The 144,179-nt window shown below is 42.8% G+C and overlaps 2 long non-coding RNA genes across 2 annotated transcripts; one reads left to right on the forward strand and one right to left on the reverse strand.

Moving 5' to 3' along the window:
* Positions 1 to 9,286: 9,286 nt before the first annotated feature.
* LOC129646526 (uncharacterized) lies at positions 9,287 to 100,648 on the forward strand. Its single transcript, XR_008712002.1, has 7 exons — positions 9,287 to 9,417; positions 11,787 to 11,862; positions 15,136 to 15,261; positions 90,889 to 90,997; positions 91,202 to 91,284; positions 97,914 to 97,974; positions 100,025 to 100,648. It is a non-coding gene; the product is annotated as an uncharacterized LOC129646526 (long non-coding RNA).
* Positions 61,744 to 74,302, reverse strand: LOC129646527 (uncharacterized). Its single transcript, XR_008712003.1, has 3 exons — positions 74,202 to 74,302; positions 61,966 to 62,021; positions 61,744 to 61,863 (listed from the first exon to the last, which is right to left on the reverse strand). It is a non-coding gene; the product is annotated as an uncharacterized LOC129646527 (long non-coding RNA).
* Positions 100,649 to 144,179: the final 43,531 nt, after the last annotated feature.

The raw sequence follows: 144,179 nt of genomic DNA on the forward strand, positions 1-144,179 counted from the left end.
GTGTTTGACTTAGTGAGAGCAAGTGGAAGAGTGTGTCTCCCTGAGACAAATCAGGCGTGTGCACATCTCAGATTGCTGGATACACAGTCAACAATGTCTGTTCCCTAGGAGCAGAGCAGGGGCCAATCCAAAGCCTGTGCTTGCCTCATGTATTCCTGAAACTCACATGTGCATAAATGCTTCCTGTGTATGGCTCTTAGGAAAAATGTGACTGGAGCAGATCCCAGTGTTTAAGAGATTTACACTTGTAATTACATTTGGGTTAGATAAGTATTAACATTTGTTCACTTTCTCTGAACATTGGCCAAATGGTGTGTGGAGCAACTGTGGTATTGAAGAGTGTGACTTCCTGGAAACAAGACAACGTAACTCTGACTGGTTTTAACAGCCTCTTCTTACAGAACGTCCCTCTCACTGTCTCCTTAGTGAGGAGTAGCTGTGGGCTCACGAGTTTGAGAAGGCAGACAGATTGAGGAGGTCCTTGAATTTCATTCAGGCCAAGGGATGCTTTTCTGTAAGGAACCTGGAGTCACTGAAGACTAACCAGAAAAAGACATGCATATGTGCTAAGTCGCTTCAGTCGTGTCCAACTCTGTGTGACCCTATGGACTATAGACTGCCGGGCTCCTCTGTCCATGGGATTCTCTGTGTAAGAATACTGAAATGGTTTGCCATTTCCTCCTCCAGGGGTTCTTCTCAACCCAGGAATCAAACCTGTGTCTCCTGCATTGGCAGGCAGATTTTTTACCATTGACCCACCTGGGAAGCCCATACTTGTTCTAGAATTTCATATAAATAGAATCCTTCAGCTTTCACTCAGCACTCTATATGTGAGACCACTCCACAGTGTTGTGTGTATCAGCATTCACTTTTGGTGCTTAGTGTTACTTTTGTGTTGTTGAACAGCATTCCACCTCTTTATTTTGTAAGTTGTTCCCTGCCTCTCCTCCTCTTTCCTTGGAAGCAGCTCCTTCCTGAAGCCCTTGTTCCCTTAAAAAGCATTAAATGTGCTTTCTCCAATAAAAGCCAGAAAGATTTTTATTCGAGGCAAGGATGTACAAAGTGTTTGTCTTCATGGAATAGAAGAGGGAAATGGCAACATAAAAACATACAAGTTAATCTTAATAAATTAGGCTACCACTTAATTCTCCAGTAAAGAGCCGGTTCAGCCTTAAGTTAGAGTGGAGACTGGGAACAAGCTCAAGGGAGTGGTTATGAAAGCTGGTGCAGAGCGGGTGTCAGTGGAGCTCAGTGCATCATTAGATCAGGCAGAGGTGGAGGAAGGACCATGCTGAGTAGTGTAGCCTGGGTGGTGGTGGAGATGACTGGGTTGGGGGTGAGGAGGCAGGGTGAGAGGGTGGATTTGGACTCAGATTCCTAGGAGAGGACTTTCCTTGTACAGTGGTACAATGGGTAAGAGTTCACCTGCTAATGCAGGGGACATGAATTTGATCCCTAGTCCAGGAAGATCCCACATGCCATGGAGCAGCTGAGCCTGTGCGCCACAACTACTGAACCTGAGTTATAGAGCCAGTGGGCTGCAACTATGGAAGCCCATGTGCCATGGGCCTAGAGCCCATGCTCCGCAGCAAGAGAAGTGACCACAATGAGAAGCCTGCATGCCGCAACTAGAGAAAGCCTATGTGCAGCAATGAAGACCCAGCACAGCCAAAATTAAATAAAAGGAATTAAAAAAAAAAAAATTTCCCAGAAGAGGTAAAAGCTAGTAGGATGGAAAGAAAGAGGGGGCAGTTTAAGCCTGGAGAAGAATGATGGCTGGGTCCTCTTCTTGGAAAGCAACAAAGCAGGAGAGGATGAGTGACATATTCCCCAGTACGGATGGTGCAGCCCCCAGCTCCAATGCCTGTCCTCAGCATGACATGGCTCCTTAAGAGATTTTTTTGTTCTATTTACTCTGAACAGGTGAAGTTGATAAAAGGTCCCGCCTCAGGTTCAAGGAGGTTGGATTTCAGTGCAGCACGTGTACAGGAGGCCTCTCCCAACTGCCCAGGGCTAGATAGTAGAGCTCACTCTCCCCAGAGTCAGTCTGTAGCCTATCATGTGGTGGTAGATGGCAGCAAGCCCTAAGTTAGGAACCACACTGTGATGTGTTATCAAGAGACACTAGGCACACATTCTTTGATCAGATCAACCAGGGATGGAATTACCTGGCTCTACCAATTGCGATTAACATTGGCTGCAAAGATTGGCAAGATAAACCTGGGACATGCCAGACTTTGAATTCAGGAGCCCTTCTGGTTTGTAATCATCAGAATTGTATCTGCAGCACAAAAGGGGCTCCTAGCAGACCGAATGGGCTTCACAATGAACGTGATGCTGCAAGTGTACAGTTTGCTCCAGCCAGAGTGCTTCTGTACTTCTTGAATGCATGCCAGTTGGTGATACAGGGAGGCAGTGATGCTGTGATGTTTTTACTTGACCCCAGGATCCTGGTTGTATTCTGGAGGGTTGAAGTTGCCAGAAATCTGGCTACATCTGAAAAGGGATGTATATTTTTAAAAACCCTAGCAAGTATCCTCAGTATGGGCAGTTGACAGGCCCAAATATACACAGATTAAATTTTTCATAAGTATATTTTTCACTTCCTAGGCAGAGGATACTGGTCTAAGACTGCTCTGCTCATTCACATTGTAGAGACTTCCTTATCTGATATTATGGATTTTATCATTGATACTTCTAGGAAAAACTGTCATTTCCCACCTCCCTTACCCATAACCCATGAATCTTAGGACTTTTTGTCATTTCCTTCTGAAAGGAATGGCCCTACTCTAGTATTCTTGCCTGGAGAATCCATGGACAGAGGAGCCTGGTGGGCTACATACAGTCCATGGGGTCACAAAGAATCATACATGACTGAGTGACTAACACTTTCACTGTCTGTTACCGGTGTCTCTACTTCTGTGGGTGCTGTAGCCATTAACCTACAAAAGAATAAAAGATAAGTCTAGGAGGTTATCTTTCTGGAAGATGTCTGTACTCAACGACACTGCTGCTGCTGCTGCTGCTGCTAAGTCGCTTCAGTGGTGTCCGACTCTGTGCGACTCCAGAGACGGCAGCCCACCAGGCTCCCCCGTCCCTGGGATTCTCCAGGCAAGAACACTGGAGTGGGTTGCCATTGCCTTCTCCAATGTATGAAAGTGAAAAGTGAAAGTGAAGTCGCTCAGTCGTGTCCAACTCCTAGCGACCCCATGGACTGAAGCCCACCAGGCTCCTCCGTCCATGGGATTTGCCAGGCAAGAGTATTGGAGTGGGTTGCCATTCGACGACACTAGTTTCTCTAAATGTTTAGGAATCAACTCCTAAAATTCTATCAGTGCCCAGAGAGTGGGGAGAACTAAAAACTGGAGGCTGTAAGAGTGTCTACAGCAGTGTCTGCCTCCCTCCTCTCTCCTACTGCCGGTCTGTTTTTTTTTTTTTTTTCCGATATGTAAACTCCCTCTGCCTGGAGGCGGATGCTCCCCCTGCTGAACGCCTGGAAATGTGCTCCAGGCCTCTGAGAACTTGTCCTCTGACAGATGGTGGCAAATTAAACTGGCAATTGAAAAAAGAGCGTTTCCAGGCCCTCTGCTGGGGAAGTGATTCCAGAGGGGGAGAGGCAGGGAGGACAAATAGCTGAAAGGGGCCAAAAAACATTTGGTTCTCGGCGGCATCTATTTGGCCAATAAGCACTTCCTGAATGCCTATGTAGGAGGAGCTGCTCCAGGCACTAGAGGAAAACAAAGAAATCACACAGACCAGATTCTGTCCTTTATCTAGTAAGACTGACAGCACCTGGAGGGGTGCAGGGACAACTCTAGGAACGAAGGGTTCTCTCAGGGTGAACGGAAAACTGTAGCCACCCTACAATAACGTGGTAATGTGTATTGATGGGTAGGTCTTGAATACACAAAGAGGAAGAGAGAAACAAAATTCCAGGGTTGGAGATGACACTTGGCAATCTTCTCAATTTAAAGGTTGGGAGGGACTTCCCTGGTGGTCCAATGGCTAAGACACTGTCCTCCCAATGCAGTGGCCTCTGGGTTCTATCCCTGGTCAAGGAACTAGATCCTGCACGCTGCAACTAAGACCCAGCACAACCAAATAAATAAATAAATAAAGTGGGGAAACCAAAGCCTCTTTTCAGCAACATGGTGTGATTTGTTCAAGGTCAAAGTCACTCAGTTATCTGGTACTCAGTGATTATTACTACTACTACTGGTAGTACTCATACCATAAATAATAGTACTAATGATGCTATGAATGGGAGTGGTAATAATAGTACTAACAGTGCTACTAATAGCTAAGATTATAGAGCACTTACTGTGTACCAGCCACTGTCCTAGGGGCTTTGGGTGTATTATCTTATTGAATACTCACAGCTGGTTATGTTGTTTTTCACCTCCATTTCACAGATGGAAAAACTGAGGCAGAAGAGTACAAGCAGCTTGCCCAAAGTCATAGAACCAGAAAGTGGTGGAAATGAGATCTGCCCCAGGCAGCTGGGCTGCACAACGTGCACTCTTCATTTCTGAGCCACAGGGCCCCTCAGTCTGTTAGGGGAAGCACACTGATTGAAACCGCCCACCCTGGCCAGGCATGATAGTACCCATTTGCATGAGTTGTTATATGACAAGAGGTCCTGATAAGGAATACAGAACTAATAAGCCACCCCCAACAAGAAGAGTTCGGGAAAGGTCGAAAGGAGACATTGCATGTCCGTCCACTTCCCAGAATCCCTCTCGCTAGCATCCACCTTGGCTGAGCAATGCGTGTGCCACGAAAGACTCTGAATCAGAGTGATTGGCCAAAGACCACCGGAAACTAATCCCATCACCATAAAACCCAAGACTGCAAGCCACACGGCAGAGCAGTTCGCCTGGGTTCCCTTACCCTACTGCTCTCCACCTGGGTGCCCTTTCCCAATAAAATCTCTTGCTTTGTCAGCACATGTGTCTCCTCAGACAATTCATTTCCGAGCGTTAGACGAGAGCCCAGTTTCGGGCCCTGGAAGGGGTCCCCCTTCCTGCAACAAGTCCAGTGCTTCTCGTCCAGGGCTTCTCATCTAGTGCTCCTAGGCCTTGAACTGGGCATGTAAGGCACTGAGAAGTCATTGAGCCAGGGAGTGACTTGACAAAAGAGATACTGAGAGTTGGTTTGTGTGGATTCAGTGGTCTGGGTGGAGTAGGGAAGAAATGGAGAAGGGAGACCGAGTAAAAGACTGTCTAGATATAGTTGAACATCTGGGCCACAGCAGGAATAGAGGATTACACTGGACAAGAATGATGTTAGCCGTCACTCAATTCACAGTAAGAATTAGCCAGTCCAGTGGCTTATCCTCTTCGAAAACAAAACTCTGACCTGTAGAAGGAGGGAATGGAGAGAAGGTGAAGGACCAAAAAGGGGAGAAGTAGTACAGTAAAGAGAAGGGGCAGAGAGCAAAAGTAGAAATGGAGTGGATATTGATGGCATTCCCGCATATTTCTTACTTATAGATCCTGCTTTTGAGGGGATGGTTTAATTTACTTTACATAATGCCTGTGGCCATTTCTCATTGCATGAGGGTAAGAAAGAACAGAATGAGAAGGATGTGATCTCCTAGCACAGGTGTCCCCTACCTCCGGGGTCTAATGCCTGATGATCTGAGGAGGAGCTGATGTAATAATAATAGAAATAAAGTGCACAATAAATGTAATGCCCTTGAATCATCCTGAAAGCAAACCACCCCCGACCCCGAGTCCATAGAAAAACTGTCTTCCATGAAACCAGTCACTGGTACCCAAAAGATTGGGGCCCACTGCCCTAGTGGGCATAGACCTTAACAACGGAATAAACATCATGTTAGGAAATGAAGAGCACACACTCTGCACCCCAGCTGCCTGGGGCTACCTCAGTTCCAGACAACCACCAGCTGGTTTTCAGTGATTGGTGACGCCCCCGGGGAAGGACTTGTTATCCCTCCCCCAGCCCCTTGTTGGGAGGTCTGCAGGGCTTCCGCCTCCCAGGCATTGCCTTTGCCTGGAGACCCTCACCCAGTGACTGACAGATACAAGGGTATAAAGACTGGGACATCTTGGCCCAAAGTGGGCAACCCTGACAGGCAGTCTACACTCCAAACTTTTGGGCACCAGGGACTGGTTTCGTGGAAGATAGTTTTTCTATGGACTCAGGTTGGGGGGTGGTTTGCTTTCAGGATGATTCAAGGGCATTACATTTATTGTGCACTTTATTTCTATTATTATTACATCAGCTCCTCCTCAGAGCATCAGGCATTAGACTCTGGAGGTAGGGGACACCTGCGCTAGGAGATCACATCTTTCTCATTCTGTTCTTTCTTGGAGAAGGCAATGGCACCCCACTCCAGTACTCTTGCCTGGCAAATCCCAGGGACAGAGGAGCCTGGTAGGCTGCTGTCCATGGGGTCCTGAAGAGTCGGACATGACTGAGTGACTTCCCTTTCACTTTTCTCTTTCATGCATTGGAGAAGGAAATGGCAACCCACTCCAGTGTTCTTGCCTGGAGAATCCCAGGGATGGGGGAGCCTGGTGGGCTGCCGTCTATGACAGGTATTATGTAAAGCAAATTAAACCATCCCCTCAAAAGCAGTATCTATAAGTAAGAAATAGGGGGGATGCCATCAATATCCACTCCATTTCTACTTTTGCTCTCTGCCCCTTCTCTTTACTGTACTACTTCTCCCCTTTTTGGTCCTTCACCTTCTCTCCATTCCCTCCATCTACAGGTCAGAGTTTTGTTTTCTAAGAAGATAAGCCACTGGATTGGCAGCTGAGACTGATTTGGGCAGTATAGAAATTCAGCTCTCCATCTACCCAGTCCTGCCTCTGCCCCCTCCCAGAGCTTGCCCAGTAAACTTCAGAGGCACTTCCCGGGGAACACAGGGACCCTCAGAGAAGCCTCTGACTGCCTTGTCTGCCACCCACTGTGGCCTGACTGCTGTGATGGGGGTAGGTGTCTCCTTCCTGCATCACCATGCACTTTCTACCCCATACCGTTTACATCATGAAAGATAATTGGATAAAACCTGCTTTTCGGGTGGGCAGAGGTATAACACCTCTCTTGCTAGAATCTTCAGACAGGCCTGGGCAGTATGGCTTAACTCATTGTTGATCACGGATATTATATATTATATAGAGTATAGAATTGCTCAGAATTTTTCGATTAGAAGTAATTTTTTATCTGTGTGCAGTCCTCAGACTCCCCAGGTGAACTCAGAGGTCTGGCAGCTCAGAATCTACTGATAGATCATCAGACTGTGTGTGTGTGTGTGAGTGTGTGTGTGTGTGAGTGTGTGTATATGTGTGTGTGTGTGTGTGTATGTGTGTGTGTGTATGTGTGTGTGTGTGTGTGTGTGTTAACCAGAAATAACTCCAGAGCACAGGCGTCTCTCTGCAGCAGACTCTGCTCTGGGCTGGCGTCTGCTTGCAGCTGGCCAGTCTTGGTCGTCTTCCTGTGCACGACGTGGCAGCAGTTGCCCCTCAGCACCTGAGCCCACCTCACCGCAGGTTTAGTTGCACCAGTTCATGATTTCTGAATACCGATTCCCAATCCCAAATGCCAGGAGGGAGAGAATCTGGCTGCCTTCCTTGAGTGACATGGCCATCCCGGTTCAACATGTGTGGCTGGGGTCTGGGGGGCGCAGAGTCTCAGAGGAAGGGGCTGAGGTGAGCTGGGGAGAGGACACCTCCCACCCCCCGCAGAATGATTAACTACATATAATGTGTGAATCTGTCCTTGGAGGGTTGAACGAAGGATGACTAGATTTCTCAAGATATTTACAACTCTCAGAGATGAATGCCCATGATAAAGAGAAGCAGAATTATATGTCAGGAGGAACAGAAAAGACAATGAACAGCTCTTTGATTTATAGCTTTCCCCACTTACCCATGAGGGGAAACCTTCCAAGACCCTCATTGGATGCCCAAAACCATAGATAGTAAGTTCTGAAATCTAATATGATGTTTTTCCTGTACATGCATGAAAGTTAAAGTGTTAGTCGCTCAGTCGTGTCCGACTCTTTGGGACCCCATGGAATGTAGCCCCGGGCTCCTCTGTCCATAGAATTCTCCAAGCAAGAACACAGAAGTGGGTAGCCATTCCCTTCTCCAGGGCATTTTCCCAACCCAGGGATGGAATTCAGGTCTCTTGTATTGCAGGCAGATTCTTTACCTTCTGAGTCACCACAAAAGCCCCATACCTGTAATAAAGTTTAATTTATAAATTAGACACAATAAGAGATTAACAACAATAACCACTAATAAAATACAATTACATAAAAATACACAGCAATAGATAGCATATTAAAAAGCAGAGATGTTACTTTGCCAACAAAGGTCCGTCTAGTCAAGGCTATGGTTTTTCCAGTGGTCATGTATGGATGTGAGAGCTGGACTGTGAAGAAATCTGAGCACCGAAGAATTGATGCTTTTGAACTGTGGTGTTGGAGAAGACTCTTGAGAGTCCCTTGGACTGCAAGGAGATCCAACCAGTCCATCCTAAAGGAGATGAGTCCTGGGTGTTCATTGGAAGGACTGATGCTGAAGCTGAAACTCCAATACTTTGGCCACCTCATGCGAAGAGTTGACTCATTGGAAAAGACCCTCATGCTGGGAGGGATTGGGGGCAGGAGGAGAAGGGGACGACAGAGGATGAGATGGCTGGATGGCATCACCGGGTCGATGGACATAAGTTTGGGTAAACTGCAGGAGTTGGTGATGGACAGGGAGGCCTGGCGAGCTGCGATTCACGGGGTCGCAGAGTCGGACACGACTGAGCAATTGAACTGAACTGAACTGATACTGCAATAAAAGTTATGTGAATGTAATCTCTCTCAAAATATCTTACTGTACAAATTGAATGTCTCTTCCATCTTCACTCGGCACTTACTACGTGTGGTGGCTCTAACTTCTGCAGTTTGAGGTGTGACAGCAAAACGAGCACGGATTCCTTTTTCCCTTCTCACAATTTCACGGATAGATTTGTTCTTTCTGTAGCTCCTAACAACCTCCGCATATGATTTTTCCCACTTTCCTCATTAAGTAGAAACCTTTCCCCTTTTCACTCAGAGCACTTCCGTCTTTGGTATATCCACCCGAATCGCCAGCATCACCACTCTTGCATTTTGGGGACATTACTAAATAAAAGTGACTTGAACTCAAGCCCCAGATTATCACAGCTGTTGATTTGATACCCAGCCTGCTACAAAGTAACCAATGGGCGGATGTGCTGGACCTAGAGCTGATCCGCTTCTGGGCGGGATTTAAAACTTCGCGAGATTTCATCACGCTGCTCAGTGGTGCGGGATTTAAAACGTAAGGATTGTTTATTTCTGGATTTGCTATTTAATATTTCCTGTTCGTAGTTGACCGTGGGTAATGGAAACCTCCGAGAGCCAAGCTTCAGGTAAGGGGAAAACGGCTGTCATTGTAAACTGGACAAAGGAGGCCGGGAGACAGACTCTGGTGCTTCTGATTGGCTCTGAGAATAGTTGTATGTGGCGTTAGATATTTAAAGGAATGGATCTGTATTTGGGTGATAAGCTGTCGTTAAGTTTCCGAGTGATATTTCCATTGGCATTCTGTCAGGCGAGCTGCACTCAGATGCTCCTTTTCAAGCCCTGGACGTGAGCAGTTTCCCCAATATCCACCAGATGGTACCTTCCTACCAGAAATTAGGTTTCAGGCTGAGGAACTCCACGTGGTTTTTCTGCCTTTTGCAGACACGCTATAGATTTCAGACGCCTGTCAACTACAGTGGAAACACGAAAAGTCAGAAAGACTGAATCCCGGGGCAAAAGGGGGGTAGGGGAGCCTATAATAGTTTTATTTTCAAGAATATGAAAAAGAAGTCTAGTGTTCTTTTTGTGGTGGGGCAGCTGCTTGTGGAGAGTGGACCAGAGTCCTAGCAAAAGTCACATGTGAGGTGAGCCCCCCTAGAGGATTCCATGATGCCTCTGTGTCATCCCATGAGTTGCCAAGTGCCTTTTGCTGGTGTTTCTCTGAAATTATAACCGGTCACCGTGTTAAAAAGAGCCTTTGTTGGAGAGACTTCTCAGTTCCTTCAGCACTTTTCATCCCCACCCCTGGGTTGTTTAGCATCCCTGGACTGGGGAAGGTCATGGTGTTTACTGCAGGATGATTATTCTGTCCTGGTGCCTAGTACTTTCCTGTTTTTAGCACTGAGAGCAAAGCAAAATCATATGGTCAGTGATCCTGGTTGACTGAAATGTTCACCGCAGAGAAAACAGACCTTTACACATGTTCAGTGAGCCCGGCAGTTGAATAGGGCAGTGGGATACCATTTCTTTTTAATATTTATTTTTTATTTACTTATTTGTTTGGATGCACCTGGCCTTAGTTGCAGCATACATGATCTTTGATCTTCCTTGTGGCCTGGGGGGTCTTCTAGTGAGGGAATACGGAATCTGTAGCTGCCGCATTTGAACTCTCAATTGTGGCATGTGGCACCTAGTTCCCTGACCAGGGATGGAACCTGGGCCCCATACACTGCGAGTGCAGAGTCTTAGCCACTGGACCACCAGGGAAGTCCCGGTATTTTCAAATTATGAGTCACTTAATTGCTGGTATTTTCTTAGCAGACCCCTTTGCTCCATGTAAGCAGAGGAAGGTATGTCAGGAAAGGCAGAGTGCTGGAGAAAAGGGCTCTTTTCTTGGCCTTTGAGTTTCAGAAGTTTAGGTCTTCTCTGATAGACTTGGGAGCACAAGTGGTAAATAGACACAGTGGTCCCAGGTTGGTAAGAGATAAGGGAGGGGTGTGGGGTGACGAGAGGGGGCACTGGGGTGCCTGAAACCAGGGAGGCCATGCTGCTCTCATCTACCCTCAGCCAAGTTCCCCGGGGAGGTCTGGGCTTGTGGGACCTCAGGGACCCTAGGGAGGAAACAGGAAGGGTGTGAGGGTTTCAGAGCAGAGAGGGCTGTCCCCTCGTCCCAGAGCAGAGGGCCACAGAGATTCAGGTGACTTTGAGAGGCACAGAAGCAGCAGGGACAACCGAGGCTGCAGAGAGGTCCATTGTGGCCAGGGCATTCACGCCCACCTCTGCCTGCCTGGCAAAGCCTCTTGCCTTTCCTTATCATTTCTCTGTTTCCTGCTACTTGCCTGATATTTTGGCCAAACTGAACTGGGCCTTGTGCCCCGTACTTTCTGTTCGAGCCCTTGAGTCAGGCTGTATCTTGACTGAAACAGGTCTTTCCTTTCATGTTTCCTGTCAAAACCTTACCCTTTATTCCAGGCCCAGCTCATGAAGCCTTTCCAAGTCTTTCCAAAACCAGCTGTCAACTCTTTTTCAACTCTGGCAATGGTCTTGGAGTATTTTTACAGGCATCCTTTTGGCGTTTGGTATTCCTTTGTGTCCCCATGGCATCCATGGTAGGTCTCAGCCAAGGTCTGTCGATTTGTTGGGTGCATTCAGTGCTGAAAGGAGTGCTGTATTCCACGTGCACTGTGGATAGTACCTCTTGAGGTGTGACGGAAGCAGACCTTTATGATTTGGGGAGGCTCTTCGTGCCCTGGCTGCTCTGGTCCTCTGGAGGGAAAGCTCTGTTATCAGGGCCAGAATATCATAGTACTTATGGGTTCAACCTGTGACTTTCCAGAGAGCTGAGGGGAGAATAATCACTGGGGCCTTCTGTCTGAAAACCTGGTCCTCTTGCTGCGGGGGTGGCTCTTCTGTCTCCCTAGTAAAGCACACGGGCATCATGGAGCCCCTTGGATGGCCTGATTTCAGCGTCTTGCTGACTGCCTTTCATTCCCAGATCTTCTGCTGATGCCTGAAACGCTTAAACTGGCCACACACATCTGTGTTCTAAGATCCGAGATTGAACATGGAAGGTAGGTTTTTCTGGGTGAGGAAAAGAGTGATTTAAATTTTCACTGAGGTCTAAGCTGTTGATAGCCGAGTTTTTCCTGAGAATGGCTTTCCACTAGGAGGAGGAGGGTGGGCTGGGAGAGAGCCCTAAGCTGGCCTGTTGACCAGGAATGGGGTTGGCAGGAAGAAAAGAGCAGTGAGTGGTGGGAAAGAAGGCTGGGGATGAAGATGAAGTTTATCTCCCTACCCTCTTTTATGTCCTGGGCCCTGTCTCATTCTGATGTTCTACAGAAATGGATCTCTGCCTTTTGATTTCATAAACCTAAAAAGTATTTTTCTAAAATCATTTTTGAATACCAGAAGGTTACCATTATTTATTTGATTACATAAGAATGTTAACAATAAAAAAACCTCTACCACATATTGTTGCCATCATTTCATAAAAGAAAGGAGGTTTTAATGATAAAATATGTATTGGGAAAGACAATCTCAGATCAAAGTGTGTTCCTTCAAATTGAATGAATACCTTTACAGAAAAAAAAAAAAATGACCACTTTGCCTCTATCTGTCTCCCTTTGCTGTGGGCCCAGGAAAATGTTGGCAGGGTCTGGCATCCAGGTCCAACTGTTGTTTGTTTTTTTTTTTTTTAAACTTATTTTATTTAATTATATTTGGTTTACAATGTGGTGTTTTTTTAAATTTTTTTTAATTTTTATTTTATTTTTAAATTTTACATAATTGTATTAGCTTTTTTGAGAATCACATCCATCCTGGTTCTGAAACCCAGCCATGGTTTATCGTTTAAGACGCCATGCTGCCCCCTGGTGGTCCAAGGGAGTAACTGTAGCAGCTAAAAGGGTCTCAATATATTAGTATTTAGGGACTCCTCCTGTTGATTTGGAGAAGGCAATGGCACCCCACTCCAGTACTTTTGCCTAGAAAATCCCATGGATGGAGGAACCTGGTAGGCTGCAGTCCATGGGGTCGCTGAGGGTCGGACACGACTGAATGACTTCATTTTCACTTTTCACTTTCATGCATTGGAGAAGGAAATGGCAACCCATTCCAGTGCTCTTGCCTGGAGAATCCCAGGGACGGGAAGCCTGGTGGGCTGCTGTCTATGGGGTCACACAGAGTTGGACACGACTAAAGTGACGCAGCAGCAGCAGCCTAATGATTACCGTATGTTTATTTCACCAACCAGCCACTAAGGGTGGGGCTGCGTAGGACAGGGTCACATGAAGATGAAGAGAGCCAGGCCCTTAATACCAAGGAGCTTTCCTATGACACTGATGTTTCAGACAAAAGTTAGCAAAAATGTTTGGATTTGTGTGTTGAAACATCCACTCCCTGCCTATGTGGTTTTACTTCAACTCTGAGTCCAGAGGCCCAGGGTAGTCACCGACCCCTGCGTGGTGGCATGCAGTCGATCCGTCAGCATCCGAGCAATTTGTGAACTAGGGTCCAGTGGCCACCTGGAGCTTGATCTCCATCTCCACCTGGAAACCTAAGCCCACAGGGGCTGAAGAAGCTGGAAAGAGACAGCACTGACTAATGTAGCCATGGTGATTCTCGCACAACGTTCCTGTTTCCAGCTCCTCAGCGTCTGTTTTTTCTTTTTTTGGTCACACTCTATGGCAGATGGGGTCTTCGAACCCAGACCAGGGATTGAACTCATGCCCTCTGCATTGGAAGTGCAGATTCTTAACCACTGGGCCACCAGGGAAGTCCTGTTCCTCAGGGTCTAAATCCTACTTATTAGGCCATCCCCAGGTCAGACAAGCCCACCTTTCTCTTGAAATCGTTTGTGCCTCCTCCAAACCCACAATGACCTCTCTGCCCTCAGGACTAGTCAGGACTACTCTCTACCATCATTTTTTTTTCTCTTGTTTTCTTTTCCAAGTAGACAAGTGATTCCTGGATGGCTGAGGCAGTATTTTATCAGTTTTCTCTCTATCTCTGCTTCTGAAATAACATCTCAGAGCTTTTAATTTTCTCTTTTATTATGTAGAGGAGCTGCCTACTTCCTTTCAAATATTAGGGCTTCACTTAAGACTAATCAAAATATTTTTCATCAAAGATGAGAAATTAAGTCATCTTAGGCAGTTGGGCTGTAACAATCCCCAAGTCTCTATGGCTTAAATTAATGGAAGTTTTTTCTTCCTAATGCTACATGGCCCGTGCAGGTCATTTGGGAGTAGAGTTGCTCAAATTAACAAAGAAAATACAGGACAACCAGCTAAATTTGAATTTCAAATGATCAATCTTTTTTTTTTTTCTTTTAGTGTAAGTATGTCTCCAGAAATACATACTAAAAATTATTACTATAATTACTTGAAGTTCAAATTTAACTGAATACCCCGTATCTTATCTGGCAACCCTACTTGGAGTTACCTGTTGAGGTGTTCTGTTGTCCTGGTAATATCTCAGTCTTGGCGAGGAAGAGATTGAGAGTGACATTGGGAAGGATGAGAGGATGAAAAAGGTGGTACCCACCCACAGCCCATTCTACAAAACAGGACTGAGGCTCAGGTATTGAGTAAATTAAAGAGAGCTGTAAATTCTTTGCTACTCATCCCCTTGAATCTGAGCCAGCCTTAGTGGTCCAACAGAATGTGGCTGAAGCAACACTGCATAACTTCTGAGACTTGGTCAGAAGAAGCCTTGAAGTTCATGCCTCAGTCTCTTGGGACACAATCTCAAAACCCCAGTTGACTGTGTTAGAAGTGTGACCACCCTGAGGCCCCCTTGAGCTGCTCCGGTTGACAGTCCAGCTGAGCTCAGCTTTTCAGCCATTCACACCGAGGCCCCCCAGGTATGGGTGAAGCTGTCTTGAACCCTACAGTTCATCCTGCATGTGTGTGTGTATGCTAAGTCACCTCACTTGTATCAGACTCTTTGTGTTCCTATGGACCATAGCTTGCCAGGCTTCTCTGTCCGTGGGATTTTCCAGGCAAGAATACTGGAGTGGGTTGCCATGACCTCCTTCAGGGTATCTTCCCAATCCAGGAATTGAACCCATGTCTCTTAGGTCTCCTGCATTGGCAGGAGGGTTCTTTACCACTAGAGCCACTAGGACGACCTCAGTTCATCCTACTCACCATCTGAACACCACAGACTGGTCTCAGTTGATGCCACGAGGACCTGAAACATCCCTTAGCTAAACCGTGGCCTGAATTCTCAACCCACAAAGTCACAAGATATAATAATATGACTATTGTCTTAAAGGCACTGAGGTAATGAAGCAGATAATACACACTTAACACTCACGCTGATTTTCTTTTCCCTTTTCCCAGATCCTTCATATTGTGTGCCTGGACGCTTTCACCCGTGAGGAGGCATGGTGAGCCTGGGATCTCCATCTTCAATAGAGATACTCCAGATAAACTCTTCTTTTAAGTAGAATTTGGTCTATACTGCAGGTACAATTTTGTTGTTAGCTTAAATCCAATAAGTAATCAATCCAGTGTTGAGTAAGCATCTCCATGGGGAGGAAAGTGTGCTGGATGGTGATGGAAGAAGACTCTGTACATATCATGTAAAACATCTCACTGCAGTTTAACAAGTACACAGGCACGCACGCTAAGTCGCTTCAGTTGTGTTTGACTCTTTGTGACTCTATGGACTGTACTCACATGCTTAATTAATTTGCTTTTTACCATTACCTTGTGAAGCAAATATCCTTTTATTACACTGAGACATCAACTGAAACCAGGTCGCATAAGCAGTAAGTGCCAGAGATGGGATTTGAACCAAGACTTACCCACCAATTCAGATCTCCTGTTTACTTGCTGATAAACAGGATACCCTAGGTTCATTTCCAGCGGTGCCTTGACTGAGCATCCAGCTCTCTTTTGGGCTTCCCTGGTGGCTCAGATGGTAAAGACTCTGCCTGCAATGCAGGAGACCTGAGTCAGGAAGATACCTTGGAGAAGGAAACTGCTGCCCAGTATTGGAAAATGCTTCAGTATTCTTGCCTGGAGAACTCCATGGACAGAGGAGCTTGATGGGCTACAGTCCATGGGGTCACAAAGAGTCAGACATGACTGAGCGACTAACACTTTCACTTTACCCACCAATTATTTTCCATTATGTGAAAGCCTTAAAAGACAGATGCAAACCTTCATTCTACAAATAAGAAGATTGAGAACCAGGAAGAAATAGTATCACTGCTGTGCTTTATCACTAACCACAAATCTCTGGCTAGGAACTCTCCAGCCTGGCCTCAAAAGCTCCCTCAAGTGTAGACCAAAGATGTGTTGAACGAATGTCTTCAAAACCGTTGCCTTATGAGGGGTGACAGAGAAGATGAAATCTCCACTGCCATTTCTCGTATATTCCTGAGGAACATGAGCCCTCAGTCATTCTGTTTAGCTCCTGGCTGGGGGAATTAGGCTGATGAACAGTTTTTGGGCAAAGGGCTGGATTGGTAACAAGAGCTTTTTGGAGAGAGCATCCTCCCATAAAATCATCCACCCCTGTGATCTGGGATGAGTCACAGTTTCATCTTTGTTCCAGAGCATGGAAAAGCAGAAAAACAGTAAGTTGGTGGTGCTGTTTCTGAATCATAAGTTACTCAAAACACCATTCCTGGCTTGTTCAGGATGTGTCAGTCTGCCAGGGTGTCCAGATCCATGTCAGCATTGGTCATCAGCCTGGGGAACAGTGAAGAGGCCAGTGTGGAACATGAAATAGGTACAGACAGAGAGGGACCCTGTGTGACATGGATGAGAATTCTGAATGGAGTCAGACACTCTTAAGTTGAAGGCTCTCTTGAGATTAAGTGTTTATGAAACACTTTGTATCCACAAAGTGAATTTCAATCATTTCTCATCTAAAAACACAGTATCACTGATGACACATGTATTTGTGTTATGGTTGATGCCCCAAACTTGAACTGCTGCCTGTACAAAGGGGGACATCTTCATGCACCTGAGATCTATTTTTAATGCTATTGTGAAGGAAGAACAGGAATTTTGGACACATATACGTGAGTCTTGATCCAGACCCATCATGAAGTGGGTTGCCATTTCCTTCTCCAGGGGATCTTCCCAACCCAGGGATTGAACCTGGGTGTCTTGCATTGCCAGCAGATTCTTTACCATCTGAGCCACCAGGGAGGCTTCAGTCATTACCACGCAAACCTGTAATTCTCTCATATGGCACTTGTGGAAGTTCCGGCTCTCCTGTTGACAGGCAGCTGTGCAAGGTGGATTCTTGGACGAACCTCTGTTAACTCTTCCCTCTTTGTTCCACAGCTGGGTGGTTGGCGTTTGTGTAGTGCTTTGTGTTTGAGATGACCAGATGACTGGGCTGAGGGTGATTGTGAATATATATGGCTGAGAAGACCACACCAACTAATTTTCATCTAGAATTTAAGGTGAACACTGCTTTGCATTGTGGAAGTTGAAGCTGTTTGCAAAACCAAGGCTGATTGTGGCTGTTTCTAAAATTACCAAGAAGACTGCAAGAAGTGTGCCTACATTTTAGTTTTTCCTCTAGCTGTTCAAATGACCCCATTTATATATAGACTTCTCTCCTTAATCTAGCTTCTCTCTGCAATTGTCTAAAATACTGCTTTGCTTTTTAGTTAGATTTGTTGAACATAGGCTTCCCTGGTGACTCAGTGGTAAAGAATCTGCCTGCTAATGTAGGAGACATGAGTTTGATCCCTGGGCCAGGAAAATCCCCTGGAGAAGTAAATGGCAACCCACTCCAGTATTCTTGCCCAGGAAATCCCATGGACAGAGGAGCCTGGTGGGCTGTAGTCCATGGGGTTGCAAAAGAGCTGGACATGACTGAGCGACTGCACAACAGCAACAACCACAATAGTTGACCATAGTAGCTAAAAAGAATTTTATAGACCATCTGGTACAAACCTCTTATTTTTCTGGTGAAGGAACTGAGATTCTGAAAGGTTACAAGGAACTGGAATCCATGTTTTCCAAAACTTCCTTCCGCTGTGTATTTCAGAACCTCGTGCTGTGGGATGTTGTTAAATGTGTTCCCCCAGCTCCACTGAATGCTTTTATGTTGGACTTTTCTACATCCCACAGCATGCCTTGTACAGGGTTCATCCACAGAACAGTCAATTGGCAGTTGACTGGTAATGGCTGCCAAGAGAGCCCTGTTGAGGAGGAGTCAGTAAGAACCACTCAGGCTGGAGAAACTGGTCAAGTTTCTCCTGAGATGTGACCTCTAAGAGGGCTTGAACACTCCAGCTCAAGCGCCTTCCCTCCTCTATCTTCTCCCACATCCATCTCCTTTCCTTGCTTGTCTTCCTTTCGCCTTGCATTATCTGAAATACTCTTTCTTGTATATTGCCTTCTTCTCCCATTAGAATATAAGCTCCAGGGGACTTCCAGTGGTTAGGACTCTGCGCTTCCACTGCAGGAGACACAGGTTCAATCCCTGGTTGGGGAACTAAGATCCCACAAGCCATGCAGTGCAGCCCAAAAAGAAAAAAGCTCCAGTAGGCCAGGGATCATGTTAACCTTGTCCACTGCATATCTGCTGTGCCAGTTAGAGTGCTGACATGTAGGAAATGCTTAGTAAATACTTGTGGAAGGGATACCAAATGCCATAGTTGATTAGAGAGGTCTGTTACAGGTAGTGGAGGGACCAGTCATGATGTTAGTACCAAGCTTTTGTTATCACAGGATTGGTTAATAATGGCCAAACAATTCTGGATGTGGAACTGGTTTCCTTCTGACATCCAGCTTGATTCTAGTCCATCTTATGATGACCAGTTATTAGGTACTCTGGAAATAGGAATTTATTTTCATCACTAATAAGAATTTAAAAGGAGAAGGCACATTTTCTGCTGTTATCTCCTTTTCTCAAGAGTATAATAGTGTCATATTCATCATAGAACGTCTCTGACAAAGCACAGTTCTTTGCACAATAAATATTTATTCACTGACCATTTGTGTTTTTCCAGTGTCATTTTTAGAGGGATTATCAACTGTCTTGTGAATCTAGAATAGCGTCACCAGGGACACCCTACATAGTACACAGTACATATGGCCCATTGATGTGACTGATTGAGACTCAGGTGTGTAAAGCCATGAGCAGAGTTCAGGTAAATATCCAAATTAAACTGTCCTAAAGCAGAGTGAGCAGTGTCTATTACTTTCACACTGAATATTGGCTATTCTCATCCATCCCCTCCTGCAAGTCAATATCTGAAATTGGCTAGTGTGAGAAAGGAGAGGTTTGAGAAAAATAAAGACCAAAGAGAGATTTAGGGCTTAAATATATTTGCAATTCATCTCTCTTTCTTTTCATCTCCTTTTAAAAAACTGTGGTACATATGAAAGCATTTGTAGCAGGTAGAGGTTTTCAGAAATTGGCTCTTTTTTAACCCAGTCAATACTGTTGTTTCATGTCAAAACCAAAACATGATTCAGTGCCCTGGTAAATCTGATTTAATATTCCCTAGGACTCTGGGGTTGTATGCCATCTATACTCCTAAATTTGATGGTGTCAATATGACCTGACATTTAATTATTTGCATAGCCTATTTAAAATTAAAATAGCAACAGGCTTGGAGTTCTTTTCAAGCTCTAATACACTTTCCTTTTAAAAATATATTTTTCATAAATTACTGTGCTGTCTGGCAGGCCATCACATTCTTTAGTTCCTGTAATAAAAGGGGAATGGTGCTATGTGGGTGTGAAATGTGAAACGTGGAGGAGAACGCAGTAGTTAAACAAGAGTGGACACTGATCAAGTCCATTAATCAAAGCGCCTTTTAAACCTCTGCACATTGAAAACAGTAGCATCCAGGGATTGATTAAAGAGGAAATATAAAATGGCAGAAGAGGCCCAATAGCTGCCCAGGCAGGTCACATCTGAGAGCCTCTGATTAACAGAATGCTGCTTTCAGTGCGATTTGTTTTCCCTGGGTTATCTTTTGAAGCATATTTGCTAAGAAACAGTGGGTCTGAGCTACAGTGTCTCCTTCTCATGACTATGGCAAAATCACCAAATCAACATTACAGAGGCTTGCAAAACTCTTCAGACCAGCATCTTACATTTTTCCATCATCAGATTACTCTCATGACATCCATGTCACATGAATAACTTATCTAGTCTTTTAATTACCCCATCCCAGTGTCCCATATCCAAGGCCACAAGGATTCCTTAGCATTTTTGAAGGATACTTTAATTTTTTAAATTGAAAAAAATGTTTTTTGACGAGGACAATTTTTAGTCTTTATCGAATTTGTTACGATATTGCTTCTGTTTTCTGTTTTCTGTTTTTTTTTTTTTTTTTTTTTTTTTTTTTTGGCCTTGAAGCATGTGGGATCTTAACTTTCTGACCAGGGATTGAACCCAAACCCCCTGCATTGGAAGGCAAAGTTTTAACCACTGGATTACTAGGGAAGTCCTGAAGGGATATTTTAATCTTAGAGGTCATTGTCATTGGTGCCATTTGGTCATTCTTTGTTGTTGTTGTTCAGTCACTCAGTTGTGTCCAGTTCTTTGCCACCACATGGACTCCCTGTCCTTTACTGTCTGCTGGAGTTTGCTCAGACTCATGTCCAATGAGTTGGAGTTTGCTTAGACTCATGTCCAATGAGTTGGTGATGCTATCCAACCATTTCATCCTCTGTTATCCGCCTTTTCCTTCTGCCCACAGTCATTCTTTGGTTTGTTCATTATTTTATTCACCAACTCATTCAAGTATATTTATTGAACATTATGTCTAAACACAGAATCACATGTGACAAGAAAGGCAAAAAGATTTCATGACTATTCTCTGGGTGCTTACTGTATGGTGGAGAGAGAGGTCAACATTTACCATATGAGTGAGTGAGAATGAAGCATTTGGGTGTGGGCAGGCAGGTAGGAGCCAGGTTGTAGAAGATCCCTATGCGAGGGGATAAAGGAAAGTCATCCCAGGATTTCCAGTGGGTGAGATGCACTAGATTTCCATGTTGGAAAGACCATTCTGCTGCTGGATGGACGATGGGTGGATGTCAGGAGAGATTTGAGCAACAGAGAAAACTAGAAGCTGAGCCCTAATCTGTGAGAGAAATGGCTAGAACATGAGCTACTAAGAGGAGTGGCAAAGGGAATTTGAGATATGTTCTAGAAATCTCCAGGGCTAATACAAATTAGGCCAGATATAGTGAGAAGGAGAATTACAACTTGTTCCAAGGTTGCTTTTACTCTAATCTGCTCACAAAACCTCAGGGAGGCAGATGATAATGCTGTTTGTGATTTTAGGATGAAGGAAAGTCTCCCATGGCCTCCCTTGTTTCTAGATGTATTTTAGATGTTTTGGCAGCCAATGTGGTGAGATGTCTGCCAAGTCAGAGAGGCCAAAGTCTGTGGGTTTCATGACCCAGGACACATTGGCACCTAGCATCACTGCTAGCTTCATGCAAGGCCAGTCACACTAGGGTCTAAATTCTGGGTCCTGAGATTCTTAATGGAGTAGTTTCCCCCTTTTCATATGTGTTTTGTTTTTCTTTACCCTAAAGTGAGTCTGGAGATGGGTAGCAATTTTAGGATGTTTGAGTTTGAGCTGTGTGTGGGACTCATGGAAGATTTGGGTCTGGAGTTGGAGCCTGAGTCATCATTGAGACTTTAGAAAAAGATGGGGTGGAAAGCATTGCTATATGTGAATGATGGAGAATGTGCAAAGCATCAGGACAGAGCCCCGGAAAACATTTGTATTTAATCAGAAGAAGAGGAATGTTATGGACTGAGTGTTTGTACTCCCTACCCTCACCCCCAAATTCATATGTTGAAAGTCTAACTCCCACTGTGCTGGTATTTAAAGATGGGGCCCTTGAGGGTGGGGTTGTCATGATGGCGTTAAGTGGCCTTGTAAGAAGAAAAAGGGAGAGAGCTCTCTCTCCCCTCCAAGTATATGCTCCAAGAAAAGACTGAAGGCACACAGAGAAGATGCCGTCTCAAGCCAGGAAGAACACTCTCACCAGGAATTGAGTCAGCCTGCATCTTGCTTGGACATGCAGCCTCTCAAACCATGAGAAATAAACTTCTGCTGGTTAAGTCCCTCAGTCTGGGGTATTCCGGTATGACGTGCTAATGTGTGCTTAGTCCTTCAGTCATGTTTGACTTTTTGCGACCCTATGAGCTGTAGCCCACTAGTCTCTTCTGTCCATGGGATTCTCCAGGCAAAACTACTGGGGTGGATTGCTGTGTCCACCTCCAGGGGGTCTTCCCGGCCCAGGGATTGAACCCACATCTCTTATGTTTCCTGCATTGGCAGGTGGGTTCTTTATCACTAGCCCCACCCGGGAAGCCCCCTTTGTTATGATGGGTCAAGCTAAAACAAGGAGGCTAAGAAAAAGAATAAAAGCATGATGAAAAGGCTAAAGGGAGAAGCCTTCTGAAGGTAACTTCATAGAGGTCAAGGATTGGACAGATTTAGGAAGAAATGGTTCTCCAACTGTGTCAGAGAGATCCACATCACAGGTGTCTACTGGGCTCTGTCTGTTTTAGGCTTAAAGCCTTGTGCTGTCCACGTGTGCATGACATGTGTCTCTTTCAAGTAGGATAAACTGATTAAGAAAAGTGTAAAGTGTATTTCCTACTTGATTGTACCTATTATGATCACCAACAAAGTTTTGATTAAAATTTTATGGCTTTTTTTTCCATATTGCAATTGTAGCAACTGTTCATTATAGGAAAAACAGAAAATTTGGATTAGGGTAAAGAAAAACAAAACACATTTAAAAAATCTTCCATATTATTATCATCTAGAGAAACGGCTTATAAAATTTCAGTTTTTTTTTTTAATATTATTTTATTTTTTAAACTTTACATAATTGTATTAGTTTGGCATACATATTCACATATAGATGGATATGTATGTATATATTTATATATAAAAATGTATGTATTGTATAAATACAATGGGATTATATTATTTTGTAACCTGCTTTTTTCAACATAATGAACTCATTTGATACCAACAAATATTTCTCCACAGAATAATTTTTTAGATGGTTGTAACCAATCTCATGCAGTAGAACATTTAGATTGCTACTATAAGTGATATTGTAATAACTATCCTTAGAGCCCCAAATTAATTCACATTCTTAATTAGTTCCTGTAGTTAACTTCCTTAAAGTAGAATTGTAGGGGCATAAGTGGTCATGCTTTAAAGAGAGCACAGGAGTGTTCCACGTTGGTGTGCTCTATGTGTGAAATATGAAGAAATGTTCTTTTAAGTCAGAATTGGTAGAGTGCGACTAATTTGTCACCATTTTTGGGGGGAGACTTATATGTAGTTTGCCATGCACATTTGTATAAATATAAACTCAGCTCTGTAGCAAATTATGATGGCAACTTTTAGTTGTTTTATAGTGAGAAAGTGGCTCAGTTCAGTTCAGTTGCTTAGTCGTGTCTGACTCTTTGCGACCCCATAGAATGCAGCACTCCAGGCCTCCCTGTCCATCACCAACTCCTGGAGTTTACTCAAACTCATGTCCGTTGAGTTGGTGATTCCATCCAACCATCTCATCCTCTGTCGTCCCCTTCTCCTCCCACCTTCAATCTTTCCCAGCATCAGGGTCTTTTCTAGTGAGTCAGTTCTTCACATCAGAAAAGTATTGGTGTTTCAGCTTCAGCATCAGTCCTTCCAATGAATATTCAGGACTGATTTCCTTTAGAATAGACTGGCTGGACCTCCTTGCAGTCCAAGGGACTCTCAAGAGTCTTCTCCAACACCACAGTTCAAAAGGATCAATTCTTTGGTGCTCATCTTTCTTTATAGTCCAACTCTCACATCCATACATGACCACTGGAAAAACCATAGCTTTGACTAGATGGACCTTTGTTGGCAAAGTAATCTCTCTGTTTTTTAATATGCTGTCTAGGTTGGTTATAACTTTTATTCCAAGGAGCAAGTTTTTGTTAATTTCATGGCTGCAGTCACCATTGGCAGTAATTTTGGAGCCCAAGAAAATAAAGTCGCTCCCTGTTTCCATTGTTTCCCCATCTATTTGCATGAAGTGATGGGACCAGATGCCATGATCTTTGTTTTCTGAATGTTGAGTTTTAAGCCAACTTTTTCACTGTCTTTCACTTTCATCAAGAACCTCTTGAGTGCTTCTTCACTTTCTGCCGTAAGGGTGGTGTCATCTGCATATCTGAGGTTACTGATATTTCTTCGGGCAATCTTGATTCCAGTTTGTGCCTCATCCAGCCCAGCGTTTCTCATGATGTACTCTGCATATAAGTTAAATAAGCAGGGTGACAATATACAGCCTTGATGATATACAGGCTTTGGAACCAGTCTGTTGTTCCATGTCCAGTTCTCACTGTTGTTTCCTGACCTGCATACAGATTTCTCAGGAATCAGGTCAGCTGGTCTGGTATTCCCATCTCTTGAAGAATTTTCCACAGGTTGTTGTGATCCACATAGTAAGAGGCTTTGGCATATTCAATAAAGCTGAAGTAGATGTTTTTCTGGAACTCTCTTGCTTTTTCGATGATCCAACAAATGTTGGCAATTTGATCTCTGGTTCTTCTACTTTTTCTAAAACCAGCTTGAACATCTGGATGTTCATGGTTCATGTACTGTTGAAGCCTGGCTTGGACAATAAATTGAGCATTACTTTACTACCGTGTGAGATGCGTGCAATTGTGCGATAGTTTGAGCGTTCTTTGGCATTGCCTTACTTCAGGATTGGGATGAAAACCGACCTTTTCTAGTTCTGTGGACACTGCTGAATTTTCCAGATTTGCTGGCATGTTGAGTGCAGCACTTTCACAACATCATCATTTAGCATTTGAAATAGCTCAGCTGGAATTCTGTCACCTCCACTAGCTTTGTTCGTAGTGATGCTTCCTAAGGCCTACTTGACTTCACATTCCAGGATGTCTGGCTCTAGGTGAGTGATCACACCATCGTGATTATCTGGGTCAGGAAGATCTTTTTTGTATAGTTCCTCTGTGTATTCTTGCCACCTCTTCTTAATATCTTCTGCTTCTGCTAGGTCCATAGCATTTCTGTCCTTTATTGAGCCCATATTTGCATGAAATGTTCCCTTGGTATCTCTAATTTACTTGACGAGATCTCTAGTCTTCCCCATTCTATTGTTTTCCTCTATTTCTTTGCATTGATCACTGAGGAAGGCTTTCTTATCTCTCCTTGCTATTCTTTGGAACTCTGCATTCAAATGGGTATATCTTCCCTTTTCTCCTTTGCCTTTCATTTCTCTTCTTTTCACAGCTATTTATAAGGTCTCCTCAGAGAACCATTTCGCCTTTTTGCATTTCTTTTTCTTGGGGATGGTCCTGATTGCTGCATCTTGTGCAATGTCATGAACCTCCATCCATAGTTCATCAGGCACTCTATCAGATCTAATCCCTTTAATCTATTCTCACTTCTACTGTATAATCATCAGGGATTTGATTTAGGTCATACCTGAATGGTCTAGTGGTTTTCCCTACTTTCTTCAATTTAAGTCTGCATTTGGTAATAAGGAGTTTGTGATCTGAGCTACAGTCAGCTCCCAGTCTTGTTTTTGCTGACTGTATAGAGCTTCTCTATAAAGAAAGTGGCGGCTGCTGCTGCTGCTGCTAAGTCGCTTCAGTCGTGTCTGACTCTGTGCGACCCCATAGACGGCAGCCCACCAGGCTCCCCCGTCCCTGGGATTCTCCAGGCAAGAACACTGGAGTGGGTTGCCATTTCCTTCTCCAATGCATGAAAGTGAAAAGTGAAAGTGAAGTCTCCCAGTCGTGTCCAACTCCTAGCGACCCCATGGACTGCAGCCTACCAGGCTCCCCTGTCCATGGGATTCTCCAGGCAAGAGCACTGGAGTGGGGTGCCATAAAGAAAGTGGCTAGAACCCCACAATCAGTGGGAATGAGAAAGCAGCCTTTCAGGCTATTTTGTATAGTTTTTTTTGCTTATCCACATACTGCAGTGATTTGTGCTAAATTCTTAGTATTTACTTGTGTTCTTGTCCAAAGTTTTGTCTAAAGACAGTGAGTTTTTCTTAACTAATTTCAATGGAAGATTTTTACTGCTTGCTAGGTGCCTGCTTTTAACTACTGATGAGCAATGATTCTGTGAGGTGTGTCCTCTGTCTTTCTGGGGAGAAGTGCTGTGCTCTGTGATGTGATGAGTGGTTTTGGGGACCCTGGTGGTCAAGGAACATTTTATTTGTTTTCATCAGTTTTATTGGAGTAGAGTTGCTTTACCATGTTGTGTTAGTTTCTGCTGTACAACAAAGTGAATCAGCTAGATGTACACACATATACTGTCTTTTTTGGATTTCCTTCCCTGTTAGGTCATCACAGAGCCATTGCATAGAGTTCCCCAGGGTATACAGTAGGTTCTCATTAGATTATCTATTTTATGCATAGTATCATTATATATATCTCAATCTCAATCTCTCAAGGAGCATTTTAAATCTGTTCTACTGGAAAGAGTTCCATATAGGTGGCAGTGTGAACTGAAAATGGATCCTTCTTGTGCTGTATTGCAATGACTTCCCATGGAGAGCTTAGAACATGACTCTGTATCCACTTCATGTGTTCCTGAAGTGGACACTTAGCAGGAACCCACCATGTACCAGGCACCAGTTGATGGCACTTGCAGGCCAAACAAATAACACTTCTGTCCACATGAAGCTTCCATTCTTGTAGGGGATTCTGACAGAAAGGGTATAAACAGTAATCAAGGTAATATTTCATAATTTTATTTTATTGAAGTAGTGTTGGTTTAAAATATTGTGTTTGTTTCAGGTGTATAGCATAAGGATTCACCTTTTTTGAAGACTGTATTCCATTAAAAGTTATTATAAGATATTACATGTGTGCATGCTCAGGTGTGTCTGATTCTTTGTGACCCCATGCACTGTAGCTCACCAGGCTCCTCTGTCCATGGGACTTTCCAGGCAAGAGTGGGTTGCCATTTCCTCCTCTAGGGGATCTTCCTGACCCAAGGATCTAACCCAAGTCTCCTGTGTCTCTGGCATTGGCAGGCAGATTCTTTATCACTGCACCACCTGGGAAGCCCATTATAAGATACTGAGTATAGTTAATTCCTCATGCTATACAGTAAATCCTTGTTGCTTACCTATTCATGTACAGTAGTTTGTATCTGTTAATCCCATACTCCTAATTTGTCCTGCTCACCCTCCCTGTCCTCGTTGAATATCACACAGGTTTAAATATCATGGTGACAATAGAACTCACTCATGCAGTTAGTGTAGCAGAGGTAATGGTGGTAGCGACACACCATTGGGTTGGCTGAGGAGGTGATGTTTGAGTTGAAAACTGGGTAAGGAGAAGAAGCCAACTTTGGAAAGATTTTTAACTTTGGAGTGTTTAATGGAGGAGAGTGTTTAACGGAGAAGAACAGAAGTGCAAGGCTCCCCGGGAGTTGGGGGGGAGGTGTCCTAAGATGGTGGAGGAATAAGACGGGGAGACCACTTTCTCCCCCACAAATTCATCAAAACATCATTTGAACACGAGAAAATTCCACAAAACAACTTCTGAATGCTGGTGGAGGACACCAGGTACCCAGAAAGGCAGCCCATTGTCTTCAAAAGGAGATAGGACAAAATATAAAAGATAAAGAGAGACAAAAGAGTTAAGGACATAGACTCATCCCAGGGAGGGAGTCGTAAAGGAGGAGAAGTTTCCAAACACCAGGAAACTCTCACTGGCAGGTCTGTGGTGAGTTTTGGAATCTCAGAGGGCAACATAACCAGGAGGAAAAAATAAATAAATAAAACCCACAGATTATGAGTCTAATCACAACTCACAGTGGAGAAGTAGCTCAGACTCTCGCGTCCACCACCAGCAAGCAGGGGTTGAACAGGGAGGTGTGGTCTGCATTGCTTAGGGTAAGGACCGGGCCTGAATGCCCTGAGGACAATCTGAGGGAGCTAGGGTGAGATAGGAACCCACACTGTGGGACAGCCAGAGAGGAAAAAAAAAAGAGAGAGAGAGAACTTTCCTGTGAAAAGCTCTAACCTAAGGCACTGCCTGGCCTGCTCACAGAACAAAGGACTGAGTGAATGCCAGAGGAGAGCTAGCCAGCTGTGAACCGGCTCATTCCCCACCAGAAGCAGAGAGGCAGGTGGGTGACAGCCAGAGCCAATGAGGGCCAAACTCGGCCCCAGAGATGGCATACTCTACCAAACTGCGAGCAGTCTCCCAATTGCTAATCAAGTCTTCCTGGGATCCTGGAAGGTTGACGTCTGCCAGGAGGGTCACAGCCAGAGATCAGCTCTCCAGAGGAGATACACGGCACACCTGAGATGGCGCTCCTGCTGCGCACCCAGGAAACCAAGCAGCTGGCCCCAGGGAGGTGATAAAATGCACCACCCCACGTGGGGAGAGTACGCTTGCCAAGCACCTGGTGGCCTGAGCTGCTCGGACCTGGGAAGGGCACAAAATGTAGGCCCAACCGAGTCTGTGCCTTTGTGGAATACCTGAGAACCTGAACCTGAGTGGCTTAGACTTGGGAAGTTCATGCAACCCAGGGCTTGCTTTAGACATTTCCCCTGCAGAGCAACCTGGAGCTTGAACAGTGTAGACTGGGAAAACACACACACCACTAGCGGGGGCAAACCCAGTGTGGCCCAGACAGTGTGAGCACTCCCCACACACGCCAGTGATATTTGTTGGCAGTGTTCCTCCCTCCCCACAGCACAACTGAAAAAGTGAGCCTAAATAAGTGACCACCTCCGCCCCCTTGTGTCAGGGTGGAAATTAGACACTGAAGAGACTTGCAAACAGAAGAAGCCAAAATAAACAGGGGACCACTTGGGAAGTGACAGGTGCAACAGATTAAAATCCTGGAGTTAGCACCGACTACATTGGAAGGGGCCTATAGACCTCGAGAAGAAGTATAAGCTGCAACATGGAACTGTCTGAAACTGAACTGACCACACACTGCCCACAAGAGCTCCAGAGAAATTCCTAGATATATTTTACTATTATAATTTTTTTAATTAAAAAAATTTTAAGCCCTTTATTATTCCTTTAATTTTCATTTTTATAATCTATTACCTTGCAAAAAAGATGCTACTTTAAAGCAAATTTCATATATATTTTTTATAATTTTTGTGATTTTTTTTAGTACTGTATTTTTGAGAGTCTAACCTCTACTCTAGATTTTTAATCTTTGCTTTTTGGTATTTGTTATCAATTTTGCACCTTTAAGAATCCAATCTTCAGTACCCATTTTTACTAAGGATTGTGATTACTAGTTTGATTGCCCTCTCCCCCTTTTGACTCTACTTTTTCTCCCCCAGGTCACCTCTATCTCCTCCCTCCCCCTTCTCTTCTCTACCCAATGCTGTGAATCTCTTTGGGTATTCTGGGCTGTGGAGAACACTTAGGGAACTGATTACTGGCTAGATCTGTCTATCTCCTTTTGACTCGCCCTCTTCTTCTGGTCACCTCTATCTCCTTCCTCCCTGTTCTCTTCTCTGTGTAAATCTGTGAACCTCTCTGGGTATTTCAGGCTGTGGAGAGCACATAGGGAATTGATTACTGGCTAGATAGTGCTCGGCTTTTTTGATTCCCTCTCTTCTCCTTCTGGCCACCTCTATCTCCCTCCTCCCTCTTCTCTTCTTCATGTAACTCTGCAAACCTCTCTGAGTGTCCCTCACTGTGGAGAATCTTTTCTCCATTAATCTAGATGTTTTATCATCAGTGCAGTATGGATGGAGAAGTCTTGAGGCTATTGTAAGAATAAGACTGAAAATCAGAGGCAGGAGGCTTAATCCAAAACTTGAGAACACCAGAAAACTCCTGACTCCAGGGAACATTAATTGACAAGAGCTCATCCAAAAGCCTGCATACCTACACTGAAACCAAGCCCCACCCAAAACCAACAAGTTCCAGAGCAAGACATATCACACTAATTCTCTAGCAACACAGGAACATAGCCCTGAGCATTAATATACAGGCTGCCCAAAGTCACACCAAACCCATAGGCACCTCAAAACTCACTACTGGACACTTCATTGCACTCCAGAGAGAAGAAATCCAGCTTCACCCACCAGAATACCAATGCAAGCTTCCCTAACTGGGGACAAGCCACTTGTCCAACCCCACCCACAAGGAGGAACCTCCACAATAAAGAGGAACCACAAACTTCCAGCATACAGAAAGGCCACCCCAAGCAGAGCAATCTAAACAAGATGAAAAGGCAGAGAAATATTCAGCAGGTAAGGAACATGATAAGTGCCCATCAAACCAAACCAAAGAGGAGGAGATAGGGAGTCTACCTGAGAAAGAATTCAGAATAATGATAGTAAAAATGATCCAAAATTTTGGAAACAAAATGGAGTTACAGATAGTCTGGAGACAAGGATTGAGAAGATGCAAGAAAAGTTTAACAGGGACCTAGAAGAAATAAAAAAGGGTCAATCAATAATGAATAATACAATAAATGACATCAAAAACACTCTGAAGGGACCAACAGTAGAATAACTGAGGCAGAAGATAGGATAAATGAGGTAGAAAATAGAATGGTGGAAATAAATGAAGCAGAGAGGAAAAAAGAAAAAATAATTCAAAGAAATGAGGACCACTTCAGAGACCTCTGGGACAATGTCACATACCCCAAGATTCGAATCATAGGAGTCCCAGAAGAAGAAGACAAAAAGAAAGGCCATGAGAAAATACTTGAGGAGATCATAGTTGAAAACTTCCCTAAAATGGGGAAGGAAATAGTCACCCAATTCCAAGAAACCCAGAGAGTCCCAAACAGGATAAACCCAAGGTGAGACACCCCAAGACACATTTTAATCAAATTAATGAAGATCAAACACAAAGAACAAATATTAAAAGCAGCAAGGGAAAAACAATAAATAACACACAAAGGGATTCCTATAAGGATAACAGCAAATCTTTCAATAGAAACTCTTCAGGCAAGAAAGGAATGGCAGGACATACTTAAAGTGATGGAAGAGAAAAACCTACAACCCAGATTACTGTACCCAGCAAGGATCTCGTTCAAATATGAAAGAGAAATCAAAAGCTTTACAGACAAGCAAAAGCTGAAGGATTCAGCACCAACAAACCAGCTCTTCAACACATGCTAAAGGATCTTTTATATACAGGAAACGGAGAAAAGGTTTATAAACTCGAACCCAAAAGAACAAAGTAAATGCAACAGGATCATACTTATCAATAATTACCTTAAATGTAAATGAGTTGAGTGCCCCAACCAAAAGACAAAGACTGGCTGGATGGATAAAAAAACAAGACCTCTATATATGCTGTCTACAAGAAACCCACCTTGGACACATACAGACTGAAAGTGAAGGGCTGGCAAAGGATATTTCACACAAATGGAGACCAAAAGAAAGCAGGAGTAGCAATACTTGTATCAGATAAAATAGACTTTGAAATAAAGGCCATGAAAAGAGACAAAGAAGGACACTACATAATGATCAAAGGGTCAATCCAAGAACAAGATATAACAATTATAAAAATATATACACCCAACATAGGAACACTGCAATATATAAGGCAAATGCTAACAAATATGAAAGGGGAAATTAATAGTGACACAATAATAGTAGGAGACTTTAATACCCCACTCACACCTATGGATATTTCAACTAAACAGAAAATTAGCAAGGAAACACAAACTTTAAATGATAAAATGGACCAGTTAGACCTAATTGATACCTATAGGACATTTCACCCTAAAACAATGAATTTAACTTTTTTCTCAAGTGCACATGGACCCTTCACCAGGATAGATCACATCCTGGGCCATAAATCTAGCCTTGATAAATTCAAAAAAATTGAAAATATTCCCAGCATCTCTTCTGATCACAATGCAGTAAGATTAGATTTCAACTACAGGAAAAAAACTATTAATAATACAAACATGGAGGCTAAACAACACGCTTCTGAATAACCAACAAATCACAGAAGAAATAAAAAAATGCATAGACACGAATGAAAATGAAAACACAACAACCCAAAACCTACGGGATTCAGTAAAAGCAGTGCTAAGGGGAAGGTTCATAGCAATACAAGCTTACCTCAATAAACAAGAGAAAAATCAAATAAATAACCTAACTCTACACTTAAAGGCCTTGGCATGGTCAATAAAGCAGAAATAGACGTTTTTATGGAACTCTCTTGCTTTTTCCATGATCCAGGCGGATGTTGGCAACTTGATCTCTGGTTCCTCTGCCTTTTCTAAAACCACCTTGAACATCTGGAAGTTCATGGTTCACGTATTGCTGAAGCATAGCTTGTAGAATTTTAACCATTACTTTACTGGCGTGTGAGATGAGTGCAATTGTGAGGTAGTTTGAGCATTCTTTGGCATTGCCTTTCTTTGGGATTGGAGTGAAAACTGACATTTTCCAGTCCTATGGCCACTACTGAGTTTTCCAAATTTGCTGGCATGTTGAGTGCAGCACTTTCACAGCATCATCTTTCAGGATTTGAAATAGCTCAACTGGAATTCCATCACATCCACTAAATTTGTTTGTAGTGATGCTTCCTAAGGCCCACTTGACTTCACATTCCAGGATGTCTGGCTCTAGGTGAGTGATCACACCATCATGATTATCTGGGTCAGGAAGATCTTTTTTGTACAGTTCTTCTGTGTGTTCTTGTCACGTCTTCTTAATATCTTCTGCTTCTGTTAGGTCCATACCATTTCTGTCTTTTATTGAGCCCATCTTTGCATGAAATGTTCCCTTGGTATCTCTAGTTTACTTGAAGAGATCTCTAGTCTTTCCCATTCTATTGTTTTCCTCTATTTCTTTGCATTGATCACTGAGGAAGGCTTTCTTATCTCTCCTTGCTATTCTTTGGAACTCTGCATTCAAATGGGTATATCTTTCCTTTTCTCCTTTGCTTTTCACTTCCCTTCCTTTCACAGCTATTTTAAAGGCCTCCTTGGACAGCCATTTTGCTTTTTTGCATTTCTTTTTCTTGGGGGTGGTCTTGATTCCTGTATCCTGTACAATGTCATGAACTTCTGTCCATAGTTCATCAGGCACTCTGTCTATCAGATCTAGTCCCTTATATCTATTTCTCACTTCCACTGTATAGTCATAACGGATTTTATTTAGGTCATACCTGAATGGTCTAGTGGTTTTCTCCACTTTCTTCAATTTAAGTCTGAATTTTGCAATAAGGAGTTCATGATCTGAGCCACAGTCAGCTCCCAGTCTTGTTTTTTCTGACTGTATATAACTTTTCCATCTTTGGCTGCAAATAATATAATCAATCTGATTTTGGTGTCGACCATCTGGTGATGTCCATGTGTAGAGTCTTCTCTTGTGCTGTTGGAAGAGGGTGTTTGCTATGACCAGTGCATTCTCTTGGCAGAACTCTATTAGCCTTTGCCCTGCTTCATTCTGTATTCCAAGGCCAAATTTGCCTGTTACTTCAGGTGTTTCTTGACTTCCTACTTTTGCATTCCAGTCCCCTATAAGAAAAGGACATCTTTTTTGGATGTTAGTTCTAGGAGGTCTTGTAGGTTTTCAAAGAACTGTTCAACTTCAGCTTCTTCAGTGTTACTGGTCAGGGCATAGACTTGGATTACTGTGATATTGAATGGTTTGCCTTGGAAACAAACGGAGATCATTCTGTCTTTTTTGAGATTGCATCCAAGTACTGAATTTTGGACTCTTTTGTTGACTATGATGGCTACTCCATTTCTTCTAAGGGATTGCTGCCTGCAGTAGTAGATATAATGGTCATCTGAGTTAAATCCACCCATTCCAGTCCATCTTAGTTCGCTGATTCCTAGAATGTCAATGTTCACTCTTGTCATCTCCTGTTTGACCACTTCCAATTTGCCTTGATTCACGGACCTAACATTCCAGGTTCCTATGCAATATTGTTCTTTACAGCATCAAACCTTGCTTCTGTCACCAGTCTCATCCACAACTGAGTGTTGTTTTTGCTTTGGCTCCATCCCTTCATTCTTTCTGGAGTTATTTCTCCACTAATCTGCAGTAGCATATTGGGCACCTACCAACCTGGGGAGTTCATCTTTCAGTGTCCTATCTTTTTCTCTTTTCATACTGTTCATGGGGTTCTCAGGGCAAGATACTGAGGTGGTTTGCCATTCCCTTCTCCAGTGGACCACATTCTGTCAGACCTCTCCCCCATGACCCGTCCGTCTTGGGTGGCCCCACATGGTGTGGATTAGTTTCATTGTGTTAGACAAGGCTGTGGTCCATGTGAGACTGTGGTTTCAGTCTGTCTGCCCTCTGATATGCAGATGACACCACCCTTATGGCAGAAAGTGAGGAAGGACTAAAGAGCCTCTTGATGAAAGTGAAAGAGGACAGTGAAAAAGTTGGCTTAAAGCTCAACATTCAGAAAACTAAGATCATATCTGGTCCCATCACTTCATGGCAAATAGATGGGGAAACAGTGACTGACTTTATTTTTCTGGGCTCTAAAATCACTGCAGATGGTGATTGCAGCCATGAAATTTAAAGATGCTTACTCCTTGGAAGGAAAGTTAGGACCAACCTAGACAGCATATTAAAAAGCAGAGACATTACTTTGCCAGCAAAGGTCCGTCTGGTCAAGGCTATGGTTTTTCTAGTGGTCACGTATGGATGTGAGAGTTGGACTATAAAGAAAGCTGAGTGCTGAAGAATTGATGCTTTTGAACTGTGGTGTTGGAGAAGACTCTTGAATCTTCTTGGACTTCTTGGAGAGTCCCTTGGACTGCAAGGATATCCAACCAGTCCATCCTAAAGGAGATCAGTCCTGAGTGTTCATTGGAAGGACTGATGTTGAAGCTGAAACTCCAATACTTTGGCCACCTTGTGCGAAGAGCTGACTCATTTGAAAAGACCCTAATGCTGGGAAAGATTGAGGGCAGGAGGAGACGGGGATGACAGGATGAGATGGTTGGATGGCATCACCGACTCAATGGACATGGGTTTGGGTGGACTTCGGGAGTTGGTGATGGACAGGGAGGCCTGGCATGCTGTCTTTCATGGGGTAGCAAAGGGTCGGACATGACTGAGCAACTGAACTGAACTGAACTGAACACCTAAAGTAACTAGAAATGGAAGAAATGAAGAACCTCGGGGTTAGTAGAAAGAAATAAATCATAAAAATTAGGGCAGAAATAAATGAAAAGGAAACAAAGGAGACCATAGCAAGAATCAACAAAGGTAGAAGCTGGTTCTTTGAGAAGATAAATAAAATAGATGAACCATTAGCCAAACTCTTCAAGAAAAAAGGGGAGAAGAATCAAATCGACAAAATTAGAAATGAAAATGGAAAAATCACAACAGGCAACACAAATATAAAGGATCGTAAGAGACTACCATCAGCAACTATATGCCAATAAAATGGACAACTTTGAAAAAATTGACAAATTCTTAGAAAGGTATAACTTTTAAAAACTGAACCAGGAAGAAATAGAAAATCAACTGCCCCATCAGAAGCATGGAAATCGAACTGTAATCAGAAATCTTTCAGCAAATAAAAGCCCAGGTCCAGACGGCTTCACAGCTGAATTCTAACAAAAATTTAGAGAAGAGCTAACACCTATCCTACCCAAACTCTTCCAGAAAATTGCAGAGGAAGGTAAAGTTCCATACTCATTCTATGAGGCCACCATCACCCTAATACCAAAACCAGACAAAAATGCCACAAAAAAAGAAAACCACAGGCCAATGTCACTGAACATAGATGCAAAAATCCGTAACAAAATCCTAACACACAGAATCCAACAGCATAGTAAAAAGATCATACATCATGACCTAATGGGCTTTATCCCAGGGATGCAAGATTCTTTAATATCTGCAAATCAATCAATATGATACACCACATTAACAAATTGAAAGATAAAAACCATATGGTTATCTCAAAAAATGCAGACAAAGCCTTTACAAAATTCAGCATCCATTTATGATAAAAACCCTCCAGAAGGCAGGAATAGAAGGATCATACCTCAACATAATAAAAGCTATATATGACAAACCCACAGCAAACCTTATCATCTCTGGTGAAAAACTGAAGGCATTTCTCCTGAAGTCAGGAACAAGACAAGGGTGCCCCCTCTCACCACTACTATTGAACATAGTTATGGAAGTTTTAGCCACAGCAATCAGAGAAGAAAAAGAAATAAAAGGAATCCAGATTGGAAAATAAGAAGCAAAACTCACTGTTTGCAGATGACATGAACCTCTACATAGAAAACCCTAAAGATTCCACCAGAAAATTACTAGTGCTAATCCGTGAATATAGTAAAGTTGCAGGATATAAAATTAACACACAGAAATCCCTTGCATTCCTATACACTAACAATGAGGAAACAGAAAGAGAAATTAAGGAAACAATTCCATTCACCATTGCAACGAAAAGAATAAAATACTTATGAATAAATCTACCTAAATAAACAAAAGACCTCTATATAGAAAACTATAAAACACTGATGAAAGAAATCAAAGAGGACACAAATAGATGGAGAAATATACCATGTTCATGGATTGGAAGAATCAATATAGTGAAAATGAGTATACTACCCAAAGCAATCTATAGATTCAATGCAATCCCTATCAAGCTACCAATGGTATTTTTTTCAGAGAACTAGAACAAATAATTTCACAATTTGTATAGAAATATAAAAAACCTCAAATAGCCAAAGCAATCTTGAGAAAGAAGAATGGAACTGGAGGAATCATCCTGCCTGACTTTAGGCTATACTTCAAAGCTACAGTCATCAACACAGTATGGCACTGGCACAAAGACAGAAATATAGATCAAAGGAACAAAATAGAAAGCCCAGAGATAAATCCACGCACCTATGGACACCTTATCTTTGACAAAGTATGCAAGAATATACAATGGAGAAGAAACAATGTCTTTAACAAGCGGTGCTGGGATAACTGGAGAACCACTTGTAAAAAAATGAAACTAGAACACTTTCTAACACCATAACAAAAATAAACTCAAAATAGATTAAAAATATAAACATAAGACCAGAAACTATAAACCTCCTAGAGGAAAACATAGGCAAAACACTCTCCAACATATATCACAGCAGGATCCTCTATGACCCACCTCCCAGAGTAATGGAAATAAAAGCAAAAATAAACACATGGGACCTAATTAAACTTACAAGGTTTTGCACAATGAAGTAAACTATAAGCAAGGTGAAAAGACTGCCTTCAGAATGGGAGAAAGTAATAGCAAATGAAGCAACTGACAAAGAATTAATCTCAAAAATACACAAGCAGCTCCTGCAGCTCAATTCCAGAAAAATAAACAATGCAATCAAAAAATGGTCCAAAGAATTAAACAGACATTTCTCCAAAGAAGACATACAGATGGCTAACAAACACATGAAAAGATGCTCAACATCACTCATTATCAGGGAAATGCAAATCAAAACCACAATGAGGTACCATTTCATGCCAGTCATAATGGCTGCGATCCAAAAGTCTACAAACATTAAATGGTGGAGAGAGTGCAGAGAAAAAGGAACCCCCTTACACTGTTGGTGGGAATGCAAACTAGTACAGCCACTATGGAGAACAGTGTGGAGATCCTTAAAAATCTGGAAATAGAACTGCCATATGACCCAGCAATCTCACTGCTGGGCATACACACTGAGGAAACCAGAATTGAAAGAGACACGTTTACCCCAATGTTCATCACAGCACTGTTTACAATAGCCAGGAGATGGAAGCAACCTAGATGTCCATTGGCAGATGAATGGATAAGAAAGCTGTGGTACATATACACAATAGAATATTACTCAGCCATTAAAAAAAAGGCATTTGAATCAGTTCTAATGAGGTGGATGAAACTGGAGCCTATTATACAGAGTGAAGTAAGTCAGAAAAACACTGATATAGTATACTAATGGATATATATGGAATTTAAAAAGATGGTAACGATGACCCTACATTCAAGACATTAAAAGAGACACAGATGTAAAGATTAGTCTTTTGGACTCTGTGGGAGAAGGCAAGCATGGGATGATTTGAGAGAGTAGCATTGAAACGTGTTTATTATCATATGTGAAGCAGATCACCAGTCCAGGTTCGATGCATGAGACAAGGTGCTCAGGGCTGGTGCACTGGGATGACCCTGGAGGGTTGGGATGGGGAAGGAGGTGAGGTGGGGTTCTGGATGGGGAACACATGTGCGCCTGTGGCTGATTCATGTCGATGTATGGCAAAAACCACTACAATATTGTAAAGTAATTAGCCTCCAATTAAAATAAATAAATTTATTTAAAAGAGTCCCCAGGGGACAAGTTGGTGTGTTTGAGACATAGAAAGAAGGCCAGGTTGGCTGGGGCAGAGTGAGTGGGCAGAGGGTGGGCAGAGATGAGCTGGAGGGGCAGGTAGGGAGAGTTGCTGCGGAGTCTTTGGGTTCATGTTAAGGAAACTGGATGCTTTGAATTGGGATAAGATGCTTCACTGTGCTTAGGCAGTAGAGTGGCCTGTTTGTTTGGCATTGTGGGAAGTGAATCACAGAAGGGAATTCAGCAGAAGGCAAGGGGGCAGAGAGCTCTCTTGTCATAGAAAACAAGGAATTTCTATAAAGAGGCAATACTAAACTGTGTCAAGTTCTTCTGAGAGGATGAGTGAGATGAGAATGGAAAAACATCTTTTGGATTTTGCAAGATGGAGATTATCAAGGACTTGGGCAGGAGAGTCTTCATTTCAGAGATCAGGATGGAGAACTGATCAGAGTGGTTGAGGGAGAAAGATTTCCTGGGAAGAGACTGAAATGAAGAAGATCTGAGCTTGCAGATGGCCACACAACGAAAGATAGAAGTAAGGCAGGAAGATAAACAAGGGATCAAGGAAAACTGCATGCTGAGTGGGGTGACCCCCCCAGGCCCCTTGCCTTTCCCAGCAACTGGCATGCGTGCTCAGCAGTTAGCATACTGCACCCCTACACAAGTAGTTTCCAATCATGTTTTAGTGCTGCACTTTTAAACAAGAACTGGGCTTCCCTGGTAGCTCAGATGGTAAAGAATCTACCTGCAATGAAGGAGACCCAGGTTCAATCCCTGGGTAGGGAAGATGCCCTGGAGGAAGAAATGGCAACCCACTCCAGTATTCTTGCCTGAAAAATCCCATGGACAGAGGAGCCTGGCAGGCTACAGTACAAAGGGTTGCAAAGAATTGGATGTGACTGAGTGACTAACACTTTCACTTTAAACAAGAACAGAAAGCCAGGGAAGAACATGTATTTAAAGTAACCCTCTATGATGAAACACAGAGAGTGAAATGAACAAACAGAGGGAAGAAAAGAAAAGAGCTCAGAGAAAGCAATGTGGAGATCAGACAGACTTAAAAAGCCTATAATTAATATCTTCAGAAGCATAGGAGAAGATTTTATGTTCATGAAAAAGAATAAGGCAGTATAAAAAGGAACATTCAGAGAAAAAGATAGAAGGTTGGAAATTTAAAATATGCTAGAGACATTGGTATTAAAGCTAAGGAAATCTTTCAGAAGATAAAACATAACAACAAAAAGAGATGAAAAAAGTTAAAAAATTGATATGCTGTGGAAAAATTAAAATTGAAAGAAAAAGAAAGCCTGTCAACTCAAGATTTTAAACTATAATAAAACAAAATGAAATGGAATGTTCAGTAGTAAATAAAACAAGAAAAAGCATATTTATTTATAGTTATAATTAAGTGGAAAATGCACATTAAAAAGAATTTTTTTTAAGTATATAATGCAAACAAAGTATATAGGATATATGTCAAAATAAGCATATAAATGGATTGTGAGATTATTGGTTGTATTAGTTAGGGTAAGCTGAACCCAATAGCCAATGGCTCAAACATTTTTAAACAGCTTCACTAAATATAATTCATATACTATACCATTATTTAAAATATACAATCCAGTGCTTTTTAGTGTATTCATAGATTTGTACAACCATCACCAAAGTTTGAGCATTTTCATTACCTCAAAAGGTAACCTCATACTCTTTTAACTGTCATCCTTCTAACCCCCTAATCACCAACCTCCCAGCCATAAGCAACCATTGATCTGCTTTCTGACTGTAGATTTCTCTATCCTAGAGATTTCATATGAATGACATAATGGCATATGTGGTCTTTGGTCACTGACTTCTTTCCCTTAGCATAGTATATTCACTGTTTGTCCATGTTGTAGAATTCATCAGCATTTTCTTACTTTTTGTGGCTGAATAATATTCCATTGTGTGGAATATTATTAATTAATTAACATTTAATTAACATTAAAATTAAATTAACATTTTGTTAATTAATTCATCAGTTGATGGATGTTTGGGTTGTTTCTAACTTGGCCTATTATAATGTTACTATAAACATTCATGTATTAAAAGTTTTTATTTTAATTTCTGTTGGTTGTATACCTAGAAGAAGAGTTGGTGGGTCATACTGTAACTATATTGGATTGTTGGAGGAATTGCCAGATTGTTTACCAAAGTGGCTGCACCCTTTTAAATTCCCATCAGCTTCATATTTAAGAAGGTCTCGATTTCTCCACTTTCTAACCAACACTTGTTATATGACTTTTTGACTGTTGCCATCCTAGTGGGTATGACTAGGTATCTTACTGTGGTTTTAATTTGCATTTCCCTGATGACAAATGGTGTTGAATATCTTTGCAAGTTCTTACTGGTTATTTGTATATCTTCCTAGGAAAAAATGCTTATTCAGAGCTTTTACCTATTTGTAAAGTGAGTTTTTTAAATTATTGAATTCTTTATGAGTAAGAGTTGTTTATGTATTCTAGATACAAGTCCCTTTTCAGATATATGATTAGAAAGTATTTTCTCCTATTCTGTGGGTTGTCGTTACTATTTTCTTGGTAGTGTCCTTTGAAGCAGAGAGCGCTTTAATTTTGATGAAGTCTGATTTGTCAGTTTTTTCTCTTATGGCTTGTCCTTTTGGTGTATTTAAGAATCCTTTGCCAAATCTCAAGTCATGAAGATTTACTTCTATTTTTTCTTTGAAAAGTTGTATAATTCTAGTTTTTACATTTTGGTCTTTGGTTTATTTTGTTTTCAGTTTAGAATACGATGTGAGGTCAAGTTTTAGTTTAATTCTTTTGCATTTTGCTGATCAGTTGTCCCCAATACCATTTGTTGGAAAGACTATTCTTTCTCCCTTGGATGGTGTTGACACGCTTGTAGAAAATTGGTTAACCATTGATGTGTGAGTTGACTTCTGGCCTCTCATTTCTGTTGCATTGATTTAGATACCCATTAGTACATCAGTCGGAGAAGGCGATGGCAACCCACTCCAGTACTCTTGCCTGGAAAATCCCATGGACGGAGGAGCCTGGTGAGCTGGAGTGCATGGGGTCGTGAAGAGTCAGACATGACTGAGCGAGTTCACTTTCACTTTTCACTTTCATGCATTGGAGAAGGAAATGGCAACCCACTCTAGCGTTCTTGCCTGGAGAATCCCAGGGATGGCGGAACCTGGTGGGCTGCCGTCTATGGGGTTACACAGAGTCGGACACGACTAAAGAGACTTAGCAGCAGCAGCAGTACATCAGTTTCACTTTCTGATTAACATTGCTTTGTACTAATCGTCAGAACTGAAAAGTGTGAGTGCTCTCATTTGTCCTCCTTTTTCTGCTTTGTATCGGCTATTCTGGGTCACTTGCAGTTCCGTATGAGTTTCAAATTGCCTTTTAATTTCTGTAAAGAAGTTAGCTAGGATTCTGAGTAGATTTTGTTTTGGATTTGTAGTAGAGAAGTTTGGGGATTGTTACTATCTTTTAAAAAAATTTATTTATTTTAATTGTAGGCTAATTACTTTAAAATATTGCAGTGGTTTTTGTATTAAGTCTTCTGATCCATAAACATGGCATACTTACCCATTTGTTTCGCTGTTCTTTCAATAAAGTTTTGTAGTTTTCAGCATATAAATTTTGTACTTCTTTGTTAATTTATTTGGTGACTGTTTTACTCTTTTTAATGTTATTGTGAATTGTTTTCATAATTTATTTTTGGATAGTTCATTGCAAGAGTGTGAAATACAGTTTATTTTTGTGTCATTTATCTTGTATTCTGTAACTTTGCCAACAATTTATTTATTAGTTCTAGTAGTCTTTTGGGGGCTTCTCAGGTAGTGCTAGTGGTAAAAAGCCTGCCTGCCAATTCAGGAGACCTAAGAGATGCTGAAAGTGAAAGTGGAGAGTGAAAAAGTTGGCTTAAAGCTCAACATTCAGAAAACAAAGATGATGGCATCCGGTCCCATCACTTCATGAGAAATAGATGGGGAAACAGTGGAAACAGTGTCAGACTTTATTTTTTTGGGCTCCAAAATCACTGTAGATGGTGACTGCAGCCATGAAATGAAAAGACGCTTACTCCTTGGAAGGAAAGTTATGACCAACCTAGATGGCATATTCAAAAGCAGAGACATTACTTTGCCAACAAAGGTCCATCTGGTCAAGGCTATGGTTTTTCCTGTGGCCATGTATGGATGTGAGAGTTGGACTGGGAAGAAAGCTGAGCACCGAAGAAGTGGTGCTTTTGAACTGTGGTGTTGGAGAAGACTCTTGAGAGTCCCTTGGACTGCAAGGAGATCCAACCAGTCCATTCTGAAGGAGATCAGCCCTGGGATTTCTTTGGAAGGAATGATGCTAAAGCTGAAACTCCAGTACTTTGGCCACCTCATGCGAAGAGTTGACTCATTGGAAAAGACTCTGATGCTGGGAGGGATTGGGAGCAAGAGGAGAAGGGGACAACAGAGGATGGGATGGCTGGATGGCATCACTGACTCTATGGACGTGAGTCTGAGTGAACTCCGGGAGTTGGTGATGGACAGGGAGTCCTGGCGTGCTGCGATTCATGGGGTCGCAAAGAGTCAGACATGACTGAGCGACTAAACTGAACTGAAGAGATGCTGGTTCAGTCCCTGGGTTGGGAAGATCCCCTGGAGGAGGTAATGGCAACCCGCTCCAGTACGCTTGCCTGGAAAACCCCATGGACAGAGGAGCCTGACAAGCTATGGTCCATAGCATTGCAGAGTCGGACATGACTGAAGCAACTTAGCACACTCAGTAGTTTTTTGGTGGTTTCATTAGAATTTTCTAATACAAAACTATGTCATTTGTGACTAGAGACAGTTTTACTTCTTCTTTACAATCTGGTTTCCTTTTATTTCTTTTATGCACTAATTGCTGTTTACAAACTGAATATTTGTGAATATTTGTATCTCCCTAAAATTCATAAATTTAAATCCTAATCCTCAGTGTGATGGTGTTAGGAGATAGGGCCTTTGGTAGGTGATCAAGTTATGAAGGCGGAGCCCTCATGAATGAATTGATGTTCAGTCTCTCAATCGTGTCCGACTCTTTGCAACCTCAGGCTTCCCTGTCCTTCAGTATTTCCTGGAGTTTGCTCAAACTCATGTCCATTGAATCAATTATGCCATCAAACCATCTCATCGTCTGTTGCCCCCTTCTCCTGCCCTCAATCTTTCCAAGCAGCAGGGTCTTTTCCAGTGAGTCAGCTCTTTGCATCAGGTGGCCAAAGTATTGGAGCTTCAGCTTCAGTATCAGTCCTTCCAATGAATATTCAGGGTTGATTTCCTTTAGGATTGACTGGTTTGATCTCCTTGCTGTCCAAGGGACTCTCACGAGTCTTCTCCAGAACCACAATGTGAAAACATCAATTCTTTGGTGCTTAGCCTTCTTTAAGGTCCAACTCTCACATCTGTGCATGACTACTGGAAAAACCATAGCTTTGACTATGGAGACCTTTGTCAGCAAAGTGATGTTTCTGCTTTTTAACACACTGTCTAGGTTTGTCATAGTTTTTTTTTTTTTTCCCAAGAAGCAAGCATCTTTTAATTTCATGGCTGGAATTCAGTTTGGTTCAGTTCAGTCACTCAGTCGTGTCTGACTCTTTGCGATCCCGTGAATCGCAGCATGCCAGGCCTCCCTGTCCATCACCAACTCCCGGAGTCCACCCAAACCCATGTCCATTGAGTCGGTGATGCCATCCAACCATCTCATCCTCTATCGTCCCCTTCTCCTCCTGCCCTCAATCTTTCCCAGCATTAGGGTCTTTTCAAATGAGTCAGCTCTTCGCATGAGGTGGCCAAAGTATTGGAGTGTCAGCTTCAATATCAATCCTTCCAACGAACACCCAGGACAGATCTCCTTTAGAATGGACTGGTTGGATCTCCTTGCAGTCCAAGGGACTCTCAAGAGTCTTCTCCAACACCACAGTTCAAAAGCATCAATTCTTCAGCACTCAGCTTTCTTTATAGTCCAACTCTCACATCCATACATGACCACAGGAAAAACCATAGCCTTGACCAGATGGACCTTTGTTGGCAAAGTAATGTCTCTGCTTTTGAATATGCCATCTAGGTTGGTCATAACTTTCCTTCCAAGGAGTAAGCGTCTTTTCATTTCATGGCTGCAGTCACCATCTGCAGTGATTTTGGAACCCAGAAAAATAAAGTCAGCCACTGTTTCCACTGTTTGCCCATCTATTTGCCATGAAGTGATGGGACCGGATGCTATGATCTTAGTGTTCTGAATGTTGAGCTTTAAGCCAACTTTTTCACTCTCCTCTTTCCCTTTCATCAAGAGGCTCTTTAGTTCTTCATCACTTTCTGCCATAAGGGTGGTGTCATCTGCATATCTGAGGTTATTGATATTTTTCCCAACAATCTTGATTCCAGCTTGTGCTTCCTCAAGGCCAGCGTTTCTCATCATGTACTCTGCATATAAGTTAAATAAGCAGGGTGACAATAAACAGCCTTGACATACTCCTTTTCCTATTTGGAACCAGTCTGTTGTTCCATGTCCAGTTCTAGTTATTGCTTCCTGACCTGCATACAGGTTTCTCAAGAGGCAGGTCAGATGGTCTGGTATTCCCATCTCTTTTAGAATTTTCCACAGTTTATTGTGATCCACACAGTCAAGTCCCCTTATAAAAGAGACTGTAGAAAGCTCCCTTGCTTTTTTTGCTGTATAAGAACACAATGACAAGAGTGGTCTATGAACCAGGAAGCTGTTCTCACCAGACAGAGTCTGTTGGCACCTTTACCTTTAATTTCCCAAGATAAATATTTATTAAGTCAACCAGTCTGTGGTATTTTTTGAAAGAATCTTAAATCACTAATTGCCCTGGATAGAACATCCAGTACAAGGTTGAATAGACATGGCCAAGAATGGTCATCGTTGTCTTGTTTATTGTCTTAGGGGTAAATCTTCCAGTCTTTCACCAGGAAGTATAGAGTTAACTCTGGGATTTTCATAGATATTTTTATCAGGTTGAGGAAATTCCCTTCCATTCTTAGTTGTGTGTTTTTATCCTAAAAGTGTTGGATTTCATCAAATTTTTTTCTGTGTCTTTTGAGATGATTGTGTAATTTTTGTTTTTTACCTATATAAGATCTATTACATTAATTGATTTTCCAGTGTTAAACTAACCTTTAATCCGTGGAATAAATTCCAGTTGTTTATAAGTTCTTATATATTATAGGAAGAGGAAAGAGCATAGAGGAGTGTACATGGGGGGTTTTGTGGCCCATGCCAGTAAGTAGAACATATTTCTACCACTCACATTAGTGAGTAGAAATGATGTGTCTCACTCACTAATGGAATGTAAGTGCATGCCCAGACTGCAGGGGCGCTGGGCAATGCAGTTTACCGTGTGCTTAGTTTCCTCACATGGATACTTCTTCCCATCCCTTTTTTTTAAGTTGAAGTATAGTTGATTTATAATGTTGTGTTAATTTCTAGTATATAGCAAAATGATTAAGTATATTTATATACACACATTCTTTTCATATTATTTTCCATGATGGTCTATTATTGGAAATTGAATATAGTTCCCTGTGCTTTACAGTAGGACCTTGTTGTTTATCCATTCTTGGTATAATAGTTTGCATCTGCTAGTCCTAAACACCCTCCTCCACCCCTCCTGCCACCTGGAAACCATAAGTCTGTCCTTTATTTCGGTGAGTCTGTTTCTGTTTCATAGATAGGTTCATTTGTGTAATATTTTATATTTCACATATAAGTGATATCATATGGTATTTTTGTTTCTCTTTCTGACTTAGTATGATAATCTCTAGGTCCATCGTCACATGAATTCTTTTAATTTTCTCATAGTTTATTTGTATTTTATAACTTCCCACAATGAATTTATGTTTATAACACAATATAAATTTAATTCAAAATAGAGACTAGGTAGGCAATGAGAAAGCAGAGATAGAATGTATATAAACAACTCTTTCTGAGAAGTTTTGCTGGTGCCATTTCTGGAGGGGAGGACTAGGTTAAGAGAAAGTTATTAAACATGGAGATTCTAGCATATTCTTGCAAGCTGAGAATTATCCAAGAGGGAGGAAACAGTTGATAATGAATTTTTGAGTTGGTTACCCTTAAAACCTTTGTAGACTCTTTTTCTAGAAAAAAAGGGAAAACGTTTGAAAATGGTCACCCATTCTATTTCCACTCATTCAGGATTTCAGATCCTTTCCTGAAAGACTTGTAAGCAGGAAAAAATAGTGTTTATTGAGCTTGACAACATTAACAAATTATGAAAATTTTCAAAGCTAATTATTGTTTTTTTCTAAAAAATTTCCTTTGACATGCTAATAGTTTTAATTAGGGTCCTTAGCTACAGAAACTCTTAGGTTGCAAAGAACACCAGAGCAACGCACTAATGTGCTGAGTGTGGGTGATTGCTGTTTACCAGTGGACTTTAACTATGACATAGAAATGAGACCATCATGCAGTGGGGCTTCTCTCACCAACTTTCATGAAGCTAACCCCAATATCAGACAGTCACTCCAGGTGAACCCCAGAGAGCTGTCCTGCCCTCTCCGGCTGGCTGATCTTTGGCACTTTGATCCAAGCACGTCCCTCTGTGAATGTGTCCTTGGCACTCTCACTGTCCTGATTGTCCAGCCCTTTGCTCATTTGTCACCTTGTGTTCCAGTAGCAGGGCTTCACTAGGCACTTTCAGGCTGTTTGCTTTCCTGCAGGGCTCCAGCAGTGAATCCCATAGACATGGTCTTGGTGGGGATGACAGGCAAACAGACTGGGAGCTCTAAACTTTAGGAAGAGTGCTATGATGTGGGGGTGGGGGCACGGAGGGAGACACAGAGTGCTGAGGGGACTCAGGAGAGATGTGTCTCATATGCTTCCAGGAGGTGGTGACCCGGTGAGAATGTCAGTCATCTTGGTTAAATTCCTTTCTCCCACTCCAGTCCGCTCCCAGATGGCACAGTGGTAAAGAATCCTCCTGCCAGTGCAGCAGACACGAGTTTGATCCCTGGGCTGGGAAGATCCCCTGGAGAAGGAAATGGCAACCCACTCCAGTATTCTTGCCTGGGAAATCCCATGGACCGAGGAGCCTGGCAGGCAGTCCATGGGGTGGCAAAGAATTGGACACCACTTAGCGATTAACCACGACCACCACTGCCTATCCCCACATATAATCATCAATTAATTCTGTTGCTTTTTCTCTACAATATTTGCCAGATCAGTTCTTTCCTTTCGTTCCTTCCTGTGAAAGAAGTTGCTTATGGGAGCCAGACAGGCCTGGGCTTTTCAGCTGTGGGGCCTTGAGCAAGTTAATAAACCCTTCTCCGTCCCAGTCTCTAACTAAAAAATGGGGAAAGCAAAACTTCCCTCACAGATATATGTGCTAAGTCGCTCAGTTGTGTCCGACTCTTTGTGACCCCGTGGACTGAATCCTGCCAGGCTCTTCTGTCCATGGGATTCTCTAGGCAAGAATACTGGAGTGGGTTGCCATGCCTTCCTCCAGGGGATCTTCCCGACACAGGGATTAAACCCGAGTCTCTTATGTCTCCTGCATAGGCAGGTGGATTCTCTACCACTGGAGCCACCTGGGAAGCTATATGATGACGAACAAATAAGATGGTACTTTAAAAACAGCCCCAGGCTTGGCATTTAACAGCTTATCATTCCAGGCTCTTCCCTGTGCCTGTACTCTCTCCCTTTGTTTAATATACTCTGCCCACAGCTGCTGAATTTATCTTTCCCTGGCTTCAATCTTATCTCTCCTTTGCTCAAAAACTTTCAAATTCCCCTAATCTATAGAATAAAGTATGAATCAGTCAGGAAAGAGATGCACAGCTAGGGGCTGAGGGGAGAGAGTGTCAGAAAGAGCACAGGGGAGAAACCCAGGTCACACAAGCCATTGGGCACCTGGAAGGCTCCACAAGAAAGAAATCCCTGAGCTGAGAACTGAAGGATGAATAGAGTTCATTAGGTAAGAAGGGGGGCAGAGGAGGGGGAAGGTGGGAAGAACATTCCAGTCTGGCTGAAGTGCTGAGAGCAGGCAAGAGGTAGGGGAGATGAGCCAGGTGCCCGTCCAGAACATAGAGCCTGGTGGACCAAGCATTTGTGGAATAATTTCCATGTATGAATCATGACTCATTGGAAAACACTCTGATGGTGGGAGGGATTGGGGGCAAGAGGAGAAGGGGATAACAAAGGATGAGATTGCTGGATGGCATCACTGACTCGATGGATGTGAGTCTCAGTGAACTCCGGGAGTTGGTGATGGACAGGGAGGCCTGGCATGCTGCGATTCATGGGGTCGCAAAGAGTCGGACACGACTCAGCGACTGATCTGATCTGATGAATCATTGAGAGCTGTGCCTAAGTGTTAAGCTGTTATTTGTTTAGACATAAATTTTGCTTGACTTTATTTTCTTGGGCTGCAGTATCGCTGCAGATGATGACTGCAGCCATGGAATTAAAAGATGCTTGCTCTTTGGAAGAAAAGCTATGACCAACTTAGACAGCATATTGAAAATCAGGGACATCACTTTGCCAACAAAAGTCTATAATCAAAGCTATGGTTTTTCCGGAAGTCGTGTATGGATGTGAGTGTTGGCCCATAAAGAAGGCAGAGCACCAGAGAATTGATGCTTTCAAACTGTGGTGCTGGGGAAGACTGGAGAGCCCCTTAGACAGCACGAAGGTCAAACCAGTCAATCCTAAAGGAAATCAACCCTGAATATTCATTGGAAAAACTGATGCTAAAGCTGAAGTTCCAGTACTTTGACCACCTGATGTGAAGAACTGACTCATTGGAAAAGATTGAGGGTAGGATTAGAAGAGGGCAACAGAGGATGAGATGGTTGGATGGCATCATCGACTCAGTGGACATGAGTTTGAGCAAACGCCAGGAGATAGTGAAGGACAGGGAAGCCTCAGTCCATGAGGTCACAAAGAGTTGGACATGGCTTAGTGACTAAACAATAACAGCAACAGTGACTCATTGAAAGCCATGCATTAAGTTCTAAACTGTTACTTGTTTAGACATCAATTTTTCTTGTTAAGAAGGACAATTTCTGCATTCTTTACAATAAACATCAAAGGTGCTCAAGAGATTTGACTGATAAAGTGGATGCAATTGTAATTGTGGAAATAGAGGAAAAGAAATCTGGGAGTTGGATTTCCTGATTATGTCTAAGAGTTCATTGAGGTTTCAGCACAAATCGCCTGCTACAGAGTGTCTGAGAACTGCTGCTGAGATGCAGTGTGAGTTGATTTTGCTCTCTGGGACCATACACCTGTGACTAAAATACCCTGAATTTCCCCAGAGTAAGAAAACTCATGCTATCCCAGAGACTCAGACAAAGGGGAATTAAGCTTGCTTGCACTGGAGCCTGGGGACCAAAAAGCTGATGGAAGCTTTTGCAGGTTCTTGGGTCTCTATGGAAACGGGCAGATTCAGGGAAAGTTTCTTTCTTGAAAAGGAGAGTGTTGGCTGCTTCCTTTCCTCTGGACGTGCTGAGATGCACGATTCATGAGGTGGCTATCTGCGGGTTCACTGCAGAAATGGGGCCATTTGTACTGTGCCTGCCCTCTCACGCCAGTACACACCCCCAGCAGTGCTTGCTGGGGCTCTAGTACCTGGTGTATCCAGCTGCCATACAAGGAGTGAGGTCTCAGTAACAGGAGACACAAGTCACAGAACCACGAGCCATGTGCCTGGTTCACCCCTGGATCTCTGGGCCTACGGATAGCATTTTACACAAAGTAAATGCTTAATTATTTTTAACAAACAAGGTGTGAAAAATGAAAAGGAATGATAGCCAAGTTCCCAGGTGGCCTTCCCAGAGTTAAAAAGCAAAAACAGATAGCTTAGGCTTCTCAGATTTTATGTGCATATTATTAACTGGAAATCTTATTCTGGTTCACTAAGTTTGGGGTGCAACCAGAAGCGCTACATTTCTTTCTTTTAAAAAAATTTTTTTATTGGGTTATAGTTGCTTTACAATGTTGTATTAGTTTCTGCTGTACAGCAAGGTGATTCAGTTATACATATACATATATCTACTCTTTTTAAGATTTTCTTCCCATTTAAGTCACCACAGAGCATTGAGTAGAGTTCCCTGTGCTATACAGTAGGTTCTCATTAGTTATCTATTTTATATATGAAGTGAAAGTGAAAGTGAAGTCGCTCAGTCGTGTCCAACTCTTTGCGACCCCATGGACTGTAACCTACCAGGCTCCTCCGTCCATGGGATTCTCCAGGCAAGAGTTCTAGAGTGGGTTGCCATTTCCTTCTCCAGGGGATCTTCCCGACCCAGGGATTGAACCTGGGTCTCCCGCCTTGCAGGCAGACTCTTTAACCAGTGTATATATGTCAATCCCAATCTCCCAATTCATTCCACTCCCTCTTCTCCACTTGATAACTATAAATTTGTTTTCTACATCTATGACTCTATTTCTGCTTTGCAGTTAAGTTCTTCCGTACCATTTGTCGAGATTCCACATATAAGCAGTATTATACAATATTTGTATTTCTCTTTCTGAATTACTTCACTCTGTATGACACTCTCTGGGTCCATCCATGTCACTGAAAATGGCATTATTTTGTTTCTTTTTATGCCTGAGTAATATTCCTGAACAGTAAGTCATGCAACTCTTTACAACTCCATGAACTCCATAGCACCCCCAGGCTCCTCTGTCCGTGGGGTTGCAAAGAGTTGGACACGACTTACTGACTGAAAAACAACATTTCATTGTATATATGTAACACATCTTTACCCATTCCTCTCCTGATGGGTGTCTAGGTTGCTTCTGTGTTCTGACTATTGTAAATAGTGCTGCAATGAACATCAGGGTGCATAGAAGTGCTGCGTTTCTCAGGAGCTCCCAGGTGATGCTCCTGCTGCTGGTCCTTGGATCAGCCATTGCGTAGTAGGGATATAGATAGAAGAGCTGACTGAAGAGTCAAATTATGTCACTTGTAGCATTTTATAAGTAGAAGGCTGCCTAACTCACCTGAAAGATAAATGTGTGCAGGTTTGAGTTCACATGCATAAGGTTTGGTGTAGTTTTGGAATACTCATTTTCTCTATGCCCGTGAGATTAAATGGACACAGAAACTAACCATATGTATCGAAAATCCACACCCAACATATTGGTGGTCACTTCAGTGGTAATTTATAGCATATAATTCCAAAAGATTTATAACTATTTCAAAATCATTTAATAGCTGCAGTTTTTTTTTTTTTTTTTCCCCACAGCTTCGTTCAACAAATGTTTCTGGAGTATTTACCATAAATCTCTCTCTGGCACTGGAAGGTTTTCTTTTCTCGTCTTCTTGAGCTCCCAGTCTGGTGGGTGAGACAGAGATAAAACAAATAATGGCAGTATAATATGATGAATTGTCCACTTTGTCCAATAGAAATATAACACAAGCCACAAATGTGATTTAAAATTTTCTAGTAGCCACATGAAAAAAGTAAGAACAAACCGGTGTAATTAATTTTAGAAACATATTTTGTTCAACTCAATATATCCCAAATATCTTCCCTTAAATATGTAATCAATATGAAAGGCATTAGTGAGGTATTTTACATTTTTCACCTACTAAGCCATCAAAATCTGTTATGTATTGGCCCTGATGGCACATCTCAAGTTGGATCAGCCACATTTCAAGTGCTCCACAGCCCCTGTGGCTGATGACCACAGCATTGGACAGTGTGGGTCTCTACAGTGGGGTGTCCGGCACCTTCACTGGACTAACACCCCCAGTATTACACCCCCACAGGGTCTGTGGACACATTGCCCAGTATCTCCTAACTTCGCTTTCCTCTGGGGCTGTCCTGAGGATTTAAAGAATGAAGAACGCATGTCTATGAAGATCTATGATCTGTTTTAATTTTTTTCTCTTTTCTCTTATCCTTAATACTCCAGCTAACCTTTGGAATCCTCAGGGAGAAAAATCAGAATAATTTGATCAGTTTTGTTAAAATCATTCACAAGTGGTTGTAGATTGGGATTTTGTTTTAATGAAGAAGGGCTGGTGTATGTATATCACACTCACTGTTAGTTGCACTCAGAAGTCATTTCTAGGGACTTCCCTACAGTCCACTGGTTAGGACTCTGTGCTTTCACTGCTGAGGGCACAGGTTCAATCCCTGGTTGGGGAACTAAGAACTGAGATTCCACAAGCTGCATGTGCGTGTGTGCTAAGTCACTTCAGTCATGTCTGATTGTTTTTGACCCTCTGGACTGTAGCCCACCAGGCTTCTCTGTCCGTGGGATTTTCCAGGCAACAATACCGAAGTGGGTTGCCATTTCCTCCTCCAGGGGGTCTTCCTGACCCAGGGATTGAACCTGCGTCTCTTATGTCTCCTACATTAGCAGACAGGTTTTTTACCACCTACACCCATATAAGAGACATGGTGTGGCAACCACCCCCCCCCAAAGTAATTCCTAGTCCCCTTTCTCCTGATAGGCTCTTGCTATAGAGGCCAGAGTACCACATATGTGGTACATAGGCTCTTGCTAGTAGAGGCCTTGCAAACTAGTTCTGTCCCATCCATTCTTGCATTCTTGCATGAGTGTGTTGGTGGATAACTCATGTGAGGCTCTGTTCCAGTTACTGGGGGGAGGCAGGTTAAAAAGATAAATAGGTATATGGTAAGTCCTCTACATACAAATCTTCCAGTTGTGAACTTTCAAAGATGTGAATGTATGTTCCATCAGTGTCAGACTTGAGTGAAGTTGCAGCCTGCCCTCACTCTCATATTGCTGACAATCCTTTAGCTCTACTATCTCCCACCTCCTCTCCCTCCTCTAGTCAGTAACTTTTCTCTCGCTCAATGCCAGCCCCTGTATCCCAGCTGTTGTACTGTACTACTGTACTTTTTAGAATACTGTACCATAAGATTAAAGGGCTTTCTTATTTTTTGTGTGTTTGTTTGTCTGAAAAGTATTATAAACCTTATTACAGTGCAGTACTATATAGTGAAAGAAAGTGAAGTCGCTCAGTCGTGTCCAACCCTTTGCGACCCCATGGACTGTAGCCTATCAGGCTCCTCCATCCATGGGATTTTCCAGGCAAGAGTGCTGGAGTGGATTGCCGTTTCCTTCTCCAGGGGATCTTCCCTACCCAGGAAACAAACCCAGGTCTCCCGCATTGCGGGCAGACGCTTTACCGTCTGAGATAGTAGATCATGTTAATTTGGTACCTAGACTCAGTTTGTTGGACCTACGAGCAAATTAGACTTTCAGACATACTCTCAGAATGGAACTCATTCATATGTAGGGGACCTAATGTATATGTTAGATATGCTTAGTTGCACAGTCATGTCGGACTCTTTGTGACCCCATGGACTGTAGCCTGTCAGACTCCTCTGTCCATGGGGATTCCAGGCAAGAATACTAGAGTGGGTTACCATGCCCTCCTCCAGGATATGTTAGATAATGCTATGCAAAAATAGTAAGATAAAACATGGAAATAAATGGGGAAAGGGAAATTGGAATTATCAATAGTGTGGTCAGGGAAGATCTCACCTCTAAGATGAAATGTGAACAAAGATTGCAGAAGGTCAGGGAGCCAAGTGTGTAGTTATAGGAGGAGTAGCATGCCAGGCAGCAGGAAGACCATGTGCAAAGGCCCTGATGGGGAGGAAAAGGCTGGTCTTATTAAAATAGTAGGAGCCTGGAACTTCCCTGGTGGTCCAGTGGTCAAGAATCTGCCTTGCAATGCAGGGAACATGGGTTCAGGTCACTGGTTGGGGGACTAAGATCCCACATGCCATGGAGCAACTAAACCCGTGAGTTGCAGCTACTGAATCCCATGTGCTCTGGAGCCTGTGCCACATGTGGAGAGTCTGTGCACTTCAACAAAAGATCCCACATACTGTGACTAAGACCGGAGGCAGCCAAATACATGAATAATAAAAACATATATACTTTAAAAAAACCAGAAGGAGCCAGTGTGGCTGGAGCATAGTGGACACAGATTGTTCGGTGGTTAGAGACCACAGATGGAAGGAGATGGCCAGGTCATGTGGGCTTCACAACCCCTCCGAGGAGCCTGGACTTCTTTCTGCAGTATGTGAGGAAGCTACTGGAGTTCAGGGCACAAGTAGCATGATCTCATTTTCACTTGAATGTGTTCTCTCTGGTTGTTATATTGAGAAAAGGCAGACAGAGTGAGGAGAAGAAGGTGGAAGAGAAATGAGAATGTAGTGGGGGTGATAAGATGGTAGCTTGGATTGAGGGTGGGAGTTGGAAGTAAGGGGATGCCAGAGGGAGACTGCTGGAAAAGGTTTTCATTTCCTAATAAAAAGAGGCAGAATGTGCAGAAGTGGTCTTTCCCCTTTGACTCTTTGTGGATGTGATGACCTGATTTGCTACAGCCGTTTGTGGTCAAAAAACCATCCTGGGATGTCAGCCCAGGGCTTTGTCAATTCCCTGAGCCAAGGCCCATAATTGCCCATCTCCAGATTTCTTGTATTTAGAGACTCAACAAAGCTCTGCTGCCTGCAGCTGATGGATGTTCTGATGTGGTACCCCAACGGCGTGTGTGTGCTCAGTTGTGTCTCTTTGCAACTCCATGTACTGTAGCCTGCCAGAGTTCTCAATCCATGGGATTTCCCAGGCAAGACTACTGAAGTGGGTTGCCATTTCCTCTCCAGGGGCTCTTCCCAACCCAGGGATCAAACCTGTATTTCCTTCATTGGCAGGCGGATTCTTTACCACCTAGCCACCTGGGAAGCCCCAATGGCACCCTTCCTCTTCTGCTCCTCTCTGGTAGGACCCCAGGGATCTGCACGGCCAGATTCTGAGCTGCTCCAAGAAACAAAGGGCCCCTGTGTGATTTCAGGAGGAGAAAGAATTAAAAATGCATTCTCTCCTAATCCCTGTTCATCCGAGTTAATCTTCAAATGGGCAAAGTAATCAATTCAAGTAATAAATATGGCTTATTCAAAGGGCTGAATAAGTGGCTGGAAGCAATTCCCCAAACTGTGTTTTCCATTGAATAATTGAAATTATGCAAGGGCATGGAAATTTTTCAACAAATAAAATGTCGGAAAATCTATTAAAGATATGTCTGCAAAAATTGAAAAGCCCAACTCAGCAATAAAAAATAAATTACATTTCCGTTCTTGCTGTTGCTCCCTTTGGGAAAGAGTGTATTACTACCACTTCGTGGACAAATGGAACCAGCGCATTTCAGACTAAATGACTCTCCTGGTTATAACCATGAGGTTTAGATGACTGGATGGTTCTATACAGAAAAAGAAATAAGAAAAAATAATTCCCTGACTTGATGCCACTCAGATAATGTATCTGCTGTTTTGTTTCTTCATTGGAGGTTTTGGGGGTCTAAGTTTTCCACCTGTAGCTCTGAGTGATAGACAACTGTGCACTTAGACTGTGGAGTTCCTTAGGCCATTTAGACCAGCCCTGTGGGATTCAAAAGTCCACTAGCATCTCTATTTCTCTTTTTATCTTATCCTGAGTAAAAGGACTCAAAGGAGAGGACACCTCCAAAGAAGCTGCTAGAAACTTGACCAACAGAATGTCATCTTTGAACTGTGAATTTAGAGATGTTCTGAGTATTTTCTCTGCAGTGTGATGCGGCTTTGTGAATTGACTTTAAACTTTGGTTGGGATTGTGATCCCATAACCCCCCTGTACTTTCCTTATTGAATTCCAAGCAGCTGTTTAATAGCTGGACACCTCTTTAAATAAAGACCATGTAGCTTAAAACCACATACTTTTGGTCTCTGTTTCTTCCCTTTAAGCTCATTGTTTTTGCTGTAGCTCACAGTGCTGGCCTGGGTTTTGCTAACTGCCTTGGGCTGGGCGGGTTCTGTGGTTTTTTCTCTACAGATGACACTTAACACCAGGGGTTGCCCATTTCTGTGGACCCAGGCCAACCATGTCTACCTCCAAGCACATTCATTGCCTGGGAATCTTGGAACAGGGAGATATCACCTCTCCTCATACTGAGTCCCGACCTCCTCCCCACTGAGAATGGTCAGAGCTATGATTTCATTTCTTGAAAGAAGCTGTTGCCTCTGGCCCCAAATTAAGGGGGAAAAAACAATCAATTGCCCACCTCAATGGCCTGCCGCACTGGTGGCAGCTTTTGGCACACTGAAGTGATAACCAGTAGCTGAAGGAAAAAAGTAGGCCTGAAGCTACAGCAAGAGCAGCTTCTTCCAAACACAGAGTAAACATCAGCCATGGTGCCGGACTTCATCCTGTAAACAAGGGAAGTGGGTGAATAAGACCAGGGCTCTTTCTGGGAGTGGGGACAGGAGTGGAAGAGAGGTGCAGAGTGGTGGTTCTTTTCTTCCATGCTGAGAGTGAGTTTACCAAAAGTTAGAAAGAGAGCTCCTTTGCTTTTTGTTTCTGTTTGTTGATTTGAAAGTGTGAAAGTGAAGTCCCTCAGCCGTGTCCAACTCTTTGCAACCCCATGGACTGTAGCCTGCCAGGCTCCTGCATCCATGGATGGGACTTCCCAAGCAGGAGTACTAGAGTGGGTTGCCGTTTCATTCTCTAGGGGATCTTCTTGATCCAGGGATCGAATCTGGGTCTCCCGCACTGCAGGCAGACTCTTCACCGTTTTGGCTACATTGGGTCTTCATTGCTGCATGCGGGCTTTCCCTAGCTGTGGTGCATGGGCTTCTCATCGCGGTGGCCTCTCTCATTGCAGAGCGCAGGCTCTGTGCACACAGGTTCAGTAGCTGTGGTGCACGGACTTATTAGTTGTTCCTCAGCACATGGGATCTTCCTGGAGCAGACATTGAACCTGTGTCTCCTGCATTGGCAGGTGGATTCATAACTACTGAACCATCAGGGAAGGCTAAGACAGTGCCTTTGTAATAGATGTTTAGATATTTTCTATCTGCTAGATATCAAACCAAGAACTTTTCTATGTTTTAAGTCATTCAGTCCTTAAAATCACCTAATGATGGAGCTAGTTTTTTCATGCCCACTTTATGAATGAGGTAACAGATGCTGAGAGAACTCAGGGGACTTGGCCAGGGGCACAGGTAGCCAATGCTGCCTCGGGATTTGTAGGCAAGCTGTCAAGAGCATTGCTCTTACCCTGGACAGGACTGCTGTGAGGGCGGCCCTGTTGGCTTCTGTGGATGCTCACAGTGTGTAGAACCGAGTTTCTGTCTATGGTGACCTGAAATTTGCTCTCTAATTCCGGTGCGACACCTTTTCCCTCAATTTCTCTCCCTCTGCCTCGTTCCCCTCCCCACCCCCACCGACCCAGTCACCCCTCTGTAAATCATGTCTGTGAGGGAGTGGCAGTGGTTGCCTTGAAGGGAGAAGCTGCCTCAGGAGCTTTCAGTCTGTTTATAGTGGGGTGCCTGCTGGGTGCTGTCATCTGGGCCTGGTGGCCATGGGCCATGAGCGTCTCCTGGCTTCCTTGGTTTCTCCCACTCAGAGGAGGCCCAAACTTGGTTTCACCCTTGGTGGTTCAGACAGTAAAGAATATGCCTGCAATGCAGGAGATGGAGGTTTGATCCCTGTGTTGGGAAGATCCCCTGGAAAAGGAAATGGCAACCCACTCCAGTATTCTTGCTGGGAAATCCCATGGACAGAGGAGCCTGGAGGGCCAGTCTGTGGAGTCACAACTCAGTCAGACACAATTGAGCATGTGACAGTTTCTAGGTCCATGCTGCAAATGGCATTATTCATTCTTATGGCTGAGTAATATTCCATTATATGTATACACACACACACACACACACACACACACACACACACCAAGATGTTTACTTTTTATTTTCAGTTCAGTTCAGTTCAGTCACCAGTCATGTCTGACTCTTTGCAACCATGGACTGCATCACACCAGGCCTCCCTGTCCATCACCAACTCCTGGAATTTACTGAAACTCATGTCCATTGAATCGGTGATGCCATCCAACCATCTCATCATCCTCTGTCTTCCCCTTCTCCTCCTACCTTCAGTCTTTCCCAGCATCAGGGTCTTTTCCAATGAGTCAGTTCTTTGCATCAGGTGGCCAAAGTATTGGAGTTTCAGCTTCAGCATCAGTCCTTCCAAAGAACACCCAGGATGGATCTCCTTTAGGATGGACTGGTTGGATCTCCTTGCAGTCCAAGGGACTCTCAAGAGTCTTCTCCAACACCACAGTTCAAAAGCATCAATTCTTTGGCACTCAACTTTCTTTATAATCCAACTCTCACATCCATATATGACTATTGGAAAAACCATAACTTTGATTAGATGGACCTTTGTTGGCAAAGTAATGTCTCTGCTATTTTAATAAGCAGTCTAGGTTCTTAAATGTCAGTAAGGGTTATCATAAAAATCAACAGATTATCTAGTAACAAAGAGAAAAGAAAAAAATTTTATTTTATAGAATGATCCAGACCTTTGAAATCAGAATATCTTTTTTTTTTAATTTTATTTTTAAACTTTACATAACTGTATTAGTTTTGCCAAATATCAAAATGAATATCTTTAAGGAATTTATTTTAATTATCCCACATATGTAAGGTATGTGAAATTTAAAAAACTAACATTTTATTTTGAATTACATGTGATAGTGACTATTGGATGTAAAAGTCTTTTTACTGCTTTTTGTGTTTTAGGTCTTAATTTTCACCTAGTTAAAACAGAAATACTCTTGGGAAACTACAACTTGGTGTTAGTTCTCTATTACTGTGTAACAAATTACTGCACATTTAGCCACTCAACACTCGTGAATTAGCTTTGTGATTTTGAGTAAGGCACTTCATTTCTGGATCTCAAGTTTCTGATCTGTTACTGGGCAGTGGTTGGAATGGAAGTGTTTTCTAATAGTCTCTGTTCAGCTGCTCAGTTGTGTCCGACTCTGCAACCCCATGGATTGCAGCATGCCAGGCTTCCCTGTCCATCACCAACTCCCGGAGTTTACTCAAACTCATCCATCAAGTCAGTGATGCCATCCAACCATCTCATCCTCTGTCATCCCCTTCTCCTCCCACCTTCAATCTTTCCTAGCATCAGAGTCTTTTCAAATGAGTCAGCTCTTCCCATCAGGTGGCCAAAGTATTGGAGTTTCAGCTTCAACATCAGTCCTTCCAATGAATATTCAGGACTGATTTCCTTTAGGATTGACTGGTTTGATCTCCTTGCAGTCCAAAGGACTCTCAAGAGTTGTCTCCTCCAACACGACAGTTCAAAAGGATCAATTCTTTGGTGCTCAGCTTTCTTTATAGTCCAACTCTCACATCCATACATGACTACTGGAAAAACCATAGCTTTGACTAGACAGACCTTTGTTGGCGAAGTAATGTCTCTGCTTTGTAATATGTTGTCTAGGTGGTTCCGGAGAAGGCAAGGGCAACCCACTTCAGTACTCTTGCCTGGAAAATCCCATGGACAGAGGAGCCTGGTAGGCTGCTGTCTAGGGGGTCGCATAGTGTCGGACACGACTGAGTGACTTCACTTTCACTTTTCACTTTTCATGCATTGGAGAAGGAAATGGCAACCCACTCCAGTGTTCTTGCCTGGAGAATCCCAGGGAGGGCGGAGCCTGGTGGGCTGCCGTCTATGGGGTCGCACAGTCGGACACGACTGAAGCGCCTTAGCAGCAGCAGCTAGGTGGTTTATAACTTTTCTTCCAAGGAGCAAGTGTCTTAATTTCATGGTTGCAGTCAGCATCTGCAGTGATCTTAAAGCCCCCAAAATAAAGTCTGTCAGTATTTCCACTGTTTCCCCATCTATTTGCATGAAGTGATGGGACTGGATGCCATGATCTTAGTTTTCTGAATGTTGAGCTTTAAGCCAACTTTTTCACTCTCCTCTTTCACTTTCATCCAGAGCCTCTTTAGTTCTTCTTTGCTTTCTGCCATAAGGGTGGTGTCATCTGCATATCTGAGATAATTGATATTTCTCCCAGAAATCTTGATTCCAGCTTGTGCTTCATCCAGCCCAGCGTTTCTCATGATGTACTCTGCATATAAGTTAAATAAGCAGGGTGAGAATATACAGCCTTGATGTACTCCTTTTTCTATTTGGAACCAGTCTGTTGTTTCATGTCCAGTTCTAACTGTTGCTTCCTGACCTGCATACAAATTTCTCAAGAGGCAGCCCAGGTGGTCTGCTATTCCCATCTTTTTAAGAAATTTCCACAGTTTATTGTGATCCACACAGTCAAAGGCTTTGGCATAGTCAATAAAGCAGAAATAGATGTTTTTCTGGAACTCTCTTGCTTTTTTGATGATCCAGCGGATGTTGGCAATTTGATCTCTGGTTCTTCTGCCTTTTCTAAAACCAGCTTGAACATCTGGAAGTTCACGGTTCATGTACTATTGAAGCCTGACTTGGAGAATATTGAGCATTACTTTGCTAGTGTGTGAGATGAGTGCAATTGTGTGGTAGTTTGAGCATTCTTTGGCATTGCCTCTTTGGGATTGGAATGAAAACTGCCCTTTTCCAGTCCTGTGGCCACTGCTGAGTTTTCCAAATTTGCTGGCATATTCTAATGGTCTAATCATCTTATGGTCTTATCAGTTTAGATGTTTGGAAACTTGGTTCTAAAACCACATAAGACCTTCTAGCTTTACAGATACTTGGCAGTACTTACAAGGAAGCGTCATGAAAAGACTGGGAATGGCTCCTTACAGTGGAACCCCATTGAACGTGCACTGTTGATGAAGCCCTCAGGGTCCCCTTAGTGCCTAGAGGGTAGTGCCTAGAGGATAGCTTTCAAAAAGTAATTAGTGTCAGAGAATAAGCAGGACAAGGGCAGCCAGACTGGTGTTGCACCGGTTAACTCATTCAAGTACTGCTTTTCTAAAAAAAATATATTTATTTATTTATTTTTGGTTGTGCTGGGTCTTCATTGCTGCATGTGGGCTTTCTCTCGTCACAGTGAGCAGGGGCTGTTTTCTAGTTGCAGTGCATGGGCTTTGCATCGTGGTGGCTTCTCTTGTTGCAGAGTATGGGCTCTGGATGCACAGGCTTCAGTAGTTCCAGCACATGGGCTCAGTAGTTGTGGCACATGGGCTTTAGTTGCCCATGCCATGTGGAATCTTCCCGGACCAGGGATCAAACCCATGTCCCCTGCATTGGCAGGTGGATTCCCATCCAGTGTACCACCAGGGAAATTGTCATTCAAGTACTGTTACCCACCAAGCATTTGGACACAATTCCAGACACAACTGGGGTTTCAAAAATCAAACTAAAAACAAGCAATAATAGAGCTTCTCATGTTGGGGAGCAAAGCAGGTGTGGAAGCCACTAATGCTGCCTCTCAATATTCCCACTTCCCTCCTTTAGGTGAGCAGGAAGGTTGGACTTCCCTGGCTTCTGAGGACAGATGTCTTGTATGATCTTTCTGTCCCTGATAATGTGATTGGAAGAGGTGCAGGCTGCTTCTGGGTGCCAGTGCCTTAGAGTTAATTGAGGTTCTCCATGTTCTGGTCTCCTCTTCTACAGTGGTCATGTGAGTAGGATGTGCCATGGGGTGCAACAGCAAGGACAGCTACCTGGAAAGTGCCAGAACTGGCAGTATACTTTGAATAACTGAGCAATAAGCCATTGTTTTAAGCTTTTAAGATGTTTGAGGTTGTCAGTTACTACAGTGGAAACTAGCATAACCTGATGGATACAGAAAGAAACAGACAGCAACATTTACTGAATAGGGAATATCACTTTACTGAGAAAAGGAGGAAAAAAGCCCTTCCCTGATAATCCAAATTCCTGGGTGAAATATTTTGATTTTTTTCTTTTTATGCTTCCTCTCCAGCTTGAGGGAGTTGGTGAAGTGTTAAAAAGCAGATAGCAGGGCTCTGAAAAAGATGAAGAATTAGTCTGGATTCATAGATTGAACTGCCAACCTCTGCCAACTGAGAGTTGGCTGGATTTGCAAGCTTGGTTTTCTAAAGATATACCTTTTATAATCTTGTCTGAAGTCTTCTTCTGGTTTACTTGTTTTAGTTCTGATGGGCTGCATGCAAAAAAAAAAAAAAAAGCGTTGGAATTCTGTCTTTCAACTAAAGAACTTGGTGTTTTTTTTTTTTTTTTTTTTTTTTTGAGCTCTTGTTATGTTTGGGCTGATGTGTTTTGGCCATCTTCTCAAAAACCTTTTCCTGCTGCTTTTTACTCAGATCAGTTTCCTGGAATTCCTCTGAGTCAACCCTTCACTCTTTCTTTCTTTCTTTTCTTTCTTCAGAGGAAAATCTGTTACAAACCAGACATCAGGCCCCAAATCTAAAATTTAGGACTTCTGCCTGTGGAAATGAAGCCTCTGTTGGTCTTCTTCATATGTCTCATTCTATGAGATTCTCAGATCCAAGAAACATAAAGTTTTGAACACAAAGTTCAAAAGCAGATGTGTGTGTACTCAGTTGCCCAGTTGAGTCTTGACTCTTTGTGTCGGCATAAACTGTAGCCCACTAGGCTCCTCTGCCCATGCAATTTTCCAGGCAAGAATACTGGAGTGGGTTGCCATTTCCTTCTCCAGGGAATCTTCCAACCCAGGGATCGAACTCACATCTGTTGTTTCTCCTGGATTGGCAAGTGGATTCTTTACTACTGAGCCACCTGGGAAGCCCTCAAAAGCAGGTAGAAGTACATGAAGAGAAAACTCAAAGAAAACTCACTTGTTTGCCTGTTTATTTTTATACCAAGTACTAGTTGAGTTCATTTTCTCTGTTTTTAAATTTAATTTTGTATCAGTCATATGCTCATGGGATTTAAGATTATTACTAAGAATATTCAGTAAAAGGTCTCATTCCCGCCTCCATCCCTCAGCGACTCAGTGTCTGTCTCCATTATAATTAATTTATACCCCTGTACAAATATGTATTATGCATAAGTAAGGACATATTTCAGATATTCCTTATTTTTTCTCTTTTTTAAAATTTGGTAACATCCTATCCCTCATTATGTTTCTTGCTTTTCTTGCTAATGGTATATCTATCTTGTAGATCTTTCCACAACAGTATATAGGGAGCTTCCTCATTTTAAAAATTCCAGTAAGTTCATTTAACCAAAGTCTGTATTGATGGGCATTTAGGTTATTTTTAGTCTTTTCTTCTACAAACCTTGCTGTGATGAAAAACTGTCCTTAAGTCAGTTTGTGTCTCTGTGAGTATACTCATGGAAATAGATGAAGTTAAGGTGTAACGGCAGAGGGCTCAAAAATATATGATGAGAGTGAGGGTGCTCACTCCCAAACCACAGTGCTCAGGGCCTAACATGGACAATTGCTTTGAATTCCAAAGTGTTATCACAGCATACACTTGCAAAGTATATTTTTGTGGTAATTGTGTGCCCAATGCTATGTAGGCAATAAGCAAAATATGTAGGAATGATGCCTCCCTAAGCAACTTGTGAGTCAGGAAGGGTAGTGTGGTTAATTTTATATTTTATGTGTCAACTTGGCTGCACTGTGGTAGTAGTTATCTGGTTAAATGATAGTCTAGATAGTACTAGAAAGTTTTTTTTTTTCCGAATATGATTAATATTTAGAATCAGTTGGCATTAGGTAAAGCAGATTACTCTTCATAATCTGGATGAGCCTCATCCTTATATTTGAAGGCCTTAAGAACAAAGACTGAGGTTTCCTGAGGAAGAAAGAATTCTATTCAAGGTTGCAGCATAGAAACCTTTTTTAAATTTCTACTTTGCTCCCCTGCAGAATTCAGTCTCAAGTCTGCAACATCAATTCTTACTTGAATTTCTAGCTTGCTACCCTGCCTTACAAATTTTAGGCTTGCTAGCCCCCACCATTATGTGAGCCAATTCCTTAAAATAAATCCCTTTCCATATGCATATGTATATATATATCTCCTGTTGATTCTGTTTCTCTGGAGATCCCTGAGTAATACAAGCAGAAATGATGATTCCCACCCAAGAATTGAGGAAGCAGAGGCTGAGAGGGTCCATATCCCTCTAGAGCATGAACTCTAAAATCAAAAGCTCTTTCAGTTGCCTTGCAATTTAATTAGAACTCAAAATAGGGTATACACAGTGACAGTCCCATTATAGAATACAAGACACACCCATCAAGGTGCTTTTACTGTGTCTGTAGACACTGCTGCAGGGAAGCCATGGGTTGGAATGTGAGATCTCCCTGGTTACCTCCGATTGGCACAGAGACAGCAGTGTGACCCAGTGGTAGCCAGACTGCAGACTGGCCATTGACCAATAGCTTGGCCTGTCATAGAAAGATAACCTGGGCCAGTGACATTCAGTCAGTCAATCCTAAAGGAAATCAAGCTCGAATATTCATTGGAAGGACCGTTGCTAAAGCTGAAGCTCCAATACTTTAGCCACCTGATGGGAAGAGCTGACTCATTGAAAAAGACCCTGATTCTGGGAAATATTGAAGGCAGGAGGAGAAAGGGGTTACAGTGGATGAGATGATTGGATGGCATCACTGACTCAGTGGACACTAGTTTGAGCAAATTCTGGGAGATGGTGAAGGACAGGGAAATCTGGTGTGCTGCAGTCCATGGGGTCACAAAGACTTGGACATGGTTTAGTGACTGAACAACAATGACGTTCAGGCAGAGGCTGGGTAACAGAGCAGTAAACTGTGGGAGTAGAGGCTGGCAGGCTGTGATACAAGGAGAAGCAGGGCAGGGCACAGGAAGATGGATGCACACTGATGTTGTAAGAGAAGAGAACACTGACGCAGAGCGCAGAAGCAAACCCATCAGGATACAGTGGGCAAAGAATGGTGTGCCTGGGCTCCAGAGTTCCCCAGATCCTTATGGTGTGGCAGCCTCAGGGGTATCCTTAAGGCAGACCTACTTGGTCTTCATGAAACTCAACTCAAACCTCTGTGTTACAACTGATTTTTACATTCCTGAAACAGGAGACTTTCAGCGGAATTCCAAAGACAGATCTTACGTAGGCCATTAGAACCAAGAAGTTCAGCCTGGAGTTCTGAGGCTGGAGAAAAACTTACCTTGGTCTAACTGAAAGTTGGGAAACCAAGTTGCTCTCATTTTACTAACATCTGCATTTTATAGCTAGAGGGGACTTAGTGAACAGTCTGCCCCCCACCCCACCTCCCACTGAGCTTCTGAGATGGGAGAGTAGCAGGAGCTCACCCAGGGTCGCATGGACAGGAAGTCTTTACAGTGCCTCTGCAGCCATGCAAAACTTCCTGGCTATTTGAGTTCTTTAAACATTTCTCTCTCTCTCAAAACTAATCCTCTTTGGTGTTTTTAGAATTGTATGCATTATAGACTTTTAGGGTCTCGGAAAAAAACAACTCAATCCCTAGAAAATAATTTTTAAGGTCTATATCAGCCCCTAGATGTGTAATAGAACAAAGTAGTTATTTCTTTTTTTTTTTTGGCTGTGCCTCTTGGCTTGTGGGATCTTAGTTTCCTGACCAGGGATTGAACCTGGGCTCTGGCAGTGAAAGCAGTAAGTCCTAATCACTGCACCATTAGAGAATTCCTTGATAGTTTCTTAAAAAAAAAAAAAAATTTAAAGATAGGGGAAAACTCCTCATATTCCCTGAGAACTGAATAGAACATATCCAGGTGCTAATTTGGAGGTTTAACCAAAACCTGTGACATCCAGTAATGTCATACAGTAAGTGTGGAAAACCAACTCTTGGGAAGGAATTGAGTAAGATGCTTTCATATTTTACATATGAAAAATTCTCCTGAAGACATAAATTTTTTTTGTTATTAATAAACTTAACTTTTTTTTAGAGCTGTTTTAGTTTAACAACAAAATTGAGCAGTAGTTACAGAGAGTTCCATATACATACAACTTCCTTTGCTATGCACATCCCTCACCAGAATCCTACATTGTTACAATCAATGAACCTACACTTGACATTTCATCACCCAGAGTCCATAATATACATTAGGACACCGGGAGCTTTATTCACAATTGTCAAAACTTAGAAGCAAACAAGATTTCCTTTAGTAGGTGCATGGATAAACTGTGGTACATTCAGACAATGGAATATTATTCAGTGCTATAAATAAATGAGCCATCAGTCCACAAAAAGACATGGAAGAAACTTAAATGCACATTACTAAGTGAATAAAGCCAATCTGAAAAGGCTACATATTACATGGTTCCTGCTATATGATATTCTGGAAAAGGCAAAATTACTTAGAGACAGTAAAAAGATTAGTGGTTGCTAGAGGGTAAGGGAGGGAGAGGTGAATAGGCAAAGCACAAGGGACTTTCTTAGGACAGTGAAACAGTTCTATATGATATTAGAATGATGTATGCATGCCATTTTACATTGATCAAAGCTCATGAAATGTATAAAAACACAATTGTTTTGATCTCTATAACAGAGGTTAAAAAATTTCAGTAGCTTAAATAAACTAGAAGTGTATTTCTCTATTTACAAATTTAATTTGCCAATCTGGAACTCCACCATAAGAAGGACCCAGGTTTCTTATGTTTTGTTGCTCTGCCATCCTTAAAACACAGCTTCCATCTCATGATCAGCATGGTTGCTCTAGTTTCTTCCATCATGACTTTATTGCAATAGATAGAGACTGGTAAATAAAGAGGAAAGGAAGGGAGCCCTTTTCTCTCTAAGGGCATCATCCTGAATTTGCACACAGCACTGCTGCTCACTTTAGCTCTTATTAGCCACAGTTTAGTCATGTGGGGTTTTCCAGGTGGCGCTAGTGTTATTGAAACTGCCTGCCAATGCAGGAGCTGCTACTGTTGCTGCTAAGTCGCTTCAGTCGTGTCCGACTCTGTGCGACCCCATAGATGGAAGCCCACCAGGCTCCCCCGTCCCTGGGGTTCTCCAGGCAAGAACACTGGAGTGGGTTGCCATTTCCTTCTCCAATGCGTGAAAGTGAAAGTGAAAGTGAAGTCGCTCAGTTGTGTCCGACGCTTACCGACCCCATGGACTGCAGCCTACCAGGCTCCTCCGTCCATGGGATTTCCCAGGCAAGATTACTGGAGGGGGGTGCCATAAGTGGCAGGTTCAATCCTGGAGTCAGGAAGAGTCATGAGGCTTTGCCTATTGGTGAAGGAGGCTGGGAAATGTAGTCTTTAAAGGGATAGTCAGGTCCTTTGCTGCTGCTGCTAAGTCACTTCAGTCGTGTCCGACTCTGTGCGACCCCATAGACGGCAGCCCACCAGGCTTCCCGTCCCTGGATTCTCCAGGCAAGAACACTGGAGTGGGTTGCCATTTCCTTCTCCAATGCATGAAAGTGAAAAGTGAAAGTGAAGTCGCTCAGTCGTGTCTGGCTCTCTGCGACCCCATGGACTGCAGCCTACCAGGCTCCTCCATCCATGGGATTTTCTAGGCAAAAGTACTGGAGTGGGGTGCCATTGCCTTCCAATCCTATTACTATGTAATATGGACAGGGCTTCCCAGGTGGCTCAGTTGTAAAGAATCCGCCTGCCATTGCAGGAGATGCAGGATCCCCTGGAAAATGAAATGGCAACCCACTACAGTATTCTTGTCTGGGAAATCCCATGGACAGAGGAGCTTGCAGGTTGTAGTCCACAGGGTTGCAAAGAGTCAGAAACGACTGAGCATCCTGGCATGTAATATGGAGAAAATATATCCTGAGGGCTAACTATCTGCTCTGCCACAGGGCCCAAGGCATTGCTTGCCTACTTTTGTTTTCATATTTGAGAATGATCAGAAAGTTGATAGTTATCGTTAATAAATATGGAAAATGCTCACAACTGTGAAAAAGCAATTTTAGGTACTTTGGGAATACAAAAAGGAGTAAGAACCACTCTCTGTTCTCAAAATATTTACTCTCCAGTTGTCAAGTCATACATTGCAATAATTAAGAATAAAAATGTTAAAGAAAATCCTCAGAGCACTCTTTTTCTGAATTACTGTGTAGGTGGCTTTAATGGATTAATTTTTTCTATTTTAATTGGAGGATAATTGCTTTACAGTACTCTGGTGCTCTTTGCCATACATTAGTGCAAGTCGGTCATAATTATACACATCCCCTCCCTCTTGAGCTTTTCTCCCCACCCCATCCCACCCCCTAGGTCATCACAGAGCGCCAGCCTGGGCTCCTTATATTATACAGCAACTTCCTGCTAGTTATCTGTTTTACACATGATAGTGTATATATGTCAATGCTACTTTCTCAATTTGTTAAGACCAGAAACTATAGAACTCTTAAAGGATTGATTTTATTATCACTATAACCTGCATAAATTGTGCAACACCTCAAAGCTTGGTTTGGACAGGGTATTATATTCAAGTAAACAATATGTTGGCCAAAAGGTTATAAAAATACCTCAGCTCTTTACTCAAACTCTTACTGAAATGGAAAAGAACCTTGTGTATTCTTAAGACACAGTAGCCTCTTTTAGGATATGTTTTTTCTCCCATCACTGCTCCTTTTAGTAGCTTTTGCCATTCTGACTGGTGTGAGGTGATACCTCATTGTAGTTTCGATTTGTATTTCTCTAATAATTAGTGATATTGAGCATCTTCTCATGTACCTCTTGGCCATCTGTATGTCTTCTTTGGAGAAATGTCTATTTAAGTCATTTTTTTTTTTTTTTGATTGGGTTGTTTGTTTTTTGATATAGTTCCATGAGCTGTTTGTATATTTTGAAGATTAATTATTTGTCCTTTTGTGAATATTTTCTCCTATTGCTATGTTGCTTTTTTATCATCTTGCTTATGGCTTTCTTTGCTGGGAAAAAGCCTTGAAGTTTATGTAGAGAATGGACATGTGGACACAGGGGGAGTGGGATGAACTGGGAGATTAGGATTGTCATATATACACTGCCGCGTATACAATAGCTAGCTAGTGGGAAGAGGCTATGTAGCACCGGGAGCTCAGCTTGGTGTTCTCTGATGACCTATATGAGTGGGATGGGCTCTGGGAGGAAGGTGCAAGAAGGAAGAGATATATGTATACATAAGCTGATTCACTTCATTTTACAACAGAAACTAATACAACATTGTAATACAGCTTTACTCCAATAAAAAAATAGTTTTTGTGCACTGTAAATCCATATCTTTTACTCTCATTTCCCTATTCCTGAAAACCATCTCCTGACAGTTGTATGCATAATGGCTCTCTCGATTTTCCCTTTTGCCCTGTCCAGAACCTTCATACTGACAGCCCAAGAGCTGACCTGACTTGTGAGAACTCTTCCCTCTTAGATGCCATAGTGAAGAATTACACATACATTTTTGTCCCTGTTTCACAATAATATTTTTGTCTCTGTAAAACATTGAGAATATTGACACTAGATATTAGTTTCAACCTTTGGACATTTCCAGAGCATTTCCCCATTGCCATTTGAGATTGAGCAAGGCTTAATCTTAGCGTGGGCTTCCCTGGCGGCTCAGTGGTAGAGAATCCACCTGCCAATGCAGGAGACGTGGACTCAATCTCTGGGTCAGGAAGACCCCTCAGAGAAGGAAATGGCAACCCATTCTAGTATTCTTGCCTGGGAAATCCCATGGACAGAGGAGCTTGGAGTGCTACAGTCCAGGGGGTCACAAAAGAGTTGGATACGACTTAGCCATTGAACAACAACAACAATAAGACATAAGGTAAAATATCCTGGGCTAAGGGGAGGGGCAACGAGATCTGCCCCCACGGGATGCCTTATTTTGGAAAAGTCACTAAACACTAGGATTATTTGATTCTTTAACCTGTAAAATAAGGGAGATGGATTAGCTGGACCTTTGAGGTCTCTGATTGTATAATTAGTGGAATCGCAAGTAATCCAGGCCTAGGTGAGGGCAGGCCCTGAGTGGAGGAGAGGGCTTGTCACTTCTGTGTGGCCAGAACAAGGCAACACAGCTGGAGAAAGCTCTCCTTGCTCACATGATTTTCAGTTCAAGTGCAGAATGTTTGGTGCTGTATTGAACCATGAAACATATCAATGATTGTTAATCAGTCTATAACAAAGATAAGAATATTTTAGCAGTTTGAAAGGAAAGTTTATTCACCCTGCACTCTTTGACCGTCATAGCTCACTTTTCCCTGTCTTGTTTTCTTTTCCTTTGGTTAATCTTTACCACACAACTGCAGCTAGTGATTTCTAATGTGGATATGGCTTTCCCATGGCACTCTTTGGATGCGTGGCAAGTAGCAGGGACTGTTGTTGTAAATCCATGAGATGCTCACGTGTCTATCAACATAACACATTGTGTTAACTTTCCTGTTGCAGTGTCACCTTGGGCTTTTTATTTTGGCAACAATTATACTGAGATGTACTTCACATATCATAGAATTCACCCAATTAAAACGTCTAACTCAGTGCTTTTCAGTATATTCTCAGAGTCACATAACCATCACCACAATCAATTTTAAAATATTTCCATCACCTCCAAAAGAAACCCTGTACCCATTAGCAATCACTTGCCATTGCCCTTTTCCACAGCCCCTGGCAACCACTAATCTACTTTCTGACTTTATGGGTTTGCCTATCTGGGGCATTTGACATCAGTGGAATCTTACACTGTGTGCTCCCTTGAGATGGGCTTCTTTTACTTAGCACAGTGTTTTCACTGTTCACCATATTATAGAATGTATCAGCACTTCAGTCCCTTTGGTCGTCAAATGGTATTCTATTGAATGGATATAGTGCATTTTGTTATCCACTGTTCGGGGACCATAGTTTCCTTTTCCCCTCTGTCTTCTCAGACTTAGTCTGAAAATTTTGCTAGAAAATGTGTTGATTCAAAAAAGTTACTGGGTAGAAAGCCCACTGCAGTTTCCTTCTCTAAATCTTATTTATATGCAGAGTGGAGGGGCACCCCCAAACCGTGTGGTGAAATCCCACATAAAAGCTGGTTGATCCTAGTTAAGAACATGAGACTTTGAGTCAGACAGCCTGGTGTGGAATTTTGGTTTTACCACTTTATCTCAGGCAACACAGTCTCTTTAAGCCTTGCTGTTCTCATCTTCAGCGGTAAAGAATGTCTCAGTGGTAAAGAACCTGCCTCCCAATGCAAGAGCCACAGAAGAAGTGAGTTTGATCTCTAGGTTGAAAAGATCCCCTAGTGGAGGAAATGGCAACCTGCTCCATTATTCTTGCCCGGGAAATCCCATGGACAGAGGAGCCTGGTGGGCTACAGTCCATAGCGTTGCAAAGAGTTGGACATGACTGAAGTGACTTAGCCCACACATATGCACATATTCTCATCTTCAAAATGAGAATTATATTGGGACTCCTGAGAAATCTGTATTCAGGTCAAGAAGCAACAGTTAGAACTGGACATGGAACAACAGACTGGTTCCAAATTGGGGAAGGAGTAAGTCAAGGCTGTATATTGTCACCCTGCTTATTTGAAATGCTGGGCTGGAGGAAGCAAAAGCTTAAAGATTGCTGGGAAGAAATATCAATAACCTCAGAAATGAAGATGACACCACCCTTATGGCAGAAAGCAAAGAAGAACTAAAGAGCCTCTTGATGAAAGTGAAAGAGGACAGTGAAAAAGTTGGCTTAAAACTCAACCTTCAGAAAACTAAGATCATGGCATCTGGTCCCGTCACTTCATGGCAAATAGATGGGAAACAATGGAAACAGTGAGGGACTTTATTTTTTTTGGCTCCAAAATTACTGCAGATGGTGGTTGCAGCCATGAAATTAAAAGACACTTACTCCTTGGAAGAAAAGCTATGACCAACCTAGACAACATATTCGGAGAAGGCAATGGCACCCCACTCCAGTCCCCTTGCCTGGAAAATCCTATGGACAGAGGAGCCTGGTAGGCTGCAGTCCATGGGGTCGCACAGAGTCGGACACGACTGAGCGACTTCACTTTCACTTTTCACTTTCATGCATTGGAGAAGGAAATGGCAACCCACTCCAGTGTTCTTGCCTGGAGAATCCCAGGGATGGGGGAGCCTGGTAGGCTGCCGTCTGTGGGGTCACACAGAGTTGGACACGACTGAAGTGACTTAGCAGCAGCAGACAACATATTAAAAAGCAGAGACATTACTTTGCCAACAAAGATCCATCTAGTCAGAGGTATGGTTTTTCCAGTAGTCATGTATGGATGTGAGAGTTGGACTATAAAGAGAGTTGAGCACCAAAGAATTGATGCTTTTGAACTGTGGTGTTGGAGAAGACTCTTGAGAGTCCCTTGTACTCAAGGATATCCAACCAGTCCATCCTAAAGGAAATCAGTCCTGAATAGTCATTGGAAGGACTGATGCTGAAGCTGAAACTCCAATATATTGGTCACCTGATGCCAAGAAGTGACTCACTAGAAAAGACCCTGATGCTGAGAAAGATTGAAGGTGAGAGGAGAAGGGGAAAACAGAGGATGAGATGGTTGGATGGGATCACTGATTCGAAGCACATGAGTTTGAGTAAGCTCCAGGAGTTGGTGATGGACAGGGAGGCCTTGTGTGCTGCAGTCCATGGGGTTGCAAAGAGTCAGACATGACTGAGCAACTGAACTGACTGACTGATCAATGAAAGAGACTATTAGTCGGCCCTTATATCATTGTCATTTCCATGGTGATAAAAGCCCAATTTTTTGGTGAGGCATCAGGCTCCCCAGGATGGAAACTGCCTTTCTTAGCTCTTCCTTGAGCTCTTCTTAGTCTCTACCTTCTGGCAAGCAAATGATATGCAAGTAAAAACATATTTTAGTAGCTTTTAAGAGCCCTCTTTTAAAGACACGGCACATACCCCTTTCCCCTTTTAACTTTGCTTTGTCTTCCATAGTGTTCCCTGGAAGCTGATGCTATAATCTTGGACCAAAGATGAAAGCCAAGAATAGCTACAAGATAGAATTTGGTTCCTAAGTGGGAGACTGCATTTACAGAACCTCAGTGTGTGGCACAGGATGAGCTGAAGTGGTCAGGTAGTGAGTGGGAATACACAGATATTGCTGGCTAAGAAGCTGGTGAGCTTCTGGTTTTGCGGTGGCAAAACATTTAGTAAAAACTCTTGCCTGAGTTCACTGGGAGATGGAACAGGGGTAGTATTCAGGAACAGGTGGAAACATTTTACAATGTTGGGTGTGTTGACCATTTCTTGACACTTGCCATACGAGAGCTGAGCCCTGGCCAAGGTTAGCAGTCTGTAGGCATTGGTGGAAGTGAGCACAGCTCTGCTAAAATAGGACTCTATCGTGTCCTGCAATCTTAAGTCGAAGGGGTGCTTGGTAATTGGGGACCGGGGACTGAAAGTGCCAATGCATCTGTGTCCAAAGCCAAAGTGGTTAGTGGTGACTCTGAAGGGGCAGCTTTGCCTGGACAGAAACTTTGGGCTGTAGGCTCTTCTTAAGCTTAATCTATGAAGAGCTCTCTGCATCTCCACAAGCAAAGTAAAGTAATGGAAAAGATCAGATCAGGTGTTGCCCTCTCTCTAAAGCCTGCTGTCTCTGATGGCTTCAAAACAGCCACTATGAAGATGAAAGGAAGGGTGTGGAAACTGAGGCCAGTGAGGAATAGATCGGGGCAGGCTCACTGCTGATGTGCAGGTATGTCTGACCTGCTGCTGGTTTCTGTATGACTCTGACCTTAAAACAGGTGGAAAAAAATGTCAATATGTGCTCTCTCTAATATTCTATAAGAATCTACATAATACTTCTGATTTTGTGTTTTGGCCCATTAAGCCCCATGTGTTTATTCTCTAGCCTTTTTATAAGAAAAGTTTGCCAACCTTTGGACTGGTATCATGAGCACATATAAGGTCTTAGACCCAAAGTTGTGTGTGTGCTCAGTTGCTCAGTCTTGTCCAACTCTTTGTGACCCTGTGGACTATATCCTGCCAGGCTCCTCTGTCTATGGGATTCTCCAGGCAAGAATACTGGAGTGGACTGTCATACCCTTCTCCAGGAATTGAAGGAGATTCATCCCAACCCAGGGATTGAACCCGAGTCTCCTGCATCTCCTGCGTTTAAGGTAGATTCTTTACTGCTGATCCACTAGGGAAGCCCGTACACAGAGTGACTGCAGGCAAATAAGCAAGAAACTTAGCAAAATTTGGGGGGAATTGTATTGTTTTAAGTCACTATTACCTTCACCTGCATAAGTCTGGAATCATTCAAGCCTGAAAGCAATGCTGCTGATCCCAAACCTGCATGAGCAGGAGGTGGGTGGTCAGCGTCTAAAAGGAGCACACCCTCCAGGGCCCGCCTCACCCCCTCCAACGACAGGACAGAGGGCCAGCAGCCAGTGTACTTTGTGGCCTGAGACGAGGCCTGCACAGTACTTACCTTGTGGATTTGATAAAGGACAAATGGGCCAGTGGCTGCTCTGTGTTTCCTGAGTCCTCTTCCCCTAGCAGGATGTTTTATTTACCACCGTTGAGACTTACTCCATCATCCCATATTGTATGGGTGTGTCCTTCAGTTGATAGGTCACTGAGCTCCAAGGAGCCATGCATTTCCTGGTGGACTGGAGGTGATGGGATATGAGTGAACTTCAAAAGTAGCCCCAAGAGTCTTATCTAGTCCCAAGAGAGACCATTGTAAGACTACATTTTCATTTAGCCATGTCAAACACTTCTGTATTGTTTGCATTCTGTACAAATACTTGGCAATTTTTGTCCTAAAAATAAGGGCATTATAAAATAAGAAATCTGCAGTGCCTGTTTGGCTGTGGATAGTGTCAATATTTATGAGGGCTTATCAGTCTTTAGAAACAATGGAAGGTACAACTTTTACATTTTAACACCTAAACCTCGGGGGTTCCATCCCAATTCAGAATCACTCTCGAGGAAGGGATGGGTTTTGCCATAGTACTTCTGTGCTTTGGCATCGTAGATTTTTTTTCATTTTGCTAAACCAGTATCTTAAAGTGAAACTCTTCATTTTTTTTTTTCTCTTAGGGACCAGTGACTCTCATTAATTAATTGCACAAGCATTGTAACACTATTAGTGAGTTTAGACTTTATTAGCATGCAAGGAGATCCAACCAGTCTATCCTAAAGGAAATCAGTCCCAGATATTCATTGGAAGGACTGATGCTGAAGCTAAAACTCCAGTACTTTCGCCACATGATGTGAAGAACTTACTCACTAGAAAAGATCCTAATGCTGGGAAAGATTGAAGGTGGGAGGAGAAGCGGGCAACAGAGGATGAGATGGTTGGATGGCATCACTGACTTGATGGACATGAGTTTGAGCAAGCTCTGGGAGTTGGTGATGGACAGGGAAGCCTGGAGTGCTGCAGTCCATGGGGTTGCAAAGAGTTGGACACTACTGAGTGAACTGAACTGAGCACAGTAATACCATCCTTGGGCTTCCCAGATGGCGCTAGTGACAAAGAACCCCCCTGCCAATGCAGGAGACTGAGATGTGAGTTAGAGCCCCGGGTTGGAAAGATCCCCTGGAGGAGGGCATGGCCATTCCATTATTCTTGCCTGGAGAATCTCATGGACAGAGGAGCCTGGGGGGCTACCGTCCATAGAATGGCAAAGAACTGGACACGACTGAAGCAACTTAGCACACACACACCATCCTCATATTACCAAACCAATACACTCTTAACATTGTAGTTATTCCATTCTAGTCCTTTTCAGTATGGATCTTTAATTCTTACAATCATAATCAAAAATTGTAGTTTTGCTTTTTCACTAAATATTATGTAAAAGAATCTTCTGAGTTTCTATATAAACTTTTTTTAAAAAAACTTATTTATTTAGCTGTCCCAGGTCTTTGCTGAGGCACTTGGGATCTCTGTCAAGTCTTGTGGATCTTTTGTTGCGGTGCACAGACTCTCTGGTTGTGGTGCACGGGGCTCTGGAGTGCAAGGGCTTCTAGTTGTGGCACATGGGCTCTCTAATTTTGGCATGCAGGCTTAGTTGCCCCTCAGGAGTTTTAGTTCCCTGACCAGGGATTGAAACTGTGTCCCCTGCATTGGAAGGCAGATTCTTAACTACTGGACCACCAAGGAAGTCCCTCTACATGGTCTTTTAATTAAGCTTTTTAGTGGCTGCCTCATGTTCTGTCTAATAGAGATTCCTGTTCTAGGCATCTGTTGTACCCACTCAGAAGTTAGTGACCTAAAACAACAAAATAATTGAATTACTTCTCATGCTTTCTGTGTGTCAGGAGTTTGGGGAAGGCTTGCCTGGGTGGTTTAGGCTCAAGTAGTTACCATCAGAGGGTGGTTGGATCCTGGACAGAGGTGACTGGGGCAGCTGGGTCTGGCTGGGCATCCATTTGTCTTTCTGTAGTTTCAGGGCATCTCAGTGTAGACTCTTCACCTGGGCTTCCTCACAGTATGGCAACCACAGGATGCTAGGACTTCATAGGTGGTGGTTCAGGGCTCCAGCAGGAGTATTCTAGCAAGCCAAGCAAAAGCTTTGTCTCCTATCACCTTAAAATAGTGCCATTCAGCTCTCCCCCTTGGTAACTGGTAATTAAGGTCAGCACGGATTCAAGGGGAAGGAATATGTCTCTCTGGCAAGGGGTTGAAAGAATTTGCAGAGATGTTTTAGAACTGGCACAGGTCCAGAGTCAGTTTAATTGTCCTAATTATCCTTTTGTTACTGGGCATTATTTGTTTTTTTCCTACTAAAGTAATATTGTGATAAATATCTTCATATATGTAGCCTTTCCCATATTTTGTATGAAGTAAGATTATCAAGTCAAACAATATAATCTTTCATTTGGTCCCTGAAATATATTGCCAAGTAGCTTTCCAAAAGGATTGTATCATTAAAAATGCTGTATGCAATGTAGGTGATTATATTTTTAATACATCATTACTAGTAATGTAGATTACCATTAAACTTTTCTTTATTAATGTAATATGTAAATTGTGTACCTTAATGTTTACTTAATTTGCATTATTTTTATAATTGGCAAACTTGTCTTTCACATTTCTGAATTTTATTATCTTATTGTCTTTCTAGTTTTATCTGCTGGGGTCTTAATGCATTTATTTTAAGTTGCATGCACTTTTAGCATGTTAAAAATAGTCATTTCCAACTATATTTGCCCAGTCTGCCTATTCTTTTTCTTTGGGTTGATAATTTTCCTTGAGGAGTAGGTATTTTTAATTGTTTCTATCAAATGGGTCCAGGGAAGACCCATTTCCACTGTGTCAGATCATTTCTGCTCCCTCTGTTGGCTCCTGTTTGCAGTTTCTTTGAGGGAACCTAAATATTGTACTTCACAGTCAGAAGTGGCTGAAAATGCATGGAGCGAGGACGATTAGCTTGAAGTAGGAATTACTGATCAAACATCCTCTCCTCACCTCTGCAAGGAAAAGGCGTCGAGAACACTGGGGTTGGTAATAAAGGGATATAATGAGGGGAAAAGAGGACAGAGGAGAGCCACTGGGTAACAGACACTAATTGCTCTAGATTCACATTGCCCCCTTTTGGCTGGGTCTGTTGAGTTGGGACAGTCTGGAGAGGAGACACAGGGTAGGGACGAAGGGGTTCAATGTGTGGTGTTCCCCCCCTTACTTCCCAGATGGAGACACACCTGGTGCCCTACTGTTTGAGCCCTGTCTTGTGTGCATACTCTGTAGCTTCAGTCATGTTTGACTCTTTGCAACACCCTAGACTGTAGCCTGCCAGGCTCCTCTGTCCATGGGATTCTCCAGGCAGGAATACTGGAGTGGGTTGCCCTCCTCTAGTGGATCTTCCTGACCCAGGGATCGAACCTGCATCTCTTATGTCTCCTGCTTTGGCAGGTGGATTCTTTACCACTCGCACCACCCGAAAAGCCCCAGCCCTGTCTTGGGCTCATTTTAAACATCCTGGTCTCCAAAACCCAGAGACATGTGTGCGGGCATACCTCTCCTTCAACAGGATGACCAGCGGTAGAGTCATTTGAATTGACAGTCACTTCCAGTAAGTGCTGAGGTCTGGAGCCTCATCCAGGAAGACATACAGTAAGAAAAGTAAGGAAAGGAGGCCCAAGGGGAGTGGGGGTGAGGCTTGAAAGAAAGAAAATGGTGCTTAAAAGGCTCTGAAGTTCCCACTGGCGAAGTCCAGCTCTGCGGTCATCTGTAATGTGTTCTAAGGAAACAACATCCACACGCCACATCACCACCAAAGTCACCTCTGCGGAGTGACACACGGAAGCCGGTGGCCCAGATGCAGGCCATCGAAGCTTCTTCTGGTCTCAGGCAAACCCTCACATTTAATGCTCAGGGAGCACATACATCACACACCATTAAAGCTGCCAGTTTCCGTCTCTTTCACACCATTAGCTGAATATATATATCATTAAAGGAAGTGAGTTACAATATAAAAATATGGTAATTTAGACAGTCAGGTCACAATTGACAGCACATTTGGGGGCCTGCTTTCTTTAACTGTCTCCAGAGACCCTATATTTAGTGAAAAGACATTTCCCAGAAAAGTTTTCATAAATATTCTCCAGGGGGAAAAAATGTATATTTATCACTTCACATAAAAAGAAATCTGAAGTAAATGTTTTAGTAGCTGACTTCTCAGAAAGTGAGTGGCTATTTTTAATCCAGGACTGAAAGAATTTTTCTTATCAACTTTATGAAAGTCAGGGAATGCTCTCAGCTGGGTTACCAGCAATGTTATTAGCAGCAGCATCCTTATTTTTTTTTCTTCCTTCCTTGTCCTCCCTGCCACTGTAATACTCCATATTCCATCTGATCCTGGTGTGGATATTTTTAATTTTTTGCATTTTATGACACTTTGTCATTTTGGAGACTCACTGGCTGTGGACAGACTGCCCATCCCAGGGTAAGCTGGTTCTTGGAGATAGCAGATGAGTCCCCTACAATTTCACCTGTCATATTTCTATCACCCCATCCAGAGCCCCGCCTCTGATCATCTCCTTGTTTAGACTCTCAGACTTCCAGGTACTCTTGCCTTCCCTAAGCACTTTAGGCTCAGATACCAGACAATGAGGAACAGCCCCTGTGCCCTGGAGCCCACTGAAAGTATTCAGGCTAGCCCATCCAGCCATACTCAGCTAGCTTATCCTGCTGAACTTATTCCTTTCCCCTCAAACTATAATAAAGGTTCTTCCCCACTCCCTCCTCACTCCCACTGCCTCCTGACCCACCCTGGCCCTTCCTTGTGGAGGCCCTATTGGTATGGTGTTGCCCTTCCTCTTGGGGAGTGTGAGGAACACTTGATGTCTTTTTGATGGCATTCATCTCCTAATTTATTATTTACACCAGAATTTAATAATAGTAAAATCTGCATTGAAAAACAGGGAGGGATATTTAGGGAGTATGGGATGGACATGTATACACTACTATATTTAAAATGGATAACCAGCAAGGAGGTTAAAGAGGAGAGTGAAAAAGTTGGCTTAAAACTCAACATTCAGAAAACTAAGATCATGGCATCTGGTCCCATCACTTCATGGCAAATAGATGGGGAAACAGTGGAAACAGTGGCAGACTTTATTTTGGGGGCCTCCAAAATGACTGCAGATAGTGACTTCAGCCATGAAATTAAAAAATGCTTACTCCTCAGAAGGAAAGCTCTGATCAACCTAGACAGCATATTAAAAAGCAGATATATTACTTTTCCAACAAGGTCCGTTTAGTCCAAGCTTTGGTTTTTCTAGCTGTCATGTATGGATGTGAGAGTTGGACTATAAAGAAAGCTGAGAGGCGAAGAACTGATGCTTTTTGTGGTGTTGGAGAAGACTCTTGAGAGTCCCTTGTTCAGCAAGGAGATCTAACCAGTCCATCCTAAAGGAAATCAGTCCTGAATATTCATTGGAAGGACTGATGCTGAAGCTGAAACTCCAATATTTTGGCCACCTGATGCAAAGAAATCACTAGTAAGAAATCACTTTTCTCACTAGAAAAGACCCTGATGCTGCTAAAGATTGAAGGCAGAAGGGGATAACAGAGGATGAGATGGTTGGATGGCATCACTGACTTGATGGACATGAGTTTGAGTAAGCTTCGGGAGTTGGTGATGGACAGGGAAGCCTGGCATGCTGCAGACCATGGGGTCTCAAAGAGTCAGACAGGACTGAGTGACTGAACTGACTAACTGAACCTGCAAGGAACTACTGTATACACAGGGAACTCTGTTCAATATTATATAACAACCTGAGTGGGGAAAAAATTTGAAAAAGAATAGATCCACATATTTGTATAATTGAATCACTTTGATGTACACCTGAAACTATTACTACATTGTTAATCAACTTTAAGTGCTTAGCCTGCCAGTTCAGTTCAGTTCAGTCTCTCAGTCATGTCCGACTCTTTGCAACCCCATGAATCGCAGCACACCAGGCCTCCCTGTCCATCACCAACTCCCAGAGTTCACTCAGACTCACATCCATCGAGTCAGTGATGCCATCCAGCCATCTCATCCTCTGTCATCCCCTTCTCCTCCTACCCCCAATCCCTCCCAGCATAAGTCTTTTCCAATGAGTCAACTCTTCTCATGAGGTGGCCAAAGTACTGGAGTTTCAGCTTCAGCATCATTCCCTCCAAAGAAATCCCAGGGCTGATCTTCAGAATAGACTGGTTGGATCTCCTTGCAGTCCAAGGGACTCTCAAGAGTCTTCTCCAACACCACAGTTCAAAAGCATCAATTCTTTGGCACTCAGCTTTCTTCACAGTCCAACTCTCACATCCATACATGACTACTGGAAAAACCATAGCCTTGACTAGACGGACCTTTGTTGGCAAAGTAATGTCTCTGCTTTTGAATATGCTATCTAGGTTGGTCATAACTTTCCTTCCAAGGAGTAAGCGTCTTTTAATTTCATGGCTGCAGTCACTATCTGCAGTAATTTTGGAGCCCCCCAAAATAAAGTCTTACACTGTTTCCCCATCTATTTCCCATGAACTGATGGGACCAGATGCCATGATCTTCGTTTTCTGAATGTTGAGCTCTAAGCCAACTGTTTCACTCTTCACTTTCATCAAGAGGCTTTTTAGTTCTTCTTCACTTTCTGCCATAAGGGTGGTGTCATCTGTATATCTGAGGTTTAGATATTTGTCCCGGCAATCTTGATTCCAGCTTGTGCTTCTTCCAGCCCAGCGTTTCTCATGATGTACTCTTCATATAAGTTAAATAAGCAGGGTGATAATATACAGCCTTGACGTGCTCCTTTTCCTATTTGGAACCAGTCTGTTGTTCCATGTCCAGTTCTAACTGTTGCTTCCTGACCTGCATATAGGTTTCTCAAGAGGCAGGTCAGGTGGTCTGGTATTCCCATCTCTTGAAGAATTTTCCACAGTTTATTGTGATCCACACAGTCAAAGGCTTTGGCATAGTCAATAAAGCAGAAATTGATGTTTTTTCTGGAACTCTCTTGCTTTTTTGATGATCCAGCGGATGTTGGCAATTTGATCTCTGGTTCCTCTGCCTTTTCTAAAACCAGCTTGAACATCTGGAAGTTCACGGTTGACGTATTGCTGAAGCCTGGCTTGGAGAATTTTGAGCATTACTTTACTAGCGTGTCAGATGAGTACAGTTGTGAGGTAGTTTGAGCATTCTTTGGCATTGCCTTTCTTTGGGATTGGAATGAAAACTGCCCTTTTCCAGTCCTGTGGCCACTGCTGAGTTTTCCAAATTTGCTGGCATATTGAGTGTAGCACTCAGTTGGGTACAATTCTGTGACCCTTTGGAATGTAGTGCGCCAGGGTCCCTCCCCTGTCCATGGGATTTTTCAGGCAAGAATACTGGAGTGGGCTGCCATTTCCTCCAGGGAATCTTCAGGACCCAGATATCGAACCCATGTCTCTTGGGTCTTCTGCATTGCAGGTGGATTCTTTACTTGCTGATCCATCAGGGAAGCCCCAGCTCTTTGCAACCCCATGTATATACAGTCCATGGAATTTCCCAGGCCAGAGCACTGGATTGGGTAGCCTTTCCCTTTTCCAGAGGATCTTCCCAACCCAGAGATTGAACCCAGGTCTCCCGCATTGGAGGTGGGTTCTTTACCAGTCTAGCCATAAGGGAAGCCCTAATCAACTATACTCCAATAAAAAACAAAACAAAACAGAGAGATGGAGAATATTATGATTCTGCTTTTTAATGGCTCTGAGTAGTGAGCCTAAGGACAGTCCTTCACATTGCATGTAAACCACTGCATGGTTTATCATACTTGGCCTCAGTTAAGATGAGACTTCCTTCTGGTTCAGTGGATCGTCCTGTGCACTGTGCGCAGGAAACTCTACAGTGACTAAAAGCTTTGGAGTCTAGCCGCTGTGGGAGAGAAGTATGAGGAAAATGAAATTTGGAAAGCCTGAGGTTAGTCTAGGCAGGACCAGGCTGGTGTCAGATGTTTATCGAGGCAAGAAGATTATAAAAAGAGAGAAAGAAAAGTCAGTTTCAGGTAGAACAAGATGGAAAAAACTTAATTCAACAGCAGTCCTCCTGAGCAGAGCTTTAGGTTCTAATGAATGTCTTGACAAATAAATTGGCAACATGCTCATCCTGAGACATGAGTACCTGGGTGTATTGCCTGCATGCATTAGTTTCTTAGGGTGGGCAGACATGGATAGCAGGCAGCCGCTACTTGGTGTGATTTCCCTGCTGGGGTAGGTTTGGGGCACAAAGCAGGGAGGTCAGAGAAGTTATCAGCACCCGGAGGACGCATTTACCTGAAGCAGAGTGAGTAGGGGAGGGGAAGTGTTTTGAAGCAAGTTCCAAGCAGAGCAGACAGACTACGCAAAGGCCAGAGAGAAAATTAGCCCTGGAAAAGTTTATAAAAGAATTATAGGTACAGATTTACATTAAAATTTTTAAAAAAATTTGTAGTAAGAATCTGATAGCAAAATTTACTCATTGTCATTTTTAAGTGTACAATTCAATAGTTAAGAATATACACATTGGTGTGCAACAGATTTCTAAACATTTTTCATCTTGCAACACTGAATGCCAATATCCATTGAAAAGCTCTTCGTTCCCCTCTCCTGCTGATAGGGACAAAGTATGTGATTAAGTAGTCAATCCCCCTAAGGGATCACAAGAAAAAGAACAAGAGACCCTTGTAAGTTAAAAATCACTTAAGAAAGCAAGTTTGCTTAACCACAAACCCCGGCAGGCTTGCTTTGAGGCCATGGAATAGAAGCATGAGACATGCCCCAAAACAAATGATGGTGGAATGAGCCTCACATGGTGCCCGGTGAGCTCAGTCAGTAAGATAATGAGTCTTAGGACATGCTCCTCCGGGCACACTAAAATCAAAAATATAAGGAAAAAGTGACATTATACTGAAACCTGAGATGATTTACCATTTTTAGTAAATGTTACATTTTTTACTCGTTTTCATTGCACTGTGGCAGTCCTGGCTTGACTATGTAGAGATAAGAAAACTCCCTGCCTGACATGGAGGAAGAGCTGATGACGGAAGCTTGACATCTACTTAAGAATGTGGAAGAAGATGGTTTTCTCCCCTTCCCTACTTTTCCTTTGATTATAAAACAATAACCCACTAAATTCTGTGCAAGGTACTTCCTTGCCAAACCACTTATAAACCTCACAAGCGTTCTATTCTAATAAGTCAGTTCTCTATCACTTTGCCTCTTGCTGAATTCTTTCGAGCTGAAACGTAAAGAACTGGAGTTCCTTGGAGCACCCCCCAAGATGTATTTCTTCAGTTTCATACCTATTGCCTTGTAACCACCATTCTACTTTCAGTTTCTATGAGTCTGAGTACTCTAGCTGCTGCTGCTGCTGCTGCTGCTAAGTCGCTTCAGTCGTGGCCGACTCTCTGCGACCCCATAGATGGCAGCCCACCAGGCTCCCCCGTCCCTGGGATTCTCCAGGCAAGAACACTGGAGTGGGTTGCCATTTCCTTCTCCAATGCATGAAAGTGAAAAGTGAAAGTGAAGTCGCTCAGTTGTGTCCAACTCTTCGAGACCCCATGGACTGTAGCCTACCAGGCTCCTCCGCCCATGGGATTTTCCAGGCAAGAGTACTGGAGTGGGGTGCCATTGCCTTCGCTTTTACCTTTTGTGATTGGCTTATTTCACTTAATATAATGTCCTCAAGTTTTATCCATGTTGTAGCATGTGACAGAATTGCCTCCCTTTATAAGGTGGAATGATATTCAATTGAATGTGTGTATCACATTTTCCTTATCCAGGCATCTATTGTTGGATATTTGGGTTACTTCCACCTTTTGGCTATTGTGAATAGTTTTGCAGGGAACATGGATATGCAAATTTCTCTTTGAGATCTTGCTTTCAGTTCTTTTGGGTAAATACGCAGAAGCAGGATTGCTGAATCACACGGCAGACTTTAATCTAACGATCACTCTAGTAACTGTGTGTAAGACTAATTTTACATGGGACCAGTATTTGAGACAGAGAGACCGATTGAATTTAGGCAAGATATCAGTTCAGTTCAGTTGCTCAGTCTTGTCCAATTCGTTGCGACGCCATGGACTTCAGCATGCCAGGCCTTCCTGTTCATCACCAACTACCAGAGTTTACCCAAACTCATGTCCGTTGAGTTGGTGATGCCATCCAGCCATCTCATCCTCTATCGTCCCCTTCTCCTCCTGCTTTTAATCTTTCCCAGCATCAAGGTTTTTTCAAATGAGTCAGCTCTTTGCATCAGATGGCCAAAGTATTGGAGTTTCACCTTCAATATCAGTCCTTCCAATGAACACTCAGGATTGATCTCCTTTAGGATGGACTGGTTGGATCTCCTTGCTGAACAAGGGACTCTCAAGAGTCTTCTCCAACACCACACTTCAGAAGCATCAATTCTTTGTCACTCAGCCTTCTTTATAGTCCAACTCTCACATCCATACATGACTACTGGGAAAACCATAGCCTTGACTAGACTGACCTTTGTTGACAAAGTAATGTCTCTGCTTTTTAATATGATGTCTAGGTTGGTCATTGGAGAAGGCAATGGCACCCCACTCCAGTATTCTTGCCTGGAAAATCCTATGGACAGAGGAGCCTGGTAGGCTGCAGTCCACGGGGTCGCAAAGATTCGGACACGACTGAGCAACTTCACTTTCACTTTTAACTTCATGCATTGGAGAAGAAAATGGCAACCCACTCCGGTGTTCTTGCCTTGAGAATACCAGGGATGGGGGAGCCTAGTGGGCTGCCATCTCTGGGGTCGCACAGATTTGGACATGACTGAAGTGACTTAGGAGCAGCAGCAGCAGGTTGGTCATATCTTTTATTCCAAGGAGTAAGTGTCTTAATTTCATGGCTGCAGTCACCATCTGCAGTAATTTTGGAGGCCCCCAAAATAAAGTCTGCCACTGTTTCCACTGTTTCCCCATCTATTTGCCATGAAGTGATGGGACCAGATGCCATGATCTTCGTTTTCTGAATGTTGAGTTTTAAGCCAACTTTTTCACTGTCTTCTTTCACTTTCATCCAGAGGCTCTTTAGTTCTTCTTTGCTTTCTGCCATAAGGGTGGTGTCATCAGCATATCTGAGGTTATTGATATTACTGCCGGCAATCTTGATTCCAGCTTGTGCTTCATCCAGCCCAGCATTTCTCATGATGTACTTTGCATATAAGTTGAATAAGTGGGGTGACAGTATACAGCCTTGACATATCCCTTTTCCTATTTGGAACCAGTCTGTTCTATTTCCAGTTCTAACTGTTGCTTCCTGACCTGCATACAGATTTCTCAAGAGGCAGATCAGGTGGTCTGCTATTCCCATCTCTTTCAGAATTTTACACAGTTTGTTGTGATCCACATAGTCAAAGGCTTTGGCATAACCAATAAACAGAAATAGATGTTTTTCTGGAACTGTCTTGCTTTTTTTGATGATCCAGCGGATGTTGGCAATTTGATCTCTGGTTCTTCTGCCTTTTCTAAAACCAGCTTGAACATCTGGTTGTTGAAACTAAGGGAGTAGAATTAGAAAGAGAGTGGATGGATTTTAGACAGAATGATTCTGACTGTGTTGACAGGCTGAATGGGAAATAGGAAGGAAGAGCCAGTGGTGGAGCTTAGGTTTCTGTTTTGGGACCTAGGTGGATCAGGGAGCCTACCTTGTAGTAGAAGCATCAGAGGAAGAGGGGGATTGCAGCCTCACTGTTTGGGATGGTGCCTTAGCAACTGTGCAGGGTGATGAAGTTGGAGAGGCTGAGATTTACAGTCTTAAAAGAAGGTCTGGACCAGGGTAGCCACAGCAAGAGTAGAAAGGAGAGCTCAGATCACAAGTGGAATCTATAGTGTTATGTAGTGTCTCATTAATTGTGAGGGCCTTCCAGAAGAGATGCTTCTTAGAATTTTGGTAGAATTTTGATTCTACCAAATCAAACATGAAACTAAGCTACATGGAATTTTAATAAATATTCTGCATAGTTTTAGATAAATTGATTTTGAGATATAAATGGAACATATATGGATAACTAGTTGGAAACACTGGAATGCCAGTTTAGTACTTTTAAGTTAGAACTTAGGACAAGGGTCAGGTTAAAGTTGGTTATCAACATGTAGGTGAGAAAGAAGGCTGGGATAAGTGAAACTTAACCAAGGAAAGCAGAGAAGGCAATGGCAACCCACTCCAGTACTCTTGCCTGGAAAATCCCATGGACGGAGGAGCCTGGTAGGCTGCAGTCCATGGGGTCACTAAGAGTTGGGCACGACTGTGCGACTTCACTTTCACTTTCATGCATTGGAGAAGGTAATGGCAACCCACTCCAGTGTTCTTGCCTGGAGAATCCCAGGGACAGAGGAGCCTAGTGGGCTGCTGTCTATGGGGTCGCATAGAGTCGGACACGACTAAAGCGACTTAGCAGCAGCAGCAGCAGCAACCAAGGAAATCAGGATGAAGGCTGGAGGATAAAACCTGGTGGAACATCAACATCTTAGGGGAAAGTGAAAGAAAAAGAGCCAGGAAAGAAACATGAGAAGGGCTAAGGATGGAACAAAGGAGAAAGTTGTGGGGAGAAGCTAGGGAAGGAAGAGAGAAAGAAGACAAAGAAAATTTGAAGGTCATTGGCCAAACCTGGGCTAAGGGTGTGTGGACAGAGCTGATGAGAAAGAGTAGTAGTATTCTCCCTCTACCTTTAGCTGCCAGATAAGCCTTGTAAACACAAAATTCTCCCCAAGTTGACGGTGGCTTACTTCTGTTACTTTCTACGGACTAGTGGTTCTTAATGCAGTAGGGGGTGGTTTCATTTCTCTGGGTTCATTTGTCACACTGGGGTAGGGAGGCTTCTGACCCTCTGGTGGGTAAGAGGCCAAGGACGCTGCTCAACATCCTGCCATGCACAGGACAGCTCCCCGTCATCCCCAACAAAGCATTGTGCATGCGTGTGTGTTAAGTCCCTTCAGCTGTGTTCCACTCTTTGTGACATTATGGACTGTAGCCCACCAGGTTCCTCTATCCACGGGATTCTCTAAGCAAGAATCCTGGAGTGGGTTGCCACGCCCTCTTCCAGGGGATCTCACAGATCCAGGGATGGAACCCACATCCCTTATGCCTCCTGCATTGGCAGGGGGGTTCTTTACCACTAGCGCCACCTGGACTGAGTCCCTTGGACTGCAAGGAGATCAAACCAGTCAATCCTAAAGCAAATCAATCCTGAATATTCATTGGAAGGACTGATGCTAAAGCTCCAATACTTTGGCCACCTGATGTGAAGAGCAGACTCATTTGAAAAGACCCTGGTGCTGAGAAAGATTGAAGGCAGGAGGAGAAGGGGACGACAGAGGAGGAAATGGTTGGATGGCATCACCGAGTCAATGGACCTGAGTTTGAGCAAACTCTGGGAGATGATGAAGGACAGGGAAGCCTTGCGTGCTGCAGTCTATGGGGTTTCAAGGAATTGGACACGACCGAGTGACTGAATAACAACAAAGTGCCACCTGGGAAGCCCCAACAAACCATCGCCCAGCACCAAACATCAAGTAAGAAAGCTGAGAACCCATGAGGAAGACCCCGTGTGTTGGTCCCACTCATTCGGCACAACTTATTAAAGCCTCGGGCGCTGTGCTCACAGGAAGAACTGTCTGTCACCACAGGGCACTGCAGCTCTTTCTAGTTTGTGTTTCAACAGCAGGGCCACCTTTGAAAGTAGAATTTGAAAGATTCTAGCAAGTTAGCCCCCCTTTTCAACCAGTGCAAGCAGTACATGAGCACAGTAATTTTAGGAAGAGTTCTTAATAAGTGCCATCAGAGATTTAAGGGAAATGTATTCCAAGAACTGAACATCTTAACTTAGCAAGGTCACTCTTTCCTTGGTACCTTCTTGGTACGCCTCTGAGTCTCAGAGTGAACTGAGTCTTCTCCGAGTTGTGCTTTGAAGCTTTGGCCCTGCCGATAGCCCCCAGGCATGTCAGCTCCGGAGCCTTTGAGATCTTTCAACTCAGCTTAGGACTCTGGAGCTTTCCTTAATTGAAAGCACTCACTAATAACTCCATTTCCTAGAATCCAAACAGCATTAACTCCTACCACCCAGCAGCTAAGCTTCCTGCTTGTCCAGCTGAATCTTGTTGGTTCTGATGTCTGCTCATCAGGCAGGTGGAGTTAGAGGAGGAACACAAGATGCTGTGTTCACACTGCTGCTGGCCCTTATGTCCATCTCAGTTTCACCTGCCAACTCTCAGAGCTCATGGTTGGAGGCTCTGAGTGGGGGCTCTGAAGTGGCACTGCCTGGATGAGAGCCTATTTGTCTATCCATCAGCTGGATAACAAATGTGGGTAAATGACTTAGTGTCTCTTAGTAAAATGAGAATGACTGTCTCCCTCAGAAGGTTGCTTTGATGATTAAGTGGGTAAATACATGTTCAGAGCAGTGCCTGGCCACAGAGCAAGCTCCCTAAATAATATTAGCAACATTACTTATTAGATACTCTATTACTTTCCCAGACTTGCTTTAGCAAAGTGCCATGAACTAAGTATCTTCAAACACAGAAACTTATTTTGTCACAGTTCTGTAATCTGGAATCTGACATCAAGGTGTTGGCAGGGCTGAATTCCCTCTGAAGGTTCTAGGGAGGAATCTTCACCTTTTCCTAGCTTCTAGTGGTTGCTGGCAGCCTTGGTGTCTCTTGGCTTCTAGTGCCAGCTTTTGCTTCCATCATCACCTGTTCTCACCTGTGCACACCTGTGTATTTTTAAATAGCCTTCTCCTTATAAGCACACCAGCAGCCATTGGATTTAGGACCCTCTCCTACATAATCCAGTAAGTTGTTGTTTAGTTGCTAAGCCATATCCAACTCTTTTGCAACCTCATGAACTAGCCCGTGAGGCTCCTCTGTCCATGGAGTTCCCCAGGCAAGAATACTGGAGTCAGTTGCCATTTCCTTCTCCAGGGGGTCTTTCTGACCCAGGGATCAAACCCTCATCTCCTGCATTGGTAGGCAGATCCTTTACCACAGAGCCACGAGGGAAGCCGGATCCAGCATGTGCTCAGTTGTGTCCGACTCTTTGCAACTGAGCTTAGTTGCTCAGTTGTGTCCGACTCTGCAACGCTATGGACGGTAGCCCGCCAGGCTCCTTTGTCCGTGGGGATTCTCCAGGCAAGAATACTGGAGTGGGTTTCCATGCCCTCCTCCAGGAGATCTTCCCAACCCAAGGATCAAACCCAGGTCTCCCACATTGCAGGCAGATTCTTTACATCTGAGCCACCAAGAAAGCCCCCATCCAGTATCTTCATCTTAACCAATTACCTCTGCAAAGATCCTATTTCCATCTAGTGTCACATTCCAAGTTTTCTGGCGGACATGGGTTTGCTGCTGCTAAGTCGCTTCAGTCGTGTCCGACTCTGCGCAACCCCATAGACGGCAGCCCACCAGGCTCCCCCATCCCTGGGATTCTCCAGGCAAGAACACTGGAGTGGGTTGCCATTTCCTTCTCCAATGCATGCAAGTGAAAGTGAAGTCGCTCAGTCGTGTCCGACTCTTAGCGACCCCATGGACTGCAGCCCACCAGGCTCCTCCATCCATGGGATTTTCCAGGCAAGAGTACTGGAGTGGGGTGCCATTGCCTTCTCTGAAGGACATGGATTTGGGGGAACACTATTCAACCCTCTATAGTACCATTAAAGTTAATTGACAAATTCATTTTGATTTAGCATATTCTTCTCTTGGTGAGGAAAATCTATCAACATGTTTAGTTTTTTAAATTCCAGACAAATTTTAAAAACTGGTTCTTTAAAACACACTGCATGTTATAGCCTGAACACCATCCTGTAGAGACAATTTATAAAAAAAAATCAAAAATAGTGTTTGACTCAGACTTCCTCTGGTATGAGATCTGGCGGGAGAGTTGGGGTGGGAGGAGGAGGCTGAATCCAATTCAGCCTAACACCTGTCCACCGACAAGATGATAGACCTCCACGAAATCCACTCAGGCAGCATAATGTGTAAGGGAAGAATCACTTTCTGGTCTGTGCCAAACAGAATTGGATGTGTGTGTTCAGAACATTAAGCCCCTGACACCCTAGTGCAGCATCAGAAAACATGTAGTGAGTGAATGGTGCCAGTCAAAGCCCTATTTCTGGGCGGAATATCTATGGGTGCCTCTCTTTGCATGGGTGTCTCCTCCCCCCAACCTCTCTCTCCCCCCTGCAGGTGGGAGAGACTGCCAGCTATTCAGCAGTTAAGTTTGCATTCTGATGTGTGCTGCTTGAAGTCCAAGGCGAGTGCTAATTCCTTTACATTCTTGTCATGCGTGAGAACCAGGTGATGCTTTCCAAGTTTATATCTGAATGTAGTAGTCAAATGATATACCCCATTTAACTCTCACAGAATCCACCAGAGAATATTCAGCTTCTTTCTTTATGTCTGTTGATGACTGCCCTTGTGAGTATGTCTTCCAGAGCAGTGGTTCTCAGACCTTTGTTTGCATACAGATCATCTGAAGATCTTGTTAAAATGCAGATTCAGATTCAATATGTCCTGAATGGGCCCAAGACTCTGCATTTCTAATAAGCTTTCAGGTGATGCTGATGCTGCCAGTCCATTCGTCCATCACAAGGGCGATGGAGAGCTTAACCAGCAAGGCTTTGTGTGAAATGCCCTCCCCCAATCCTCTCCAACAGGTGTGCAGCCTGAGAAAAGGTACTTGTGGAATTAAACCTATGGAGTCTGAGAATAAGGAATACATTCACCATCCAAGAAAAGAATGCCCGACCAGCAAGTAGGAAGCAGGTATCGGCATTTAGGTTGTGGCTTTGCTGCTAAGCAGCTGTATGATGTTGGATACATTATTTAACCTCTTTAATGCCTCAGTTTCTTAACCTGCATAGTAGGTGTGAGAATACCTCCTTTAACTACAGAATTAACAGAGGTGATGCATTTTAAAAAACTGTGAAAAGTGTAAGACATGATTAAAGGCAAGTTATTTTTCCACAGTGTCTGAAGAATGAAAAAACAAGAGCACTGTTACATAAAGAGCTTCTCCATCCGTGGTACCTGCCTGGACTTCTTTGAGAAATGTATCCTTCAGGTCACTCCAGGACAAAATCATGCTCAAATATAAAGCTTTTGTTAATACTTTCTAATAATTCAATATATTTAACATTTACTCAGCTCTTTGTACATGCAAGATGTCTAGGAGCTATGGATGTATCAAGAAAAATGAGTCAGGGCTGTGAACCTGGAGGAGTTTAATTGCACTATGAGAGCTAGTGGCGGGGGGGGGGGGGGTGGGCTTCCCCAATAGCTCAGCAGTAAAGAATGTGCCTGTAACGCAGGAAATGTGGATGTGTGTGGGTTCAATCCCTGGGTCAGGAAGATTCCTTGGACGAGGAAATGGCAACCCACTTCACTATTCTTGCCTGAAAAATCTCATGGACTGAGGAGCCTGTTGGTTTATAGTCAGACATGACTGAACAACAAGAATGAGAGCTGGATCACAGATCTGGAGTCCCATACAGGATGGGTTGGATCATGTGTAGTCGGGGGCAGGGGGTGGTCTTCTTTGCCCTGTGCCCCGTAAGTACTATGATGCTTTACCTTCTGCTTCCCCGACTCTCTTGTTTCAAGGGTCTTACATGGGTCCTGAGTAATGAGAGGTGGTATTGAACAGTGGTTGAAACTAGGAATCTGGGGCCAGACTGTCTGGTTTGAAGCTCAGCTGTGTGTGTCTGTGGGTAGTTTATTTAACCTCTCTGTGCTAGAGAGGTTGGTATGTACTTTGGAGATACTATAACAGAGTGCTGTTGAGCAGATTAAATAAGTATAAATATATGTAATTTATATTATATATAAATATAAATATATCTATTATACTGCTATATTAGAGATACCAAGGGAACACTTCATGTAAAGATAACCACAATAAAGGATAGAAACAGTATGGAACTAACAGAAGCCAAAGATATTAAGAAGAGGTGGCAAGAATACACAGAAGAGCTATACGAAAAAGATCTTAATGACCTGGATAACCAGGATGATGTGATCACTCATCTAAGCCAGACATCCTGGAGTGTGAAGTCAAATGGGCCTTAGGAAGCATCACTACGAACAAAGCTAGTAGAGGTGATGGAATTCCAGCTGAGCTATTGCAAATCCTAAAAGATGATGCTGTTAAAGTGCTGCACTCACTGTGCCAGCAAATTTGGAAAACTCAGCAGTGGCCACAGGACTGGAAAAGGTCAGTTTTCATTCCAGTACCAAAGAAGGAGAATGCCAAATAATGTTCAAACTACTGCACAATTGCACTTATTTTACATGCTAGCAAGGTCATGCCCCAAATCCTCCAAGCTGAGCTTCAACAGTACATGAACTGAGAACTTCCAGATGTTCAAGCTGGATTTAGAAAAAGCAGAGGAACCAGAGATCAAATTGCCAACATATGTTGGATCCTAGAAAAAGCAAGAGAATTCCAGAAAAATATCTACTTCTGCTTCATTGAATATGCTAAAACCTTTGACTGCGTGGACCACAACCAACTGGAAAATTCTTAAAGAGATGGGAATAAGAACCCATGTTACCTGCCTCCTGAGAAACCTATATGCAGGTCAAGAAGCAACAGTTAGAACTAGAAATGGAACAAAGGGTTGGTTCAAAATTGGGAAAGGAGTGTGTCAAAGCTGTATACCCATCACCCTGTTTATTTAACTTATATGCAGAGTACATCATGCAAAATACTGGGCTGGATGAATCACAAACTGGAATCCAGATTTCTGGGAGAAATATCAATAACCTCAGATATGCAGATGACACCACCCTTATGGCAGAAAGTGAAGAGGAACTAAAAAACCTCTGGATGAAGGTGAAAGAGGAGAGTGAAAAAGCTAGCTTAAAATCCAACATTCAAAAAATGAAGATCAGGGCATATGGCCCCATCACTTTATGGCAAATAGATGGGGAAACAGTGGAAACAGTGACAGACTTTATTGGTGACTGCAGCCATGAAATGAAAAGATGCTTGGTCTTTGAAGAAAATCTGTGACAAACCTAGACAGTGTAATGAAAAGCAGAGGCATTACTTTGCTGACAAAGGTCCATATAGTCAAAGTCACGGTTTCTCCAGTGGTCATGTATGGATGTTAAGAGTTGGACCATAAAGGAGTATGAGCAACCAATAATTGATGCTTTTGAACTGTGGTGTTGGAGAAGACTCTTGAGAGTCCCTTGGACAGCAGGGAGATCAAACCAGTCACTCCAAGGAAATCAACCCTGAATATTCATTGGAAGGACTGCTTCTGAAGCTGAAGCTCCAATACTTTGGCCACCTGATGCGAAGATCTGGCTGCTGAGAAAGATAGAAGGCAGGAGGAAACGGGGATGACAGAGGAGATGGTTGGATGACATCACTGACTCATTGAACATAAGTTTGAGTAAGCTCTGGGATATAGAGAAGGATAGGGAAGCCTGTCTTGCTGCAGTTCATGGGGTTGCAAAGAATTGGACATGACTGAACAAATATATAAGTATTTACATTTTTTCACAGTAAGGTCTATGGGTTAGCTATTAGTGTTGAGTGAAAGGGCAGTCCACAGAGAGCAGTATGGGTGGGGCTCGGCCAGTGTGGGACCCGAGGTAAGTGCACTTCTTTTCTCCGGTGGAGAATCCACAGGCAGAGTACAGGTGCCTGAACTGGAAGGCGCCCCACCCCAGCAACACAAGCTGGACAGTTCATGGGGCTTCCTGCTCCCACAGTGTGGCGCCTTGAGTGACAAGGAGTGACCCATAGGCGTGGTTTGGCTTTTACCTTCTGGTTCAGTTCCCTGTAGATTTCTGTAGCCGCCACCCAGGTCCTGACTCCTGGGCTGCCCTTCCTCTCCTCCAAGCCCCTGGGGGTAGAACCTCTGGTCTCTCCTCCCAGATCTCTTCCAGGGTCACATCATTGCACACACTCCAGGGGATCCTCTTTTGGTGTCCCTGAGGGCAGAAGAGAGTGGAGCTACAGTCTCCTCCTTTCTGTGTCTTCCCAGTTCTATGGGGTATAGAAAGTACTCCTGCTTATCTCAGGTCTTCCGTTTCAAGAGTAGAATACATAAAGATTCTTCCTTCTTTTGGCAGCCCTCAGTCTGAAAGCAACTTGGAGACCTTGTGCACTGATGTAGGGAAAAGAAAAAAATTTAATTTATTAATAATTTATGAAGCCTGTACTGCAGGAAAGGTACAAATCCAGAAAAGGAGGGCAGAAGAAGGACCAATAATCAGCCATCCCACATATTGATTTGTTGTCATTTTCATATAAAACACTGCGGGGACAAGCAGAAGGCACTGACCCTGCAAAGGCAGGTTTCCCAGTGCTGTGTGGTCAGAGGAGGACTAATCCCTCAGGGGATCTGAGAGCAAGGAAAGTGTTCACCGTGCCCGAGGTTCTGAGCAAAGAATGCAAGCTTCCTAATTGTCACCTCTTTCAGGAGGCCTTGCTAGCTCCAACCTGGAGGAGAACACCCATCCATCTATCCATCCTTCCATTCATTCAACAGGAATTTCTGGTAGAACTTGCTTTCCTCCTATTCCAGGCCCACCTAAGGCTATAATGGGCTTCCCATAAGGCTCTAGTGGTAAAGCATCTGCCTGCTAATGCAGGAGGTGCAATAGATGCGGGTTTGATCTCAGGGTCGGGAGATTCCTCGCAGTACTAAATAGCACCCCTACTCCATTATTCTTGCCTGGGGAGGAGCCTGGTGGGCTACAGTCCATGGGGCTTCAAAGAGTCAGATATGACTGAGTAACTGATCACACGGCTATACAGTGGCTGATACATTTCTCACTATTGTCTGATGAATTAGCCTGTCTCCCTTTCCTGTAACAGTGGATTACTGTGAATGTGGTTTGCCATCAGAAACTGAGCTTGGCAAAATGAAAACAGTGTGGGTGGGCCTTTGGCTCTGGTACTTCCTGGCTGTATGATCTTGAGCACGTTATCTTGAACCTTTATGAGTTCAGTTTCCTAATCTACTAAATAAAGGTGACAATACCTACACTAGTTAGCTTGGGCTACCCAATGGAGTACCTTAGACTGCGTGATTTAAACAACAGACATTTATTTTCTCACAGTTCTCTAGGCTGGAAATCTCAGGTCAAGGTCCAGCAAGGTTGGTGCCTGGTGAGAGCTCTCTTCCTGGCTTGTAGACAGCTCATTTCTCTCTGCTGTGTCCTTATGTGGTGGAGAGAGAGAGATAGACAGACAGATGGACACTCATGGACAGGGCTCCATGTTCTTTCAAGGCTGCAGTCTTATCAGATCAGGACTCTATAATCTCATTTAACCTTAACTATTCAGTACTTCCTAATGATCCTGTCTCCAGAGATAGACACAGAGTGGGTTAGAAGAACTCCAACATAGGCCTTTTGGTTGAGCAGCACAATTCAGTCCATAACAAACTGCATGCAGTCATTGCCCATGAGTTTCTTCTTCTGTGGAGAAGGTGGGTCCAAAGAGAGGCTTCAAATGCCAGTTCCAGGCCTCCCCAGTGAGGAGCAAGATCTGAGTTGAATGATGCTTGTGGTCCATTTCTTCCAGGGAGCCCCATCGTCCTTTCCTGCCAGCTGCTGCCTCAATCCATGGATCCGTCCAGTAGCTTTAAACCACAGCAGGCAGAGGGCCCTGGTCCTCCTCCCCTTCCCATCAGGAAGCTCCAAGACCCCGGGGAATATGAGCAGATGCAGATACTCACAAGGGAAGGGCGCGCACTGACTGCTGCTGCCTCTATCTGCAGGTCTCCTTGCCCAGACAGAGGCATCTGGGTAGGGAATTTTTCCAGAATGAATGGGCACTTGCTTTCATCTAAATAACTTAGAGAAGCCCCCAGCTCCTTATTCTCAGGGAAGCAGTCTGCTCCAAGGTGGTATTTCTGACTCTAGAAATAGGGAGAACTGGGAACTTGAGAAACTCTGTTTTCTTCCCAGTGTTCATATGTGACAAAATCTGGCTTTACTGGGCACGTCAATATATTTTAAAATGAAGTAAAATCAACTTTATTTTTTCTAATTGGGTTTATTATACTTCTAGTAGGAGGGTTCTTTGCTGGAAGCCAATATGAAGACTGAGCAATGCAAGACAAGCTTCCTGCTCTTGAAAAGGCTTCCCGTTTAGCCTGAAAGACAAAGCAGACATGTGAAAAGATTAGTGCAGTGTGGGATTTTAAAAATAAAGAAACATGATTTATTTGGCTGCTCTGGGTTTTAGTTGTGGCACTTGGGATCTTCGATCTTTGTAGCAGCATGTGGGATGCTTAGTTGTGGCGTGTGAGTTCTAGTTGCATCCCTGACCAGGGATGGAACGTGGGCCCCCTGCATTGGTAGCTAGGAGTCTTAGCTGCTGGACCATCAGGGAAGTCCCTGCTGTGTAGGATTTAGTATCATTTCAGGACCACAAAATTAATGTGAAGGCCAGGTGGTTGGATAAATGGATGAATGCACAGTGGCCAATGAGGGTGGGGTACAGGAGACAAATGGGCCAATAGAATGGGGTGGGGGATGTTGTCCTGGCTCTGGACAAAGCCTTGGAGAACACAGACCTGCTGCATGGCAGGTGGGTCAATGTTGTTGTGTTTTTAGATGTTAATTTTTTTTTTTTACATTCCACTTTTTGCCTTTGGATTGATAGAGCAGATGGAAATCTTGCTTCTCAATTACCCAGTGTCCCTGTTTGATCTGAGTACATCTGGAAGGGGATTATTTACATACATTGTTTTTTTAAAAATGCGAGTGAAAACTGGCATGGAATTTGGGGAGGCATTTTATCTTTTTTCCCCCTCTCTGTCCCATCAATATAGTTTCCCAAGAAAAACAAAGAAATAAACTCTTACAGCATTAAGTCACAGCAGGAACTACTTCTGTTCCATTCCTTTCATCTCAAAATAAACTTAATTTATAAGGACTGGGAGGGCTACAGTGATATTCTGCAATGCAAATAAAACACAGCATGAACACATACAGGAAGAAAGTTTTGCGCTGTAAATATACTCAGGAAGTTCAGAGAGGCATAAAAAAGTTGGGGCAGGCACGAGAAATGATTACTTTGGAAATGAATTGCAATTTTCCATTTTTAAGGGAACATATGTCGCTACAGTTTTCTCTTCCAGGATTGACTAGAGGGTGGCCTTTGGCCAGTTTTTTTTGTTTTTTTTTTTAAACTGTGATTGATTTGGCTGGTTGTGTTGCATTTGAAATGCCCATGACAATGATGTTCTTTGGATATTTTCATTCCCACATCTCTTCTTGCAGCCTGAGCTGTTTAGAGTAATGTCACCACCAACTATAATTCAACCATTTACCATTTATTTCTCTGGCAATTAAGGCATGTGTTCACCAAGCCAGGACTGACTTATCAACTGAAGTATGTCTCCCTCCACCCCACTTTTCTGAAATCTTAGCTATAAAGCTAGAAGCAAGGCATGTGCATGCTTAGTTGCTAAGTCTTCCCAACTCTTTGAGACTCCATGGACTGTAGCCGGCCAGGCTCCTCTGCCCATGGGATTATCCAGGTGAGAATACTGGAGTGGGTTGCCATATCCTACTCCAGGGGATCTTCCAGAGCCAGGGATTGAACTCGCATATCTTTCACCTTCTGCATTGATTGGTGAATTTTTTGCCACTGCATGACCTGGGAGGAAGCAAGAGCCGAATGCTAAATTTTCCTGAATTTGCTGTTAAGTCAGAGGAAGATATTTGGACAAAACAGAGACTGAGGACCAGCTCTCAACAAACTTATGAGGGTAGAAAATTTGTCTCTGGGCACTACTGGTCTTCTTTCTCAGCTGCTGGCCCTTTTATAACTCTGTAGGCACTCCATCTCCAGCATCCTTGTCTCTGGGCACTACTGGTCTTCTTTCTCAGCTGCTGGCCTTTTATAACTCTGTAGGCACTCCATCTCCAGCATCCTTGTTCCTCTAGCAGAAGAGAGGGCATCTGATGGTTGTGTTTAGGCTAAGGTGTTAGAGACACAATGAGCTATCAATCTTGATAATTTTTGAATTTATGAAATAATGCTTGCAAAGGGCATGCACTACTTAACTGAAAGGCAAGTTCACAATGGGGTTTCAGACACAGTAGATCTTGGGGAAAATATGTGGAGACATGAGAATTTCTTGATGCTGAAAAAAAGATAGTATTTACTTAGTTTTTTATTTATCTCCCTAACCCCTAGATCTGTCCACCTATTGATTATCTCTTTCTCTGTCCATCCAGCCAGCCAGCTTTGATGCTGAGAGTTTATTATTTATAATAATTAGATGCTATGTTCAGATATTTAAAAGCTTGGGGTCTCTCTTCAGACCAGATCAGAGTTCTCCATACAATACCTGTGGAGTTCAAAACTCTTGTCCCTGAGTGTAAGAGCCTGGTCATCAGTAAAGTACGGATGGAGAAACGGTGCTGATTGCATCTCCTTTCTCTTTCCAACTCTTCTCTTCCCTAGGTTCTCTTTGGAGACACAAGAATGCTGCTTCTTCCTTTTTTTTTTTTTTTTGATTTGAGGCAAAATTAAGGTTACTCAGTGATACTATTAGATGATCAAAAGTTTTAAATAGAAGCTGAATCCCAAAAGTAAAGGGGAGAAACTTACTGTTGCACAGAATCAGCAGAAGAGACTCACCATTCAACTTAATTTCTTAAAATCATTTGAATTTTAAGGACAGTAAGACATCTTAATGAAGCTCTAGCTTGTTGACCCTCCTGTGACTGTGGAGTGGTCTCTTAAGTGATACAATTAAGGGGGTTGGTCTCTGGAAGTAAGAGCCATTTTTCTCCAGAGATCTTCCTAAATCACTAGGTGATATACCAAATGGTTTGGTTGACAAGAAGATTGCCCTTCACCAGCTTTCTGTTCTGTCTTTTTGGGGACTCCCCTGTAAAGAGCATGAAAGGGCTACCTTCTTCACTCATAACAGCTTGTGGAGTGTCTGAGAATGCTCCATGGGCTTTATCTATGTTAACCCCTTTAAGTGATGTAGGTACTGTCATTAACCTGGCTTTATGAAGGAACTGATGCACAGAGAAGTTAAGTGACTTTCCCAGAGTCACACATTTTGTAAGCAGCAGAGCAAGCTTTTGAGCCCAGGCAGTGATATGACCCTGAGCCAAGGATGCTAACCACTTCACCCCTCTGCCTCTCATCTTGCCCCTGACTTACACTTTTCATCCATCTCTTAACCTCTGGTCCTGCATTGTAGCTATGTCAACTCTCGCCTCTTTCCCTATCACAACACCATGAACTTCCTGGGATTGGGAATGACGTCTTCTATTTGTGTTTGTGTTCCTTATCATGTATTGCTGACACAGCGCATAGTGGGTGAACAATACACGGTTCTAACTTTATTACCAGACAGCTTTAGAACAGTTCCCTGGAGGAAGAGAATGCTGCTGTAGACCCTGGATCTCCTGCTTCAGTTGTCCTCAGACCCAGGGACTGGGTAGTGAGCTAGCCCTAGGCCTTTCCCACCAATCTCCACTGGGAAACCTGCTGGAATCTGAAGAGGGGCCCCTACTGGGCTGTGGGCTGAACTGGGCGTCTTGGGTTTGTTAACTTTGTCCTGAATAATCTTAAAGTTGCCATAATGACTAAGGTGCAGATGAAATTGTAACAGGACAGAACAGAATCGGAGCCTATGTTGGATCTATTTCTTTTGCTTTAATCTTTACTCTCCACTGCTTTTATTACTCTGATCACTGAAAGGATGCTGTCTATAGCTATAAGGGTACATAATGGCCTGCCTGGGGGAACCCTTCCCTTTTGCTTGAATGTTAAACGAAAGTGCCTTTGTTCAGCTCACAGGGAAACACTCTGACCCTCCCCACCTGTGAATGGCTGCAGAAAAGAAGAAATCAACACCCCCATCCTGTACGATACTGGCCAAGCCATGAGATATCTTGCAAGTCTTACTTCCTCCCCTCCTCCCCTCTCTGTTCTATAAAAGAAACTGGCATCCAGATCCTGATAAGTTGGTACTTTAGGGCACTAACCCACCCTATTCTTGGATGCCTGGCTTTCTGAATAAAATTGCTATTCCTTGCCTCAACATCTCACCTCCCAGTTATTGGCCTGTTGTGTGGCAAGGACACCAAGCTTGGATTCAGTAACATAAATCAGAGAATATGAGTGTTGAAAGAGATCCTTGGAAAATCCCTCTAGGTAGATGACTGTGTGACCTGCAGGACAGGTGTTTTTTTTCTTCTGAAATATCGCTTAGTCACTCATGACTGATACCTCCTCAACTTTTGATTCCTTCTTGTTGAAAATATAAGCTCTTGTATAAAATTCAATCTGATATAGAGGAGTCGAATTAAAAATAGCAGTAGTGCTCATGCTTCAAAAGGAACAAGAATAGATGTTCCCAGGCACCTAGGATGTGCTAATTTAACAGTTTTTTCCATTGATCTTGGCTCCAAAAAGTGAAATAAAGTTGCATAATTTTCTTGTAAGATAAAAAAAAAAACTTAAAAAATTTTGATCAATGATAAATGCTCCATGGGACTAAATTCACAGTGGAACTTACCCCCCAAGATCCTTTAAAAGGGGCATTTAGTCACTAATGAGCATCGTATTTACACATAAATGGTGCCACTTGAATGGATGCCTCTTATTTCAGGCCTTTCCCTGAGGCATATCTTACCAAAGGCATTTGTCAGGTGTTGGGAGATCTATATGGTGGTAGCAGATCATCTGAAGGTCCTCAAAGCATGTGCACAAACTTGAATGATCACCTCGCTCATTACAAGAACCCTCTAGAGGTCAGTCAACAGAATGATTGTCCTTATGTTTCATGACAAATTAGTGTTGGACCTGGGACTTGGAGCCAGGGCTCCTAACATGAATTCTTCACACTATTATGTATAAATGCAAGTTCTTGGCTTTCTAATGACCTAATCTAATGACCTAATAAGGAGAGCCTAATAGTTGTTGTTCAGTCGCTTATTCACGTCCGACTCTTTGCCACCCCATGGACTGTAGCACGCCAGGCTTCCCTGTCCTTCACAATCTCCCAGAGTTTGCTCAAACTCATGTTCATTGAGTTGGTGATGCCATTCAACCGTCTCCTCCTCTGTCCTCCCTTTTCCTCCTGCCCTCAATCTTTCCCAGCATCAAAGTCTTTTCCAGTGGGTCAGCTCTTTGCATCAGGTGGCCAAAGTACTGGAGCTCCAACAGCAGTCCTTCCAATGAATATTCAGGGTTGATTTCTTTTCAGATTGACTGGTTTGATCTCCTTGCTGTCCAAGAGACTCTCAAGAGTCTTCTCCAGCACCACACTTTGAAAGCATCAGTTCTTTGGTGCTCAGTCTTCTTTATGGTCCAACTCTCACATCTGTACATGGCTACTGGAAAAACCATAGCTTTGACTATAGAGACCTTTTTTGGAAAAGTGATGTCTTTGCTTTTTAGTACACTGTCTAGGTATATCAGAGAAGGCAATGGCACTCCACTCCAGTATTCTTGCCTGGAAAATACCATGGATGGAGGAGCCTGGTAGGCTGCAGTCTATGGGGTTTCTAAGGGTCGGACACAACTGAGCGACTTCACTTTCACTTTTCACTTTCATGCATTGGAGAAGGAAATGGCAACCCACTCCAGTGTTCTTGCCTGGAGAATCCCAGGGACGGGGGAGCCTGGTGGGCTGCCATCTATGGGGTTGCACAGAGTCAGACACGACTGAAATGACTTAGCAGCAGGTATATTATAGTGAAAGCTGAGTGCCAAAGAATTGGTGCTTTTGAACTGTGGTATTGGAGAAGACTCTTGAGAGTCCCTTGGACTGCAAGGAGATCCAACCAGTCCATCCTAAAGGAGATCAGTCCTGGGTGTTTATTGGAAGGACTGATGTTGAAGCTGAAACTCCAATACTTTGGCCACCTGATATGAAGAGCTGACTCATTGGAAAAGACCCTGATGCTGGGAAAGATTGAGGGCAGGAGGAGAAGGGGACGACAGAGGATGGGATGTTTGGATGGCATCACTGACTCAATGGACAAGAGTTTGGGTAAACTCCAGGAGTTGATGATGGACAGGGAAGTCTGGTGTGCTGCGGTTCATGGGGTCGCCAAGAGTCAGACACGACTGAGTGACTAAACTGAACTGAACTAAGTATATTATAGCTTTTTTTCTGAAGAGCTAGCATCTTTTAATTTCATGGCTGCAGTCACTGTCCATGATAATTTTTGAAGCCCAAGAAAATAAAGTTTGCACTATTTCCACTTTTTCCCCATCTATTTGCCATGAAGTGATGGGACTAGATGCCATGATATTAGTTTTTTGAATATTGAGATTTATGCTAGCTTTTTCACTCTCCTCTTTCACCCTCATCAAGAGGCTCTTAGTTCCTCTTTGCTTTCTGCCATTAGAGTAGCATCATCTGGATATCTGAGGTTTTTTTATATTTCTCCCAGCAGTCTTGATTCCAGCTTGTGATTCATCCAGGCTGATATTTTGCATGATGTACTCTTCATAGAAGTTAAATAAGCAGGGTGATAATATACAGCCTTGATATACTCCTTCCCCAATTTTGAGCCAGTCCATTGTTCCATGTCCAGTTCTAACTGTTGCTTCTTGACCTGCATATGGGTTTCTTGGAAGGCAGATAAGGTAGTCTGGTATTTCCATCTCTTTAAGAATTTTCCAGTTTGTTGTGATCCACACAATCAAATGCTTTAGCATAGTCAATGAAGCAGAAATAGATGTTTTTTTTTTTTTTTTTTTTTTTGGAATTCCCTTGTTTTTTCTATATCCATTGGATGTTGGCAATTTGACCTCTGGTTACTCTGCCTTTTTAAAATCCAGGTTATACATCTGGAAGTTCTCAGTTCATGTACTGTTGAAGCCTAGCTTGAAGGATTTTGAGCATGACCTTGCTAGCATGTGAAATGAAGGCTATTGTGTGTTAGTTTGAATGCTCTTTGGCATTGTCCTTCTTTGGGATTGGAATGAAAACTGACCTTTTCCAGTCCTGTGGCCACTACTGAGTTTTCCAAATTTGTTGGCATATTGAGTGCAACACTTTAATAGCATCATCTTTTAGGATTTGAAGTAGCTCACCTGAAACTCTGTTACCTCCACTAGCTTTGTTGGCAGTAATGCTTCCTAAGGCCCACTTGACTTCAGACTTTAGGAGATATGGCTCTAGGTGAGTGACCACACCATTGTGGTTATCTGGGTCATTAAGATCTTTTTGTGTAGTTCTTCTGTGTTTTCTTGGCAACTCCTAGTCTCTTCTCCTTCTGTTAGGTCCTTTCTGTTTCTGTCCTTTATTTGTGCATTGCCCAAATGCATGAAATGTTTGCATGAAATGTTCCCTTAGTATCTCCAATTTTCTTGAAGAAAGTGCTAGTCTTTCTCATTCTATTGTTTTCCTTTATTTCTTTGCATTGTTCACTTAAAAAGCCTTTCTTATCACTCCTTGATCTTCTTTGGAACTCTGCATTCAGTTGGGTATATCTTTCCCTTTCTTCTTTGCCTTTCACTTCTCTTGTTTTTTTTTCAGCTATTTTTGACAAATAGATTTAAGGAATTAAGATCTGTTAGAGTGCCTGAAGAACTGTGGACAGAGGTTCTTAACATTATCCATGTTATGTCCATGTTATTGTCCATGTCCATGGTGACCAGAATCATCCCAAAGAAAAGGAAATGCAGGAAGGCAAAATGGTTGTTTGAGGAGGCTTTATAAATAGCTGAAAGAAGTAGAGAAGGAGAGCCTAGAGACACTAGTAAATCATCTGGTTAACTTGTTTATTCAGTCCATTGAGAATCAAATTGCCTAGCAAATAGCTTCAGCACTGATTCTTAGTATTATGGAAATTCTACAGTGTTGGCTAAAATGATTGGATAGACAGAGTCCCCATTCTGTTGAGAGAGTGACAAATTTTAGGTCCTTACAAAATCACCCTAAATGGCAAATGGACCTTATTTCCTCCTATCTTAAAAGGGCTGGGGTAGCTGTCTTGCTCGGGGCTGAGAAAGGTCTGAGGCTGCATTTACTCAGCAGATAGGATTGGTGGTGGCTGATTGGCGGGTGGGAGGGGAAGTAGAACCAGCACATAGATATGTATATTCAAACCTGAGACAGTCAGTTTTTACTTAAAAGGAAAAAGAGATGCAGATGTCACAAATAATTGCAAAAGTACATAGTTTAGTCTCAAAGGTTTGTATCATTTATTATGAAAAAATTCAGGGCAGGTGTTACTAGTCAAGGGCTACATTCATCAAGGAATCTTAGTATAATCCTTGTGAAACTTCTGACTTCTTTGTATGTCTACCACTTTCTCTTTCTCCACAGATTGACTTTCTCTTCTTCTCTATTCCACAAGGTATAAAATGTCTCCCCTTCCAGTGTGGAGTAGGAAATGACCACCCACTTTGGTATTCTTGCCTGGAGAATTCGATGGACAGAGTAGCCTGGCAGGCTACAGTCCATGGGGTGGCGAAGAGCTGGACAGTACTAAGCGACTAACACTTTCACTTTTCTTTCACCCTTCTAGCGAGAGTCTGATGTGATTTCAGTCTAATTCTTAATTCCCAGTAAAGTAATATAATTGGCTCATCTTGAGGAAGATATCAGCCATGGTTAACAAGTGACATTACCACACAGACATAGCTATTGGGGTCTATTAAGGGGAATGGAGATTAACTTCCAAGAATTGGGAAATCAGGCCATTGGAATAGATAAATAATTCCAAAAAGCTTCTACTATAATCTCCACTAGTGTGTGAGGACCTCAAGAGTATAAGTTATATTCTTTTCTTTTTTTCATTTTTTCCAAACTCTCATTTTTCCAAGGTCTAAATATGTTTAGTCTTACAGGGGTGCATGATGCTCAGTTGCTTCAGTCGTGTCTGACTCTGCTACCCCATGGACCATAGCCCACCAGGCTCCTCTGTCCATGGAATTCTCCAGGTGAGAATACTGGAGTGGGTTGCCATACCCTCCTCCAGCGGATCTTCCTGACCCAGGGATCTAACCCAGGTCTCCTGGATTGCAGATAGATTCTTTACACACTGAGCCTACTCAGTACAATAAGGCAATTTTGTTAAGGACAATACATATAAAAGAGTAAAAAGTTGTTAGATGTTTCTGTTATCAGTAACAGCTTGTCTCATATTTATGGTGATGATTCCAAAGGCTGAGAACAAATTGACTACTTCGAAGTATCCACACTCATCAGGCAGGCCGTATGTTGGACAAGACCACCTGGGCAGAATTCAAAAGATGGTGAACTGGTCTGTCCTTATTAGCTCATCATCCACTTCCAGCTTAAATAGGGGAGGAGAAATTGAAGCATTGCAAGAAAGGAATTCTTAGGAGGGAGTTGAGAGAGTTATATGCATTTCTACCACCCCCATCAGGACTTTTCACTGTTTTTAAGCCAAGTGAAGGGGCGTTTCAAGAGAACTATTCAGAAAGACTGGCTGCATTGCTTAGAATTTAGAAGACTTTGAGGTTGGTATCTGAATCTGGCTTGAAGTGAAGGAAGGCAGGTGGCTGAGGCTGTGACTAGCTAACAGCCTGGGACAGCAGAATTAAGAGGTGGTAACGAATGACTGTGCTACTCAAACTAAGGGGGAAAGGTGAGAAAAATAAAGTCAGTTGTTCTTTGCTTCTTGTTAAGTCTAGTCGATTCAGTAAAACATGATTGACACTCAGAAGGAGAGATCTCTGTGGGCAAGGATGATCTAAGAATGTATCATGGAATAGGAAGCACTTGAGCTGTGTGTGTCTTAAAAGGATGGATGGATGCAGATAGATGTTTGACCTTGTTCTTCCCTGTGAAACATTTATTACAAAAACTCATTTCCTGTGCTCATTGGTTCTTGGAACCTCTGAAGTTTCTGACACCACTCAAATTGAGTTGGAGCCAATAAACTGTGCAAATCTTATGCTATTTACTGACCACTGGACAGAAAGCTTAGTGTGACAGAGACTTAGCAGTGACAGTCACAATGTCACTTGAAAGGCTCAGTCTGAATTTGGAAGTGTCTTGTTAAAAGGCAATACTTGTGAAAACTCTGGGGACAGGGCAACACCCAAGGCAACATATCTCTGCTAAGTGACTCAGTATTGATGCCAGACATCCACATGATTTGAATTAAGATATCTCAGGTTGATCAGTATGATACACATGTCACTTAAGGAGACTGATAGAGCACATTTCTTCCAAAGAGTTTTCACATCTGATCTCATAAGGTCTGTGTGAGAAAGGGGAAGTGTTGAGGTCCTTTAATGGACCAGAACCTAGTGGTCCAGAGTCGACAGTAAAGAAAGTGAAAAAGAGAGAGAGAGAAAGAAAGAAAGAAAGAAAGACACGGGGACCCAAGCTCTGATGGAGCAAGGGTATTTTATTAGCAGAAATGCAGGCTTATATATCTTTAGTAAGATGATTACTCAGCTATTACACAGAATGAAATTTTATCAATAGCCACAATATGGATAGTCTAATACATACAAGGTCACTGACGCTGAAAAGAGCCATAGCATGTCTCATCCTATGACCTCAGGCCTGAGAACTGCGTGCAGCTTTACTCATTCTCAGAATAGGAGCTGATAAGGAACAGAGAATCCTTGAGAAATAGAAAACAGCATGCAGGAATCCTCCTGTTAAATGTTCCCTAACAGGAAAGATGAGGATTGGTTTTCTCTTTTGATAAGGAAAAGTGACTTGTTTGTATTGACACCACACTATGTCATAGCCCACAGAGAATCTCATTACACAGAAAGTTATTTTTCTAGAAAGGGGTATCTGAACTCTACCCCTACTGGGGTGAAGTTCTTCAGGGGTGAGAGTGAACCAGTTATTATCTGTTTCCATCACAACATGTTGTGGGCTACAACAAAGGTCACAAATTATTCCCCTCCCTCTATCCATGTCCTAAGGTGCATGCTAAGTCGCTTCAGTTGTGTCTAACTCTTTGTGACGATAGCCCGCCAGGTGCCTCTGTCCATGGAATTCTCCAGGTAAGAATACTGGAGTGGGTTGCCATGTCCTCTGGGGGATCTTCCCCACCCAGCCATCCAACTTGCATCTCTTACGTCTCCTGCATTGGCAGGCCAGCTCTTTACCACTAGTACCACCTGGGAAGCCATGTTCTAGAGTATTGCCACGCTACACTGACTCTGGCCTTGAGACTACCTTTGACCAATAAAACTTAAGCAAGTACAACACAAGCAGAGGTTTACAAAGCACTTGTATTGGGCTTTTTCCTTGCTGTGCTTGGAACCCTGAGGCCACCATGTGAATGAGTCCATGAGATGAACTGTGTCCACAGGATGAATTGTGCCCCTCCAACTGCCCCCTCCACCCCATTCATATGTCAGAGTCCTCCAGCATCTCAGAATGTGACTGTATCTGGAGATAGAGCTATCAAAGAAGTAGTGAAGGTTAAATGAAATCAGTAGGGTGGGCTCTAATTCAGTATGAATAGTGTCCTTATAGGAAGAGGAGCTTAGGACACAGACTCACACAGGGGGAAGACCATGGTGGAGAGCCAGGGAGAAGATGGCCATTTAGAAGCCAAAGAGTGAGGCCTTCAGAAGACACCAACCCTACTGACTGCTTGAGCTTGAACTTTTAGCCTCCAGAAATGTAAGGAGGTAAATTTCTGTTGTTTAAGCCTCCAGTCTGTGGTATTTTGCTATGGCAGCCCTAAAACACTAATGCACAAGCTTAGTGGAGGGTGAAAAATCATATGGAACAGAACTGGTGCTCCATTTAAAAGTCAACCAACTTTCAGATGTGTGAGAGAGACCATCTTGGATCACCCAGCTTCCAGCTGGCTGTAGGTGCATGAGGAAGCCTAGCAGAGATAAACTACTGGGGTTGGCAAGTGAAGACCACGGGAATGCTTGTGCCTTCAACTGGGAGCACTGTTGCTGCAGGAAACTGAATCTTGGTGTAGGTGCTCCCATCAGGAGAAAACTCTACATGGGCTCCTTGTCTGGGAAACCCAGGGTAAACTCCAAGGATTGTTTTTAGATAATCCTCATCAAACCACACTTTGTCTATGGAAACCCAAACAAAATCAAAGAGGAAAGAGGAGCATTTTAGATTCTCATTGGGGTTTTCCATCATCAAAAAGCAAGTTCTTGTTTTCCTGGGTAACAGATGGGAGACTCAAAGATAATGTCATGGAACTGAGCCATCCCTCCTATATAAAGGTGATTGATTTTTCCCATTAGTGCTGTAGATCTGCCCTGAGCCTTTTACTTATTCTCACTAAATTTCCCTATTGTTCAGGAGAATACATTTTCTAAAATGGTTGGTTGGATTTAGCAATACTGTCAGTGGCTGGAGAATAGAGGGTAGTGAACTGTCTTACATGGAGATCGTATTAGTTCACCTTGATCTTACTGTTGTTATCTTTCAACAAATTGAGCTAACCTGTCTCTGTGGGGCTTTCCTGATGTCCACATGGATCGTCAAGTCTGAAGTTAATTTTTTAATTTGCCCTTTCACTTTTAGACTCAGACTTAGAGAGAGAGAGAGAGAAAACAAACAAACAAATAAACAAACTCCTTTGGACTATTTCTACTGAAAAAATCAGCTTAACAACAAAAATGAATATTATCTCATAGGAGCTGTTTCTTCTCTCCTTCCCTCCCTTTTCTCTTTCTTCTATCCCTTCCTCCCTTCCCTTCCTTCTGTATATTTTAAACCACCATAGGATCAATAGGTAATTCCAATACTTCAAGAGCAGTTCTTTATATCAGTTCCATTCTGATTATCTGCTGGAAACTACCAACATTCCAGTTTCAGTGGGAGTCCTTGGAAACCTGCTTAAAGATAATCTGTCTGAAGCCTTTGATTTGGAAAAATGGAAAAGGGGAAGCGAAGTGACTAGATTTTTCAGAAGGTTTTGAGATCAAGGGATTTGGTTAATCCTTTGTGCTATTTGCTGTATACTTTATAAATTCGGGGGTGCAAGGCTAGTCTCCAGAAGTCGCTACTCTGCCATTGTGTGGATAGTGTTCCCAGGATTATAGTCTCAGAAACCCACCGATTTCCTTGGTTTTGGTTAAATTCAGTGGTTTTCAGCCTGGACAGCACATTAGAATCACCTGGGGAGCTTTAAAATTTACAGAAGCCCATCCTTAGAGTAAGGAAATTGTATTTTCTAGAGGCCAGAGCTAAGAATCAGCATTTTAAAGTTTCCAGATTATGAAAGGTCATCAAGATTGAAAACTAAAACAGTTGAATCAGAGAAAATAGAAAATTCTATCACACCTAACCATTCTTTTAAAAACAGATGAAAAGCATGATGTTTAGCAGAAATCAATACAATTCTGTAAAGCAATTATCCTTCAATTAAAAAAATAAATAAATTAAAAAAAAATGATACTAGAGCTTCCCAGGTGGCTCAGTGGTAAAGAATCCTCTGCGGTTTTGATCCCTGGGTCAGGAAGATCCCCTGGAGGAGGAAATGGCAGCCCACTCCAGTATTCTTGCCTGGAGAATTCCATGGACAGAGGATCCTGGCAGGCTACAGTCCATGGGGTCACAAAAAGTCAAACACAACTGAGGAACTGAGCAACTGAGCACAGCACAGCATTAAGATACTAGTCTAAACAGTACCTTTAAGTAAGATGTAAAAATTAAATTACATTGTTAAGTTTAAAGCAATGTAAAGACCTATGCATAATTAGGTGCCATTTTAACCGAATGGTCTATGATCTCCAACTCTTGCTTGATCTTTTCTTTTGTAATATTTTATGATTCTTCATTCTGCCTTCCTCAGGCTTGAACAGGTATCGTTCACTTAGACTCTTTCTGCTTATAGTCAAATGTAATCCCTCTCTGTGAATGTGTCCTGATATTTAAGATCTCCCAGTGAGCTTGTGTCTGCAGGGAGAGAGATTTTTCTGCCACATGGTCAGTTTAACCTCTTATCAGATAATGTTAATTAAAGTCTTGTTATGGAGGTATGATTTGTGGATCAGCCGCAGCAGCACACCTGGGAGCTTTGTTAAATATGCAGAAATCCAGACCCTGCTCTGCCTTCTGTTGAATCAAAATCTGCAGTTTAACCAGATTCTACATAATTCATCTGCACATTAAGTTTGAGAAGCACTGAACTCAAGAAACTCTTTTTTTTTTTAATGTTTTTGCGTGTGCTTTTACCTCTGGCTTTTACCTGTCTTTCCAGTGCAGGCATAATAAGAAAGATTTCTGTTAAAAAGTTACATGTACATGTATGATTCACACTTTCTCTTTGAATTAAAATGGATTTTCATATATGGGAAAAGAATCTGGAAAAGAATAGATGTATAAATCCATAACTGAATCACTTTACTGTATGAAAGTGAAAGTGTTAGTTGCTCAGTTGTGTCTGACTCTTTGTGACCCTGTGGACTGTAGCCTGCCAGGCTCCTGTGTCCATAGGATTTCCCAGGCAAGAATACTGGAGTGGGTTGCAATTTCCTTCTCCAGGGGATCTTCCCAACCCAGGGATTGAACTTGGGTCTTCTTCACTGCAGGCAGATTCTTTACCTTCTGAGCTACCAGGGAAGCCCAGAAACTAATACAACATTATAAATCAATTATACCTCAATATAAAATAGAATTTAAAAAATTGTATATCTTTCATCACTCTTTTTTGCTGTATTTTAAAAAATTTAGCTTTATGAATAACTGTTCAGTTCAGTTCAGTTCAGTTGTTCAGTCGTGTCTGACTCTTTGCGACCCCATGAATCACAGCACGCCAGGCCTCCCTGTCCATCACCAACTCCTGGAGTTCACTCAGACTCACGTCCACCCTTGTCTTCCCAGCATCGGGTACAGTTGCAGCCATCTGTCCACCAGAATTTCCTCATTCAGTAAATGGGATGATGACCTGCAGTTCTTTTTGTCTTGCTAAATTTCCTCTTTACCATTTCAGCCAATGTGTTTGATTATATGCTTTGGGCATTTGGTTGATCTATCAATGTTGGACATCAAGAGGTCCAAGATGTCCAATAAAGCCTGGTTCAATTTGTCTGTTTTTGTTTTTGTTTTTGTTTTTTTTAATTTTCATTATTCTAGGAGTTGGGTCATAAAAAGATCTTGCTGTGATTTATGTCAAAGGGTGTTCTGCCTATGTTTTACTCTAAGAGTTTTATAGTGTCAGGCCTTACGTTTAGATCTCTAATCCATTTTGAGTTGATTTTTGCGTATGGTGCCAGGGAATGTTCTGAATTCATTCTTTTACATGGAGCTGTCCAGTTTTCCCAGTACCACTTGTGTAATATAGAAAAATGGTACAAGAGAACCTTTTGCAAAGCAGAAATAGAGACACAGACATAGAGAACAAATGTATGGACACCAACTGGGGGGAGGTGGGATGGGGTGAATTGGGAAATTGGTGTTGACATTTGTTGTTCTTTAGTCATGAAGTTTTGCCTGACTCTTTGCAATCCTATGGACTATAGCCCACCAGGCTCCTCTGTCATGGGATTTCCCAGGCAAGAATACTGGAGTGGGTTGCCATTTCCTTCTTCAGGGCATCTTCTTGACCCAGGTCCTAACTGTGTCTCTTGCACTGGCAGGCAGATTTTTTACCACTGAGCCACCAGGGAAGCCCGTGTATTCACTGTGATTGTTTAGTTGCATCTGACTCTTGGTGACCCCATGGACTGCAGCATGCCAGGCTTCCCTGTCTTTCACCGTCTCCCAGAGTTTTATCAAACTCATGTCCATTGAGTCAGTGATGCCATCCAACCATCTCATCCTCTGTTGCCCCCTTCTCCTCTTGCCCTCAATCATTCCCAGCATCAGCGTCTTTTGCAACGAGTCAATTCTTCTCATCAGGTGGCCAAAGTATTGGAGCTTCAGCTTCAGCATCAGTCCTTCCAGTGAATATCCAGGGTTGGTTTCCTTTAGGGATTGACTGGTTTGATCTCCTTGCATTCCAAGGGACTCTCAAGAAGAATAAAATTGATAATTAATGAGAACCTACTGTATAGCACAGGGAACTCTATTCTGTGCTCTGTGGTGACCTAAATGGGAAGGAAACCCAGAAAAGAGGGGATATATGTGTATATATGGTTGATTGACTTTGCTATACAGCAGGAAATAACACAACATTGTAAAGCAACTGTACTTCAATAAACTTAAAAAAAATCAATGGAGAAATCATTGATTTTTTTTCATACTGACAGCTCAGGAGAAAGATGTTATAAAGCTTCTGACAATAAACATTTCAGAAGGCCCCACTGACTATACAACCCTCCTGCTTCTCCTGTTTGCACTGCTGCTTATCACAGGGGTGGTTGTTCCAGTAATGAGATGAGTGCTGAGACCAAAAGGGGACAGTGAAATGTGACGAAAACCCCAAGGTTTTGTCTTTGCAAGTCTTTGCTCTTCTTTCTACACCCACTCTCCCTCCAACTAATGGCTTTAAATACTATTCGTATGCTGATTCCTGAATTTCCATTTCAAACTTCTTGTAGAAGTCTAGTCTCTTGGATATCCAACAGGCATTTCATTTGTCACAAGTCCCAAATCAAACTCGGTTATCTTGTCTGCAAACCTGCAACTCTGCTCTTCTAGTTGCTCAGTCCTAAACAGAGATGTTCTTGACTTTTCTCTTCCCTCCCATGTACATCCAATTCATCAATGAGAATTCATCTGAAGATTCTTTCTTCAGAATATACACCCTGAGTCCACCACTTCTCAGAAGCCCTTTTCTCATCACTGCTGCCTGGTGCAGACCATCACTTCTCCCCTGGACTGAGTTATCCTCTCCCTGCTTCTAACCTTGTCTTCTTCCTTTCTCTCTACAACACAGCAGCTGGGGGATCCTTTTGAAATGTCAGACCAAGCCAACTCTGCTCCAAATACCACCAAGCCCTCATCTTACTCAGTAAAAACCAAAGTTAAGGTCTCAGATAACTTCCTGAACTTATCTCCAATTACCCTCTTCCTGGCTCACTCTTTGTGGCAGACTGGACTTTCCAGAGACAGGCTCTAGAGACAGAGTTGGTGTCGTTGTTATTCAGTTGCTAAGTCATATTGGACTTTTTGTGATCCCTTGAACTGCAGTATGCCAGGCTTCCCTGTCCTTCACTATCTCCCAGAGCTTGCCCAGACTCATGTCTGTTGAGTTAATGAAGCTATTTAACCATCTCATCTGTTGGTCTGGGTATTTATTAGAGTTTAACACCCTGTGGAAAGAAGTAAGCTGAAGTCGGATAGGTAAAAGAGAAGGAAGAGAGAGAGAGAAGTTTAACTGTGAAGCAGCTCAACAAAGCTGCGGGCAATCCTTCAAGGAGCTGGGGAGAATTCATGGCCTGCTGGAGGTGCCTCTCCTGAGGCCAGATTAGCTGCACCTTTACACCTTCTTCATTAGCCATTGGATGAGTGCTGCTGTGAGAAGGGTGTGACCTGGTGCAGGGTGGCTCTCTCAGCCTGTAGCTGAGGCACACCTTGAAGGAGCTACTGCTGCTGCTGCTGCTAAGTCGCATCAGTCGTGTCTGACTCTGTGTGACCCCATAGACTAAAGCCCACCCGGCTCCTCCGTCCCTGGGATTCTCCAGGTAAGAACACTGGAGTGGGTTGCCATTTCCTTCTCTAGTGCATGAAAGTGAAAAGTGAAAGTGAAGTCGCTCAGTCGTGTCTGACTCTTAGCGACCCCATGGACTGCAGCCCACGAGGTGAAGGAGCTACTAGTAAGAGGTTATTTTCTTCTGACCCCATAGGCGGTGCATGTCCATGTCCACTGCATCCACTGTGTACTTCCTCAGCCATGTTGACTTCCTTAAACAAATCCTGCCCACCTGCCTCAGGGCCTTTGCACTTACAGAAAGGCAGTTTCACTAGATACTTTTCATATATTTTGCTCCCTCCTGTCCTTCAGACCTCTGCTTAAATGTCACTTTATGAATGAAGTCTTCCTTCCCCAATTATTCTATTATAAATTAAAAACATTAACTCTTTACTTTTCCACATATAATGTATCACTGTTTGATATACTATATATTTAATCCCTGACTTACTTTCTGTTTCTCCAGGTAAAAGGTAAACCCCCAAAAGGTCCTATTATGTAGTAGGTGCTCAAAAAATATTTTCTTCTTGAATAAGTGACCAAGATTTTGTTTATGTGGGCTCGGATCACAATGTATCTCCTTGTGATTATAGGATATAAAAACAACCTTAATCTCATGATACCAGTAAAATCTTTTGGAACCACATTTAGCAAAGGAGGTGTCCAAAATTGATTTTGAGACAAGAGGGAGGGGGGCAGGCACAACCTTTAATACATCCAGAGCCATTGAGGATTGACAGAGACTGATTAGAATTGATTAGACCCAAGACAGGAGATCTGACTCTCAGTGAACCTTGAGCCTCATTTTATGTTCATCATAATACATTAGCTAAATGACACACCCACCAGCACCATGACAGTTTTGAGTTTTGTTGTTGTTGTTTAGTTTCTAAGTCATTTCTGACTCTTTGCAACTCAATGAACTATAGTTTGCCAGACTCCTCTGTCCATGGGATTTCCCAGGCAAGAATACTGGAGTGGGTTGCCATTTCCTTCTCCAGGGGATCTTCCTGATCCAGGGAAAAATCTCCTTCTCTTGTCTCCTGCATTGGCAGGTGGATTCTTTACCACTGAGCCACTAGGGAAGCCTGTTCCAAGACCAAGCATAAAAAGCCAGAAATGTGGGTGGTGCCCCAGTTCCTGGAAATTTCCCACTCCTCTCCCCAAATAGTTGGTATAATCTTCCCACTCATTGTTCAGTACTTAAGTTGTGTTTGACTCTTTGTGACCCCATGGACTGCAGCACACCAGGCTTCCCTGTCCTTCACCATCTCCTGGAATTTGCTCAAACTCATGTCTATCGAGGCAGTGATGCCCTCCAACGATCTCACCCTCTGTCACCCTCTTCTTCTCTTGCCCTCAATCAGGGTCTTCTTCAATGAGTCAGCTCTTTGCATCAGGTAGCAAAGGTATTAAGCTTCAGCTTCAGCATCAGTCCTTCCAATGAATATTCAGGGGTGATTTCCATTAGGATGGACTAGCTTGACCTCTTTGCCGTCCAAGGGACTCTCAAGAGTCTTCTCCAACACCACAATTCAAAATCATCAATTTTTGTTGCTCAGCCTTCTTTATGGTTCAACTCTCATGTCTGTACATCACTACTGGAAAAACCATAGCTTTGAAAGTGCTGCACTCAATATGCCAGCAAATTTGGGAAACTCAGCAGTGGCCACAGGACTGGAAAAGGGCAGTTTTCATTCCAGTCCCAAAGAAAGGCAATGCCAAAGAATGTTCAAACTACCACACAATTGCACTCATCTCACATGCTAATAAAGTAATACTTAAAATTCTCCAAGCCAGGCTTCAGCAATATGTGAACTGTGAACTTCCAGATGTTCAAGCTGGTTTTAGAAAAGGCAGAGGAACCAGAGATCAAATTGCCAACATCCGCTGGATCATTGATAAAGCAAGAGAGTTCCAGAAAAACATCTATTTCTGCTTTATTGACTATGCCAAAGCCTTTGACTGTGTGGATCACAAGAAACTGTGGAAAATTCTGAAAGAGATGAGAATACCAGACCACCTGACCTGCCTCTTGAGAAATCTGTATGCAGGTCAGAAAGCAGCAGTTAGAACTGCACATGGAACAACAGACTGGTTCCAAATAGGAAAAGGAGTATGTCAAGGCTGTATATTGTCACCCTACTTATTTAACTTATATGCAGAGTACATCATGAGAAATGCTGGGCTGGAAGAAGCACAAGCTGGAATCAAGATTGCCAGAAGAAATATCAAAACCTCAGATATGCAGGTGACACCACTCTTATGGCAGAAAGTGAAGAAGAACTAAAGAGCCTCTGGATGAAAGTGAAAGAGGAGAGTGAAACAGTTGGCTTAAAGCTCAACATTCAGAAAACTAAGATCATGGCATCTGGTCCCATCACTTCATGGGAAATAGATGGGGAAACAGGGGAAACATGTCAGACTTTCTTTTTTTGGTCTCCAAAATCACTGCAGATAGTGATTGCAGACATGAAATTAAGAGATGCTTACTCCTTGGAAGGAAAGTTATGACCAACCTAGATAGCATATTGAAAAGCAAAGACATTACTTTGCCAACAAAGGTCCATCTAGTCAAGGCTATGATTTTTCCAGTAGTCGCGTATGGATGTGAGAGTTGGACTATAAAGAAAGCTGAGCGCCGAAGAATCGATGCTTTTGAACTGTGGTGTTGGAGAAGACTCTTGAGAGTCCCTTGGACTGCAAGGAGATCCAACCAGTCCATCCTAAAGGAGATCAGTCCTGAATGTATATTGGAAGGACTGATGTTGAAGCTGAAACTCCAATACTTTGGCCACCTGATGGGAAGAGCTGACTCTTTGGAAAAGACCCTGATGCTGGGAAAGATTGAGGGCAGGAGGAGAAGGGAACTACAGAGGATGAGATGGTTGGATGGCATCACCGACTCAATGGACATGGGTTTGGGTGGACTCTGGGAGTTGGTGATGGACAGGGAGGCCTGGCGTGCTGTGGTTGATAGGGTCGCAAAGATTCAGACACGACTGAGCGACTGAACTGAACTGAACTTGACTATACAGATCTTTTTCGACAAAGTGATATCTCTGCTTTTTAATATGCTATCTAGGTTTGACAAAGCTTTTCTACCAAGATGCAAGTGTCTTTTAATTTCATGACAGAGGTTGCCATCTGCATTGATTTTGGAGCCCAAGAAAATAAAATCTGTCACTTCTTCCACTTTTCCCCCATCTATTTGCCATGAAGTAATGGGACTGAATACCATGATCTTAGTTTTTTGAATGTTGAGTTTTAAGCCAGCTTTTTCACTCTCGTCTTTCACCTTCAAGAGGCTCTTTGGTTCCTCTTTGCTTTCTTCCATTAAAATATTATCTTTTGCATCTCTGAGGTTGTTGATATTTCTTCCAGCAAACTTGATTCCAGTTTGTGCTTCATCTAGCCTGGCATTTCACATGATCTACTCTGCATAGACATTAAATAAGTAGGGTGACAATATACAGCCTTGTCATACTCCTTTCCCAATTTTGAACCAGTCCATTGTTCCATGTCCATTTCTAACTGTTACTTCTTGTCCTGCATAAAGGCTTAAAGGCATCTTAGGAGATTTGTAAGGCAGTCTGGTATTCCCATCTCTTAAGAATTTTCCACAGTTTGTTGTGATCCACACAGTCAAAGATTCATTAGCCTTTGAAATTACCCACCCCATAAAAACTAACCACCCTGTATTCCACGGCCACTCTCGTATTCTGAATTGGCCCACATTCTATCTGTGGAGTGTGTTTCTCCCAAGGATGCTTTTGCCTTTTGAGACAGACTGCATTCTGCCCATGGAACGTGCATCTCTGACACTTTAATTCTTTCTTGCATGAAGCCAAGGACCCTCACTTAAGAAGGAACTCACTTGAGACCTAGTTCATGACCATCCTCTCACACCCCATTTTCCTGTAACATCTTTACAAAGATTATTGATAAATCATCTTCTTGCCTATCAGTTTGTCTCTTGCTGTGTTCCTTCTGTGCTAAGACACAGAGTCTGAGCTTCATGAAGTCCCGAGATCAGGTATGCAGTTTCAGCTGTGAAACTGTGGGTTTGAGTCCCATCTGAGGTGCGAATGTTGTGGAGTCCACATCTGAGGGGTGTGGTTTCAATTCCATTAATTTATATCTGATCAAATTCAGAATTCATGATATTGTGAAGTGTTTATATTTTTCCCTGTAAAATGATATATCTAAGATAACAAATAATGTATATGTTTTAAAGAGATTAATGTTTACGCTCTTAAAGAAAGTAAATGTTCCAGAAATATTTATATCTCCTCTTTGATGTGTTGTTTAACAATTATTCTCTTTCATCAATTAAAATTCTCCAATTCTGCTTGGTGAATAATCTGGGAAGCACTCCATAGATCTTGTTGATGTTACTATAATTTCTGGAGAAAATAGAAATGTACTTAAAATTCTTTATATTTTCCCTCAATCCTCTTTTCATAATTAGTTCATTTGCTTCTTTGTTGTTTTATTGAATTTAATGCTTCTTGGGGAAGGGATGACTCCTGTCTGCAGAGTTAGGAATGGGCTGAGGTCCATTCGGTTTGGTGTCACAGGCTCTTTGCAAGATTGTTGTTGGATTTTTAAAATTTATTGTTCTTTTTAAAATTACATTTGTTATAAACTGGGGAAAATAATCAACATTTTAATTAAAAGTAATTTAAAGACTTTTCAATGTGTCTCTGATTTCCACCCTCATTTCCTGCTTTTCCCCCTCATCATCTACATTCCTTTGTGCTGCTTTCTCCTTACACTATCCAAACCATCTTAATGTGTAACCCAAGTCATTCTCCCAAGGGAATAAAAAACTCAAATTCAAATGTTTGAAAACTTCCCACCTGATGGTCAACTCAAGCTCTGATTGCCACGGTGGTTCAGTATCTTCTTTCTTTTTTTCTCTCTCCATTGGGAATCCTGGTGTTTCCAGCATGCCTTTTTCTAGGAATTTCACCAAGACCTCTTACATGTTAATTTCCTAAGATCTGCTCATTGTTCTTATGCTAGCTATATATTCATAATTGAAAAGAAAAACTGACAATTTTGGAAGAATCCAGTGTTTTTCAACATCACCTCCAAAACCAGCAAACATGAGATGCTTGCAATGGGGAAAAAGGGGACCTGGCACTTGAATGCCACACAGCACATCCACTGGGATAATTTTAATGATAACCTTTAAGTCTCAGTTGACAGTAATTTATATATATATATATATATATATATATATTTGAAAGTCTGAGAAAGAATAGAAGAAACCATGTACTCACACCATATGTCTCTTAAAAGTCTTGCTCATTGTTATCTTCCCATATCTACACAGTGGCTGGCACAAAAAGGCAGTAATAATGATGTAACATCAAGATGGATGATATCTGAACATCATGATATATAAAAATGTTCAGAATTCAGAAAGTACAGAACACCTTTAAAACCAAACATATAATGATTTTAAATATGAAAATGTGTAATTATAAAATATAAAGCATAAATACAGTAAAATGTAAATAATAAACATATATCCATTCTAATTTAATTTATTAGCAGATAAAATGAATGCAATGAAGTGGTACTGAAAAGGAACCAGAGATTTCCCTGGCAGTCCAGTGGTTAAGACTCTGCACTTCCACTGCAAGGGGCATGGGTGCTGCAAGGTTTGCCGAAAGAGAAAAGAAAAGGAGCCAGAATTCTTATGAAAGAGGAAACAAAAATACACAAGAGAGTTTAATTTCAAAATTTAAAAATAAATGATTGAAATATTTTTAAAAAGGAACACCTTAAAAAGAGACAAACTAATCATCATGTCATCACTGAGTCATTGACAAGCGAGTTTTGTGCAAAATTTTCCGTCTGGTGAAATGGCCCTTTTGAGACCCCCATTGGATGGGGGAGTGGAGAGGAGATAGTTACAAGCTAACGCCAGGTATTTTCTTCTGATTTCTTCATCTTTGAACAGTTCTTTTCCTTCATTAAACATGTTGATATCTCTGAATTTTTCTTGTTAAAGAAATGCAATCTTTTAAATTGCCACCAAGCTTAAGTTTGTTTCAAAGAAGACTACACTGGTTGTCCTTGTTTTATTTATTATGTACAGCGAATCTACACTTTTTTTTTTTATTTTTTAGAATATACACTTTGGAGGAAACTATCAGTTTTAACGCCATCATGTACATTTTCTGTTCATACAACAAGTCTTTAGTCCAGGGTGGAACTTTTGGTAATAGAACCTTTGCTTTGTTTATTGTCATTTCCTTCTACTTAGGGAGGGAGAGAAAAATAATGTTTTCTAAATTATTCAGATTAAAAATTTAATGCCTTTTATCACTTTCCAGATACATTATATTTCAGATTAATTTTTCTCATTTAAAAAATGAACATTTTTGGCATTTCACCAACAAAGTACTGCTATTTTGGCCATTAAAGATAGCATAGAACCTAGAATGCCAGACATCAACCACAACCCTTAGTCAATAACTGTTGAGTGAATTGGGTAAATGCTTAACCATTAGTCTGATACTTTAATCCTCATATGATTTCACTTGCATTTCACAAAGAGAAAAAGAGAGGGTCTGGGAAATTATGGAGCTTGCCTAGGGTCACACAACCAGAAAGTTATGTACTTCACATTCTTTTCTTTTTTAAATTTATTTATTTTAATTGGAGGCTAATAACTTTACAGTATTGTAGTGGTTTTTGCTATACATTGACATGAATCAGCCATGGGTGTACATGTGTTCCCTATCCTGAACTCCCCTCCCACCTCCCTCCCCATCCCATACCCCAGAATCATCCCAGTGCACTAGCCCTGAGCACCCTGTCTCATGCACGGAACCCGGACTGGAGATCTGTTTCACATATGATAATATACATGTTTCAATGCTATTCTCTCAAATCATCCCACCCTCACCTTCTTCCACAGAGTCCAAAAGACTATTCTATACATCTGTGTCTCTTTTGCTGTCTTGCATATAGGGTCATCGTTACCATCTTTCTAAATCCCATATATATGTGTTAGTATACTGTATTGGTGTTTTTCTTTCTGACTTACTTCACTCTGTATAATAGGCTCCAGTTTCATCCACCCCATCAGAACTGACTCAGATGTATTCTTTTTAATGGCTGAATAATGTACTTCACATTCTAACATAGCTTAGTCTGCTGGCTCCAAGGACTCTCTCCTCTACAGTGAGCGTGACCCTGCTCTAAGTCCCACTGCCTGTGGGCAGGTGTCCACAGGGAACAGATGACTCTCTTACCAGGAGGCAATGACTAACACTCAGATGGAAGTGGGGGATTCTATCCCTGTGGGGCTTCCTCCTTCCTTCCTTCCTTCTCTATCCTCCATCCATTCTGGCTTTATGATACCAAATTGCCCCAAGTGGTCAAACCTGGGGACCTTTGCCCACTGCCCCAAAAGTTGATGATGGGGATCTAGTTCTTCTGTGATCAGTGCTGGCCTTTCAAATGTCTCAGATGGAACATCTCCAACAGCAAACTTTTCTTTTGCTAATGATTTTCCTTGTGGCGTGACTTTGATGAGTTATACTTGCACCTGCCCACCCCCACACGCCCCTGTGTGGCTCATGTTGACCTTCCCAGTGACTGTCCTCTCCCCTTGTCTCACCCAAGGCTCTGCTTGGCTCACGTGAAGGCTGAAAGAAGTTCGGAAGGCTTTCTTCTCCACATTTCAACAGCTTGCAGATCTCAGTGTGTTGCAGGATTTGAATGAGAAGGTGACAGGTGTCTAATATTGATTATTGTTTTAAGTGAGAATGTATTTCATGTAAGTGATATCTTGGATGATAACAGCTTTGACCAAGCAGGCTGGAAAATTGCATTTCTTAGGCTGGCTTCTGCAGCTGCATTTATTAGGAGACAGTGGGTGATGCTGCTGTGTTCAATCATTCTTCAGTTTGAAGCTGAGTCCCTTTGGTGAGGAAGAAAAAAAAATCTCTCAGTGCCACGTTATTTTGTTTTTAAGCCACCTACCTGGATGATTTGAGCCTGCAAGGAAGATTCCTCCATCCAAATCTAAAACCCTATATTTGGGTGCAGAGGAGTTAGTGATCCCAGTCACTGGGTTCAGCATTCTCTTCCCTTAACGGTATTTATTTTTTTCAACTCTTAACTTTTCTGCAAGGATAATCATGCTAAACTCTCTAATGTCTTTCTCTGAAGGATCATTTTCAGAGTGTTTTTCTCTGTTATTGGAGAGAAGTGGAAGCAACAGGGTGCAGGATTCTGGGAGGAAAGACTTAGTTGAAGTGTGGAAATGACTGTGGAAAGAAAGAAGTGAGGCACCAGCGGGGAGCACCTATCTCCCTGACTTGCCGAGGACTAAGGCTGCCTTTTGAGGAACACTCAAGAGTGCTCCAATGGCTGGGACTTTATTTGATCTATTCCTGAGGAGTTTCTCTTAACAACGATACCCATTTTACAGATGAAGAAACTGATGCTCAGTGAACCCAAGTGATTTTCTCAAGTTCACACAGTAACTCTGCCAAACACTCTGGAGCAGAACCCAGACTATTAATTGCCTGCTTCAAGACTCTCTCTATAATAACACCCTATTCTTCATTATGCTTATGTGAAGGCATTTTAAAGATCAATGAGTTTTTGAATGTAATCAGTGGCTTCTATAGATAGGAAAAGACAAAACCCTGAATGAGAATCTTTAAGAATCAGGAAAAATAATTCTAACATATTTGGGTTTTAAATCCATCACTGGAGAAATAGGGTCCATTGTCTAGTCCATCTCCCAGGATGTGTAGTCACATGTCAGTCATCACAGACGTAGAGCTGTTTTCTTACAGTTTCAACACAGTGATGGGCAGCCTACTCCATTTTTGGACAGCTGGAATTATCATAATTCCATATGAAAAAAATATATTTTTTTCATCCTGAGCTGAAAACTATTTTCCCATAAATTCTTCCAAAGACCTCATTTCTTCTCTGGAATTAGTAAAACACTAAATTAATTTTCCATGTAGGCCTTTAACTATTAACCATGAGTTCACTCTTTTCTAGGTTGAAGGTTCCAAGTGCCTTTGGTTATCTCTCGATCTCATATTCTCTCACCTCAGTCACCTCTAACAGTATTCAACACTCCAGTTGACATATTTCAGTTTCGACGTTCTGCTTACAGAGTAGAGATCGAGAACTGAAGGGGAGACCAGTAGTTCAGCTATTTATCTTTACCAGACTGTGCAGAGGAGCCACATCAACAGTGCTCTCCTTGTGTTCAAGCCGGGTCTCCTCTTCTGTTCATTTGAGCCTTTGTTTTGTACCAGACAAATAGAGGTCTCCTTCAGTGCATTTATAAAACATCAAGTCTGAAGGCTCCATGACACAGCTCCTGGGCTCATCTTTCTCTGCACTGATTCTTATTGATAAGATTCCTCCACTGGGTTACCTAAAGATGCTGCTGATGGTGCCTTTGCCTTGAGAGAACTAATGACTCTGCCAAAGGTGCTCATTGCAGGGCTGGCCTATGTGTACAGGTGACAAGAGAAAAGCTTCCCTTGAGGCGCGGTCACTGGTTTCCTAGTCTGCTGGTACCCAGAGCACCCCAGAAAGACTCCTGTTACATCAGGTCCTCCAGCATCTGAACTTCCCCTTCCGATAAGTATAATTCAGTACCAGTCTGAGGGACCATGTAGGGGCAGCCACCAGGCAACCTTTAGCAGGCAAACTTCATCCCTAAATTATCTCTTCTCTCTCCCCTCAGCCTCCTTCTCCTTCTCAATTTTTCCTCCCTTTCCTCATCAGAAAATAACAAAGACTTCAGGGTACAGGCAGGCAAAGGACTGTGATTGGGGGAGAGGATGCTGTCCACCCAGACGGTGCTGGAGCTCCGGCTTAACATGGAAAACTTCAGTGATTAATTATAATTTTTCTAAACTGTAAAGTGATGATAATTATAGCACCCATATCTTAAAGTTACGGGGAGGATTAAATAAACATATATTCAGGGCTTTGAACAGTACTTGGTGTATGACAACTTCTCAGGGTTTGCCATACAATGATGGTGGTGATCAGCATTACTACCAGTGCTGTTTTTTAAAAAATTATTTATTTGGCTGTGCTGGGTCTTGGTTGCAGCATATGGGATCTTCAGTCTTCATGGCAGCATGCAGAATCTAGTTCCCTGACCAGGGATCAAACCTGGGCCCCCTGTGTTGGGAGTGCAGAGTCTCAGCTACTGGACCTATCAGGGAGGTCATACCAGTGCTTTTGAAGAGCAAGCTGTGAAGAACCCTAACGACAAATGACATTCCCGAATTCATATTCTTTCACAGTTATAATGAACATAAAAATTTCTGAAGACTTCTTTAAATTTGAAATTTCCAGATTCTCCTGTAATTTTCTAGTGTGCTTGTAGTTTTTTTGTTTTTATTTTTACTTCTCATGGGAATATTTTAGGAAAATAATTATTCCCTTAAAATACTTCTATCAAGCTTTAAAAAATATTAGAACATTCACTTTCCTGACTATTCCAACAAAAAGGGGGGATATTTTTTTCATTCTTACTAAAAATACCATATTTTATATTCTTTATATTTTGAGTTTAAAATTAATTCAAGAAACACATTGATTAAAAAATCAGAGTAACTTTTCATGTTTTCCCTAACTTTATTCTCATAAGCACTAACCAGAATAAATATTTTTTCTTTATTTCTTTTCTCCCTTCTTTTCTACCATTCAAGCCATTGGCCGGGTTATTTTTCAATATCTTGTATGAATGGCAAGTTGTCATGTGAAATAACTTGTACAGAATTCCTCATTTTTGTTTTCAAAACTCAAGCTTCTTGTAGAACCTGGAGAGTTTTTACAGAGGCAATAGAAGAAAAGTAAAGAAAGGAAGTGCTTCTGGGGGTTGTTCTGGGGTTACCTGGGGCTGGGAGTGACAACTGGGAGTGACTGCAAATGTTCCAAGGAATCTTACTGGGATGATGAAAATGTCCTAAAACTAGGTCATGGTGATAGTAGAGCAATTTGGTAACTTTACTGAAAATTATTTTTGTTCATAAAATGGGTGTATTTTATGGTATGTAAGAAAGGTTTGAAAGTGAAAGTGTTAATTGCTCAGTCGTGTCCGACTCTTTGCGACCCCATGGACTGTAGCCTGCCAGGCTCCTCTGTCCATGCGATTTTCCAGGCAAAAACACTAATGGGTTGCCATTCCCTCCTCCAGGGGCTGTTCTTGACTTAGGGTCGAAACTGGGTCTCCTGCATTGCATGCAGACTCTTTACTGTCTGAGCCACCAAGGTCTATTTTGGTATGTAAACTGTATCTAATTTTATAATAAATTAAAATTTAAAAAATTACACAGTTGTTAAAAAATTAAAACAAGAAGACCAACTTTTTGTCCTACTTATTTTGCAGAATGCTGTAATACAGGGCTCTTCAAACTTGTTTGATATAAAGTACATTTTCCTTTGCACTAATGAATTTTTTTAGCATCTATTAAAAGTCACTTTTTAAGTTGTCCATTACTTTTTATAGTTTTTAAAGACAATCTAGATAAAGCAAGAGAAAATTATTTGCTATTGTTTGCCTTTAATTGGGGTGTGGGATATTCTTCATACATCTTTAAAAAATTTTATTTTTAATTCTATAATTTCTTTATAATATTCTGTTGGTTTCTGGCATACATAAGCATGAATCCGTCATAGATACACATATGTCCCCTCCCTCTTGACCCTCTCTCCCACCTTCCACCCCACCCCACCCCTCTAGGTTGTTGCAGAGCCCTAGTTTGAGTTCCCTGAGTCATACAGCAAATTCCCATTGGTTATCTAGTTTACACATGGTAAAATAGATCTTACCTCATCCCACCCTCTCCTCCCCTCACCCACTATGTCCATAATTCTGTTCTCTATGTCTGTGTCTCCATTGTTGCCCTGAAAATAGTTCATTTGTACCATCTTTCTAGATTCCATATATATATGTTAATATACTATATCTGTTTTTCTTTTTCTGACTTACTTCACTCTGTATAATAGGCTGTACATTCATCCACCTCATTAACCCTGACTCAGATGTGTTTCTTTTTACAACTGAGTAATATCCCATTGTAAATATGTATCACAACTTCCTTATCCATTCATCTGTTAATGGACATCTAGGTTGCTTCCATGTGTTAGCTATTGTAAATAGAGCTGCAATGAATATTGCGGTACATGTATCTTTTTCAATTTTGGTTTCCTCAGTGTATATGCCTAGTTGTGGGATTACTGGGTCATGTGGTAATTTTATTCCTACTTTTTTAAGGAATCTCCATACTGTCTTCCATAGTGGCTGTATCAATTTACATCCCCACCAACAGTGCAAGAGGGTTCTCTTTTCTCCACATCCTATCTAGCATTTATTATTTGTAGATTTTCTGATGATGGCCATTATGAGTGGTGTGAGGTGATATCTCATCATAGTTTTGATTTGCATTTCTCTAATAATGAGTGATGTTGAGCATCTTTTCATGTGTTTATTAGCGATCTGTAATACATTGGACATGGAACAACAGACTGGTTCCAAATAGGAAAAGGAGTATGTCAAGGCTGTATATTATCACTCTGCATATTTAACTTAGATGAAGAGTATCATGAGAAACACTGGGCTGGAAGAAGCACAAGCTGGAATCAAGATTGCCGGGAGAAATATCAATAACCTCAGATATGCAGATGAAACCACATTTATGGAAGAAAGTGAAGAAGAATTAAAGAGCCTCTTGATGAAAGTGAAAGAGGAGAGTGAAACAGTTGGCTTAAAGCCCAACATTCAGAAAATTAAGATCATGGCATCTGGTCCCATCACTTCATGGGAAATAGATGGGGAAACAGTGGAAACAGTGTCAGACTTAATTTTTTGGGCTCCAAAATCACTGCAGATGGTGATTCCAGCCATGAAATTAAAAGACGCTTACTCCTTGGAAGGAAAGTTATGACCAACCTAAACAGCATATTAAAAAGCAGAGACATTACTTTGTCAGCAAAGATCCGTCTAGTCAAGGCTATGGTTTTTCCTGTGGTCATGTATGGATGTGAGAGTTGGACTATAAAGAAAGCTGAATGCCGAAGAATTGATGCTTTTGAACTGTGGTGTTGGAGAAGACTCTTGAGAGTCCCTTGGACTGTAAGGAGATGCAACCAGTTCATCCTAAAGGAGATCAGTCCTGGGTTTTCATTGGTAGGACTGATGTTGAAGCTGAAACTCCAACCTCATGAGAAGAGTTGACTCATTGGAAAAGACCCTGATGCTGTTAGGGATTGGGGGCAGGAGGAGAAGGGGACGACAGAGGATGAAATGGCTGGATGGCATCACTGACTCAATGGACATGAGTTTGGGTGGTCTCCGGGAGTTGGTGATGGACAGGGAGGCCTGGCATGCTGTGGTTCATGGGGTCGCGAAGAGTTGGACACAAACTGAACTGAACTGAAAACATCTTTTTTTAAACTTTGCACTTTCTTTATATAATAGTTTACTTCTGGGGTAAAGAGTTTTCTCCAGACCACAAAGGAGGTGGAGAGATTTGTGCTAGAACACTAGGAAACCAGGCCCTGTTCCCCAGCAGAGAGATAGCAGTTTAGAGAGACCCAGAGAGAAGTGACTGCAGGATATGTCAAGACTGAAAGATGGAGATTCGGGGCAAAGGGTCCCTGCCCTTGCAATAGCGAGTCTCTGGAGCCGATGGGATGACAACATTGATGGTATGTGGACAGGTACCTGAGGCTCAACTTCCTATTCCTCCCCCAGTTCATTTCCCTGACTTACATAAGATCCCATAACTGGGGCATAAATGGGGTAGGGAGGCACTTCAGAAAGTCATGTTAGAGGAATATCCTAGTCCCATCCCAGTGGTTCTAGATATATCAGTGTTATGTCTTTATCTTCTGTAAGCCTGCGTGCTCTGTGCTCAGTTGCGTATCTCTTTGCTACTCTTTGAACTATAGTCCGCCAGGCCCCTCTGTCCATGGGATTTCCCAGGCAAGAATACTGAAGTGGGTTGCCATTTCCTCCTCCAGGGGAATCTTCCTGGCCCAGAGATTGAACACAAGTCTTCTGCATCTCCTGCATTGGCAGGCAGATTCTTTACCACTGAGCCATCAGGGAAGCCCTCTCTCTATAAGCCTTAGTTCAGTTCAGTCGCTCAGTCGTGTCCGACTCTTTGCGACCCCATGAATCGCAGCATGCCGGGCCTCCCTGTCCGTCACCAACTCCCAGAGTTCACCCAGACTCACGTCCATCGAGTCAGTGATGCCATCCAGCCATCTCATCCTCTGTCATCCCCTTCTCCTCCTGTCCCCAATCCCTCCCAGCATCAGAGTCTTTTCCAGTGAGTCAATTCTTCACATGAGGTGGCCAAAGTACTGGAGTTTCAGCCTTAGCATCATTCCTTCTAAAGAAATCCCAGGGCTGATCTCCTTCAGAATGGACTGGTTGGATCTCCTTGCAGTCCAAGGGACTCTCAAGAGTCTTCTCCAACACCACAGTTCAAAAGCATCAATTCTTTGGCGCTCAGCCCTCTTCCCAGTCCATCTCTCACATCCATACATGACCACAGGAAAAACCATAGCCTTGACTAGACGGACCTTTGTTGGCAAAGTAATGTCTCTGCTTTTGAATACACTGTCTAGGTTGGTCATAACCTTCCTTCCAAGGAGTAAGCGTCTTTTAATTTCATGACTGCAGTCACCATCTGCAGTGATTAGATTCAAATTTGAGCCTGTCTCCCATAAGCTGGTGAAAAACAGAATATTATGTATTTGTTAAAACATATACATAAACGAATTAGATTATATATCTCTTGGCAACATGCTTTTCCTCTTAATAATTTGCCTGTTTCTGTGACATAAAGAATTTTGTCTATATTTTTCCCAGATATGTAATTTTCTTAAGTATTCAGATATTTTGACTATCTCAGGTTCTTAAGAATTTGACCAAAGCAAGCGTAAGCCAATACAGGTAAGCTGACTGGCAAGAATCAGCTTCCCAGTTGGCTCAATGGTAATGAACCCCCTACTAGTGCAGGAGACATAAGAGGAAGATATGGCAACCCACTCCAGTATTCTTGGCTGCAGAATCCCATGGACAGAAGAGCCTAGCAGGCTACAGCCCATGGAGTCACAGTAGAGTCTGACACTACTGAAGCAATTTAGCATACATACATGCACGACTGTCAAGCACAGGATCCAGAGGAGACTCTGGTGAGCCCTTGGCTGGCAGGTGGCCCTCTCAGAGGAGCAAGAGCCCAGCTCTATCTAAGTCTCTGCTGTGACTTTCCCTCACAAACCACTGTGACTAAGGGTTTAAAAACAGAAAGGACAGAGAGCTGTGCAGACCTTCACTGTAGCCACAGGCTCCTGGCACAGGGTGCAGGCTGGAGTAGCACAGCCTCTCTAACTCCCTGGCGCTGCACTTTTGTTTTTGTGATTTATGTCCAGTGCAGGGGTGAGTAATGTAGCAATTCATTGTAGTAATTCGAGTTATAGGGAATATATGGACTCCTTCGCTCAGCATCCCTCTCTCCAGCTCCCTGTCACATGAAAAGAATCATTATGTTGGGAATACATTGCCATCAACCCCAGGGCCAAACAGAGATGAAACTCACACACCCCAAATATCTCTACTGCCTGCAACTAAAATGCAACTCTTAGAGCCCTTCTTTGTTGGACTGGAAAATGCTAACTGGACCAAAAGAGTAGCCAGGAAAGTGCCCAATTTTCTTTGGCCTTACTTGTTTTGGTTGCTATGACAGGCTAGGACTTCCCTGGTGGTCCAGTTGTTGAGAATCCACCTGTCAGTAACAGGGACATGGGTTCAATCCCTAGTCTGGGAAGATCCCACTTGCCAAAGGGAAGCTAAGCCTGTGGGCCACAACTACTGATCCTCTGCACTTTAGAACCTGTGCTCCCCAACAAGAGAAGCCACTGCAATGAGAAGCCCAAGCACCATAACTAGAGAAAACCCTCATGCAGCAACAGAGACTCAGCACAGTAAAAAAAAAAGAAAAAAAAAACAAAACAGGTCAAGTATGAATGACTCACAAGAGCTACTAAATTAATTTACTTTCATACTGTTTCATTAGCACTGCAAAGTAACTGTTGAAATCCTGGGGGAACTTGGGGAGGGGAGATAGGGGAAGTGTTGGGAAGACCTCATTTTCTAGTAGGTCTAGGACAGCATGTCTGCTGTCACCTGGCAGGGATGGAAAAGCAGAGGAGCAGATGAAATGCAGATGCGATCCTGGTTACAAGGAAAAGGTGGCATGCCTGTGAGGCTGAGGACCCTGAACTTCACCAGCTTCAGAAGCCAGTGACAACACACACCTTAGCATTCCCATGGCTATATAGGAAATGGGGGTAGAGTGCCTTAAATCAAGATTTTTCTGCTCTCACCTGTGGGGCTTCAATCATGTCACTTTGGCTGTCAATATTATGAAAATGTTTCTGAATTTGTTAGTGGGTAGAGTTAAAGACCTTAGGTTTTTCTTTTGCTAACCTAAGGTAGACAGATTAAAGTTGGAAGTATTGAAGCATACTTGGATGGTTTGAACAGTATCACAGTCTTTCTTGAAAAAAATTCCCTGTTGGTGGAGAAATTGTGCCAAAATTAGGAAAGAGAGGAATTAGCTCAGGCCCTATTATTAACTTTCATTTTGGCAGGTGACTACCTCCTGGTGCGCTGTGAGTGTGTGCAAACCTGAGTGTGTGTGTGTGTGTAAGAGAGAGAGAAGAGAGGGAAGAAAGAGCAAGAGGAGAAAAGAGAAGACGGCATGCCCGTCTAGCCCTCGGAAACTGATCTCACAGAAATTTCCTGCCATATCTGAATCTCTGCCACTTCCTGGCCAGCCGCTAAACCTTCTGGGTGGGAGCAGTTTTAAGATGAGATAGGCGGGGAACCCTAATCCCAGCTCCCTCCATCATTTTCCTCTCACATTCTCAGAGCCCGGGGCTCCCCATGCAAATGGTTCCAATACATTGCATCCTGAGCCCAGGTTATTATTCTTCGAGATGTATAAACAACATTATCCAACTCCAGCGAGCAGTAGCATATGTTATTTTTACAATGTTCCTGTTCAGTTTTACAACACCTAAATTTCAGGGAGAAATGTTGTGTGCAATCTCGCTTTCCGCTCTGTGCACCGCACACCCCTCACCACATCCAGGCTCTCTCCATCCAGTGTGTGTCTGATTCAAAATTCAATTCAACTCACTTCAAATATGTATTGAACACCTTCATGTCGGCAGCAAAGTGGTAAAAGCCACAGGGGATACAAAATAAGTAGAAAGCACAGTCTCTACCTTCAAAAAGTCTGCCACGCTATTGGGACCGAGGTAGAAGAACAACAAGAGCCTGACATGAGACAGAATATATTTACTTATCAAGATGTGTTGTTCTGACATTAAGTGCACTGAATGTCCAGAAAATGGAACTCTTGGTGAAGGCTGGAGTTGTCAGAGCAGAAAGGTTTCTTGGAAGGACTGAGGTCTGGCACAGGGCTTTGAAGGATCAGGAAGATGAATATGTGGCAGGATCACATATTCACAAAACTTTCCTTGTTTCAGATTTTCTACAGATGCCTCAAAGCTGAAACAACATGACCTAATTACTCCCACAGTCTGCAAATCTGGCCAAGGAGCTGCCAGACTTAGGCAGGGCTTCCTCAGAGGGGGCCGGGTCATCCTATGATCCTCGCTGCCATGCTTCTGTCTTTCCCACACCCTCCCACCAGTTTATAAAAGTGGAAAAATATAAATGGGAAAGGAAAATCTTGCTGGGATGTTTAGTAGTAGATGGTCTGCCTAATGAAAGTGGTGGGTGTTTTCTTTCTCAAGTGGAGGAGGATGGGATGTCCCCACTTGTCCCCCAAGACAAGAGAGAAGAACCTGGCAGCTTACCTACACTTGATGCTTGAGCTGTTGAAGCTGTGGACCTGCTCTGGAAGTGCCCCTAGAACAGAGCATGGAGGAGAGGTCTTGGGAGAACTTGGCACAAGACCTTGGATGAGAAAAGGCATTGTGAGCATATAGACTGGTACCTGCTGCTTGCAGGGGACATCTGGAAGGTGGGGGTGGGTGGGACCAGTCTGTGATGTCAGGGCTGTGGGCTGCCTGCATCTGCGCTGCTTAGCCTGCCAAGGATGGGTGAGTTTCCTGTGGACCAAGTGCATGCTGTGGGACAGAGCATCTGGTTGAAGAGGGTGGCTGGCCAGGGGAGGACTCTCAGCCATGAAAAGCTATGGGGTGAATGAAAAGGCAAGAAGTGAGAGGAAGGAAATTACAGAAAGTTACTGGGGAGTTCTTCCTTCATGGAGGCCCTCCTTGGGATCAGGCAGCCACAGTGGGGACCTCTGACACATCGAGGCTGTTGCTGGTGAAGGGAGCAGCCCTACTGATGTCAGAATGTCCTCTTCCTTTCTCTCAGGCTACCTGCTGACTCCAGCTTTCAAGGAGGCGATGGGACCAGGAGAGGGATCGGGGGTGGGAAAGGGGAGTGAAAGGACAACCAGGTGCTTTCTCTCTCCGACTACAGTCAGGCCTTAGCTGGGAGAAGGGGAATGATTTTCCACTGCACGTGAGATGGGACTTTGATTTATATTTATATTTATTTCAGTTCCTGAAAGGTGAGCTGAAATGATGCAGATGAAACTCTTCTTATGACGGAGTGGCTGGACAGATTGGGAGCTGCTGTCCTAAGATGCTTCCAGAGCCACGAAAAAGAGATGACATGAGGCTCTGTCCAAGGGTGTCTCCCCTGGCAACCCACAAAGGTGCCCCACCGATTACAGAGAGATGGAGGCACCAGGAAGTGGCATTCAGGAAGATGGAGGGGCAGGGGGAGCCTTAAGTGTCTCAGTGAGTTGGCCTGGTAGGGGGCAGCAGGTGACAAGGATGTGAAAAAGACAGGCACCCACCGTGAAAGCCTTGACATAGAATGTGAGTGTTTTTGAGAGGATTAGCAGAAGAAGGAGTCAAAGCCATTAAACACTAGCAGAAGAACTAGCCCACTACTCAAGCCTGCGTCCTGGGAAGAGCTCATTTTCTCTGAAACTGCCTCCTCCTTTGTATATAAATAAGTAGCTGCTAAAAATTTGTAGCTGCTAACAGCGTTTCTCCCTGACACATGCTAATCTATTTGAGTCGCCCCATGCATCTGAGAGTGTCTTCTCATAACATTCTCACGATGGCCTTTCTGAAAAGAGAGCCACTCTGTCCTTTTTCCCATTCCCAGTGTCGGCAGGAAAGACTCTCTGAGCATATATTTGTGTAACTGGACTTTAGTCATCTCGGACCCAGACATGGTAGTTAAGGTCTTGTTCACAAAACAAATGAGGAGCCAGGAGGAGAGAGGAGGCATGTTTTTGTGGGCAGGGCATTGGGAGAGGTGACCCACTGTGCTTCCCTGGAGAGCAAATTTCCAGAGAATTTTAATCATGATCTTTGAGGTGGAGCTTGGGGGTTACCACTGCAAAAAGAAGCAATTGGTGGCTGTCTTATTTATATACTGCTATCTGGCTGACCTGGATTTGCCTCTATAGGAGTTAAAATTTTGATTCACACTCTCAGGGGGCAAGAAATGTCTTGTTTTTACAAGTCAAATTTATTCTGACTTAGAGTTTTAACTCTTTAAAGAGTGAGGGATCATATCTCAGTCCTCTTTGCAATGTTGCTCCATTTCCATGCATGTACACAAGGTCAGGGCAGTGGGGATGGCAGCGGGGTCTCTGGTCCATCCCATTATTAGGATGGTCTAATCCTATCATTAGGATGACTTGAGATCCTCGCTGTTCACACTCAACATGGTCCATTTCAAGGTGAGTTGTGTTCCTGGTTCCCCGTCAAGCATTTGTATGCCATCTTTGCCTGCTGTTAGCAAAGCTGCCTCTCTTAATGCTTGGTCTTTTCAGTATCCCTGAGCCAACTCTGGTATTTCTTAAGGGGCTGCAAAACCTTGTCTCCTTTCCAGGCTCTTTTGGAAAGAGATACCAGCTGCTTTTTTTTTTTTTTTAAGTTAATTTTTATTGGAGTATATTTGCTTTACAATGTTGTGTTAGTTTCTGCTGTACAGCAAAGTATATGAAAATCAGCTATGAAAAGTGAAAGTGTTAGTTGTTCAGTCATGTCTTACTCTCTGCACCCGCATGGACTGCAGCCCACCAGGTTCCTCTGTCCATGGTTTTTTCCAGGCAAGAATACTGCAGTGAGTTGCCATTTCACTCTCCAGGGGATCTTCCCGACCTAGGGATCAACTTGGATCTCCTGCATTGCATCACTTTCTTTACCTTCTCAGCCACCAGGAAAGTCCATAAATCTGCTATACATATACATATACCTTCTCTTTTTCTGGATTTCCTTCCCATTCAGGTCACCACAGAGCATTGAGTAGTGTTCCCATGCTATACAATAGGTTCTCATTTGTTATTTATTTTATATATAGTGTCAATAATATATATCAGTTCAGTTCAGTTCAGTCACTCAGTCATGTCCGACTCTTTGCAACCCCATGAACTTCAGCACACCAGGCCTCCCTGTCCATCACCAACTCCCAGAGTTCACCCAAACCCATGTCCATTGAGTCGGTGATGCCATCCAACCATCTCATCCTCTGCCGTCCCCTTCTCCTCCTGCCTTCAATCTTTTCCAACATCAGGGTCTTTTTCAATGAGTCAGTTCTTTGCATCAGTTGGCCAAAGTATAGGAACTTCAACTTTAGCATCAGTCCTTCCAATGAACACCCAGAACTGATCTCCTTTAGGATGGACTGGTTGGATCTCCTTGCAGTCCAAGGGACTCTCAAGAGTCTTCTCCAGCACCGCAGTTCAAAAGCATCAACGTCAATCCTAATCTCCCAATAGTTCCACTGCCTCCTTCCCCACTTGGTATCCATATGCTTGTTCTCTACATCTGCATCTCTACTTCTGCTTTGCAAATACAGTCATCTATATCATTTTTCTGGATTCCAGATACATGTGTTAATAAATGATACTGATTTTTCTCTTTCTAACTTCACTCTGTATGATGGTGACTAGGTCCATCCATGTCTCTACAGGTGACCCAATTTTGTTTCTCTTTATGACTGAGTAATATCCCGTTGTATATATGTACCACATCTTCTTTATCCATTCCTCTGTTGTTGGACATTTAAGTTGTTTTTCATTTCCTGACTATTGTAAATAGTGCTTCAGTGAACACTGGAGTTGAATTATGGTTTTCTCCAGGTATGTGCCCAGGAGTGGGAGTGCTGGTTCATACAGTGGTTCTATTTTCAGCTGCTTTTGAAATAGCTGCTTCTCTACCCTCTGCTCAGCCCCACTCCATTGCCTTGGAGCCATTCATCCTAATTTCTTCAATGAATCATGGGTCTTGTACACAACAGTCTAGATGGGGAAAGGGAGTGTTAACTCCTGGGTGCCTCCCAGCTTCTGCTCCTTGCAACACAAAGGCACACAAGAGAGGCAACCCCAGGCCTGGCTCCCTTTGTGTATTTGCTGGAGTGGAAGGAAGATTCCTATAGTTAGAAGTGAGAAACCACTAATATATTAGTCCATCTAGTCTTTGAAGTACAAATAGTGAAAATGAAAGTGAAGTCACTCAGTCATGTCTGACTCTTTGCTACCCCATGGACTGTAGCCTACTAGGCTTCTCTGTCCATGGAATTTTCCAGGCAATAATACCAGAGTGGGTTGCCATTTTCTTCTCCAGGAGATCTTCCAAACCCAGGGATTGAACCTGGGTCTCCCACATTGCAGGCAGACACTTTACCCTCTGAGCCACCAGGGAAGCCCCACAAATAGTGAATAGATTGAGACAATTCCCAGCCAGAGACTTGCCTAAGCTGTCCCTGAGACCACCCGCTCAGCAGCTGATGTTCTCAGCAAGAGCGTGTGAGTGAGTGAGTGTAGTGGTCCTGGGGTGGGATTCAGCTGAGCACCGTGGCCTTCTCTAGGGCATGTGCCACCAAGCATCTACCATCAGCCCTCACTGCCATGGCCCACCTGGCAGTTGTTACTCAAAATACATGAAGGGGACTTCCCTGGTGGTCAGAATCCACACTCTCAATGTCAGGGACCTGGGTTTGATCTCTGGTCAGGAAACTATATCCCACATGCTGCAGCAAAGATCAAAGATCCTGTGTGTTGAAATGAAGCACAAACAAATAAATAATAAATAAAAAATTTTTTTAAAATGAGTTAAAAAATACATGAGAGAATTTGGCCATAACACTTTATCCACTGTTAAAGACAAAAATGGAACAAGCAAGGAGATGAATGTATCCAGCCTGCCACAGTAGAGAGAATGCCCCAAATCTGAAGACCCACTGGAATTGCCAAGTGATTCTTCATAGGGAGGCGTAAACTGCATTGCAGATGGGTTGCTTCATAGTTGGGGTTCTTTTGTAAGCAGAGGAAGCCTCAGACAGTTACCTGCATAGGAAATGGCTAGCTGCATCCAGGGGTCCAGGGGAACAAACAGCTTTAATCATTCATGAGATAAGGAACGGGAAGTTGGAGGGTCTGTGTTATGCATTGAATTCTTTCTCCCTCTCCTGCTAACTCCCACTATTTGTGAATGTGACTTTATTTGAAAATAGGGTCTCTGCTGATGTCATCAAGTTAAGATGTCATTGAGTGTGAGTTGCTCAGCCTTGTCCATCTTTCCGACCCCATGGACTGTAGCATGCCAGGCTCCTCTGTCGATGGAATTCTCCAGACAGGAATACTGGAGAGGGTTGCCATTCCCTTCTCCAGGGGATCTTCCCTACCTAGGGATTGAACCTGGGTCTCTTGCATTGCATGCAGATTCTTTACAGTATGAGCCACCAGGGACACCCAAGATGTCATTAAGGTGGGCCTTAATGCAATATGACTGGTATCCTTCTGTGAGGAGGTGAAGATAGAAACACGCAGGGAGAAGAAAGCCATGTGATGACAGAGGCGGGGATTGGGGTGATACAGTGACAACCGCACCAGAGGCAGAGAGAGAAAGCTCAGAACGGGTTCTCCCTACAGTCTTTTTTTTTTTTTCTTTCCTTTTTTGGCCTCAAAGTGCACCATGCAGGATTTTAGTTCCATGTATGTGTGTGTGTGTGTGTGTGTGTGTTAGTCACCGAGTCATGTCTGACTCTTTGTGACCTCATGGATAGTAGCCCACCAGGTTCCTCTGTCTATGGGGTTCTCGAGGCAAGAATACTGGAGTAGGTAGCCATTCCCTTCTCCAGGGGATCTTCCTAATCCAGGGATCGAACTCAGGTCCCCTGCATTGTAGGCAGATTCTTTACCATTTGAGCTACCCTGGAAGCCCTGATCAGGATGGAAAGGATCAGGAAGCACAGAATCCTAACCATCTGACCACCAGGGATTCTCCTCCCTCCATTCCTGCAAGAGCAAGTCCTTGCCAACACCTTGATTTCAGGCTTCTACTTTCAGAACTTCAAGATAATAAATTTCTGCTGTTTAGAGCCACACGGTTTGTGGTACTGTGTTAGGGCCGCTCTAGGAATCATGGCTTCTCTTGTGGCTTAGCGGTAAAGAATCCACCTGCAGTGCAGGAGCTGTAGGAGACGTGTGTTTGATTCCTGGGTTGGGTAGATCCCCTGGAGGAGGGCATGGTAACCCATTCCAGGAGCCTGGTGGGCTACAGCCCCCATGGTGAAGCAACTTAGCACTCATACACATGGTAATCTAATACAGACAGTATTAGACCTTGTCAACAGTCCAAGCAAAAGGGGAAAATTGTGTTCGGTCTCATCATGGGTAAGCAGGGGAGGCACCCATGGTCTGGAAATCACCCCAAAGAGTGGGTAGCAAGTCCATCTTAAATCATGTGGTTAAGAGGGTGGTTCTTTCTGGAAAACCATTTCAGGAATGCAAAAGGGTAAGGAGTTTTCTTAAAAACTTTTCTAAGAGCTCAGCAGTGTTTGGCCCACTTAAAACCCATTTGTGGATTTTCATCCCAACATGTTTAATTCCAGTATTCCTAGTCTGATATGTGGGGGTGGCCTCATCAACCTCGCTCATTCTTCCAGCAACCTTTCATACATCCCATACTCCACCCTGTGTGCTCCTGCACAAGCTTGCCTTGCTGGTCACCAATGTGTATTTTATTTTATTATTATTATTATTTTGGGGGCCAGGGCACGTGGCATGTGGGATCTTAGTTCCCTAGCCAGGGATTGGACCCAAGCCCCCTGCAGTGGAAACAGAATTTTAACCACTGGACTCCCAGGGAAGTCCCACTGATGTGTCTGTGTTAGTGCTTTCCTGTGCCTGGAACACTCCCTATCTCCTATTCTTCTCTTTTAGTTTTACCCCCCTTTATATCCATGTCTCTTACCTGCTTTCAAACCCCTCCTCTGGGGTTGCGGGGAAGTCAGTGCCCATGTTCACACAGAACTCTCCTGGGATGCACTGAATTCATTCGTTCCCATTTCTCACTCTCCTGCTGGACCACAGATTCCACATGGTTCTCATTCTCTATCTTACTGTGATGCTCAGTGCTTGTACAGGGCAGGTGATAAATAAGCATTTGCTGAGCTGAAATGAACTCTGTCTCCTTCAGACACCTCTCCCTGATCCTTAGAAATGTTTCCTCTTCAACACTTCATGTTATATCTCTCTCTCTCTCTTTTTTTTTTTTTTCCCTGGGAGCACCTCTGTTGCTGTGAGTTCAGCCCTAGCAGAGAGGTCAAGTCTGTATTTTCAGGTTTCATTGCCTTCTCCATATAAGCATTGCATTGACAGTTTTAGTATTCTACCCACAACCAGAAGATATATCTTCTTTCTTTACATAAGCTTGAAAAACTATGTTTTTTCTCATCACAAAAATATTGCATACTCATTGAAAAAAGTTTTGACAAAAACACAGAAAGCAAAAAAGTCCAAGAAAATACAACTGTGTATAATTTTATAATCCAGAGTTAACTATATATTGATGTCATTATCTCCAAACAAAATGACTATCATGTTGTATATTCTATTTTGTAATCTGATTTTTGTTGCTTAAAATTTAAAATCAGTATTCTATGTTAATAAATATTTATATGTGTGAAAAGCACAAATGTTTTTCAGGAATGAACTTTTCAGCATAGAGACAGTTTCACTGTTTTGCTGAGAAAACCCCTTCCTTTCCTCCGAGGACACACATATTTGGCTAACTGCCCCCCCACCACCACCTGCATGCACAAGTTGGGAATTATTAGAAGTCTCTCTCACAGAAGGTGATGTAGAGATTGGTTGCTATAAGTAACAACTAAACTAGAAAGTAAAATGAAGAAATATCTAATGTATAAATCTAGTTTCTCTTTTCAGCTTCCATGATTGTCTTTTAATGTACTCAAGTAGGTTAAAAACCTGGACTTCCCAGGTGACTCAATGGTAAAGAACTGAACTGCCAACGCAGGAGACGTGGGTTTGATCCCAGGGTTGGAAAGATCCCCTGGAGAAGAAAATGGCAACCCACTCCATTGTTCTTGCCTGGAGAATCCCATGGACAGAGGAGCCTGACAGTCTACAGTCCATGGGGTCACAAAGAGTTGGACACGATATAGTGACTGACAACAGCAACAACATGTTAAGAACCTAGACGTGCACACCCATCATTTCCTTGCCACCGACACCACCATCATCCCCGTCCCACACCATTTTCACCACTGTCATCCCCACTGCCATTTCCTTCTCTTCCTCTTTCTCCTCCTTCCCTTCCTCCACTTCTTCACCAGCACCCCCGGCCCCTTCTCTTTCTCTTCTTCTCTTTTATTATTTTCACATCATAATTTTCATTCCCATTTCAACTTTCACTGTTTGGAAATTTGGAAGTTATATGACTATTGAAATACATGAGCGCAGAAGAGACAACCAACACAGCATTGGAAAGCAATTATACTCTAATTAAAAATACATATATAAAATTGTGAAAAAAATTGGTAGAATACATTTAGGACTTTTCCCTAACTATTTAAGTTGCTAGGGCCAATTTAATTTTCTGATGTGGAAACATGACCTGTGAGAAATCCTGATGTCAGAGCTTTCTTTTCAATCACATCAGTTAAAAAAATTTTCAAAATAACATTAATAAAGACAGATCGGAGAGAGTATCTTTTGACTCATCTGCATTTATATCTATCAGACTCATGCACCTGCTTGATGTGTAAAGGTCAGGCTTTTAGACAGAAATCTCATGTGAATCTCCTTGAATTATGTAGAAGTTTACCTGGCCAGATAATTTTTTTTTTTCATAGACACTGTAGAGAATGCATTCCAAGTCATAGTCTACAAATTGATGTTTATATGTTCCCCTCCGGAGAGAGCTGTAACCCTGAGAAGGATATCAAGGCTGATACCATGGAGCAGACCTGAGTAGGAGCACCTGGCGTCTCCAGTGATTGAAATGATATATTAATGAGTTCTCATTCTCAGTGACATTTTACCAGGAGCCAATTAACCGTAGTAATTACATCTTTTCCATTGCATGCTTTGAAATACGAAGTGCATGAGTGTTGGGTTGCTGTGTTTGTTGAGCATTGTTTTTCCATTTAAAGCACTAAAAGTTTGAGTCATTTATTATGTTCCCTTTGCCTTCTGGGTGTCGCAGCATGGCAGTTTTTTGCAAAGGATGAGTTTTATAACCACACAGATACTGCTGCATATAAATTAATATAATCCAATACAACCACAGCTGTGCTTTAAAAGGTAGCAGAAAATACAGTGGGGAGACTGCACACAGCTAAGAAATGGAAAAGAGTTAAAGCTTCATGCTAAAAAACATTGCTTGGTAAATGAGAGACTGAGTAAGAGATCCTGGTTAGTTGGCTCTTCTACATAATGGGGTGAATGCTGGTGAATGGAAAACATTTGTTTCTGTTTTTTGATATTGTTTCAAAACTGTCAAAATTTTTTCTAAAATATCAGTTTCATTTTCCAAAGTAGATAATATTTGATGCTTCACTTTCCTCACTGTAGGATTTGGATGATAATTATACCTGCCTAATAAGCTTGTTGTGAAGATAATACGTGTATTTGGATGGTACGGGATATATTATAAATGCTCAATAAATGCCAGTTCAGTTCAGTTCAGTCACTCAGTCCTGTCCGACTCTTTGCAACCCCATGGACTGCAGCACACCAGGCTTCCCTGTCCATCACCAACTCCTGGAGCTTACTTGAACTCATGTCCATCGAGTTGGTGATGCCATCCATCTCATCCTCTGTCATCCCCGTCTCTTCCTCCTTCAATCTTTCTCAGCATCAGTGTCTTTTCAAATGAGTCAGCTCTTTGAATCAGGTGGCCAAAATATTGGAGTTTCAGCTTCAGCATCAGTCCTTCCAGTGAACATTCAGGATCTCCTTGCAGTCCAAAGGACTCTCAAGAGTCGTCTTCTCCAACACCACAGTTCAAAAGGATCAATTCTTTGGTGCTCAGCTTTCTGTTGTTAGCATTCTATTAATTTAATGAATTAGAATTTAGATTTTGACATTCTAAAACTTTAAACTTACAGAGTTGTATAGTTAGCTTTTTTAAAAAATAACACTAGTGTGTTTATGAAATATTTAATTGGGTAAAAATTAAAACAGTATATAAGAATGAGAAAGCAAAAGAAACTAAAACTACCTTATCTCACAAGTTCAATGATAACCACTGTTAAAATAGTTTGGGAAATCCTTTCAACATCAGTCTTCCTGTATTTCTAGCCCAGGGATTGAACAGGGTCTCCTGCATTGTGGGCGGATTCTTTACCATCTGAGCCACCAGAGGAGCCCAAATATGAATATATTCACAGATAAATACACTTGATTTTACATTATTGAATTCTAATATATTCTTCTGTAACTGACCTTTCGGAGAAGGCAATGGCAGCCCACTCCAGTACTCTTGCCTGGAGAGTCCCATGAATGGAGGAGCCTGGTGGGCTGCAGTCCATGGGGTCGCTAGGAGTCGGACACGACTGAGCAACTTCGCTTTCACTTTTCACTTTCCTGCATTGGAGAAGGAAATGGCAACCCACTCCAGTGTTCTTGCCTGGAGAATCTCAGGGACGGAGGAGCCTGGTGGCTGCCATCTATGGGGTCACACAGAGTTGGACACGACTGAAGTGACTTAGCATAGTATAGCATAGGACCTCTGTCATTACTTTTCATGGCTGTGTAATATTCTACAGAGCATACAAATCATAAATCATTTTGCTGGTCCTCCAGTGATGAATATTTGGGTTGTTTTCCTTGTACATGCCTCAGGTTTCACTTATACATTTATTTCTTTTTATTTGTTTTAAATTTAGAGGTATAAGATGGTTGGGTCCAGTGGTTATACATTTTATATTTTAAATTATACTTTTGTACTGCTTTTTCCAAAAGTTCAAGCAAATTTATAGTCAACAAGGGTAAGATCTGCTCAACAGAGATAAGAGGTTGATGTCAGGGAGAAAGGATCTTTTCAGTGGAATGCACAATGTGAAGAAAAAGTGTAGGGAATTGGGAAAATATATACTGCATTGGGGAAGTCTTCATACTTTTCTTGAGCTTGCTATTTTTTTACCCAACATTTTATGGCAACTCCTTTATATCGATTGGTATAGGTGATATATATTCTTTTAAAAAGTGTGCTATGGGTGAATCCTAACTTATTCAGTCTTTTCACCACTGCTGGTAATTTACTTCTTTTTTAAATGCCAGTGTTTACTACTATGGACAATTCTGTAACAAGCAGTTCATAAATTCTGGTGATTTTATTTATTTCTGTGAGATAGATTTCAAGGACTGGGTTTGCTGAATTGAAGAGTACATATATTAAAAATTTTAATCTTTATTTTAATCTGTGTTACCAGATTGCTTTTCCAAGAGGCTGTAACATTTCATGCTTCCACCTAAAAGTACAGTTTCTCCACACCTCAGCCTGCTGTAGGTATGGTATTTCAAACTTTATGCCAGCTTGATGGGCTCAGCATAACTTCAGTTTTGCATTTCTTTTTTTTTTCTTGGCTGCACTGGGTCTTTGTTGCTGCGCAGGAGCTTTTCTCTAGCTGCAGTGAGTGGGGACTACTCTTCCTTGTGGTGCTCGGGCTTCTCATTGCAGTGGTTTCTCTTGTTGCCGAGCATAGGCTCTAAGGTGCGCAGGTTTCAGGAGTTGTGCACAATTTTGCATTTCTTTGGCCAGGAGCGAATTGGAGAACTAAGTGCATGTTTGTGCCTATTTCAATTTGCTAATCTGTGAATTAGACACAAAGCCTCATTTCTTTTGCCCATTACTACGTTAAAATGGAAAAAATTCTATTCAAAGTAATGCATGCACAGAGCAAAAAAATAAAGCAATACAGAAACATTGGTAAGGGAAGCCATAACCATGTGTTCTCATAACCTCTTTACTCTTATTCTTAATCCTCAAAGGCAGGCAACAGAATCCATACTAGCTTTTCTAAGCAGAAAGGGCTTTGAATGTGTGTTACTTGCTTCAGTCATGTCTAACTCTTTGTGATCACAAGGATTGTAGCCCATCAGACTCCTCTGTCCATAGGGTTTTCTAGGCAAAAATACTGGAGTGAGTAGCTATCCCCTTCACCAGGAGGTCTTCCCAACCCAGGAATCCAACCCGGGTCTCCGGCATACAGGCAGATTCTTTATCATATGAGCCACTAGGGAAGCCCTGGAAAGGCCTTTATGTCAGGGTAATAGATGGTTTATAGATTTTCTAAATTCTTCAGAGATGTGACAGAGCCAGGAATGAACAATTTATTCAGGAGAAACACCCAAACACATGATGGTAAGTTTTGGCAGAAACTTCTTTGCTTACAGCCTGATGCTCAGTACCCAGGAGGTTAGAATCTAGGGAGCAGGAGTTCGACTCTGGCCGCCTTAGGACAGTGGTCCCCAACCTTTTTGGCACCAGGGACCAGTTTTGTGAAAGATAATTTTTCCGTGGATTGGTGTATGTGTGTGTGTGTGAGGATGGTTTCAGGATGATTCCAGTGCATTTATTTTTGTATGCTTTATTTCTATTATTATTACATCAGTTCCACTTCAGATCATCAAGCATTAGACCCCAGAGATGGAGGACCCTTGCCTTTGGAGACATCATCTCTCTACCTGCAGCATCTAGCTGCAAATGAGTCAGACAAGAGGAGGTTTTGACTTTCCATGCTCAGGAGCATCCAGGCACACAGAAAGGGAGTTGGCACAGGTGTTGGGTAAGCTACCCGCAGCATCCACTGTGGATGTATGCCATCTTACCCTGGCTTCCTCTTTGATTTTCTGGCATACTTCCCAAGTTCATTACAATAAGCTTGCAACTTGCTGAATGCCTTTCCTGAACAAACTTCCTGAAACCTGTCAGAAAATGTATTGATTTCCCCCTTGTTCACAATGGATAGTTTGAAGATTCAAATTTTAGATTCAATATTATCATTTTCTACAGAACTTGG

Source organism: Bubalus kerabau, chromosome 3 (genome assembly GCF_029407905.1).
Source record: "Bubalus kerabau isolate K-KA32 ecotype Philippines breed swamp buffalo chromosome 3, PCC_UOA_SB_1v2, whole genome shotgun sequence".
In the NCBI taxonomy this organism is placed as follows: domain Eukaryota; kingdom Metazoa; phylum Chordata; class Mammalia; order Artiodactyla; family Bovidae; genus Bubalus; species Bubalus kerabau.